The sequence below is a fragment of the Dipodomys merriami genome, unplaced genomic scaffold (assembly GCF_024711535.1).
Source record: "Dipodomys merriami isolate MVZ:Mamm:240054 unplaced genomic scaffold, mDipMer1.0.p SCAF_11, whole genome shotgun sequence".
NCBI lineage: Eukaryota > Metazoa > Chordata > Mammalia > Rodentia > Heteromyidae > Dipodomys > Dipodomys merriami.
The window spans coordinates 43,802,433-43,941,011 of record NW_027202382.1 but is presented as its reverse complement, the minus strand read 5'-3'; the positions used below and the strand labels follow the sequence as shown (position 1 = coordinate 43,941,011).

Here is a 138,579-nt window from a genome sequence, read left to right as displayed (position 1 = left end):
AGGATTGTGGTTCGAAGCCAGCCTGGGCAGGAACGTTCATGAGACTCATCTCCAATAAACCACCAGAAAACCAGAAGTGGCGCAGTGGCTCAAGTGGTAGAGCGCTCCCCTTGAGCCAAAGAGCTGAGGGACAGCGCCCAGGCCCAGAGTTTAAGCCCCACGACTGACCAAAAAAAAGAAAAAGTCTGAGATTTCATCTCCAATTAACCAGAAAAAAGGCTGGAGTGGAGATGTGGCTCAAATGGTAGAGCCCTAGTCATGAGTGAAAAAGCCAAGTAAGTCTGAGGTTCTGAGTTCAAGTCTCAGTACTGACAATAAGGAAAAGAAGGGAGGGAGGGGGATTCATAATAATAGTATTTTTTTAAAGGTCCAGAGAGCTGAACCTCACAGGCAAAGACCAGGAGGTGTCAAGGCCCCAGGGTACAGACATGACTGGCACGAGGCCGGCCAAGGGCCGCAGTGACCAAGTGGCGCTCAGCTGCCCCCTTGCAGCGACAGCTTCTGTGTCATGGAGCTCTGGGGTGACCGGCTGGAGAGGTGACCACGAGGACGGGCCCTGCCTGGGCTGTTGGGAGAGGCAGGGGTGACAAAAAGGACCCAGCAACCGCCACATGGAGGGGAAGTGACGTTCCCGAGGTGACTCCCACAGGCCCTGCTGCGGCTGGCCAGCCGAGGCCCCGAGCTGCCCCGCCATGCCCCCAGCTGCCACCCCGGTACCCCGAGTTGCCCCCATGCCCCGAGCTGCCCCCCCGCCCCGAGCTGCCCCCCGTGCCCCCAGCTGCCACCCCGGTGCCCCGAGTTGCCCCCGTGCCCCGAGCTGCCCCCCCGCCCCGAGCTGCCCCCCGTGCCCCCAGCTGCCCCCCCCGTGCCCCGAGCTGCCCCCCGTGCCCCCCGTGCCCCGAGCTGCCCCCGTGCCCCGAGCTGCCCCCCGTGCCCCCAGCTGCCCCCCCGTGCCCCGAGCTGCCCCCGTGCCCCCAGCTGCCCCCCCGTGCCCCCAGCTGCCCCCCCGTGCCCCGAGCTGCCCCCCGTGCCCCGAGCTGCCCCCCCGTGCCCCGAGCTGCCCCCCGTGCCCCGAGCTGCCCCCCGTGCCCCCAGCTGCCCCCCGTGCCCCCGTGCCCCGAGCTGCCCCCCCCGTGCCCCGAGCTGCCCCCCCGTGCCCCCGGTGCCCCCAGCTGCCCCCCCGTGCCCCGAGCTGCCCCCGTGCCCCGAGCTGCCCCCCGTGCCCCCGGCTGCCCCCCGTGCCCCCAGCTGCCCCCTGTGCCCCCAGCTGCCCCCCCGTGCCCCGAGCTGCCCCCCGTGCCCCGAGCTGCCCCCGTGCCCCCAGCTGCCCCCCGTGCCCCCAGCTGCCCCCCGTGCCCCCAGCTGCCCCCCCGTGCCCTGAGCTGCCCCCCGTGCCCCCGGCTGCCCCCCCCCCAGTCCCCGGAGCGCTCCGTGGTGGAGACTGGAGCGGACGGCTGGTCTGGGATGGGGTGGCGGCTCCGGATTGGCTGGGGCGCCGGGTCACCTCGAGGCTCTGAAGTGGGCGCTGCGGCGGGAAGGGGCGGGAAGGGCGCGCGCCCTGCAGCTCCCGGGGCCGAAGTTTCTGGAAGGCCGCTCCCCGTACCTCCCTCGCCCTCCTCTTCCTAGCAGGGAAACCACCACAGTAGTTCACCTTTTTCTTCTAGAACAAGCCAGAGAAAGAGGCCGACACCCCCAGGCCGGTGTGGCGGCGGGAGGAGCGCGGGCCGCCTTCGAAGCACACGGGGACACGGGGGAGGGGTCGGGCTCGGGCCCTCCGCCCGCCGCGTTCCGCCTCCGGCCTTTGTCTCGCTCCCGCGCTCCCGCGCACGTGGTCCCCTGTCAAACTCCGGGGACACGTGCGTGCGTGCGGGAAGCTGGCAGCTCCGGCCCGGTAACCATGGAGACGCAGGCCGAGGGGACGTCCGCGCGGCCGGGGGCGGGGCGGGCGTGGGCGGCGGCGACGTCAGGGGGCGGGGCCGCCGGCGGGCTGGACCTAGGCCCGCCCACCGCAGTGCGGAGGACGCCCACCGGGCACAGGTCTGTGCCACGTGCTTTGGGTGACATCGTGACAAGGTTTCTTTGGCACTTCTGGGAACTTCTGCCTGCCAATCACAAGGGGAAGATTCTAGAGTCCAGCAGAACTGGCTCCTGTCTCTCCAGCGCAGAGACAGGCTGAGGGCGCCTGGCTGGGCCTCTGCTCTGCCCTCTCTAGTCAGGTAGTTGTGCAGAGCGGAGGAGACAAGAAGCAATCAGCCCCACCTAGCCCGTGACCCTGGGGACCACGGTCCCTCTCCCGCCTTCCTGAGGTGGAGGACCCTTTCAGATGGGGGGTCCAGGGGCGCCGGCTTCGGAGGCATCTTCCCAAGACAGATTGCAATGTGGGACTCACAGAATGGGTGGCTGCGGGGTGTGTCAGGGTCGGGGGTCAGCTGCTGGGCTCCTGCGGGCAGCCACGGAGCTGAAGGAAGCTACAAGGCAAAGGCGGGGGGCCAGGACAGGTACGCAGTGCCGCTCAAACCAGGGGACCCACCTGGGGGGGTTTTCCTCTGGACAAAAGCATCTTACAAAACGACGAAGGTAATGCCCGTGTGGTAGAGACTCTGAGATGAGGAAATGGATTCTCAAACATTTGTGTTTCTTAAGTAAACTCAATGTTCAGTGGAAGCAGAAATGGAGGACAGACTGAGCCAGCGGGACCTGGCCCTCTTACCTGTCCCCCTGGAGCCCAGCACAGGGCCTGGGACAAAGATCCCCTAGCCAGGGGCTTTGATAGAGTTGGGTATGTGTGTTTTATCAAGAAATCCATCCATGTAGCCAGGTGCCGGTGGCTCACCCCTGTAATCCTAGCTACTCAGGAGGCTGAGATCTGAGGATGGAGGTTCAAAGCCAGCCTGGGGAAGGAAAGTCCGTAAGACTCTTATCTCCAATAAACCGGAAGTGGTGCTGAGGCTCAAGCAGTAGAGCACTAGCCTTGAGCTGAAGAGCTGAGGGACAGCACTCAAGCCGAGTTCAGGACCCATGATCGACCAAAAAAAAGAGAAAAAAAAAATCCATCCACATGTCCATGTACCCACGAAGCCATCCAACAAGTCAACTGTGTGCCATGCACACTGCGAGGTCATCGAAGCAGCTGCTACTTGCAACAGAGCCTGGTCTGACTAGGGAGACAGACCCTAAGGAAATAAACTAACACAGGCCCATAAACGCCCAGGGAGAAAAACACAGGGGCCTGAGCACACAGAAAATAGAGGAGGCTGGGGGAAGGGGGCAGGCATGGTTGGCCTACTGAGTTCAGCACAGAGGTCAGCTGGTGGGGACGAGAGGAAAAGGCACATCCTGGATGCCCAGCGCCCCGGGCTGCTGGAGCTGAGGACATTCACAAGAGGGTATCTGCGTGACCCAGGGACCGGTGGGCAGGTGCATGTTAACAATCCTGATTCCAGAAAATGGCCATAGAACAGTCACGGGGAGTTGATTCAAATGTAGACCCTGCTTTTCCCCCGTGCTTGGATCCTGTGGGACTCACTGCGGCCTCACCCTGGCCACATCTTCAGAACGCTGCTACGGAGCAGAAGTGAGTTTCTGGGCTGCTGGGCAGGCTGCATGGAAGGACAGTGGACGTGTGAAAGCTGGGGTTCCATGGCCAAGGCCAAGATCAAGGCTAGGGTGAGAGCTGGCTTTGCTGTATGGGTTTGGGAGGTTGGGACTGGGGTTATTGTGGGTTTTAGCTTTAGGATTAGGGTTGGGTCTAGCTTTGGTTTGGGGTTAGGATTGGGATAATGCATTTGAGTTCCACTAAACACACTATCCTCGCTGGCACTCCACACAGCAAGCGCCAACGGGCTGTCATTTGCCTTTTTGTTTTGTTTAGCTAGGGTGTCATTGTGCAGCCCAGGCTAACCCAGAACGTGTGACCTTCCAACCCCTGCTTCAGCCTCTCTGTGGTTGGGATTACAGGCATGTACCACCATGCCTGGCTAGGACATATATATAATGAATGACTTTCATTGTGAAACCAGCAAGACAAAAGTGAGCAGACACCCTCATTCCCCTGGGTAATGTGGTTATTTGTCAATATAGTCTTAAGAGTAAACAAATGGGTGAGACTTCCCTGGGCACTTGTTTTAGATCCTTCTCTCTCAGGCTAAACTAAGAACCATACCCAGGTAGAAAGCAGGAGGAAGAGGGTGCATGCCAAGTGGGGCCCTAGGAGGCAACGCAGCCTGGAACAGCCAGGGAGCTGGGGAAGGGCTTTGCGCTGGCACCATCAGGCAGCAGGGAAGCAGGCCCTCTGGGAGGTGGCAGAGGCAGGTGTGGACTGGGCCTCAACCCAGCTCGCGGGGTTGGGGTGTGGGGGTGGGGTGAAGGCAGCTTTGGGAAGAGGCAAGACAAAGGTGAGGCACAGGGCAAAAGCACTGGGCAGGTCAGCCAGAGTCTTTCGAGCCATGGGAATGTACCCCAGTAACACAGTCCACAGGGGAACAGCTGCATTCAGCCTTTACAGCCATTCGTGTGTGTGTGTGTGTGTGTGTGTGTGTGTGTGTGTGTGTGTGTGTGTGTGTGTGTGTGTGTGTGTGTGTGTGTGTGTGTGTGTGTGTGTGTGTGTGTGTGTGTGTGTGTGTGTGTGTGTGTGTGTGTGTGTGTCTCCAGGTTACTCCCCCAAGCTGCCCTCATCCTGCCCTCACGGCGCTTGTTCCAGCTCATGTCCCCGCAGGGTCCTGGGGCCTTCATGCAATTCCAAGGAGCCTGGCATCCTCCTCCTTCTGTTCTCCCACAGTCCCTCAGCACAGATGGGACAGGGCCCACTCGGCAGTGGCGGCCCGGCCCTTGCTCCTGCCCTGGTCCTGCTGGGTCAGGGCTGGGCTGGGGAGAGGGGAGCGCGTGCCAGGGCACCTGTCCTAACCGGGGACTAGCCCGGGACCCCAGCTAGCACCTTCTCCAGTGGGCAGAGGGAGCCACGGGAGGGCTGTGAGCGAGAGTGGAGCCATCAGACCTGGCAGATCTTTGGATCTCTGTCCACCCGAGCCTGTGGGGAGGGGATGGAGGCTGCTTGGAAATTTCTGAGTGGGATTCAAGACCTCCATGACAGCCACACCTCACCAGAGCCTCTCTGGGCCTTGTTCCTCACCTCTGTGCCAGGCAGGGGCTGCCAAGCCCCTGGGACAGAGATGGGGGTAGGGAGCCCTCTAGACAGACCACCCCCCAGCTGGGAACGGCCAGGCCCTCCCCCCCCTCAGGAAAGGCCTAGGGCAATGGGAAATCTCCAGAGCTTTGGCTCTGGCTGTAATTCCAGTTTCCAGCAACCCATAAAAATAGCTTCAAGGACATCCAGGGGACAGGAGGGGGAGACCTGGTCCCCCAGCTTCAGGGAAAACCATGCCCACAAGACACCCATCTCTGTCTCTCCAGCTTCCCCCAACCCACACTACCCCCCTCCCCCATGCGACCCTAGGATTTTAACCTGGTCCCCACCTCCCCAAGATCACAAGGCCCAACTGCCTGGCACCGGCACCGCTGTCAGCTGTCAGTGCCTGCTCAGGCTCAGGCAGAGGGGGTACGGGACCCCGGGGTGATTCTCCACCCCCTTTCCAGCGCCAGGGCTATGACCCACACGAGCCTCCACCTTCCAGGCCAGCCTGGCCCCGAGGGGGTGGGAGAGGAGGCCGAGGGAGGACAGCGGCTTGTCGTCTGTCCTAGGCTTCAGAGGAGCATGCGGGCCACGGCGGGAGGGGACGGCAGGGCTACTGAAGGCATAGGCTGATGGGCGAGGCCAATCCTGGGGTCTGTTCCCTGCCCCCCTAAGACCAAAATAGACCTGGTCCTTTCCCAAAGGGCTTCACCAATGTCCCCCTTCCAGGCCGCCAGGGCGGGGCCTTCAGCACCGATTGCTGGCTGCTGCCCGGCCGGCCACAAGCAAGCTTCTGTGGCGGCCTCGGCCACAGCCCACAGCTGAGACACAGCCCGGGCCGGCCTCCAAAGGGACCATTGTCTGCCTGGCCAGGCCTGACTGCAGCACATCCGGGGTGGGGAGGAGCAGTGGCCAGGGCAGAGGCGCGGAGCGACACGCACTAGGAGACGGTAGGGAGCACATGCGCACCGAGGCCAACGAAGGAAGAAAGCAGATTGCCCTAGCTTGCTGGTGTACTTGTGCGTGCGCTCTCTCTCTCTCTCTCTCTCTCTCTCTCTCTCTCTCTCTCTCTCTCTCTCTCTCTCTCACACACACACACACACACACACACACACTCTACTAGGAACAGTCACCATGGCCACAAGGAACGAAGAGAGAACGGGGCTTTGAGCCCTCTATCTCCCCATCCAATACCCAGAGTGCAAGTCTGCGGGTCTCTCCACCAGCTCCATTCTGCAGGCGATTTCCTCCCAGAAAGATCTACACACCCATTCAGCTGCCCCGCGGGTCACCTCTCACTGTCCACCACTGACTTTAATATCCAAGAAGTAGGTCCAGGCTGGGCACCGGCGCCCACACCTGGAATCCCAGCTAACCAGGAGGCTGAGATCTGAGGATCACAATTTGAAACCAGCCCGAGCAGTGAAGTCTTACCTCCAATTGACCACCAAAAGGCCAGAAGTGGAGCTATGGCTCAAGTGGAACAGCACCAGCCTTGTACAAAACAGCCAAGTGAGAGAGTGAGGCGCACGAGTTCAAGCCCCAGGGAGGCAACAGAGGGTATCAGCTGGGTGCATGGACTCAAGCCTGTGACCCCAGCCCCCTGGGGGATGGAGACTGGAGGATCTCAGTTTGAGGCCAGCCTGGGCAGTAAACTCACAAGACTCATCTCAACCAATGCCTGGGTGCAACTGGTACACGCCCGTGGTTCCCAGCTACAAGAGGAAGGTAGGAGGATCACTGTACCCGGTGGTCCAGGCATAAGTGAGACTCTACCTCAACACTGGTCAGTGCATAGGGGCCGGAGGCGTGGATCAGCAGTAGAGTGTCTGCCTAGCAAATGCAAGGTTTTCAGCTCAGCTCCCCGTAATGAAGGATAGAGGGAGAGAGGGAAGGAAGGTTTCATTGTGGACCATTTGCAGCCTGATAGCTGCTTTAGGAAGACCCAGTTTTGAACCCCCTGACCCTCTCTCCCTCCCCTCCTGTGGGTCACTGGCAGGCACTTGCCCGTGCTTCCTCCGTGGACTTGACTATTCTGCATCTTTCTTGTAAGTGGCATCATACAGTAAGTAGCATGCTTCCCAGATTCACCCAAATATCAGTACTTCATTCCTGTTTCTGGGTGAGTAATATTCCACTGTCTGATAAATGTATGCACTTGTCAGGTGATGGGCATCACTGTTTTGGGCTTTGTGGCTGTTCTGATGCTATCTTCTCTGGTTGTTTGAGACACATGTTTAATTCTCTTGGAAGGGGAGGGGCCTAGGGGAATGGCTGGTTACTGACTTTCTCCTTGTGCAGCAATTTGGGGAACTGCCCACCTGGTTTCCAAAGTATCTGTGTGTGAGAACTCCATTTCTCCACCTCCTGGCCAATGTCCTTGCCAGCACTTGCTGGGCGTTGTCTTTTCTACTTTAGTGCTAGCAGGCTGGAGCGCTAGCTCCCTCCTAACCAATGGGACTTAGCCTGTTTTTGTGGTGCTTGAACTCGGGGCCACATGCTTGCGCTTGGCATTTTTACTCAAGGCTGGTGCTCACCATTTGAGCCACAGCTCCATTTCTGGCTTTGTGATTCAGTGGAGATAAGAGTACCATGGACTTTCCTGCCCAGGCTGGCTCTGAGCCTCGATCCTCAGATCTCAGCCTCCTGAGGAGCTGGGATGACAGGCGCAAGCCACCGGCGTCCGGCTTGAGCATCTCTTCATATCCAGATTGCAATCTGCTCGTAGGTTTTCTCTGGCGGGATTTCTATTCAAATTCTTTGCCCTCTTTTAAATTTATTAGTGAGTCACCAGCATCCTTTAGATATTCTGGCTACGCGTCTCTGGTCAGAAATATGATCTGCAAACATTTTCTCATTCTCTGAGTTATCTCTTTGCTTTGTGTTCCTCAAAGCCCAAAAGTTTCTAATTTTAATGAAATCCATTGTGTCTGTCCTTTTGCCCCTGTGCTTTTGATGTCACGTGTCCAATCCACTTCACCAATATCCACACCAATGTTTCCTCCATGAGATTCACAACCTTAGCTCTGATACTTAAACTGTAGTCCCACTTGGCATGGTGGTGCGTGCCTGCAATCCCAGCTACTCAACAGCCGGAGGCTGGGCTCAGCCTGTCAGGGCAAAGTTAGCAAGACCCTCTCTCAAACACAGAATAAAAGCAGAGGGGCTGGGGGTGCAGCGCAACTGGTAAAGCACTCGCCTAGCCAGCAAGCGTAAGGCCCTGGATTTGCTCCTGCGTGGAACAATCACACACGCAGAACTGGAATTCAGACCTAACAGACTCCGCCTCCCCTTCCTGGGAATGAAAAGGAAGGGGCTGGCTGCTTGGGGGGGGGGGGCGCTGACAGGACAGTGGCCTTTGTGGAAGTCTTGGCCTCCTGAAGGGGGGGGCACAGCTAACACGCCAGGAGGGGCAGGTTCTCTATTCCTAAGAATACATGCACCCAGTGCACCTCCTCCCCCACCCACCAGCATCCTTCACACCCCATTACCAAGGAAAAGCCTGGAAGGACTTTCTGATGACCCAAAGAATAGCGCCAAGGGCTAGGGAGTAAACGCGGGGGCTTCAAAGACTCTCGGCAAAGCAGGAACAAAGGCAGTGGCGGCCACAGAAAGGACAAAGTGGATGTCTACCTGCGGCAGGAGCCAGCAGCTGGCCAGGCCATGTCCAGGACAGTGGGCAGGTGGGGGGGGGCACCACCATTGCCAGGAAAGAAAAGAGGCCTGGGGCTGTCCTGGCGGGTGGAAGCGGACCTGCTGGCTGGGGTAGACGTCTGCTCAGGCTCCAGTTCAAGTCTGGTCAAGGCTGCTGCCTTGGCACCTCAATAAAATGTACAATAGAGCTGGGCGCCAGTGCTCCTGGTCATAATCCCAGCTACTCAGGTCTGAGGATTGTGGTTCAAAGCCAGCCTGGACAGGAAAGTCTGTGAGACTCTAATCTCCAATAAACTACAAAAAAGAAAAGAAAGAAAAGAAAGAAATTTTTAGAAAAAGCTGGAAGTGGGGCTGTGGTTCCAATGGTAGAGCTCTATTCCAGCCTTGAGCACACATGCTCAGGGACCCCGGTGGCTCACGCCTATAATCCTAGCTACTCAGGAGACTGAGATCTGAGGAGCGAAATTCAAAGCCAGCCTGGGCAGGAAAGTCCATGAGACTCTTATCTCCAATAAACCACCAGAAAACCAGAAGTGCTGCTGTGGTTCAAGTGGTAGAGCACCAGCCTTGGGCTGAAGAGCTGAGGGACAGCGCCCAGACTCACAATTCAAGCCCCACGACCAACAAAACAAAAGCTCAGGGACAACACCCAGGCCCTGAGTTCAAACCCAGGACTGGCACCAAAAAGAGAGAGAAAAAACGAGAGACAGAGAAAAGAGGAAGCTGAGAGTCAGAGAAGTCAATCTATTTGCTAATGTACAAATCTTCCACTCTGTTACATTTATTCCTCAGTACCTTGTGCTGTTGATGCTAACACAGATGGAATTCTGTTCTGCATTTGTCAAGCGTTCTTGCTCATAACAACACACTCCACTGCTGTGTATCGGTCTTGTATCCTGCAACCTCCAAGCTCATTTGACTTCTACTAAGAGGGGGAGGCAGGACTTGAACTGGCTCCCTAGCCAGGAAGATGGGCAAGAAGAGGGTGGCAGTGGGGATCAGGCCTGTAGGACCTGGGAGGGCAGAGTTAAGATGGGGTCCTGCCAGGTGTGGTAGTTCATGCCTGTAATCACAGCTGTGTGAGAGGAATAGGTAGGAGAATGGGCTGAGCTGGCCCTGGGCAGTAAGTATGAGACCCTGCCTGAAATATAACCAAAGCAGTAGAGGGCTAGCGTAGCAAATGTAGGACCCGGGAAGACTGGCATGTGGAGGGGTGTGGCCAAGGCTGGATTCAGACAGTACTGCAGACTTCTGGGAAGGTAGCAGGTTCATTCTGACTAGCCATCTAGCAGAAGAGAGCTTCAAAAGTTGAAATACTGCCCAAGTGTGGTGTCACCTTCCTGTAATCCCAGCACTCAGAAGAATCAAGAGTTCAAGGCCAGCTTGAGAAGAAAAAAGGTCTCTACACACGTATCTTAACATCGAGCTGTATTTTCAACAGCATTAAAAGTTTTCAAAGAGGAAGAACCTTTGAAGCAAACCTGGAGGGGGGCCGGGTCCCCCAGGAGAGGCACACAGACGCTGGCTGCCCACCCACCTTCTAAGCCACAAGGCCTTTAGCTCGCCATCTGTGCCACACAGGGGGACAGGCAAAGCCCAGGGCTCTCCCCACAAGGGGCCAGGGCCCAAGGCCTGCGGCCTCACAGGGGTGGAAGTGATCAGACCGGCTGTAGACCACTGTCTGGGTTAGAACCACATGAGTTTTCAACGGGACCTTGAACATGGTCCATACGGATAGAGAAAGGTAGAGACTGAAGTGTGCGTCAGCACGCCTGTCTAGAGGAGAGAACCACACTCCACCACTTTACGTTACCCACACTTGATCTTCCAAACACAAGGACATGCCACAGTGAGGAAAAGCCACAGCAAACCACGGATGCCCACCTCAGGTCACACACACACCATCACACAACTCCACTTACATTTTCTTTTTTTCTTTTGGGTCCGTTGTGGATCTTGAACTCTGGGCCTGGGCGCTGTCCCTCAGCTCTTCAGCTCAAGGCGAGTGCTCTACCACTTGATCCACAGCGCTGCTTCTGGTTTTCTGGTGGTTTATTGGAGATGAGAGTCTCACTGACTTTCCTGCCTGGGCTGGCTTTGAATTGCAACCCTCAGATCTCAGCCTCCTGAGTAACTGGGATTATAGGCATGAGCCACCGTTGCCTGGCTGTTTTCTTTTTTCTCTTTTTCTTCTGCCACTACTGGGCTTGAAATCAAGGCCTCATGCTTTCACTTGGCTGGCTTGCTTAGACTGGTGTTCTACCACTTGAGCCAAACCCTAGCCAATTTTTTTTTTTTTTTTGCTGGTTAATTGAAGATGAAGTCTAGTGGACTGCCCAGACTGGCTTCAAACCTAGATCCTCAGATCTCAGCCTCCTGAGTAACTAGGTAAGCCACTGGGGGGGCGGGGGGGGGGGGGGAAGGGATGGAGGGTGGGAGGGAGAGGTGGGGGCTGGGAATATGGCTTAGTGGCAGAATGCTCACCTACCCTGCATGAAGCCCTGGGTTCAATTCCTCAGTACCACATACACAGAAAAAGCCAGAAGTGGTGCTGTGGTTCAAGTGGTAGAGTGCTAGCCTTGAGCAAAATGAAGCTCAGGGACAGTGCCCAGGCTCTGAGTTCAAGCACCAGGACTGGCAAAAAAAAAAAAAAAAGCTGTGGCTCTCAGCCAGTGGGAGGGAACTGGCCTAGGCCCCAGCACTGCAAAACTGAGCTAAAAGATACAAGCCCATCCTGACACGGCCCGAGCGACCGCCAACGGCAACGCGCCACGTGTTCTTGGGGCCACCGTGACTATGTGGAGAGGGGCACTCAAGGCCCGGGGGCCACTGCTCAGCATTGGAGTGGCCATCCAGCTCAGGAAGAGGGCTGGGTTCAATCCCCAGCAGCACAGAAACAAAACAAAGACCTCAGAGTGCACCGCCGGCTGGCGCAGGCCCGGGCGCCTTCAGTTTGGAATTCTGAAATCTACACGCAGGTGTGCCTCACACAGTGTACCTCACACGTGGCCGGCTGACACGGGCACACCTCACACACGTGTGCCTTCCACACGTGCACCCTGCACACATGAACGCGCACCCTCCAGCACAGGGCCCTATCTTGACACGCTCAGTGAAGGACACGGGCCTCTGCTCCCAGAGCTGGGGATCTGGAAGCTTCCACTCGCTCCTCACTCCCTGCTCCCCGGCCTCAGGAGGCCCACTGCTGCCAGATCTGTGGGCTGAGTCTCCGGCGTGAGTCACCTCCTCCCTCCCTCCCTCTCTCTCTCCCTCCCCCCTCCTCCCTCCCTCCTTGCTCTGAGGAATGAGGGACTGAAACAATGAAAGACTAAAAAGTGTTCAAGGGATGGGTTTTAAGAATGGATTAAATGCAACTGAAGAAAGAATTAGGTTAAAAGAAGACAGGTCAGAAGAAAATACCCAGCGTGCACGGCGGGGAAATGAAAATGGAGGGGGAGGGGCAGGGTAGAAGAGACAGAGTCTAGGTGGAGCTGAGGACAGAGAAAATAGAAATCACGTGTGAGAGATGGTGGCTGGGGGTTGACTTGGTGGTAGAGCATGGCGAGAAGGAGGGAGGGAGGGAAGGAGGACCGGAAGGAGAGAAAGGGAGGAGGGAAGAGGGAGGGAGGAAAGGATGAAGGGAGGGAGGGAGCACTCCATCCAGCCAGAGAGGGAGAGAGAGGGAGAGAGAGGGAGGGAGGGAGAGAGAGAGAGAGAGAGAGAGAGAGAGAGAGAGAGAGAGAGAGAGAGAGAGAGAGAGAGAGAGACACTAAGCATTCTCTAGAACTGATGGAACACACCACACACCAATCCACGGATTCGTGACACCAGGAATTTCCCCAGCACCTCAATCCACCAGGAAACTGCAGGAAACCAAATGGGAGGGGGATTCCTGAAAGCAGGCAGAGAAAAAGTCAGGTTGGCTTCCAGGGAAGCTGGTGGGACAGCAGGCTGGGAGAGGACTGCCACCTAGACAGCCATGCAAGGCACATGCGTGTACAATGCACGCTGGCAGCCCATACAGCCAGCTTCTGGGCCAGGAAGAAGAGGATGGGCTGGACCTGGCTGCGGCTGGGCTCTGTGGTGGGGTGCACACGTGGGGAGCCCTGGCAGGACAGACACAGAGGCGACCCCAGCTCCCTGGGGTGTGGGGCTGGGAGGATGGCAAGATGGGGCGTTCCTGTCCTCGCCATGCTCACCTGTCACCTTCCCCTTGATTCCCAAATCACTGCACCTCCGGCCACCCCAGTAGGTGTGGCACCAGCTTGGGAAACTGAGGCATCCAGGAACAGAGACTCGGACAGAGCCTTTTGTTGGGGGGAGATGAACAGGAGACCCCAAAGCATCTCATCCTCCATCCTGTCTTGTGCTACCCTTCTCTGCCGGCAGGGGGGGAGGGACAGGGAAGAGGAGGGAGGGGGGAGAGAGGGAGAGAGACAGGGACAGAGAGGAAGAGAGGAAAAGAGGAGAGAGTGGGAGAGAGGGAAAGAGAGAGAGGGAGAGAGGAGGGAGAGAGGGAGAGAGAGGGGGAGATTTTGATGTGTCACAAGCAGGAAAGCCATGAGCCCCAGCTGCATGCAGAGGCTTCTTCTCCAAAGCCGAGTGCGGCCATTTAAGGACCAGAGCCCCACTCCTCCCAGGAACGAAGACCCCCAGGGTTCCCCAAAGCCTTCCAAACAGGGGGAACTGAGGCTTTCTGGGCGGGCCAGGTGCTGCCCGCAGCCGCTCACTCCCGCAGGATCTGTGGGCTGCAGCTCCGGGTGAGTCACCTCACACCCCCCCCAGTAAATGTCAAGCAACGCTCCTTCCTTACCCCATCTCCCTCTGCATCTCCCCCAATTTTTGGTGGTGCTGTTTACCTCAACGTGTCAATTGGTATTCAGGGAAAAAATAGAAACACATTTGGATCCAATTAATGAAACTTGGGGGGGTACTTGTTTACAATCTCATTCCCCAAGGGGGGGCTGATGCTGCCTCCCCCAGGTAGGTAAGAAACAGGAACAGCACCCTAAGTTCTCAGAGCTGCTTCTGTGGCTATGAAGCTAGCAGGAGTGTTTCTCTGACAGGCAAGGGGGACCCTGGAAGGGGTAGGGGTGTGGGACAGGGCAGGTGGGTGCCAGGTGAAGGAGGGAGACATGGGGCCCACCGCAGGGTGCGGGGCGTGCCGCTGGCTCTCAGGAACATGGTGAGCTGGGGGGGGGGGGGGAGTCCTTGGCACAGGGTGTGGCCGAGTGCCGAGGCTGCAGCCCTGGGCAGGAGGCTCTGCTCCCTCCCACCCTGCAGCAAAGGGGTGGAAGGACAGATTTCGTAGTCTCAGGAGACCTTACACACCTATGAAGCCACAGCCGAAACGGATCTGAGCCTCGGCTTACTTGTCTGTCCAGTGGAGAGAGCCCCGCCAGTGCTTCACAGGGCAGCAGCCTGAGCTCCAGGACAGCGGCGTGGGGGAGGGGGCGGCTCCCTTGGGCACTGTCTGCACCCCAGCACAGCAAGGAAGGCCAGCAGGAGTCTCCCCAAAGGCCTAAGAGCAGGGCTTGCTTATCACAGAGGTCAGGAGCTAGGCCGCTCTTTCTGTACCCTGGGGGCTCCAAGCGCCACCCCTGCCGGGCCTCTCCCTCTCTCTTCCTCACCCCTGCTGGGTCTCTCCCTCTCTCTCCCTCACCCCTGCCAGGTCTCTCCCTCTCTCTCTCACCCCTGCCGGGCCTCTCCCTCCGCTCCCTCATCTGCTCTCAGGCCGCACTGGGTTCTGCTCTTTCGGGACAGGCACAGCCTGTCATCCTAGCTACTCTGGAGGCTGAGATCTGAGGGTCATGGTTCAAAACTAACCTGGGCAGGTCAGTCCCTGAGATTCTCATCTCCAAAGAACCACCAGAAAACTGGAAATGGCGCTGCGGCTCAAGTGGTAGGGCGCTCGTCTTGAGCAAAAGGAGCCCAGAGACAGTGCCCAGACCCAGTGCAGAAGCCCCAGGACTGGCAAAACAAGAGCAAAAATGTAGCTCCTCAGGAGGCTGCAGTCTGAGGATCACGGTTCAAAGCCAGCTCAGGCAGCAAAGTCCATGAGACTCTTATCTCCAATGAACCACAAGAAAACCGGAAGTGGCGCTGTGGTGAAGAGCTGAGGGACAGCACCCAAGCCCAGAGTTCAAACCCCACGACCGACCAAAAAACAGACAAAGGAACATTGAGAGCGGCCACCTTGTGCCAAGCTGGGGCTCAGCCGCAGGACTGGCACGGCCGCTGCCCGTCTCCAGGATGAGTCAATGCAGGGGTCTCAGCTAGGTGGCAGGGCTCAGAACAAAGTGGCAGAGTGCAGGAAGGGTAAAGGGTGACCCAAGCCCCCTGCACAAGGGGGGGCTCACCAGGCGGGGGAAAGGGGACCCCGGCCAGGATGGCACAGGGGTGGAGGCCCGGCAGCCAGGCCGGACTGATCCACACACAAGCCCCGCCCCCCAGCAAGTCCCTGCCAGCCAGGCATCAGGGCCAGGGGTGACGGGCGCTGGGCGGCCCCGGCGGCCTCTGCCCTGCCAGCAGCGGCTGGGCTTTTGTGGCAGGTCTGGCTCCCGTGGGTGCCCACAGGAGGGACCCAGGCCGGGCCCAGGTTCCATGTGGCTTGGGCAGGTTCAGAAAGGCCTCACAGAGAAGGGGCGCTGCGTGGTACCAGCTCAGAGCCCGGGTCCTGCCAAGGCCCACGCGGGTGAGGCCAGCCTGTCCCGTCAAAAAGCAGGAAACTGCTTCCAGGGGCTCCCAGCAGGGTGGGCTCACCCCGCCCTGCGTCCCCCCATGTGGGGAGGGGGCCTTGCGCTAGCCTTGCGGGGCTGGCCGGCTGCAGGAGGGCCCTGTCTCGGCAGCTCTGGGGGCTGCAGACCACAACTCCGCTCCACGGACCGCTGGGGGACCCCGCGGCGCAGCTCCTGGTCCACTCACAGGAGGAAACGGCGGGACACTGCCCCTCTTCTTGTCCCGGCTCATCTCCCTCCCACCGGCCAGGGGTGCAGAGGGGTGGCGTTGGGGGGGGGGGGGTCTGGTGAACTCTGACCCACACAGGGTGTGCAGGAGCAATGCTGGCTCAGCAGGCCCATTGCCGTGGCCAGGAGATGTCCTCTGAGATATGGCCAGGGTTGGAGGGGGAAGCAGAGCGCTTCCCGCTGCTCCTCGCCTCCGACAGCTGCGCGGCTCCAGTTCATGCATCTTGTCAGCTTCTTGGTTATTTTTAGGGGGGGGGGTGCATGTGTGTTTCTGCGGCTTCAACTCAGGGCCTCGTTCTACCATTTGGGCCATAGCTTCACCTCCAGCTTTTTGCTGGTTAAGTGGAGATAAAAAGTCTCAAAGAGGGCTGGGAAGGTGGCTCAGTGGTAGAGCGCTTGCCTTGCATGGAGGCCCTGGGTTCGATTCCTCAGCACCACATAAGCAAAAAAGAAAAAAGCCGGAAGTGGCGCTGTGGCTCAAGTGGTAGAGCGCTAGCCTTGAGCTGAAGAGCTGAGGGACAGCGCCCAGGCCCAGATTTCGGGCCCCACAACCGGACCAAAAAAAAAAAAAAAAGTCTCAAAGAGCATTCTGCCCTGGTTGACTTCAAACTGAGATCCTCAGAGCTCAGCCTGCTGGGTAGCTGAGATTACAGGCATGAGCTACCAGTGCTGGGCTTCAACTGGTTACTTTTGAGAAGGGTTTTGCCTCCCACCAGGCACTCACTGAACCACAGTCCCAGAGGCCTCCTGCACGGCTGGACTCACAGGTGTACACCAGCAGTCCTCCATAGAGCTGGAACCTTGCGGACTGTCCTAGCCAGTCCTGAAGCCACAGTCCAACCTTAGCCTCTTACGTGCCCTGGGATGACAGGCCCATGCTACTGTACCTAGCTATGGGCTAAGGGGGTCTTTTGAACTTTTCTGCCTGGGCTGGCCTCAAACCATGATCCTCTCATTCTCAGCCTCGCAAGCTGCCATGGTTACAGACATGAGCCACAGGTACACGGCACTGTTTTGCTGTCTCTGGCAGCCATGGCTGCATACCTTCTGCAGTGGTCCCTCCTGTGGAATAAAGTGAACGCACTGAACAATGAAGGAGAAGACTTGGGGGGGACACAGGATGAAGAGGGGCCGCGGTCCTTGGGGAGGCTAGCCCAGGGCAGGCGTGACAGGGTCCACCCAGGCACACAGCTGACCCTGTGCTGGCCATGACCTGTCCACACAGGTGCGGTATTGTACACCACCCGGGACACTGTGGCACTGAAGACTGCACCCCAAATTATGAGGAATAATAAACCAGTGTCCCTTTGGGCAAAGAATGTTCTCATTGTTGCCCCAAACCAAAATGCAGAGCCTGTCACCCTAGCTACTCAGGAGGCTGAGATGGGAGGATCACAGTCCAATGCCAGCCCTGGCTCCCTAAGCCCTGAGCGGGGTCCCCCGGCCTTTACCCCATGCTACCCCCCACCCTGTCCTGCAGCTTCCGTGTGTCCATCCCAACCCTCCCAGCTCCAAGCCTTGCCACATTCCCCGCCCCGCCATGGGGCGCGCCTGCCCCCGCTGAAGCCTGCCTTCCTCTCTTAATCAGCCCTCAAGAGCTGCCGCTGCACAACTGGAGTCCGGCACTGTCAGCACAGCTGTGAAGGAGACCAGAGATCACAGCTAGCGAGGAGACAGACAGAGGCCCAGCCCCGCAGCCAGGACCCATGACACAAAGAAATGAAACGCAGGGTGCAGAAAACAGCACCGGCTGGGCATCCACTCTGGGGGGAGCAGGACGGGGTGTCATCACAGAGACCCAAAGGACAACAGGGGCTGCTCCTGCTCCCAGAGCAGCGGGCAAGGGCCATGTGTACCACTTTCCTCCATCCTCCTCTCCTTCCGCCCCACGTCCCCTTCCCCTCCTCTCCCCGCTCTTCACTGCAGCACCTACAACACTGGCACAAGTGTTTTCTCATGTCTGTCTCCTCCACTAGACTCAGCTCCTAAGGGCAGGGATGAGGCTCGGCTCATCATTTTATATGAGCTGCTTCAGCTCATGACACAGCACAGGAGAGGACTCAACAAGTCTTAGTGGAAGAAAAAGATGTGTGGATGAATGGTGGGTGGGTGGATGATGGATGGTGGGTAGATGAGTAGAAGAATGGATGGATGAAAGAAAGGAGGAATTAGTAATGGATGAATGGATGAGTAAATGAATGGATGACCAGTTGGATGGATGGGCAGATGGGACTATGGGTTGACAGGGGAGGGATGGATGCATGGGTAATGGATGGATGGAGGATAGAGATGGATGGATGGACGGATGGCTGACAGACTGGAGGGTAAACAGTTGAGAGCTTGGATGGAAGAATGGATGAATGGATGGATGAATGGGTAGATGACAGACAGATTGACGGCTGGCTGGCTGGCTGGCTGGCTGGCTGGGTGGGTGGATGGGTGGGTGGATGGGTGGGTAGTCAGATGAGGAAGTAGTAGAGGGGGGAACGTATTCCTTGGCCTACATGGTCTGATGGAGACAAAACCAAGGACTTGCTCAGAAGCAGGCACCCTCTTTTCCTAGGTTGAAAGCTGGTAAGGCTTTCTGCTAAAAGATGACACCTGGGCTGGGGGCCTGGCTGAAGCAGGAGAGTGCCTAAGCCCTGAGTTCAAATCTCCATCTTGCCGGAAGTATTATTTGCTTTTTATTATGAAACGTGAAGGCGGCCCTCTGTCTCCTGATGGGAGGACCAAGCTGCCTTCTGTGTGCACGCTCGCTGCTCACCTCTTACCCCAAGTGCCTGGGGGCCCATTCCACGCCCTGACTCATCTTGTGATGGGTTTGGGGACCCAAGCTGAGGTCCAGGCAGGCCCGGGAGGCCAGGGCCAGCGCAGCCAAGGCCCCAGGAGGCTCCCATGGAAGCCCCAGGCAGCCGCGCTGGGCGGAGCTGGGCAGTGCCCACGCAGGTCCTCAGCGCCTCTGGGACCTGGTGAGGCCTGAGCTCCCCGCAGCACCCGCCTCTGCGTCCAGGACCCTCCCCCCGCAAGTGCCCTCTGTGCATGAGCGCTGGGCAGCAGTCTCTCACCCAGCGAGAGCAGCCCTCCACCGCCGCAGCCCGCCATGCCCACCTCTCTGGCATGCCTGCCCTGTTCCCTGTCCAAGTAACCCGGCCCGTTTCACACTGCCGGACTGAGCACTAAAGGCAAGAGACGAAAATGATGGGCAAGAGAGCGAGCGAGGCTGTGCTGGGGGAGGGCACAGGGGAGGGCAGGGGACAGAACCTAGGAGGCCACCAGACTATGCTGTGTGCACGCGTGAAAATGGACACGCTGGGCGCGGGGACTCTCCTCTCCAATGAAGCACCAGGAAGCTGGAAGGGAAGCTATGGCTCGAGGGTAGAGTGCCGGCATTAAGCACAAAAGCTCAGGCACAGCGCCCATGCCTTCAGGTCAAGCCCCAGGACTGGCACAAAAATAAATATATAAAAACAGAACAATGTGCCAGCTTGAGCTGGAGACTGGGGCCCACGGTGGCTGTCCACGGTGGCTGTCCATGCCCCATCTACACCGGACCTCAGGCTTCAGGGCCTCAGCCCTAGCACTGGCTCCTTCCAGAAGGCTGTCTCTCCGCGGCCTCCTCTTCCTGACTTCAGATCTGCCCAGCAGAGGCCTGGTGGGGTCACCGCAGGAGCCTCCTGGCCTGCAGCAAGCAGGGACAGTGGCTCTCTGCCTCCAGGCTGAGCGACAGATTGGGACGGGACGGGATAGGGGCAGCTGTACACAAGGATCGGGATGCTGACGCGATCGCTGGCAACTCTCCTTGACCCTGGCCCTGAGGGGCAGCCACGTGCACCCTGGGCGCCCCTCTCCTGAGGCAGACCAGGCACCATGGACTCACCTGACAAGGACACGTTCAAGGCAGCACCCACCGGCCTGGGGCTGGAGCAGGAGGGCGGGTGCAGCACCCACACCACATCCCGTACGCAGTCGGCACTGGAGGTGTTTCTGGGGTGGACGAGAGGGAGGGAGCTCACAGTCACACAAGCCTGAGCCCACACGGGTGCTCGTGGGTCCTGTGGAGGGACCAGGGCTTCCTCCCTCGCACCGCGGCCATTGCCCAGGCTGAGGGAGGAGAGCACTTCACGGTGTCTGCTTTGCACTGAAGCATCTTCAGAAAAGTCTCGTCCTGTGATCCTACCTGCTCCAGGAGGCTGAGATCTAGAGAATCCCAATTCAAAGCCAGCCAGGGCAGAAAAGTCCATGAGACTCTATCTATACAATAACCAGCAAAAAGTGAAGACTGTCAAGCACCCATGGGTCACACCTTTAATCCTAGCTACTCGGGAGGCTGAGACCTGAGGATCGCAGTTCAAAGCCAGCCTGGGAAGGAAAGTCTGTGAGATTCTTTTCTTCAGTTAACCATCAGAAAGCTGGAAGCAGAGCTGTGGCTCAAGTGGTAGAGCACTAGCCTGGAGCAAAACAGCTCAGGGACAGTGCCCAGGCCCTGAGTTCAAGCTCTAGTACCAAGATAGGCACAGAAAAAAGTGAGGATGGAGGCCTGGCTCCAGTAGAACATTCCAGCCCAATAAGCAAGCTTTGGGATTTTTAAGGATCTGGGTTCAAGATCTGGCACCAGCACAGATTAATTAATTAACTAATAATGAATAATAAATCAGCAAGATTAGACTCAGCAATATAACTAACAGGACACTTATCAGAACACCTAGATGTAAGGAAACTTCCACATGGTGCAGGCAAAAAAAAAGAGTTTATATGGAAGAGCAAACAAGGGCTTGCAAGAGACGGGGGCGTGCAGACACCTGCTGCCCAGCCAGAAGGCCCCAGCCCATCTGCACAGACACAGCAGGAAGGCAGGCCGCTTCTCTGGACAGCTTGCTTAGCAGGTTACCAGCTTGGACTCTTTAGATTCCTCGGTTCAGATCCCATCCAGTACAACTACTGCATACAACTGCATACAGCTACATACAACTGAGTACAACCCATCTGGGCCTGATTTTCCCATCTGCAGAATGGGATGACTAGGGAGATCTGGGGGACGATGCAAATTAACCAAGAGAAGCTGAGGACTATTCAAATTAGCCAGGCGAAGCTGGGGACTATGCAGATCAGCCAGGTGGCATGGTCCCCATGACTGATGCAGCTGCTACGCGCACAGGCTTCTGGGAGGACTGGCAGGAAGAGGCGGCACCCAGCCCTGCTGAGTGTGCCACAGCCCTGCGAGCACCTCACGCCGCAGGGGATGCTGGGAGGACAGGGCAGCTGCCCGTGTATTGCGTGGCCCCTCTCAGGTGGTCCAGGCCTTGCCTGGCGTGCCTCCCCGCCACTCCTGCAAATGGGAGGGCTGGCCTAGCACCTCCGGAATGGGGCGGTGTATCCTACCAGTCCTCTGCACCCCAAAGGCCCTCATGGTGAGAGCACAGGCTGGACTGGCCCCCATGTCCCCTCCAAGCCTGGCTGGACCCCAAGACCACCCCTCTTCTGACAAGACTTCTCCTGAGCCGTCCCCACCCAACCCTGGACTATGAAGACTCCCACAGGATCATTTCCAGAACACACCAGGCCCTGAGGGGCCATGGTGAAGGTGAAGTCAGGCTGGGGTTGGGAGCGTTGCAGGTCAGACCTTAGCAGGCTCGCGGGAGCCTGGACTGGACACTGGTGGCGCCACACAGCAGTGTCATCATCCAGCAGCGCACTTCCCCCTCGCCATCCAGGCAAGGCCATCAGCGGCGTGGAGTCCAGCTGCCTGCCAACAGCACAAGCTCCTCAGTCACCATGGCAAATGAGCTGAGACCTCAAAGGCCCTACAGCAGTAAACTGACACAACCAGGGTCAGGAAACAGCATGTGCAAAGGTCCTGGGGTAGTTACAAGCTTGTGCCACCTCAGGGATTATCAATAGCTGTACAGCCGGGCGCTGGTGGCTCACGCCTGTAATCCTAGCTACTCAGGAGGCTGAGATCTGAGGATCATGGTTCAAAGCCAGCCCGGGAAGGAGAGACCGTGAGACTCCTATCGCCAATAAACCACCAGAAAACTGGAAGTGGCGCTGTAGCTCAAGTAGTAGAGCACTCGCCTTGAGCTGAAGAGCTCAAGAGTTCAAGCCCCATGACCAACCAAAAAAAAAAAAAAAAAATAGCTGTACCAGGTTGAGAAGGGAAATATGTGAGTGGAATTGTGCAGGGACAAGATTCTCTGGGGTTCTTCTCATGGTGGGGTCCCCCGACCACCACCACTTCACCTGCCAGGACTCCCCCTCCCTGGGGTCCTTCCTCTACCCTCTCCTCATCCTCACCAAGGAAGAAAGAATGGGTATGTCCCCATGTGCCTGGGGCGGGAGAAGCAGGGACAGCCCAGAGCCCAAAGACCTGCAGCACCAGGCTGGCCTCTGCTTCAGAGGACCAATTCCTGCTCCCTCCCCGCTCCTCCTCCCCCGTCCCTGACCCTCTGCCAGCCTGGCAGGTGGTAGGCTGGCCTGGCTTTTGTCAACCACCCCCAGCCCAACCTCCAGCTGCAAGGAGAGGGGAGACTCTCCAGATCCTCAGCCTCCACAGGGCTCCAGAGAGGCCACCCAAGATAGATTTTTGTTGTTTGCAAGTCCTGGGGCTTGAACTCAGGGCCCCAGCGCTGTCTCTGAGCTTCTTTTGCTCAAGGCTAGCACTCTACCACTTGAGCCACAGCTCCATTTCCAGCTTTTTCTGTTATGTGGTGCTGAGGAATGGAACCCAGGGCCTCATGCATGCTAGGCAAGCACTCTACCACTGAGCCACCTTCCCAGCCCCACAACGTCCCTTCTTTACAAGTATTGCAAATAGCAAGTGCCATACAGAGTACATCAGGAGACAAGGCCCCACCCTGCCTGTCCTGAGAGAGAGCCACAGGTCCCATGGGGGGGGGGGCATCCTGTTACCACCATGTCCCTAGGCCAAGCTTAGTACCATGCAGAAGGCATCCACCAAAGAGTTCCTGATTTAATGAATGGAATTAAGAAGGAGAGAGCTGAAAGGAAGAGAGATCAACCAGGCAAAGTAGTATATGCCTGTAATCCCAGCTACCCTGGAGGAGGAGGCAGGAGAGCAGCCTGGGCAAAAGACAGCAGAGAACCAGGATCCAGCAGCTCAGCCCTGTAATCACCCCTGTAATGTGAGGATTATGGTGGAAGCCAGACTGGGCAGGGAAGTCCACGAGATTCTTATCTTCAGTTAACCAGTAAAAAGCTAGAAACAGAGCTGCAGTTCAAGTGGTAGAGTGAGTGCCAGCCTTGAGCACAAAGCTCAGGGACAAGTCCCAGGCCCTGCTCTTAAACTCCAGTACGCATGCGCGCGCACACACACACACACACACACACACACACACACACACACACACACACACACACACACACACACACACACACACACACACACACACACACACACACACACCAGCAGCAGGGACAAGTCCCAGGCCCTGCTCTTAAACTCCAGTACGCATGCGCGCGCGCGCACACACACACACACACACACACACACACACACACACACACACACACACACACACACACACACACACACACACACACACACACACACACACACACACACACACACACACACACACACACACACACCAGCAGCAGTAGCAGCAGCAGCAGCAGCAAACAAAATTCAAAGAAAATGGCTGAAGGCTTGGCTGGAAAGTTTGACGTGTTTTGCCTAGCATGAGGAGGGCCTGGTTCAATCCTTAGTACCACAAAGAAAGGAGGGAAGGGTAGTAAGGGGGGGGGGGTGTCAGTGAAAAGTTCCAGCCCAAGCCTGCACTGATGGCTCACGCCTATAATCCCAGCTACTTAGGAGGCTGAGATCTGAGGATCACAGTTCAAAGCCAGCCTGGGCAGGAAAGTTTGTGAGACTCTTATCTCCAATAAATCACTAGAAAACCAGAAAACTGGAAGTGGTGCTAGGGTTCAAAGTGGTAAAGCCACAAGCTTTGAGTGAAAGAGCTTACTGACAGCACCCAGGCCCTGAGTTCAAGCCCCACAACCGAAGAAAAAAAGAAGTCTGATGAACTTTCCAGCCCAGGGTGGCTTCAAACCGCCATCCCCTATCTTAGCTTTCCAGGAAGCTAGGATTAGAGGTGCGCACCACGGTGCTCAGACCGCTGATGGGTTTTTGGACACACACATCTTCGTGTGCCTCTCTGTATCCACGCTCTTCACAGCCTCTCAGACTGTGTCCAGATTTCTGACAGCAGCACCGTTGCACAGACACTGTGCAGGCACACGGTTAAGCTGAGTGACTGCGGGGCAGCGCCCACGCTGCGGGCATACGCTGGCCCAAGACAATCGGGGTGAGAGGGAGCAGGGCGTGGGGTCCCCCCACTCCCCTTGGGCGTGTTCTCTGTGGGCATGCGCCGGGCCTGGGGCTTGACTCGGGACCTAACTCCATCCTTTAGCTGTTTTCCTCAAAGCGAGCACTCTACCCCATGAGCCACAGCTCCACTTTTGGCTTTTTTGGTGGTTAACTGGAGATAAAGATCCTCAAGGCCAGCCGAGCGCTGGTGGCTCCCGCCTGTAATCCTAGCTACTCAGGAGGCTGAGATCTGAGGATTGCGGTTCAAAGCCAGCCCGGGCAGGAAAGACTGTGAGACTCCTATCTCCAATAAACCACCAGAAAACCGGAAGTGGCACTGTAGCTCAAGTGGTAGAGCGCTCGCCTTGAGCTGAAGAGCTGAGGGACAGCGCCCAGGCCCAGAGTTCAAGCCCCATGACCGACCCCCCCCCCAAAAAAAAGATCCTCAAGGCCTTTCCTGCCCCTGCTGATCCTCAGATCTCAGCTTCCTGAGTAGCTGGGACTACAGGTGTGAGCCACCGACACTCGACTTAGGATATACTTTTGAAGTTAGGAACTGTTTGCTTCTGAAATTTTCCACTTAAGCTCAGGGCCTGGCGCTGTCCATCAGCTTTTCCTTTCTTTCTTTCTTTGTCAGTCGTGGGGCCTAAACTCTGGGCCTCAGCTCTTCAGCTCAAGGCTAGTGCTCTACCATGTGAGCCACAGCACCACTTCCGGTTTTTTCTGCTTATGTGGTGCAGAGGAATCAAACCCAGGGCCTCGTGCATGCAAGACAAGCACCCTGCCAGTGAACCACCTTCCCAGCCCTCCATAAGCTTTTTCAGTCAAAGCTAGCACTCTACCACTTTGAGCCACAGGGCCACTTAACAGTTTTCTGGTGGTGGTTAGTTGGAGATAAGAGTCTCACAGACAGGTTCTGCCCGGGCTGGCTTTGAAAGGCCACCCTCAGATCTCAGCCTCCTGACCAGCTGGGATTACAGGCGTGAGCCACCAGCGCCCAGATCCACTTAATATTTTTAAACCCAATTTGACAACTGGAAGCTAAAACCTGAGGAAGCAAAACAGGGGGAGGGGTTGAGATTGTTACTAACGTGTAAATGACTTACCGGCCGCTCTTACTGGGCCACTTGGTACCTGGGTCTCTCTGAGCAGGAAGTTAGGTATCTGATTTCTGTGGCTTTTAAATTCCAGCCATCCGTGGTCCCATCCGGGGCCTGCCGCCTCCTCCCACCTCCTCTGGTGCTGTCTCACGACAGACATTTTTAGTGGTGACAGCTGGCCTTGTGGAACTCAGCTCGAATATGGGAATGGTTTAAAAAAAAAAAAAAAAGAGGGAGCCGAGCCACCATGACTTTAAATAGCAGCGCGGGGAGGAGAGGCGGAAGGCGCCACAGAGCGGCTTCCTGGTGGCTTTGAGGACCTGTGCCCCGGACAGGCTGGACCCCCGTCCCCACCACCCCAGGACTTGAGGGCCTGGGGTGCTTCCAGTTCCTGAGCTGCGCAGCAGCGCTGGTGGCCTGCGTGGAAAATGGCAGTCTCTGCTCAGGGTCTGCACCAAGCAGCTGCAGGGAGGCTGCGGTAACCACAGGGCCTCCTGCCCCTCCCTGCCCCGAGTCCCACCACACTCACCCCCACGACACCAGACCCTCCCACCCGCCATCCGCACTGCCCAGGGCCCCCTGGGGCCCCTGCTGACTGACAGCTTGTGGCACTGCCTTCCAAGGGAACCTGGGAAATTCTAGTTGATGTTAAAAACGCAAGGAGGGAAACACAAAGCCCAAGAGGAGGGTTGCCTAGCAACCGCGGACTTTCGCATCCAGAACCGTGGGTTAGCACACTTCTCTCTACGCCTTTCATCCTGGGCAGACAGATAGACACGCACACACACAGACACACTCATGCACACACACACACATACACACACACACACACACAATCTCTTTTAATCCTTACATCTCAGGAAATGCATTCTTTATGGTGGCCTTGACCTCTGCTCTAGAAAGAGCACCGAGGCCCAGGGAGGTAGATCACTTGCCCAGGCTCACGCGGCAGCATGGAAAATCCAGAACTCTAACTGGGGTCTGACTCCCAACCCTGGCCTCTTGCTGAACGCCCAGCCCCACCCAAGAGAGCCAAGCTGCGTCAAGCCAGAGAGGAGACTTACTCACCAGGAGGAAATTCAAAATTAAATATGCCAGGCTGGGTGCCAGGGGCTCATTCCTATAATCCTAGCTACTCTGGAGGCAGAGATCAGGAGGATGGAAGTTCCAGGCTATCCTGGACAAAAAATGAGGTGAGACCCCATCCCAACAGAAAGATCTGAGCGTGGCAGTACATGGCTGTCATCTCAGCTATGTAGGAATTATACGTGGAAGGATCTCTGCCCAGGCCAGCCTGGGTAAAACTCGAGACCCTATCTCAAAAATAAACTGAGCATAAAGAGGGCTGGGAGGTGTAGGTCAAGCGGCTGAGCACCTACCTAGCAAGCACAGGGGCCTAAGTTCAAACCCCAGTAGCATCATAAAATGAAATTAGAATTGAAGACCAGCACGTGGGCTCCGTGGACGGGAGAATCTGGGCAGTGCTGGGTGACGCAGGCCAGTGGGCTCCACACGGCGGGGGCTGCCTCACGGGAGGGGCTGTGCGGCCCATGCGGAGAGCTGCACACACCACGCATGCGCGGTAAGCTCTCCTCTCAGCCCGGAAGCACCCAGCACTGTGAGCTCCAAGCACTCGTGAGGCTTGGTCAGGTTCCTGCCACCAAGACACCGTGTAACAAACAGCCCCAGGACCCCACAGCCACCATGACTGCCTTCAAACAGCACCATGGGCTGACCTGCGGGCTGACCTGCGGCTGCCCAGTGAGTGCGGCCTCTGTGTGGGCAGGCACAGCGTGGCCTGGCCAGGGCAGGTGTGGGTCAGCATCAGCAGCCCCTCCTGCTGCCCCTGAGCCCCCTGTGGTCCCCCTTGCTGTCCTCAGCTCCCTGGGGAGGACACTCAAGTGGACAGGCGCTGCTTCATTCCAGCCAGGAGTGCCCCAGCCACACAACCAACCACGCTCCAGTGGGGGGGGGTAGGGGGCTGCCTGCTCCCCGGGGAGCTGTTCCCCGGGGAGCTGTGGCAGGTTCAGATTGGAGGGCTCGAGCCCCAAGGTCAGGAAGGGGTATAGGGCCAGGAATCACGGCCAGTCTCCAGGGCTGGCCTCACAGAGGAGCATGCAGGGCCACACGGGACACGGGTGGCCGTGGCCTCGTGAATTCTGCCTGAGACGCAGCAGGGGCGCGGGAGTCTGCGGCCGAGCTGAGGCACACACCTCGCACTGTGGCGCACGGCGGTGAAATGCTGAGCTTATTTCTAAGAGAAAACCTTGCTGAAAACATGGCTAGACACTTGTAGCTCACGCCTATAATCCCAGCTACTTCGGAGGCTGAGAATGGGAGGATCAAGGTGTGAGGCCAGCATGAGCAGAAAAGTCCAAGACCCCTTTCTCCCAACCCGCAGCTAGGCACACGGGGATCTGTCTTCACCAGCTCCCTGGGAGGCCGAGACTGAGAGGATCGCAGTGCTGGGCATTCAGAAGGAAATGGGTGTGGGGGTGCACCTGTCACCCCAAGACCTTGAGCTCAAACCCCAGGACTGGCACCTGGACACACCCCACCACCTGTCGGAGCCCAGCACCCTCACAGATGGGAAGATTCCAGAAAACAGGAGAAGGAGCCAGAGCTGCTGGCCCCCTGCGGAGGCCCTCACCCATGGAGGGGATCACAGTGCGGGCTCTGCCGCCAGCATCTGGGAAAGGAGGGGCCCAGGGCCAGGCCCGCCAGCCAGGAAGGGGCCCGTGCCTGGGACTTAAACCTGTGTCAGGGGGCGGGGGAGAGGGGGAGGGCTGTGCCCCTGGATGTTAACTTGGGGAAATACAGAGAAAAACAGCTCGCCTAGCACCAGAGCAAAGCCAGAAAGATCCAGACCCAGATTCAGGCCCCCAAATCAACCAAGCATGGGGAAAATGGGCCAGGAGCCTGCTGGAGACAAGACCAGAAGGTCACACACATCACTTCCACATGAAAATAACTACAAGCCAGGCGTGTAGTGTACACCTGTAATCCCAGCCACTTGGGTAGCTGAGACAAAAGGATTCAGAGTTCTAGGCCATGTAGCAAGACCGTCTCAAAAAAGCTAAGGGAGCTGGGTGCCGGTGGCTCACGCCTGTCATCCTATTACTCAGGAGGCTGAGATCTGAGGATCGCAGTTCAAAGCCAGCTGGGGCAGGAAAGTCCACAAGACTCTTACTTCCAATCAACCACCAAAAAGCCAGAAATGGAGCTGTGGCTCAAGTGGTAGAGTGCCAGCCCTCAGTAAAAAAAGCTAAGGGACAGGGCCCAGACTGGGAGGCCAGGCTGGGGAGGAATGAGGAAGGGGACGGGCGTTTCTCTGGTACCGAAGCTGCACGCTAGGTTGGAGCCTCGTGTCTGTACATGGCCCTGGCTACAGAGCACAGGGAGAGGAGGCAGGGAGGAGGCGCCCCCCCCCCCGCCCCTCTTCCCCTTCTCTCCATTTTTTTGTAAAAGCCCTCGGTGTTCTGCGCTGAGAAGAGAAAGCTGAAGAGCTTCCATCCTGTTTCCCATTTCCATCCCGGCAAAACACGCAGGCACAAAGTTAACCATCGGAACTTTTCTTTTTTTCTTTTTTTTTTTTTTGCCAGTCATGGGGCCTGAGCTCTGGGCCTGGACGCTGTCCCTCAGCTCTTCAACTCAAGGCTAGCGCTCTACCACTTGAGCCACAGCGCCACTTTTGGCTTTTTCTTCTTATGTGGTGCTGAGGAATCGAACTCAGGGCCTCATGCATGCAGGGCAAGCGCTCTACCACTGAGCCACCTTCCCAGCCCACCGTCGGAACTTTTGCTGTTGTCATCCAGTACTGGAGTTTGAACTAAAGGCCCCGCACTTGGGCTTGCTCACTCAGCTAGCATACTACTACTTGAGCCACGCTTCTGGCCCTGCTTTTTGCTGGTTAACTGGAGATGGAGTCTCTGGTACTGTTCTGCCCAGGCTGGCCTCACAACGTGATCCTCTAGATCTCAGCCTCCTGAGAGGATCACAGGAGTAAGCCACTGATGACCAGCTCATTAGAACCATTTCAGGTACCCAGCTCAGTGGCATGAAGCATATTCACATTGTTGTCTAACCACTACTCCCCTCCAACTCATCTTCCTGAAATTCTGTCTTAGTTAATTAAACACCGGCCCGCCGCCCCCCCGCCCCCCAGGCCTTGGACAGTTCCCAGTTCCCATCCACTCTTTGTCTCTGGTCGTGTGACTGCTCTAGGTACAGTGAACTCTTGGGTGTGCTTACTTTACTTAGCATCATGTCCTCGGGGTTCTCCAGGTTGTAGCAGGTGTCAGAATGTCATTTTTCTTTTTTTTTTTTTTTTGTCGGTCGTGGGGCTTGAACTCTGGGCCTGGGCACTATCCCTCATATCTTCAGCTCAAGACTAGTGCTCTACCACTTCAGCCACAGCGCCACTTCTGGTTTTCTGGTGGTTTATTGGAGATAAGGGTCTCATGGACTTTGCTGCCCTGGCTGGCTTTGAACTGCGATCCTCAGATCTCAGCCTCCTGAGTTGCTAAGATTACAGGCGTGAGCCACCAGCACCCAGCAGAATGTCCTTCTTAAAGGCTGAATAATATCCCATCATAGGCTATGTCTTCTGTTCCTGTGACAGTATCCCCGAGACAAATTACATTCAGAGAGGAAAGGCTGCAAGCTGCAGGCTGCGTGCTCCCGCTCTGTCATTGAGGTGAGTGCAGGTTGGGGGAAAGTGGGAGAAGGGGCCTGGGAACCAAACACCCCCTCAAAGACAACCAGCGACGACCCACCTGCTCCCACAAGCCCCACCACTCAGAGCTTCCCAGAACCCCACTAAGTGATGGGCCCATCCATGGATCGTCCATTCACGGGTCTCAGCCTTGGGACGCCATCACCCCCAAAGCTCCACCCTGGAGCTCTGCTACACTAGGACCAAGCTCTCAACTCAGGCACTTTTGGGGGACATCAGACATAAACCACAATGGACACACTTGCCATGTACAAGTGTGTCAGGGATGCTACCCCCCAGACGCCGTGTGTGGTGACCACGGTGGACAAATGCAGGCCCGCCCCCATCCCCAGCGAGAGGCGGCTGCGCCTGCACCTGCGTGGGCAGTCAGGAGCGCTGGCCGAGGAGCAGTAAAGCAAGGGACAGCACAGGGTGGGGCCAAGCATCACCCCATTTTAGTCCTGTGCCACCCAGGAAGCCAGCTCCCACCGGCCCTCCTCCTGCCCCTTCCCCCTCTCCCAGGACGGGGGCCACCCCGTTATCAGAGGATGAACCTGGGGGCAACACAAGGGGCTCTCTGCACTTGACTTTCTCACCAGAGGGTGGGCAGCCAGGCTTCCCAATGGGACTGGAGTCCAGGGAAGGGGCGGGAGGATGGAGAGCAGAAACACAAGGTAGAGGAGAGGAGGATGGAGAGCAGACGCACAAGGAAGAGGTGGGGAGATGGAGAGCAGAGACACAAGGTAGATGTGGGAAGGACGAAGAGCAGACGCACAAGGAAGAGGTGGGGAGATGGAGAGCAGAGACACAAGGTAGAGGTGGGGAGGATGGAGAGCAGAGGCACAGGGAAGAGGTGGGGAGGACGGAGAGCAGAGGCACAGGGAAGAGGTGGGGAGGACGGAGAGCAGAGGCACAGGGAAGAGGTGGGGAGGACGGAGAGCAGAGGCACAGGGAAGAGGTGGGGAGGACGGAGAGCAGAGGCACAGGGAAGAGGTGGGGAGGACGGAGAGCAGAGGCACAGGAAAGAGGTGGGGGGGGGACGGAGAGCACAAGGAGCAGTCTGCTCTGCGCAGGACAGGGAGCACTGAGGCGCAGGAGCTGAGGCCGCCAGGAGGCCTCGGGTCACAGCCCATCCCCGTGGCTGCTGAGGGCAGGGAGGGGCTGAGAGCTAGGGACGCTGCCTGCACCCTCCACCCAGCCCTGGACAACACAAAGCCCCAGAGCTACCTCTCCTGCCTCTGCCCCACCTCCCCGGGCTCCCAGGCTAAAGATGCTGACGGGCAGAGCTGGGCTAGGACCACGGGTCTGAGGACAGAGGGGATCGAGTAGGTAACAGGAAGGGCCATGTGGCCTTTCTCTGTCACTCTGGTACTAAGGATTGAACTCGGGGCCTCAGACACTGGCTAGCCAGGCACTCCACCATTGGAGCCCGCCACACCCCACCCACCCACACCCCACCCACCCACACCCGAGCCCCGCCCCCCACCTGAGCCACACCCCAGCCCTGGGCTCAGGGCTTCTCGGTGAAGGGAAGGCTGTGGGCACCTCTGCTCACTGGGAGACGGAGATGAAAGAAAACAAGCATCAGGCTGGCATGGCCCTTGCTTGGCCAGTGCGGTGACCTGGCCCTGGTAATGAGTATTACTATTAACCCCAACTGGCCGCAAAACCCCAGGTTCTAGCCAGGCCACCGAATTCCAGTGTTTCTGGCCTTTCCCACTGTTTTTTGTGTTCTGCTCTGGAGGGTCCCCTGCCCGTGCCTCAAAGCCCAACCCAGGGCTACCTCCTCCACAAAGTCTGCCCAGAGTTCCCCTAGGACAAGGCATCATCTTGTGTCACCTGGTCACCTCCCTCTTGAAACTCAGCCCCGAGGGCAGACAGAGCAGGTGCTCAGGACCAGGGGTGAGCAAGTGCGCAGGGAGGGGGTGAGGGAGAAACAAACTTAGTTGCCAAAAGGGACAGACAGCCTCAGGCCAGGCTGGATCCAGGCGCTGCAACAATGCACCTCCCACCCCTCACCCCCACCACCATCGCTTAGCCTGGCCACCGCGTGGGCTGTCAGTGCTCAGGCCTCCACGTGGCCGCCCCAGGCAGCGCCAGCCTACTCCCCAACCTATGTCTCTGCACAGAGCTTACTTCTCCCCTATTTGCGTACCAGTCCCAGGCTGCATCTCATTGACCAGCCTTGGGTCACGTGACTGCCCCCCCCAGCTCTCTAGGGGGGTGGAACGCTCTGATTGGATAAATCTTACAGGAAAGCAGGACTGCTGACAGCCAGGGCTGGGGGTGGATCTGCAGCCAGGTCCAGGACAGCAGCCCTCGCTCTGGCCAGAGGGGAAATGAGGCTGAGGCTCTTCTCCCAAGAACTCAGAGCCCAAGGAGAAAACAGAAAGCAGATGCAATCCCGAAGAAGCCACAGTGCTGCTGGGCTGCCTGCGGGAGGCAGAGGAAGAGGGTTGAGCGGGGTGTGGAGAGCGTGTCCACCAGCCTGGCTGCGCGACCTCCATCCTCTCTGGAGGAGATGCTATGGCCGGTCTCCCACCCCACAGTGCTCCAAGCCACACCCCAAGCTACACCCCAGACCTGGGCTGCATTGGCCAGTCCGGCTGCAGCTGCACCAAGTGCAGCCCGCACACATGCCCACAGCGAGCCTGACCGCTGCCTGCCTTCCTCCCAACTACCCACCCTGCTCCGCTCCACCTGGGGATCTGCATTTAACCAGCAGATGTGCAAGTATCTCAAGTCTGAGGCCCACTCAAGGGTGAAGAGTGGAGCAGAGACAATGTCATCCTCGGGAGCGCCCTGTGGCACAGGGGCTCTGCGAAACCGTGTCCAGTGTCCCCGTCCCTTCTGCCATCCTGGGCCCGGCCGCCCTCAGTTAAGCTCTCCCCTTCTGTGGTCAGAGACTGCCTCCACCCCCCAGCCCCTCCCCAAGCTCCAGCAAGGGCCCAAGCCCCTGGTCCCCACCACCAGCCAGATGGGCTGGGACTTCTCAGACCAGCACCCCTGTGTGCCCCATCTTTTCATGCCAGGGAAGCCCCCAGCCTGCAGAGATTTTTCCCGCCATCTGAATTGCATTTGTGAGGGGGTAATTGATTTGCTTCCCATTTTTTATTAATCAAAGACAAACCACAGCCGGGCCAGGCCTCTGATCTGGCGGACAAGGCCACCCTGCGATGCTCTTGTCTGTGCCAGCACTGTGCACGCACACATGTGCACACACAGGGCCTTTCCAGAGGAAGGGTAGGGTGTCTGCTGGGCTATTTCAAGCGTGCAGGGGACCCTCGAGAAGCCCGGGGGCCGGAGGTGCCCGGAGAGCCTGGGCTCCCAGTGGGGCCGATGGAAGGACGCGCACATGTGCCACGATACCACCACTGCTGTGGAAGCCCGAGCCCAGGATGCGGCTTAACGCTGGCGCTGCCTGCTCTGTGGGGGCAACCCGAGCCGCAGAGCAGGGCCTGGGACCCAGTTTCCAATCTTCAAACATGGCCACTCTAGTCGCAGGGAACTCTCTGGGCCTGTGGGCAGCAGGGTGGGGGAGGAGGCTGCGAACAACTCTCCCTCCCCCTTTCTCAGCCACAGTTGGGGTCTGGAGAAATAGGCTGTCTGGCTCTCCTGTAGAAGCCCACTCAGCAGAGATCGACCCTGGCTGGGCTCAGAGGTGTCTTTCTGGGTACCTCGGGAACAAGGAGCCCCCACCCCCAGCCAATGACAAGGGGCAGCCCCTCTCCCAGAATCTTCCTAGTAACACTAACAACAACGAGCAAACCCGTCTCATGAGCACTTATTATGTGCCAGCCCGGCCGATCACTTTCTGTATGTTAGCCAGAGCTGCTCTTAAACCTCTGTCCTCCTAATCTCTGCCTCCTGAATAAATGGGGTTACAAGCATGAGCTACTATGCCTAGCCCTATAAAGAAATGCTCTTTGCTTGCAGTGAGCATAATGCCAGCCATGCACAGCCCTTGGCAAGGGCCCCTGCCAACATCCTATGGGTCTGGTGCTCACTGTGCTGCTGCTGCTGCACAGGTGTCTTGGTTCTTCCATCGGGCTGAGGTCCTTGCTGCCCCAGGGTCCTTGCTGCCCCAGGGTCCTGCGCTGCCTGCCTACTAGGTGTAGCTCCCTCTCCTTCTGGTCTCAGCTCCTCAGGAAGACCTTCCCTCCCACTGCGGTGTGAAGAGCGGGGGGGGGGGGTCTCCCCAGGAGCCTGTTCCTGTCCCCACAGCCCCTGCCACGTGGGGCTGCATTCCTTCACTCGCTCATCCTGCTCAGCAGGAAGCTGAGGTTCTCACTGACGGGACCACTTGCCTTGGTATCCCGGACTTGTGGCAGTTATAGACATCAATAAAGGCTTGTCAACTTGATTCACGGCGCGTTGGCCAACCCCGCTCTCTCTACTCTCTGAGGTGCTCATCTCCTCTGCCTGAAGGCCGGCGGTGCCTTGTGGGCCAAGGTTTTGGCACCCCTAGCCCTGCTGCAACAGCCCTGGCCACAGCCTGACTCCAGGCCTCCAGCACTCACCTTAGCGGAGTGACTGCAGTCTCCAGAGGTGAAATTCCAACTCCGCCCCAGGGCATCAACGCCAAGACGGCCAGACTGGCCTCTCCATCCCCTGCTCCGCACCCAGCACCTGGCAGCAGAATATGTGTGTGTTCAATGAGCAAATGAATGAGTGGATGAATACGTGAATGGATAGATAGATGCATAAATGAATATGTGGCTGGCTGGCTGGTCACAGGGATGTGTGGGTGGGTGGATAATGGGTGGATAGATAAGTGGATACATGGATAGATAAATGAATACATGAGAACATGGAAGGACGGATAGATGGATGAATACATGGATGGATGGATGAATACACGGATGGATGGATGGATTCATGGATGAGTTGAGAATGGAAAGATGGATGCATGGATGCATGGATAATGGATGGGATAGGTAGATGGATATTTGGATACAGGGTGGATGGATGAATGCATGGATGAGTAGAGAATGGAAAATGGAAAGGTGGGTACATGGATGGATGATGGGTAAATCTCTGGATGTATTGATGGATGGATGGATGGATGGATGGATGGGTGATGGATAGGTGGATGAATGGGTAGATGGATGGATGGATGGATACTTGGATATATGAGTGATAGAAGGATGGGCGATGGACAGGTGGACACATGGATGGATGGGTGAGTGGATGGATGGATGGATGGGTAGGTAGTGGATGGATAATAGGTGGATGGGTAATGGATGGATAGGTGGATGGATGGATGGATGGATGGATGGATGGATAGGTGGATATATGATGGATGGATGAACACATGGATGGATGCATGCATGCATGCGTGCGTGCACGGATAACAAGAACTATTTCAATGTCTTGGTTGTCTGTACCAGCCTAGGAGATGTAGATCTTCAGGGCAAGGACCTCCCCAGTGCCCTCCCTTCCCAGCTCCCTCAACCACAGCTACAAACCCAGGAGAAGCAGCGTAGCCTACCCAGTCCATGCCTGCCTCTTGCTGAGTGAAGTGGCCAGGCCTCGACAGGGAGGCGTGGGTGTGACCTGAGCAGGCTGCGCCCCCCCCCCCTTCATGCATGGCAGTTCTCTCTTCAAACCAGCTCTATAGCACAGCAGCCCCATGACACCGAGTGTCTTGAGTCGACGACAAAAATAAGCTTTTCCTAGGGAGCCAGCGGCTCAGAGCTGGGTGCCAGGCGGGACCTGTGTGGGCTCCTGTGCCCCAGCTCCCCTCTCTCCCACACTGCTCCTCCCCACCTGGTGCTGCCCTCCCCGCCCCCACTCCTGCACCCAGCATGGCACCCTCACTTTGGGAGGTTCAAGTCTCAGGTCTGCCACTCACAGGATGTGGATGGCGACTGGCGACTGCCTCCTGCGTGCGGCCCCGCGGCCCGGCTGCCGCCTCCGTGGGCACTGCAGAAAGCTTGAGGGGTGGGGGTGGACTGCCAAGGCTCTGGTCCCGCGGCACAAAGGAGACTAAATGTGGACACCACGAAGCCCCAAAAAGGAGAAGAGCCCCCCCCCCGCCACACCCTGAGCCATCCCATCCCCAGAAGAGACAGAAAACCCAAACCCAGAGCCTCTGAATGTGCAGGACGCACCAGCACCCAGCTCCCTCTCCAGCCCCACACACAGTCCTGCAGCAGTGCTCTCTGCTGGGCGCCCGGTGCTGCTCCCTGAGGGAAGGGCGGGGCTCCCTGCTTCTCAGGGCTGGTGCCGCTCCTCTGGAGTAGAGCTCCAGCCCTGCACCATGGGGGTCCGCGCCACCCTCCTCTCCCTCTCCCCAGGCAGACACACCAAACATTCCCTGCAACCACCCGCATTCGGGTGGCCCACACCTGACATCACAGCTACTAAGGAGGCTGAGATCTGAAGATCATGGTTCAAAGCCAACCCGGGCAAGAAAGTCCTTGAGACTCTGATCTCCAACCACCAGAAAACCGAAGTGGCACTGTGGCTTAAGTAGCAGAGTGCCAGCCCGAGAAAAAAGCTAAGGAACAGCACCCAGGACCTAAGTTCAAGCCCCAGTACTGGCACTAAAAAGAGACACAGAAAAAGAGAGAAAGAGAGAAAGAGAGAGAGAAAGAGAGAGAGAGAGAGAGAGAAAGGAAGGAAGAAAGGAAGAAAGAAAGAGGGAGAGGGAGGGAGAGAGAAAGAGAAAGAGAGAGGACAGAGAGAGGGAGAGAGAAGGGGAAAGAAATTCACCTCCCAGAACCCTTTGTAGCTTAGCTAGGCCATTTAGCCCAGCTTTGGCTGTGAGAAAAAAATCAAAAGTCAGAAATCCTCTGGGAACAGCCAGGAAATCAAAAAGGAAGCTGGGAAGGTGGCTCAGTGATAGAGTGCTTAACTCACATTCTTGAAGCCCTGGGTTCGATTCCTCAGTACTACATATACAGAAAGAGCCGGAAGTGGCGCTGTGGCTCAAGTGAGCGCTTGCCTTGAGCACAGAGAGGCTCAGGGACAGTGCCCAGGCCACAGGCCCCGCCCAAAAAAAAAAAAAACCAGCTGGCAGGGCCTCTGCCCTTTACCCCCTCACCCTCCCCTTATCCCCACCCCAGATTTCTTTCCTGGAACACTGTAGTAACTGGAGCTCAAGCAGCCATGTTGTACCACATGCTAGGAAAGCCATAGGGATGTCTGGAGAGGCTATCCCTGCCTCCCAGCCTCCCTGCCTCCACGGGCCAGGCTGTCACATCCTGACTCAGCACCTGGCCCTCCAGGAGCCTTTGAGCGGTGATCAGAAGTAGGCCTGAGCACCTCACTGTGAGCAAAGGTGAGGATGAGGAAAAGACCAGGACAGCACCCTCAGCCTGCAGGGAGGGCACTGGAGGAGCCTCACTCAGGATGCCCGGCCTCCCCTGGATCATGCCGTGCCTGGACCAGACTTGGTGGTCTTCAAAAAGGGGGATGATGGGGGAGGGCAGAGAACCTCCCCCTTCAAGTCCAGTGCCCTGGAGGGGCGCTGGCTGTAGGGAAGGGGTGGGGCGGGGCTTCCTGTCTGGGCCACGCCTCCAGCGGAGCAGGGTATCGCAGGAGCCCTGGTGATGGCTGCTCTATAAATGAGGGAACTGGGGCTGGGAAGGTGGCTCAGTGGCACAGCGCTTGCCTTGCATGCCTGAGGCACTGGGTTCGATTCCTCAGCACCACATAAGCAGAAAAAAAAGATGGAAGTGGTTCTGTGGCTCAAGTGGTAGAATGCTAGCCTTGAGCTAAAGAGCTGAGGGACAGCGCCCAGGCCCAGGTTCAAGCCCCAGGACCAGCATAAAAATAATGCAGAGCCGGGCGCTGGTGGCTCACGCCTGTAATCCTAGCTACTCAGGAGGCTGAGATCTGAGGATCTTGGTTCAAAGCCAGCCCGGGCAGGAGAGACCGTGAGACTCTTATCTCCAATAAACCACCAGAAAACCGGAAGTGGCACTGTAGCTCAAGTGGTAGAGCGCTCGCCTTGAGCTGAAGAGCTGAGGGACAGCGCTCAGGCCCAGAGTTCAAGCCCCATGACCGACCAAAAAAAAAGAAAAAGAAAGAAAAAAAAAATAATGCAGATTGTGACAAAGAGTGTGTCACACACAAGTGGTCCAGAGGAAAGAACAGCTCCTCCCAAGCTACCGCCAGGCCCACGCTGTGACCACCACCCCATAGCGGCCCTTTGGTCTGTACACCCCGCTCCTTCCTGGATGCTTTTGTTACAATGAGCAAACGCTGCAGGCTCTGCCAGCAAACCCCAGGTCTCCACCAGACTCCACAGCCACCCTCAGCAACAGCCTGGCTGGGCTGGGAGGGGGATTCTCTTACAACCAGTGCACCCCACTTTCTAGTTATTTGCACGGATGAATGGGAGTGGGTGGGCATGGTTGTTTTTGCCCAGACCGCCTGAGCCAGCAGGTATTTGGAGCTGTCAAGCCCTGTACTTAGAGGGCTGGAAGCATTGTGAACTAGTGGTCATCTGCCTAGCAAGCACAAGGCACTGAGTTCAAATCCTAATGAATAACAAGAAACTTACAATTTTGAAAATAATACACCATTAAGATATATTGTACAGGGGCTGGGAAGGTGGCTCAGTGGTAGAGCACTTGCCTTGTATGCCAGAGGCCCTGGGTTCGATTCCTCAGCACCACATAAGCAAAAAAAGAAAAAAACCGGAAGTGGCGCTGTGGTTCAAGTGGTAGAGCGCTAGCCTTGAGCTGAAGAGCTGAGGGACAGCGCCCAGGCCCAGAGTTCAGGCCCCATGACTGGACCAAAAAAAACAAAAAAACAAAAACAAGATATATTGTACACATGAACTACATGTTAATCTGAAACTCCTTTGTACAACTATGTGAAGATAAAAAATAAAATTTTTAAACTAAAATGATAATTCCATAGACCATTTAAATAATGATTCAAGGCACGAAGAAAGTTCAACAAGTTCCAAAGTCAAGCACATTCACAACACAGTGAGATGAAAGGTTTAAGTTAATAATGAGAGAACTACTACTTTTCCATCTCACTTGATGGAAGTCTGGTAACTCTCTTCCAAATGCCTCTCAGGATGCAGAGGGGTTACACGCTGGTTGAGTGATTAACACTATTTGGATGCTGGATGAGAGAAACCCACACTACAACTTACGGGATGCAGCCAAAGCAATACTCAGAAGAAAACTCATTTCCAAGCACAGACCATTAGATACTGAGTGCCTAAGAAAGAGATTCCCCCCCACAGTGTAACCCCCGCTTTCACTATATTTGATGTCAGTATAACATGTGGAGGAGATGGGGACAAACAAGTCGTTTAAGGATTCAGGTGGACCTGTTGCAACAATGAGAAGTACAAAATGTCATGTCAAAACCAGCTTTACAATGTCCGTGTGGGGGGGGAGGGGGGTATAATTGGGTGGGGGGAGGGGGGAGGCGGGGAAGGGAGGTGAAGGGTAAACAAAGGAGGAGGCTGCAATGCTTGGTAAGAAATGTATGCATTATCCTGCCCATGTAATTGTAGCCCCTCTGTACAGTATGTTCTCAAATAAAATTAAATTAAATTAAAAAAAAAAAAGAAAGAGATTCCCCTAACAGAAAGTTGACTATGAAACTATCCTTAATAAGGGTAGAAACCTCCAAGATCATTTGTATGTGTGTGTATTGGTAGTAGGGCTTGAACTCAGGGCTTGGGCTTTTTTTTTTTTTTTTTTTGGGTTAGTCATGGGGCCTCTCTGGGTCTGGTGCTGTCCCTCAGCTTTCAGCTCAAGACTAGCTAGCACTCTACCACTTGAGCCACAGCGCCACTTATGGCTTTTTCTGCTTATGTGGTGCTGAGGAATCGAACCCAGGGTCTTGTGCATGCGAAGCAAGCACTCTACCACTGAGCTACCTTCCCAGCCCAGCTTGGGCATTCTTGTTCAAGGCTAGCACTCTACCACTTGAGCCACAGCTCTACAACATGGCATTTTGATAGTTAATTGGAGTTAAGAGTCTCATGGACTATAAGGCCCGAGTTTCAAACTAAGATTCTCAGATCTCAGTCTCCTGGGTAGTTAGGATTACAGGTGTGAGCCACCAGCACCTGGCTCAAGATAATTATTAGTGTTTTGTTTTTCCTTTAAAAACTCCCCATCATGGGCTGGGAAGGTGGCTCAGTGGTAGAGCGCTTGCCTTGCATGCTCAAGGCCCTGGGTTCGATTCCTCAGCACCACGTAAGCAAAAGAAAAAAATCCGGAAGTGGCGCTGTGGCTCAAGTGGTAGAGCACTAGCCTTGAGCTGAAGAGCTGAGGGACAACGCCCAGGCCCAGAGTTCAAGCCCCATGACCGGACCAAAAAATAAATTAAAAAAATAAAAAAATAAAAAAATAAAAAAATAAAAAAAAATAAAAAAATAAAAATAAAAACTCCCTTGCCGGGCGCTGGTGGCTCACACCTGTAATCCTAGCTACTCAGGAGGCTGAGATCTGAGGATCGCGGTTCAAAGCCAGCCCGGGCAGGAGAGACCGTGAGACTCCTATCTCCAATAAACCACCAGAAAACCGGAAGTGGCGCTGTAGCTCAAGTGGTAGAGCGCTCGCCTTGAGCTGAAGAGCTGAGGGACAACGCCCAGGCCCAGAGTTCAAGCCCCACGACCGACAAAAAAAAAATAAAATAAAATAAAAACTCCCCATCTCGGGCTGGGAAGGTGGCTCAGTGGTAGAGTGCTAGCCTTGAATGCCTGAGGTCCTGGGTTCGATTCCTCAGTACCACATAAGAAAAAAGAAAAACGCCAGAAATGGCACTGTGGCTCAAGTGGTAGAGCGCTCGCCTTGAGCTGAAGAGCTGAGGGACAGCGCCCAGGCCCAGAGTTCAGGCCCCACAACCGAACCCCCCCCAAAACAACAACAACAACAAAAAAAAAACCTCCCCATCTCCAAACTCAAATACAGCAATACAATTCCAGGGAAAGCAGGGCAAGTCCGTACACAGCCTGCCCTACCAGCATGGTTGGAGCTGTCTGTCCTATTTAAAATTTTGCCCTTTTCCTGGCTAGCAATCTTCCGCGCCATGCTCTCTGAGCCTGGCAGCACTGAGCTGAGTGTCCATCGGCAGCACAGCATGGGTGGACTCCAGGCACTCGGCCTGCACAGGGGACCGGGGAGCTGAGGCAAGATGGATGCCAGGGGAACACTTGTTTTTTGTTTTTGTCAGTTGTGGGGCTTGAACTCAGGGCCTGGGCACTGTCCCTGAGCCTCTTTATGCTCAAGGCTAGTGCTCTACCACTTGAGCCACAGCACCACTTCCAGTTTTTGAGTGGTTAATTGGAGGTAAGAGTCTCCTGGCTTTGTCTGTCTTGGCTGGCTTCAAACTGCAATCCTCCGATCTCAGCCTCCTGAGTAGCTAGGATTACAGGCGTGAGCCACTGGTGCCCAGCAAGGAACAGACATTTCTGATCATTTGTTGTTGCTGTTCAGTGGTGCTGGGGGGTGAACTTAGGGCCTCGCATTTACTAGGCAGGTAATATACCACCTGAGCCACTGGCTTTTGAGATAAAAGTTTCCAACTTGAGATTCTCCAGTCTTTACTTCCCAAGTAGTTGAGATTGCAGATGTGCACCACTATGTGCAACTTTGACTTAGGTAATTTCGATTTACGGTAGGTAGGGACTGTCTATACATTGAGTTTACTCTCTCCACTAGACTGTTGGAATCAGCAAGCTAGAAAGTCCTTGAGGCCCCAAAAGAACCCTCCATCCTCCCTCTCCCCCCACTGGCTGCATTTCGAAGGGCCTGCAGATAATCACTAGATGGAGAATCTAAAGATACCAAAATTCTAGGCTTTTGCAGTCATTAGGAATATGTCCTTAATCAAGGCGCTTAACATTTATTTAACAGTCATCTTTGACAAAGTGATGCTGTGTAACAAACACCCCAAACTCTTAGAGGCTTCTCACCCTAACTGGTCTGCAGATGGGCTGAAGCTTGGTACTTTGGCTGGCTCTCCGTGGTCACTTGGTTTGTGGAGGGCTCGGCTGACCCTGGCCCCGGGATGTCCACTGGGCTCGTCTACTCCAGGTGTCTGATATTCTTGGGGACCAGAAGTAAAGCAAGACATATTCTGCCATGGCAGATCATAAATGCGGCAGAGGTAGTCCAGAAACTCAGGCTATCTGGTAGGACTCTTCTTGAGACAGCTGACCTGTCTTGTTCCACACGGAGCGGCCTGCGAAGCTGCTGCACCACCGTCCAGTCCACCACATTTTCCGAGCCTCTGCTTTGTCTGAAGAAGGACTGATGAAAATACCAATCTTACTATGTTGGGGGACAGCAGCCCAGCCGGCCAATATCTGACTCTGTGGTTAAGGGACGGGGGTCACTGGTTCAGAAGCTGGGGGACAGGGAGGGGAGGGGCAATGCCATCCAACCCCCTGCTGGGGGAAGCTGATCCCAGAGTGGGGAAGTTCACCATACACGCTGCCACAGGTTGGGCACGCTTGTCCACCCTCCTATGTCCTCGCTGATTTCCCAGAACTGCTGACACTCCGTAGAGCGTTCACTGCAAGAACCAGTCCATCTCCGATCATGCTGGGGTCAGCAGCCAGGCAGGGCCCGGCTCCACGCACCTCCCTCTGCCCCAGATGAGCAGGGGAGCTGCGCCCCTCCACCCATCCACCATCCACAGCAGCAGCCAGGCCGCAGGAAGCCCTCTGTGCCAGGGTTCTGCCCAGGGAACCCAACTCAGCCACTTTCTGACGTGAGTTTCTTCAGAGCAGGGGCTTCCTGCCCTGTCCCCTGCCCTGGGAACTGGGCTGGTGGCCGCAGCCCAGGCCTAGAACAGGATGACTCGGGACATGGGCTCTGGGGGCCAGCGCTGGGTAGGGACCCAAGCTCCTCCAATGAGGGAAAAATTCTAGAAAACCTTCACCTTTTAGTCTGGTACAACTCTGATACAAGCACGCTTCCAGGCAGCAGAAGTCCCACAGACAGCCTGGCTGCATAGCCCAGCTGCCTCGGCTCCCTTCCCTCCACCCTGCCCCCCACCAGCGGACAGCGCGCCACTGGACGTGCAGTGCTCTGAACGTCAGAACCCAACAAGGAAGACACTCAGCCTGTGTCAACCCGAAGCCATCATCCACAGCCCAGGAGAGGTTCAGGCCGCTTTCCAATCTCACAGACCTTGGGCCTGGGGGAAGTGAGAGCCCTGGAACAGGCCAAAGGTCAAATCCACTTTGTGATAGCCAAGTGAGAAATCCACCCGGGCCTGAGCCTGGACCTGTTGTGGGCCTGGGCCTTTCCTGGACCCGAGCTTGTCCTGAGCCTAGGTCTTCCCTGAGCCTGGGCCTGGCCTCGATTTGAGCTTGTGTGTGCCTGGGTCTTCCCCAAGACTGGGCCTGTCTGGAACCTGAGCCTGTCCTAGGCTTGGGCCTGTCCTAAACCTGGGGTGTCCTGGGCCTCGCCTGAGCCTGGGCCTGGCCTAGACTTGTTCTGAGCCAGGCCCTGAACCTGTCCTGGGCCTGTCTTGGGCCAGGGTCTCTTCTGGACCTGTCCTAGGCCTAGGCCTGTCCTGGCTCTGCAGCTGCATGGAATTAGGTACAGTCTGGTTTAATTCCTGAGGAAAAGCTTTATCCACACCATGGCCCCTTCTTCAGCATGCATTCTGTAAAACACTGAGGCGCATTAGATCCTCAACAAATACCTGTTGACGCACTAAATCAATCTACCTTTCTAGTCATCAAAGAACCAACAGACTAATCAACAATGATGTTTGTCTTAAAGAACTATGAGTACTCCTAGAGAAAAGCCAAGACTGACTAACTGGGGGTTTTGTTTGTTTGTTTTTTGTTTTGTCGGTCATGGGTCTTAAACTTTGGGCCTGGGTGCTGTCCCTGAGCAATTCAGCTCAAGGCAAGTGCTCTACCACTTGAGCCACAGTGTCACTTTCAGTTTTCTGAATGGTCAATTGGAGATAAGACTCTCACAGACTTTCCTGCCTGGACTGGCTTTGAACCGAGATTCTCAAGATTCTCAGATCTCAGCCTCCTGAGTGCTAGGATTATAGGCGTGAGCCACCTGAGCCCAGCTCTAAATGTTTGGTTGTTTGAATAATTTTCTTTTTTTTTTTTTTGTCAGTCATGGGCCTGAACTCTGGGCCTGGGCGCTGTCCCTCAGCTCTTCAGCTCAAGGCTAGCACTCTACCACTTGAGCCACAGCGCCACTTCTGGCTTTTTCTGCTTATGTGGTGCTGAGGAATCAAACCCAGAGCCTCATGCATGCAAGGTAAGCACTCTACCACTGAGCCACCTTCCCAGCCCCTAAATGTTTGTTTTTTTAAAGAGATCTTTTGGCTCGGTGTCTTTTTTTTTTTTTTTTTTTTTTTGGGGTCCGGTTGTGGGGCCTGAACTCTGGGCCTGGGCGCTGTCCCTCAGCTTTTCAGCTCAAGGCTAGCACTCTACCATTAGAGCCACAGTGCCACTTCCGGCTTTTTTCTTTTTGCTTATGTGGTGCTGAGGAATCGAACCCAGGGCCTCATGCATGCAAGGCAAGCGCTATACCACTGAGCCATCTTCCCAGCCCTGGCTCAGTGTCTTGATACATAGCTGTAATCTCAAGAAGCCAAGACATGAGGATGGCTATTCAAGTCCACCCCAGCAAAAAGTTAGTAAGACCTTCTCTTAAAAACAACCGGAGAGCTGGGATCTAGTGGTTCACATCTGTAAGGCTGAGATCTGAAAATTATGATTGAAAGCTAGCCAGGACAGGAAAGTCTGTGAGGCTCTTGTCTTCAATCCATCAGCAAAAAGCCAGAAGTAGAGCTGTGGTTCAAGTGGTAGAGCACTAGCCTTGAGTGAAAAGGTAAGGGACAGTGTCCAGATCCTAAGTTCAAGCCCTGGCACAAAAAAGGCCAAGAATATACTGCCAGCTCCACAGAAAGTAAAAAGAGAAGGATTTTTCTGAGGCCTGCCAGGCAAAAGAGCAAACCCCTATCTGAAAAGCCAACAAGCAATAGACTGGGGGCATGGCTCAAGTGGCAGAGCATCTGCTAAGCAAGGCCCTGAGTTGAACTCCTATCCCACCAAAAAGAAAAAGGAAGGAGAGGGAGCAGGGCCTTCGGAAGCTCAACAAAGGCTAAAATACATTTTTGTGCCCACCTTATACCTGCAAAGCTAAAACATAAAATCTGACGCTTGTTTATTGAGTGAACACCAACTGGTCATCTATGATTTGCCAGGAGAATTGTCAAGCCCAGAGACTAAGAGCCCCACCTTCAGGAAAATTATAGTCTAATAGGGAGAGAAATAGACTGGCAGAAAAACTAAGCATTCTTCCCCAGTCCCTGACCACCGCCTGCTAAGAAGATTGCGGTTTCTTTTTGCCAGCTGCAAGGAGCAGTCGAGGCTCCCTTTCTGGGTCCATCACAACCTGTGTCACGCGAAGCCTTTGTTCACTCAAGTGGGTCCTATACCTCCTGAATACACTGGAGGACATTTCCCAGCTTCCCTTGCAGCTAGGTGCTATCATGTGACTCTGTCTTGGCCAATGGAAGCAGAGAATGCTAATTAAGGCTCCAGCATAAAACTTCCTGCCTCACCAGGCACTGGTGGCTCACGCCTGTAATCCTAGCTACTTAGGGTGCTGAGATCTGAGGATTGCAGTTCAAAGCCAGCCTGGGAAGGAAAGTCTGTGAGACTTTTATCTCCAATTAACCACCAAAAAAAAAAAAAGGAAGTAGAGCTGTGGCTCAAGTGGTAGAGTGTTCACCTAGAGCTGAAGAGCTGAGGGACAGTGCCCAGGTCCAGAGTTCAAGCCCCACAACTGGGGGCAGGGGGACAACTTCCTGCCTCTTCTTTCTACACCCTCGCCATCTCTTCTGAGCATCTTCTAGGCAGGAAGCGGGGTGGCAAAGCTATACAATGAGCAGAGCCTGGAGGCTTCCTAAATGAGCTTGGGCATGGAAAAGAGACACACCATCACCATCAGTGAGCAAGACCCTGGGATCTGAGTCCTCCTTGTTACTGCAGCAGAATGCAGCCCAGCATACAGACTACAAGAGTCGCCCCCATCTTCTCACAGGTGAGGCATGGACACTAACAATGCCCCGTGCCGCTAAGCAGGACAATCAGACCGGAGAAAGGTCATGCAACAAGGACCCACCAAGGGGAGATGAGCCTCAGCCCGGAGCTCAACAGTTAACACAACCTGCAGCAGACTCAGCTCTCGGGGTCCTGGTCACCTCCAACTTGACAAAGTGCCTCCCGGACAAGCGTGATAACAAAAGCACTGATGGATGCGCAGGACGAAGCGCGCGGCATGCATGGAAGTGCTCAGGAAGGCAGCCAGGAAGAGGCACCGGCCACCAGAAGACCAGGCTGCTCCCCCGGGAGGCCGGTGTGCCTCCCACCCCCATTTACACCCTCCTAAGGCCCCAGCTGAGACTGCGGCGGAGGCACACAGAGCCCGAGAAGGGACAGGGCACGTGCACAATGCGCAGAGCCGGACGACAGCGTGCGTGCGCGCAGCCTCACTGCACGGCCTGCTTTTGCATCCCACCTCCACTCTACCACTCGCTGTCCTTTCTGCCTCAGTTTCCTCACCTGTGGGACAACGAGGCTGGGCCCCCAGAGGACAGGGGGTGCCGGGCTCACTGAGGGGCCCCTCCCAGCACAAGGGCCAGAATGGAAATCCAACTTGGCCCTGGTTCTTGTTTTGTTTTTCAATTAAGCAGGGAAAGAAAGGAGCTGGAGAGAAGAATTCAGGACAGATGAATAAATGAATAAACAGCACTCACTTGCACTCTGGCGCTCTCTCTCTCTCTCTCTCTCTCTCTCTCTCTCTCACACACACACACACACACACATACACACTTGAGAAATGACTTTTTGAGAGAATCGTTCTCAAAACAAAAACAAAAACTCTGCTTTGTTCCTGGAACCAGCGTGCAGAATTCAGCCGTGTGAGGGGAGGGAGGGCTGGGGCGGCGCGAGCTCAGCACACACTGCTGGGAGTCTCGGGCTCCAAAAGGGATGGGGGGGGGACACAGAACAGAGGGAGCATGGGGACCTCTGCCCAGTGCCCTGGGAGGCTGGCATCTCCCTCCTTCCTTCAGTCTTTTCCCTCTTTCTGTTATGCAGCCCCCGCTACCCTTGAACTATGTCCTCACCCCTTCAGTCCTGGGATTTGAACTCAGGGCCTGGGTGCTGTCCCTGGCTTTTTTTTCCTCTTAAGGCTAGTGCTCTACTACTTGAGCCACACCTCCACTTTTAGGTGATTAATTTTTAGGTGATTAATTGAAGATAAGAATCTCCTGGCCTTTCCTGCGTTGGCTGGCTTCTAAGCACAATCCTCAGATTATCAGCCTCCTGAGTATCTAAGATTATAGGTGTGAGCCATTAGCCATTGGACTCTTTGCCCCTCCCACCTCCACCTCTCAAGTGCTGGGATTATAGATGGGACCACTATGCCCATCTTTTTATTGGCTGAAGTGAGGTCTCCTGAATTTTTTTTGGGGGGTGGGGCCTGGCTGACCTTGAATCTCAACCCTCCTGACCTCTGCCCCCTGTAGCTCTGCCCGGGCATCAGTTTCCTCTCGTGTACTTCTCCCACTGCTTCCTATTTCTGTCCGGAATGCAGGGAAAGTTCGTGAGGACAGGGGCAGCTATTTGCCTTGTGAAATAAACATGATCCCTTCGCTGCCCTCTGCAGTGAGATCGCCGGCGCCATGCCCACTCACGGCCACTCTGCAGTCCGAGGTCCCGAGGGGATGGACGGACGGGTAGGGAATAAATGAGAATAAATAGTGCGTGGATGGGATTGCGGGTGAATGAATGAATGGGTGACGGTGAACGGCTGAGTGTACAGCTGCTGTCTGCCAGCGCGGAGGTCAGCCTGCAGGACTCCCTGGGCTCTGCACACCCCACGCTGCGTGACCCCAGGCAAGTCACACAAGCGCTCTCTGGGCCTAACCCCGAAGCTGGCGGGTCATTCACTCCCCGCCGGCCCGCGGGGCTGGGGAGGGCTCGTGGGGCTGGGGAGGGCTCAGCCGGCCCCTCCCTGCGGCGTCAGGGCCTCGGCCTCCACAGCGGCCTCCGGACCTCCTCCGGGCCTCGGCCTCCACAGGCGGCGTCTGGCCTCGGCCTCCACAGCGGCCTCTGGGCCTCGGCCTCCACAGCGGCCTCCGGACCTCCTCCGGGCCTCGGCCTCCACAGCGGCCTCCGGACCTCCTCCGGGCCTCGGCCTCCACAGCGGCCTCCGGGCCTCGGCCTCCATAGCGGCCTCCGGACCTCCTCCGGGCCTCGGCCTCCACAGCGGCCTCCGGGCCTCGGCCTCCACAGCGGCCTCCGGACCTCCTCCGGGCCTCGGCCTCCACAGCGGCCTCCGGACCTCCTCCGGGCCTCGGCCTCCACAGCGGCCTCCGGGCCAGTGCGGTCCCTCCGCTCCACGCGCCGCCTCACTCACCCTCCGGGCCGCGGCAGGCCCGGCCTTCTCGCCTCGCAGCCTCCCAAGGACTTCTCGCCTCGTCCCCTCTTCCACCTCCAGGGACTCGAGGAAGGTTCTGAAACTACCGGAGAGTGAACACGTGAACCAAGCCCAATGAACGCGTGAAACACAGGGGGCCCGGGCCGAAGCTGAGGGCCCAGGCGCGCATGCGCCGGCACCGAGGCCCGGGCCCCGCCCTGCGCGCCCACGCACGCGCATGCGCGCTCCGCTGTTTCCTGTTTCCCGTGTGCGTCCGACTCGGGGCTGGAACTCAGGGCCTCGCGCTCTTGCTTGGCTTTTGAGTTTTCTTGTTGAATCTTTGCTGGCGCTCTGCCACTCGAGCCACGGCTCCATTCCGGCTTTTGGTGGTTATGGAGCTTTCGTGCCCCGGCTGGCTTTGAACCGCGATCCTCAGATCTCAGCCACGGGCGCCCGGCCTCGAGCTCCCCGCCAGCTCAGCTGTGCCATTGCCAGCGCCCCTCGGTGTGTGCTTACAACTGCGACCACTGCCCTCACCAGGACACCCCGAAAAAGACCAAGGGGGCCTACTGCTTAGCCTGCCCTCCCTCCACCCAGCTGCCCCTCGATTGAGGAGCGGGGAGTGGAAGGAGGGAGAGGGAGGAGGAGGACAGTCTAGGGGTGTGTGGGCCACTTGGCAGCATGGACAGTCCCTAAAAGAGCTCAAAACGAACCAGATGTGGTGGCTCATGCCTGTAATTCCTGCTATTCAGGAGCATCATGGCTTGAGGTCGGTTGGGGCAAAAAAAAAAGACCCCATCTCAATACATAAGCCAAGCATCTCTGTCCACTTCTAGAATTCCAGGTGGTAGTGTGGAGAGAATAATAGGAGCCTGGCCCTGAAGGCAAAAAACACTTACCTGAGAATAACAAAAGGCAGAAGAACTGGCTAGCACACGTGAGGCCCTAGATTCAAATCCCAGAATCAACCAAAAATAATATCAATAAAGATAGCAACTCGGGTGCAGCAGAACCTACATGAATGACTGAGGTACCAAAAAGAGCTGCCCAAGTGAGGGCCTGCCACAACCATGCCCCCTCCATTCCTCCCTGGGGTCCCCAGCCAGCTCAGAGAATGGCTGTGAATGCTGAAGCTTGCTCTGTGTGTGTGCATGTGTGTGCACGCGTGTGAGCATGCACAAGCACACGTGTCAGTACTGGGCTGGACCACAGGGCCTCATACTACACTTGGCTTTTTCACTCTAGACTGGCACTCTACCACGAGACACCTCCACTTCCAGGTTTTTGTTGCTTAAATGGAGTTAAGAGTCTGCCTAGGCTAGCTTCAAACCTGTGATCCTCAGACCTCAGCCTTCTAACACCTGCACTTGGCCAACACTTCCTTATGGGTTCCCTGTAGGCCCTGGTCCTACAGCAGCTGGTAAAAATAAAATAAAATATAAATAATCCGTTTTTTTTTTTTTAAGTGAGAGGGGGGCTGGGAAGGTGGCTCAGTGGTAAAGCGCTTGCCTTGCATGCATGAGTCCCTGGGTTCAATTCCTCAGCACCACATACGCAGAAAAAGCTGGGAGTGGCACTGTGGCTCAAGTGGTAGAGTGTTAGCCTTGAGCTGAAGAGCTGAGGGACAGCGCCTAGGCCCAGAGTTCAAGCCCATGACTGACAAAATAAATAAATAAATAAATAAAATAAAATAAAATGAAAGTAGGAGGGGGCGGCCCTGGGAAGGTGGCTTAGTGGTGGAGTGCTTGCCTCCCATGCATGGAGCCCTGGGTTGGATTCCTCAGTATCACATACACAAAAAAGACTAGAACTGGTGCTGTGGCTCAAGTGGTAGAGTGCTAGCCTTCAGCAAAAGAAGCTCAGAATCAGTGCCCAGGCCCAGAGTTCAAGCCCCAGGACTGGCCAAAAAAAGAGTGGTGGGGGCCAGGTGTCGGTGGTTCACTCAGGAGGCTGAAGTCTTGAGGATCATGGTTCAAAGCCAGCCTGGGCAGGAAAGTCCTTGAGACTCATATCCAATAAGCCACCAGAAAACCAGAAGTGGCACTGTGGTTCAAGTGGTAGAGTGCTAGCCTTGAGCTGAAGAGCTGAGGGACAGCACCGGGCCCAGAGTTCAAGCCCCATGACCAACAAAAAAAAAAAAAAAAGAGAGAGAGAGAGAAAGTGGTGGGACTAGGTCACATCAAGGTCATGAACTGGGCCCAAGGACCCAGCTCCACTCACCATGGAAGCTCACTTCTAGAAACCCCCAGACCTAGTTTCAAACCCTAACTCCACCCCTTGCTGACTGTGGAACCTCAAGACTCAGTTTCCCCAATAAATATTAGACAGGGGACTGTACATCACAGTTATAAAACCCCGCCCCTTTCCCTTCTCATGCTGGTGATGGTTCAAAAGTGAGCAAACTCCTGTGAGTTTAGCCTGGTGCTCTGCCACTTAAGCCACGCTTCCAGTCCTGCTTTTTGCTGATTGTTTAGGAAATGGAATTTCATGGAATTTACTACCCAGGCTGACATCCAACTTCAATCCTGACTTTTCCAGGAGGCCTGAAGAGATGGTCCTGGTCCCCAGAGCTCAGAAAGCAGGGAAAGCTTGGGCAAGTCCTTTGCGCTGGCAGTGCTCATGTTTTCCCACCTGAAAAAAAGGGGTAAACACGAGCTTTGTCTTTGCCTTGACGCCTGGCTCTGCGAAGGTGCTGGAACTCCGTCTAAAGGAACAAATCGTGAGAATTCTTAAGTTAAAAGGAGACTCTGCAGGGTTAGGATGGGCTGGCTGGGTCTCTTGACTCAGGATGCCAGCCGAGTCATTTCTCAGCCTCCACGCGGCAGGAAGCCTCAACTCTCCACCCCTAGCCTCCTGAAAGGGTCTGCCCCCTGCTAGGCACAAAACAATCTCTATTGTCATTATTATTCGTGAGGTGGCAAGGAAGAGGTCATGAAAGTGGCAGTCAGGAGGCTCCCCGACTCCCTCCGAAGCCCTGGGGCCCCAGGAGCTGGCAGGTCCCTAACTTCTTGGGGGCAGAGCCTGGCCTGGAAGCTTCGGGTGGAGGGGGGGGGGGGCGGATCTAGATTCTTTCGCAGTCGCCCGGCAGTGGCTATAATGCCTATAATCATAACTACTCAGGAGGCTGAGATTTGAGGATTGAGCTTCAAAGTCAGCCTGTCAGACAGATAAGACTGTCAGCCAGTCTTATCGCTAACGAATCATCAGAAAGCAGAGGAAGTGGAGCTGTGGTTCAAGTGGTAGAGCACCAACAGAGAGTAACAAATAAAAGCTCAGAGAGGGCCCAGGCCCTGAGTTCAAGTCTCATGATCAGCGCGGGCGCGCACGCGCACACACACCTCGAGGCTTGGAGACGGATGCAAAGGACACCCTTTCCTCGTCCATTCCCAGGGGCTCCTCCGCCCAAGATTCAGGGCAGCCAAGCTCCACACACTCTGCGGTGTCGGCACCCCGACCTTCCCTTCCTCTTGGTGGGGCAGGGCCAGGCGGCCGCCCCACTCGCTCCTTGCAGAGGCCTCGGCCTCGCGGGCCGCGGGGGCCGGCAGGTAAGGAGCCGCGGCCGGGGAAGCGCGCGCACCTGCCGCAGGTGCGGAGGGGGCGGAGCCGTCGCGGGGTCCTCAGGTGAGCCGACCCCCCCAGCTCTCGGGAGCCGGGCTCGGAGCCGCCGCGGGTTCTAACGTGGCCGCCGCGAGGCGAGGCGAGCTGTGGACGGCGGCCCGGGGCGGCTCCGAGCCCCGCGCGGTGCCGCGGCCCCAGGAGAACATTCGAGGCAGCGGCGGCGTTGGAGGCCCGGGGTCCGTTCGGTATTTGAATAGCACAAAGGAACCGCCTTGGTCTAATTGGTCAGTTGAGCGGTCCGGAGGCGGGCGGCGCCCGTCACTCGGGAGGCTCTGAGCATTTCTATTGGTCGAGCCGGTGTGAGGCGGAGTCGGCCTGCCCAGTTAAATAGCTGGCGCCCGGGCCGGAGGAGGCTCATTGCTTTGGCGCCGTCCGGGGAGAGCGAGCCTGCGGGTGGCGCGCAACGCATGGTGGCGGCTCCTCGCGGAGCGCAGCCGATCCTCTGATTCGAGCTCCGGTTGCCCCCTGCCCGGTGCGTCCCGGAGACCGGCTGGAAGCCGGAAGAGCGAGCAGCAGCAACAACATTAGCAGCAGCAGCGGCGGCGGCGGCGGCTGCTGTGCCGCCGCCGTCTCCGCGGGAGCATGGAGTGCGCCCTGGACGCGCAGAGCCTGATCAGCATCTCCCTGCGCAAGATCCACAGCTCGCGGACCCAGCGCGGCGGCATCAAGCTGCACAAGAACCTCCTGGTGTCCTACGTGCTCCGCAACGCGCGCCAGCTCTACCTGAGCGAGCGCTACGCCGAGCTCTACCGGCGCCAGCAGCAGCACCAGCAGCAGCAACCGCCCCACCACCAGCCCCAGCCCCTCGCGTACGCGGCGCCCGGCATGCCGGCCAGCGCGGCCGACTTCGGCCCGCTCCAACTTGGCGGTGGCGGGGACGCGGAGGCGCGCGATCCGGTCGCCCGACACCAGCTGCATCAGCTCCACCAGCTCCACCAGCTTCACCTCCAGCAGCAGCTGCACCAGCACCAGCACCCGGCGCCCCGGAGCTGCGCGGCGGCGGCGGCGGCCGGGGCGCCCGCAGGCAGCGCGGGGGCGCTCTCCGAGCTCCCCGGGTGCGCCGCTGCGCTCCAGCCGCCGCACGGCGCGCCCCATCGCGGGCAGCCCTTGGAGCCGCTGCCGCCGGGTCCCGCGCCTCTGCCGCCGTCGCTGCCCGCGCCCTCCGCCCCGCTCTGCCCGCGGGACCCTCGCGCCTCGGCCGCCTGCTCCTCGCCCTCCGCGCCCCCGGGGGCCGCCTCTCCGGCCGCCGCTGCCGCCTCCCCGCCCGCCTCCCCTGCTCCCGCCTCCTCCCCTGGCTTCTACCGGGGCGCGTACCCGGCCCCCTCGGACTTCGGCGTGCACTGCAGCAGCCAGACCACCGTGCTGGACCTGGACACTCACGTGGTGACCACGGTGGAGAACGGCTATTTGCACCAGGACTGCTGCGCCTCCGCCCACTGCCCCTGCTGTGGCCAGGGCGCCCCGGGACCCGGCCTGGCGCCCGCCGCGGGCTGCAAACGCAAGTATTACCCCGGCCCGGAGGAAGAGGACGACGACGACGAGGCGGACGCGGGCGACCTAGGGGCCGAGCCCCCCGGGGGCGCCCCGTTCGCCCCCTGCAAACGCGCTCGCTTCGAGGACTTCTGCCCGGACTCGTCCCCGGACGCGTCCAACATCTCAAACTTGATCTCCATCTTTGGCTCGGGCTTCTCCGGGCTGGTGAGCCGACAGCCGGACTCCGCCGAGCAGCCGCCGCCGCTCAACGGGCAGCTGTGCGCCAAGCAGGCGCTCGCCAGCCTCGGCGCCTGGACTCGAGCCATTGTCGCCTTCTAGGGACCCCCGAGGGCACAGGGACTTGGGGCCCCCGCGGGGCTGGGGCCAGACAAAGACTCAGCCAAGGGGCTGGAGGAGAGAGGGGACGGGCGCCAGGCCACTCGGGGGGCTGCGCCCGGGCGAGCGGAGGGAGCAGGAGGAGGCTGATGTTTTATAAAATTGTAAAATAAAAAAAAAGAAATCTGGCAATCTCGGGCTTCATTTCTGCAGAAAGAGGAAGCGCCTGTTTAAGTACGCTTTGTGTTTCTCCCACTCCCTTTATTTCCCCCCCCCTTTTTATTGTAGTGATTGCAGTGGTGTTTAGCGCGGAGCCTGCCACGTGAGGGAGGGCGGCTGCCCGGAGGAGGTGCCCGGCGGCCAGGGGGGCGAGGCCTGGGCGCCCGGGGCAGGGGGGCGCGCCAGGGGCGCAGCGCACCCCGCCGGGCGCGGGGCCGGGGACGCCGATCGAACGCAGTTGTCAGACCCAGGAAGCCCGAGGCTCGGCTCCCCCGGTCCCCCCCCGGCGGGGTGGGAAATGGGGCTGGTGAAATCCTAAGGGGGGGGGGCGGAAAAAACAAAGGCAAAGTCTCCGTCCGAGGGGCCGTGTGGGTCCCGCTTCCTCCCGGGGGCGGCCGCCAAAGTTCTCCAAATGAGAAGGCAGAAATGAAAACACTTCAACTTTGTTGGTTTTTTTTTTTTCTTTTCTTCCCGAGGCGGACGTCTCGAGCCCCTCCTCGGCCCGCCCCCCGGCTCCCTCCCCCCTCCTCCGGGGCGCGGGGCGGAGGGGGAGGGAAGCGGCACCCCGACCCTCCCGGTCACTGTTTGGGGGAAGAGGGTGGGGGGCGAGCCCGGTAGACTACATTTCCCATCATGCCCCGCACTGCGGTCCTCGCCAAACAAAAAAGGAAGTCGATTCCTCCACCTGGATCGCGGGCGGCCCCGGGGGAGGGCGGGGCCGGGCCGCCGACGCCGCCGAGGACTTCGCACCAAGTTCCCGGTCGGCGGGGGCTGCGGGAGCCGCGAAGTTCGGCGGGCCCCGGCGAGCCCCGGCGCGGCGTTTCCGGAGGCCAGCTTTGTTCCCACCTCCGCGAGCCCCGGCCGGCGCTCCGGTCCGGAGGTTGTTTGTAGTTAGAAGCCTTTTGTTGCTGTTGTTGTTTTAAAGGTGGGGTTCGCCCACCACCCCGGGTCCTCGGCCGCGCGCACACTCCCAAGTTGCCAGCCCTTCCGTGCGGGGCCCGCTCCCCCCACCCCACGCACCCCGTCCGCCCGTGTGTGCGGGCCTTGGATTGTGGGCGAAACTTCGCAGGAGCCGTCCGGCGGTGCCGTCTTCACGAGGGCTGGCTGGGGGGGGCGGACCGCCCCCCTCTGCCCCCCAGCCAGCCCCCGCTCCGGGGCCTGGGCGGGCGGGGTCGGCCCACATCCGCAGGCCGGGGGTGGGGACGGAACGGGTGCCGTGCGCTTCCCGGCCGCTTCTCGCCAGCGGGCCCCCCCCCCCCGCCCGGCCCCGGGGCGTCCAGCCGGAAGCCGAGCCAGCGCCCCGTGACCCCGCCGGCCCCGCGCGGCCGGGGCAGCAGGGCCCCCCCGCGGCTGGGGAGGGGGGACCCCGGGGGGCGCGCTCCGCACGCACGCCGGCAATCTCGGGCTGCAACTTGAGGAAGTTTTTTCCCTTTCCTTTTTAAGTTGAGTTTGTTATCACTGCTCCGTGCCACTGGGTGGTGTGCTGACGGCGGCTCCCGCCTCCCGCCCCTCCCTCCGCGCCCTCCCGGCCCCCGCGGCCGCCAGGCTCGGGGCCGCGCCGCGCGCCCCCCGCCTACGTGATGACCTCAGAGCGGGGGACGCGCCCGGCCGGCGGCTCGGCCTCTCCGCCGGCTCCCGGACGCCTCGGCGGCCGCGGCCCGGCCCGGCGCGCGCGCGCGGCTCCGCTCGGCCCCGAGGGGCTCGGAGAGGAAGAGGAGGGAAGGGGGGGACGGAGCGGGGCCGCTCGGCGGGGCGCTCACCCCCGCGCCCCTTTTCTGGGCGACCCTCCCGGCCACCCCGCGGGCCGGACCGCGACCCCGCACTCCCAGCGCCGGCTTCGCACCTCCCCGGGCGGCCGGGGAGAGCCGCGGCCCGGACGCCCCGGGGCTGGCGACGGCCCTGGTCTCGGGGGCGGGGGACGGGGGGGACTCCTCGGCCGGCCCCGGGTCACGCCCGCCAGGCGAAAGTTCTCGGGTGCGCTCTGCAGGACGCGGGGGGGGCCTGAGGGGCCCCGAGGCGGGGGGCGAGGGGGGCGCGAGCCGGGGGGGAGGCGCCTTCACCCCCACCCCGCCCGGCAGAGCCGGGTGCCGCGCCGGGGCGCCGGGCTGGGGTTCGAGCGCAGCCAGGACCCACAGCGCCCCCTGGCGCCGCCCCGGCGGGCGGAGGGGGCGGGGCGCGCGGGGCGGCGGCGGCGGCGGCTCCGCGCACCCGGGGGACGGCGCCGCGGGCCCGGGCCCGAGCTGGACCCCGGGCCGCCGGGTCCGCGCCCAGCGGGGCACGCGGTCGGCGCCTTTGTTGGGGAGCGGCGAGCTGGGCCCAGGCCGCGGGACCGGCCCCGGGTCTGGGGGAGCTCTGCGTCCCCCGCAGGGACCCCGCGGTGACGGGGGTCGGGATGGGGGGGGGTGGAGTGAGGAATCCCGATTCGTAAATCACACCCTCCTCGGCTCTCCGAGGTCTGAGCTTAAGCTTCGGAATGCATTGGGAAAGAGTGGCAGGCGGTGGGGAGATTGGAGAGCTCTGGGGACTCCCCCTCCTCCCCCCAAAAAAGTCCATGCCCCCCGCCCCTCTTATCTTTTCAGGACCCAGTATTGTCATCCAAAGGGTTAATGTCCTGAGCATCATAAACCAAAAGCACCAGCTACTGGCGATCCAGGCCCATGAAAACCTTCCACCAAAACAAGGGGTGAACAGCCCGGGTGCTGACCCCAGGAGGCATGCCTCCTGAGTCACCCCCTCCCCGGCCCCCCATGACCGCAGAGACCCACACGAGCCCCCACGCAAGGAACACCAGAAAGCCCCAGAGGGGCTGCTGGGGCGCAGGGCGCCGCCTGACTCCAGTCCAGGCCAAGAGCCCCCAGGCCGGATGCAGAGAGGCTGCTTGGGAGCTTGGCACTGAAGGAGATTGGGGCCCCAGTGAGTGATGAGAGGGGGGTTCTGAGATGGGCAGCGCAGGGTGCCCACGAGTCCTGGTGAGGCTCCAGAAGGACTGCTGAGCAGGGCACTGAGGCCAGCTTCTGCATGTGTGTGCGCACACGTGTTAGACAAAGCACCAGCACACGTGTGACCATGTATGTCCCACTAGCACCGGGTGTGCGTGCCAGGAGCCGTGTGTGTCACGCCTCTCCATTCACTGGAGACACATTTACAAAGTGCCCAGCGCTAGGGTAACCGGACTGCCACAAACAAAACCAGCAAATCGCAAACACAGCAAGCCTAGCGTCTCTCCAGGGTGACTTGTTTCATTTTCCCAGGGATCTTCGGAAGCAGATGCTTATTTGTGTCACCTTTTAGGCCTGAGAAAAGCAGCTGGAAGGGGTGGCTTAGTGGTAAAGCACCTACCTAACAAGCATGAGGCCCTGAGTTCAAACCCCAGTATAGTGGCCACACTGGACATGCTGGAACTTGGCCCAGTCCAACCTGATCATGCCTTAAACATTGGCACTCCCTCTCTCAGTGGTTCATGCTGTTAAGTTCCAGGAACAATAGCTGTTGAGACACAGGATCTGCCCCTTTAAGACAATCTGGTAAGAGACAGAAGCTTAACTGGCATCTGTTTGGACAAAAGCAAAAGGTAGGATTTCATGGCTCATGGCATTGAACTGTGTGATCAGTAGGGAACGCATCGAGCCTCAGGTACAGCTGGAGCCAGGCACAAATCTCCCAGGTGCCCTCTGACATCCAAGACTCACATTTCCCACTCTCCTATTAAGGACCAGCTTTTCATTGTAATTACACACAACAGCGCCAGCCTCCAAACCCCATAGCTTTGCACCAGACGGGCTGGGCTGTCCACTTCCCTTGTTGCTAACTGGGATTCGTTTTCTTAATTTTTATTTTTTGCTGGTCCTGGAACTTGAACTTTGGGCCTCGGCACTGTCCCTGAGCTTCTTTTTGTTCAAGGCTAGCTCTCTAACACTTGGAGCCACACCACTTTTGGCTTTTTCTGAGTAGTTTATTGGAGAGAAGAGCCTCATGGATTTTCTTGCTCAGGCTGGTTTTGAACTGCCATCCTCCGATCTCAGCCTCCAGCGCCTGACTCTGGGAGTAGTTAATAGGAAAGAAGCGAGGTGTGGTGGTACATGCCTGTAATCTCAGCTCCTTGGAGCTGGAGGCAGGAGGTCCACAAGTTATGGCCAGCCTAGCAAAATTAATGAGCAGGTAGACTGGGTTTAGTGGCTAATGCCTGTAATCCTAGCTACTCAGGAGGCTGAGATCTGAGGAACAATGTTCAAAGTCATCCTGGGCAGGAAAGTCCATGAAACTCCAATCTCTGACCACCCATAAAAAGCTGGAAGTAGAACTGTGGTTCAAGTGGTAGAGCACTAGCCTTGAACAAAAAAGCTCAGGGAGGGGCTGGGAAGGTGGCTCAGTGGTAGAGCGCTTGCCTTGCATGCCTGAGGCCCTGGGTTCGATTCCTCAGCACCACATAAACAAAAAGAAAAAAGCCGGAAGTGGTGCTGTGGCTCAAGTGGTAGAGTGCTAGCCTTGAGCTGAAGAGCTGAGGGACAGTGCCCAGGCCCCACGATGGGACCCAAAAAAAAAAAAAAAAAAAGCTCAGGGACAGCGCCCAGACCCTGACACATACATAAATAAGCAAATAAATAGTTAATGTAGTTCAAGCAGTTGAGCATATAAAAATAAATAATCCCAGGGCTGGGAAGGTGGCTTAGTGGTAGAGTGCATGCCTTGCATGCATGAGGCGCTGGGTTTGATTCCTCAGCACCACATAAGCAGAAAAAGCCAGAAGTGGCCCTGTGGCTCAAGTGGTAGAGCGCTAGCCTTGAGCTGAAGAGCTGAGGGACAGCGCCCAGCCCAGATCAAGCCCCACAACTGACCAAAAAAAAAAAAAAAATCCCAGGCAAGGAGTCTGCTGTGTGGTTAGCCTAGGTGCCGTCCCAAGCCCGTGACCAGGCCAAAGGACAGCTTGCAGCCTCCGAGGACCCTCCCAGATGGAGAGAAGCCCTTTCTGGAAAAGGGAGGTGCCTGGTGACAGGCCAGCCAAGCTGAGGAGCATTGTCCTGGACTTGGGGAGACCCAGGCAGAGGGTTTATCTGCAGTAAACCATGGACATTCCTGCCCGGGCTGGCTTTGAACTGCGATCCTCAGATCTCAGCCTCCTGAGTAGCTAGGATGACAGGCGGGAGCCACCGGCGCTTGGCTCACGGTTGCATCTTGGAGCGAGCCTGGCCACAGCCATGTCATCTCAACAGGTCCCACGCCAGCTGCCATCATGGTAGACCAGTTGCTCAGAGTTGCTGCTTGCCCATGAAGAGAGCACAGGATGGTGCCTGGTGGGTGGGCAGCCAGTGGAGCAGCGCTGAGGAGACACAGGGCCGGAAGGACCAACCCCAGCTCAGTCTCCAGCTTCCCCGGGCACCTGTGGGAGTTGCTTCCCTGACAGACCCAGGTCCCTTCTCTGAAAGCCACCATGGCCCCAGCTGCCCAGCAGTCAGAGGTCCAGTGTCCACAGTCAGGAGCACACAGGTGCTGCTGCAGCGGACTCGGTGGCTACGATGAGCACTGGCATCTGCCCAGTGCTGACTGCTTCCATTAGACACCATCATTCACTCATCCGCTCCCACTAGCTACCCAGGAGGCTGAGATCTGAGGACTGTAGTTCCATTCAAAGCCAGCTAGGGCGCCGGGCGCTGGTGGCTCACGCCTGTAATCCTAGCTACTCAGGAGGCTGAGATCTGAGGATCGAGGTTCAAAGCCAGCCCGGGCAGGAGAGACCGTGAGACTCCTATCTCCAATAAACCACCAGAAAAAAAGCCGGAAGTGGTGCTGTGGCTCAAGTGGTAGAGTGCTAGCCTTGAGCTGAAGAGCTGAGGGACAGCGCCCAGGCCCAGAGTTCAAGCCCCATGACCGACAAAAAAAAAAAAGCCAGCTAGGGCTTGAGTCTGGAAGACTCCCATTTCTAATTAATCAGCAAAATTCCAGGTTGGAGGCATGGCTAAAGTGGTAGAGCACTGAAAGAATTAGCAGTCATGGGTTCAAATGGTACTGGTGCAAGCATGTGTGTGTATGTCTAGAGGGAGGGAGGAAGGAAGAAGGAAAAGAAAGGGGGAGAAAGGAGAGGAGGAAGAAGATGAAGGAGGAAGAAAGAAAAGAAGAAAACCAAGAAACCTCAGGAAAAAAAAAAAAAGTTACATGAAAACCGGTGCTCACGCCTGTAATCCTAGCTACTCAGGTGGCTGAGATCTGAGGATGGCGGTTCAAAGTCAGCCCAGGCAGAAAGGTTTGTGATACTTATCTCCAGTGATTCACCAAAAAACCAGAAGTAGCTCTGTGGCTCAAGTGGTAGAGTGCTAGCCTTGAGCTGAAGAGCTGAGAGACAGCTCCCAGGCCCAGAGTTCAAGCCCCACAACACACAAAAAGAAAGAAAAAAAATACATGAAAATGAAATCAGAGTTAGGGAAGACGGTCTGGAGGGAATGGGAGGACCTTGTATATTTTAGACTGTTGCATATTTGCGTGGAGACCAGGACGGGTCTGCTACATTAGTCAGCATGAGATAATCTGTGCTGCAGCAACAAATGAATCCCCAAGATTTAACATATGAAGATGTTTTTTTTTTTGGGGGGGGGATCCGGTCGTGGGGCCTGAACTCTGGGCCTGGGCGCTATCCCTCAGCTCTTCAGCTCAAGGCTAGCACTCTACCGCTTGAGCCACAGCACCACTTCCGGCTTTTTTCTTTTTGCTTATGTGGTGCTGAGGAATTGAACCCAGGGCCTCAGAGCATGCAAGGGAAGCGCTCTACCACTGAGCCACCTTCCTAGTAAGCGCTCAAAGCCCAACTAAGACAACTGGGCTGCTTGTCTCAGCGCCATGGCCAGGATTGGGGTTAGGCACTCCTGCAAATCTTGATTCTGCTCACCCCCATCCCAGCCCATTGGTCAGCATGTCTCCCATCGCTGGAAAGCCACACGAGGACCGGGAAGGAAAGACCCCTTCAGAGGAGGCCAGCAGAACATACGAGGGTGGAAGGGCACCGCAGGCAGAAGGAACCACAAGGTGAAGGAAAGCCTGGGAGCTGCTTGGGCATGGTTACAGAACCGTCAGAGGGCAGAAGGTGGGGAGGGGCAGGAGATGGGGCCAGGAAGGAAAGCAGGGATGGGTTGGGCGGGGAGCTCTGTGCTAGATCCTGGAGTACCTGGCTCACGGGCCGAGCCCCAGCTTTTGCCCGGTGGGTCTAGAATGAGCTCTTGATAGTTCTGAGACTGAGGTCTGGGTGATTCAGTCATGATCTAGGAAGAGACTTGGAGCCCGGCCTGGCGCCCGGCAGGCGCTTCAGAAATCCTGAGGATTCTGGGTGGTGCAGGAAGCTCCTTCCTTCCCCCCCAGGTCAGTGCAGGGGCGGGGCGGGGCGGGGCGGGGCCAGGCAGCACAGATGAACCTCCAGCCGCCCCGACCAGTTTTCCAGGTTGTGGCTGGCTGGCTCTGGCTCTGGTGCTGTCTGACACCTCCATCTTAGGGACCCCAGGCAGAGAGCAGGGTGGGGAGGGCTCCCTCCTCCCCTAAACAGCAAGTGAGTGTGACTTTGGACGCCAGGCCCAAGCCACAGCCGGCGCTTTGGAGCCTCACAGACGGTGAGTGCATCCTGGGTTCTGGTGCTCTAGGAAACAACCCACTGCTTTTGCTTCTCTTTTCAGTACTGGAGTTTGAACTCAGAACTGCAGGCTACCCCGGCCCTTTTTGCTTTAGTTACATTAGTATTATTGAATAGATACTCCTATTCATATGCAGGCCGGCTTGAACCATGTGTGAGCCTCTTGTTTGTGTTTCCTGCGCAGCTGAGATTACAGGGTTGGGTCACGGTGCCCAGCTTCTTTCTGTGCTTGTGACAGGAGGAGCATGCATCCTGAGGACACACAGGGCCATGTGGGAAGGGGGCAGCTGAGCACTGGCAACCTGCATGCCCTACCTGAGATTCTCTACAGCAACCAAGAAACCCAGTCAGGCACATCTGCAACCCCAGAACTTAGGAGGCTGAGGAAGGAGGATCATGAGTTCAAGGCAAGCCAGGGTTACACAGCTAGATGATGTCTCAAAAATATTAAAGGGGGAGTTGGAGGGCTGGCTCAGTGGTAGAGTGCTTGCCTCGCATGCATGAGGCCCTGGGTTTGATTCCTCAGCACCACATAAGCAGAAAAAGCCAGAAGTGACGCTATGGCTCAAGTGGTAGAGCGCTCGCCTTGAGCTGAAGAGCTAAGGGAGAGTGCCCCAGGTCCAGAGTTCAAGCCCCACCACCAACAAAACAATAAAAACAAAAAATAAAAAGGGGAGGAGGAGGGATAAATATTCCCAGGCTGCAGTCTCTCCTCTCCCAGCCTCTGGGCCTGGCCTCCGGGCGGAGGGGATGGGAGGGGGGGGGTAATGGAGATTTAGCTGGGGCACGGCTGGAATCTGTGGCTCACATGCATCATCTAAGCTCACTGGCTGTCTCTCGGCACTTCCTGTGTCTCCTTCCCCTCATCTTAGGTTTCCTGTGGCATGAACAAGGCAGGCCAGGCTCTGAGGAATTGCACGGGGTTCCCACGTGCAAACCCCAGGCTTGGAGTTCAGTGCTATACTTGGAGTTCAGTTGCCATCTAAAAACTGATAAATACTGAAACTTTGAATCCGCTTTTTTTTTCTTACCAGTACTGAGATTTGAACTCAGGTCCTTAAGCTTGCTCAACATGCTCCCTTGGCAGGCACGCCATTTAAATCACTCTTCCAGCCCTGTTTTGTGCTGCTTATTTTGGAGATGAAGTCTTATGGACTTTCCTGCCTGGGCTGGCTTTGAACAGCAATCCTTAGATCTCAGCTAGGATTACAGGCGTGAGCCACTGGCCACCAGCACCCAGCTAAGTGTTTGCCTTTTCTGGCCACCTCTAGGAACTCTTCAGGACAAGCCAGAAAATAAAAGCTGTGCTGGGCGGCTGTAGCTCACACCTGTAATCCTAGCTACTAAGGAGGCAGAGATCTGAGGATCATAGTTCAAAACCAGCCAAGGCAGGAAAGTCTGAGTTATCTCCAGTAAAACCACCAGAAAACCAAAAGTGGTGCTGTGACTCAAGTGGTACAGCGCTAGCCTTGAGCTGAAGAGCTGAGGGACAGCGCCCAGGCCCAGAGTTCAGGCCCCACAACTGACACTCTGCATATGAGTTAAATGCTCTGGCATTTGTATTTAAAACTAGTAGGGCACAAAGGCAAGATGAGGGTAAAATTCATGTCCTTTGAAACTTTTCATGTTTCCTTAGAATGGCATTGGACAAAATTAAAAGCATCGTGACAAGTGACTGTGGGTGTGCCATTTTCCCTGCATTTTGAGCAAGGGGTTGTGTTTCCACTCTGCACTGGGCCCTCTGACCGTGCTGGCCCAGCCTCCGGGCCCCTCAGGACACAAGGGGACTCTTCCCAGCAGCGCCAACAGGAAGTACAGGCGGGACACTCATTGGCTCAACGTGGGTCACATGCTCGTCCCTGAGCCAATCACAAAGGATGGAAAGGCCAGGGGCTCCCTGATTGGCTGGGTCAGGAGACGTGACTGTCCCTAGCCCAGGGAGCTGGTCAGCCCCTCTTCAGCCCCTTCTAGAGAGGGAAGCAGCTGCCCACCCAACTCACCGTGCCTGCGCTATACCTGCAACACGAACCAGGAAAATGCAGCTCCGGGCAGAAGGAAGCACTCCACGCCCCTCTCCATCTGCTCACCCCCCCAGCCTTCTTTGGGGTTCCTCCTCTCTGTCCTCCACGTGCCCAAGTTTGGCTGCCTTCCCCTTCCTGCCTCCTCCCAGTGCCACCGAGCCCTGAGCTCTCCAGCTAGCGCACACACCCTGGGCCCTGACAGCCACTGCGGGAAGACAGTCGCTGACCGTTCCCACCACCCCTGCCAGACAGCGGCCACCCAGTGTCCGCCCCGCTCCCACAAACCCCAGCCCACTGTCCCACCAGCAGGTGACCCACGTCCTCCTGTCTGCCTCTGGCCTACACCGCGCCGCTGCCCTCCTAACGGGTCCCGCTAATCATCTCCCTGCCCTTACCATGCACCCCGTGCTCTCCATGTGTGCCAGCCTCCTCACACCTCCTCTGCACCTCCAGAATGTCCAGGCTGTTCCCGCCGCAGGACCCTTGCACTTGCCATGGCTCTGAAGGGAATATTCTCTCAGGCTTTTTGCATGGTTAACTCCTTTCCCACTGGAGTCTGCCTTGACCTGTCACCTGCACTATAAATCACACTCCCCTCCCACCCCACCCCCCATCCACTTGACACATGGCTGTGTCCTGTTTTCTTGTGTTCCTCCACTAGCCCAATCCCCTCAGCAGCTCAGTCGGCTGAGCCAGCCGCGCTGAGAACAGGCTTGCACAGAGCAGGGTTTGCTAAACCTCTGCGGGGGGTCGGAATCCCTCCCTGGGGAGCTGGCTGGCATGGCCCTGGCTCTGGCAGAGCGGCAGAGGTGGGGACAGAAGGCAGCCAAGGGATGCCGCCTGCAGGAGGGCCTTAGGCTTGCGAGGACGGGCTCCAGGCCTGATAACCCCTCTGGGCCACGCACAGCAGGGCAGCACACATGGTCTCCCTTTGCTGCTCGACAATGTCCTGCCAGCTTGGACCACCACTGGAGCTCCTGCAGCCACCACAGCAGCAGGGGGCACTGAACAGCACGTTTCAGGGACAGGAGTGCCATCCTTTCTGTGTTCAATAAGTAGTTATTGGAATCAAGCGCCGATCGCTCACGCCTGCAAACCTAGATATTCAGGAGGCTGAGACTGGGAGGACTGAGGCTCAAGGCCAGCTTGGGCAGGGAAGTCCTTAAGACTATCGCCAATGAACCAGCAAAAAGTTGTATAGGAGGCGTGGCTCAAGTGGTAGAGCATGAGCCATGAGCATGCAAGCTGAATAAACGTGAGGGCCTATGTTCAAACCCTACAACACACACACACACACACCACGAATTATTGCGCACCTACCTACTTTGGGAGAGCCACCAGTAACTCGATGGTAACTAGCAAGCCTGCTTCTACGTTCACTGAGGAAGAAAAGCTAGAGAGGAAACCCCCAGGTCATGCGTGTGGTGGCAGGTATGAGTGCTGCACGGGAGAGGCGGGCACACGCTGGCTGGGGAAAAAAGCTCCGGGCAACAACTCATAGAGGGCAGGAAGGCTGTGCTGGGGAAGCAGCACCTGAACAGAGCTTCAGACACCCAGTTGAAACCCTGCTAAGTCTGGGGCCCAGGTAGACCCAGTTGAGTCAATAGCAGGTTCAAAGGCCCTGGGGCCACAAACTTGGCAGTGGGAATGGGAAAGCAGAAGGGCCTCAAGTTCAAGCCCTACAATCGATCCCCCCCCCCAAAAAAAAGGAATGGAAAAAGTGGGCCCACGTGCTCCTTCACAGCTGTATTTGCCAGTCCTGAGAGCAGTCTGAGTCCTCCAAGGCACCACCAGGTGAGGGAGCTGTAGATGCCCACCTGGGAGCTGCCAGTTCCCCGCTTTTTTTCTTTTTTGTCGGTCATGGGGCCTGAACTCTGGGCCTGGGTGCTGTCCCTCAGCTCTTCAGCTCAAGGTGAGCACTCTACCACTTGAGCCACAGCGCTACTTCCAGAACTTTATGTTTATGTGGTGCTGAGGAATCAAACCCAGGGCCTCATGTATGCAAGGCAAGCACTCTACCACTGAGCCACCTTCCCAGCCCTACTGTTTTTTGTTTTGTTTTGTTTTTTTTTTAATTGGTGGTAGGGCTTGAACTTGGGGTCTGGGCATAGACACCAGCACCCAGCCTGCATTGGTTTTTTTTTTTTTTTCTGTGCCAGCCCTGGGACTTGAACTCAGGACTATCACTTTGCTTTTTTACTCAAGGCTGGCACTCTATAACTTGAGCTACAGTTCCACTTCTGGCTTTTTTTGGTGGTTAATTAAAGACAAAGAGTCTCAAAGACTTTCCTGCTAAGGCTGGCTTCAACCCACAATCCTCAGATCTCAGCCTCCTGAGTAGCTAGGATTACACCCAGTTTAGGCCACAGCTCTTTGTCCAGTGCAAATACTTTCAGATGCTGCCCCTGCAACTCTGCAGCCTGGGCTCCAGTCCTGGCTCACCCCCCCACTGAGGGTGTGAGCCAAATCACCTATTGAAAATGCGCAACCCTCCTTTTACCTTGTCTTCTGCATCTCCTGCCAGAGCTATGCCATTCCCCCGGCTCTTCAGGGAACGAGGTTTTAATCAAGAAGGTTTTCCTTCTTTTTTAGTATGAAAGTCATGCACAGGCATTGTGCAAAGATCTGAAAACTAAATGTGGAAAACAAAAGACAAAAGTTCATACCCACAATCCCTCCTCTGCGGCTGCCGTCAGGTTCAACCTTTTCATAACCATCGTTGGAAGTCAGGAAAACAATTCCCGTGGCCCCACCACCCAGACTGAGCGCATGGCCACCTCTGTCCACGGAAGTGGATAAAGAGTCTGCAGAGCCGAGTGTGCAGTCTCTGTAGCAGCCGCCTGTCCCGTGGAACGCCCGATCACAGACATCTCTGCAGATCAGTACACACACAGGCCTGTCATCCGCCCGCCACTGGAGCCTGCTCCCTTGACTCTAACGATCCCCAGTTGTTGGACACATAGGGTGTTTCCAGCGTTTTCTTGGGGTACGCCACGCTAGCGTATGCAGCCAGTGGCCTATGCGGCCTAACTGGCTGGCTGAGCATCCCAGAGCCCACACTGGCCTTGGAACAGAGTGCTGCCCACATATGCCAAGTGAATAAAGAAACACGGGCCCGGCCAGCACCTGCCAGGGCAGCTCCCACTGGTCTCCTTGGCCCTGCCCATCCTCACTACCCCTGCTGGTCCCCAAGCTGGCAGACACACGGGGCCCCTTTCCACTTCTCTCTGCCATCCTAAATCCTCATTTCTCCCCAGACTTACAAGCCCAGCGCCCTCGGAACCCGGCACCTCCAGCTCATCCAGCCGGCCTTAGGACAGCTACACTGCCCAGCTAGGGTTGGGGTGGCCACCATCAGTGGGGCCAGCTGAGGCCTCTCAGAGAAAGCCATAGCCCAGCCCTGAAGAGTGACAGGGGCACGGCTCCCCCCAGCGGAGGAAAGTTGTGGGAACAGGGCCAGGGCGCAACTGATCAGTGGCCCAAAGCTGGAAGGACTGAAAGGAGGCCTAGCACGGCTGGAACCAAGAGCTAAGAGGCAGGCGGGCTCGGAGCCTCAGCAGGCCTGTGGACTGTGGCTGCGTCAGGTCCACCACCCTAGCAGGGTGGGATCTTGGCAGTCCTGCTAGCCTTGCCGTCAGCCTGGCAGGGCTTTCTGGCCTCGTCCCTGCGCTCCGCATCCTCCACGGCCAGCTCCAATCCTTTCTCTGGGCTTCTGGTCAGAGAGCTCTCTTCCCCAGCACCGAAACCTGCCTCCATCTCCCTCCTCCAAGCCCAGAGCCTCTCTCTGGCCCACACAGGGCCTTCACCATCTCCTACCTGGGCTGAGGTAACCAGGTCCCAGGTTCTGATCCAGCACCCACCCTCTCCACCTCCCTCAACTGCAGCTTCTCACCAGGTGCCTGCGGCCTACCAGCCTCTGTGCTGGGCACTGGGAGAGCCACGCCAGGCCGGTAGTGCCTGCTCTCCCACAGTTCACCCTGCAGAGCACAGGTGACACTTTTTCCTAAAAATCGGTCGTTTGGATTGAACTCTGGGCCTGGGTGCTGTCGCTGAATTCTTCAGCTCAAGGTGAGTGCTCTTCTACTTGAGCCATAGGGCCACTTCTGGTTTTCTGGTGGTTTATTGGACTTTCCTGCCCGAGCTGGCTTTGAACTGCGATCCTCAGATCTCAGCCTCCTGAGTAGCTAGGATGACAGGCATGAACTACCAGCGCCTGGCTGTCACTCATGTATTTTACAGAGAATTAAAGGCAGCTGGGTAGGGGCTGGCAGCCATGTGCAATGGGTTCGCTGCAGGAGACCCCCAAGCCTGGCACAGACGCCCTGGAGCCAGGACCACCTACCTTTGCCTCCAGCTACCCACAGTTGCACACCGAGCCTCACTGGCTCCACAGCTCCAGTGCCTGGCCAGCAGCCTGCATGACCTTCCTCTAGACTAGAAACCATTCTTGCACCAAGTCAGAAGTTTCCTGAAGGCGGGATTCTCACCTTGTGTCATCTCCACACTTAATACTAGCTGGGTTCCCCAGATCTGGGCCTGAGTCTTGGGGACCCAGCCCTGAGCTCTTTCCACCCCAACTGCTGCTGGTTTGCTCCTGAAGGAGCATTCACCGCCCGCGCCCCCCCCCCCCCCCGTACCTCTGCGCTGTGCAGCAGGATGGGGCACAGGCTGCTGTCTCCCGTGGGTTCTGGGTCTGCTGGCTTCCCCTCACAGGTCTGAGGTTCGAATCCTCCCACAGCGGAATACACCACCTCCCTCCAGCCCTCTGTAGCCGGCAGCCTTGCCTCACATTTCTGTGCCAAGGCAAACCTGGTACAATCCCTGACTGGCCTTCCCTCTAGAACCAGTGTCCACCTGGTCCACCTGGATGTTCAGGGAGGCAGCCAGGGCCTGCGATGGGCCTGCTCCCTCCCCTCACCCGCATCATCACCTGCCCAAAGCCGGACCTCTCAGCCCCAGTTCTGCAGAGCAGGGGGCAGGCACAAGGGCACCCCACGCCTGCTTGCCCCACGCACAGACCTGGCAGGGCGAGGGGACACTGGCCTGAGTGGCGGCAAGCAGCACCACGGCTGGGAGTGGCTGCCCGTGTCACCCTGGGGACCTCTTCCCATCCTGTGGCTCTTGGGAGGAGTCCTTCGTGTCTTGTGCCCCCCTCTGGGAGAAGGGCACCCAGCCCACGTGCCCTTGCTGGCACCCGGTGTGGGTGGCCGTGCACTGCGCCTCATGCTGGTGGTCACTCCATGCCGGCCTCTGCAGCCACTGCCCATCTGCCAGAGCAGCAGAGCCCAGCGCGGGCGCCGCCCCCTTAGCAGCAGACAGGCAGCACACGAGCCAAGACCTGGGGCTGCTCCTGGCCTCTCTTCCTTCATATTCCTTCCTGTTGGTGACACCGCCCCATACCTACGCCGCCGCTTCACACCCCACGAGTGGACCACACCACCTGGGGGGCTTCACTCCAGGTTCTTAGCGTACACAAAACCCGAACTCTACTCCCAACTCCAGGGCCAGCAGCCAGGGTGGGCCAGGCTGGTGGCGCATCTGAACCTGCAGCTCAGGGAAGCGGATGTGACAGGGAGTCACTCAGAGGATGGGTGTCAGAAAAAGATGCGTCTCACACAGGTGACAGGTGCAAAACAGAGGCTTTAATCCGAACAGCAAGGAAGGTGCGGGGCTGGAGGTGCTGGGAAGGGAGCGGTCTGGCCCTGGGAGGGAGGCAGGCGCTGGGCATTTCCTAACAAACTGTCTGTGACACGGATGACTCCTGTCCCAGCCTCTGTCCAGACCATCCTGGCCCCAGTCAAGCCCAGGGCCAGGCTCCTCAGGGTCCCCTCCCTGAGGGCTCTGCAGCCCACAGGGGCAGGCCTGGATGCTGGGGCAGCGGGCCTGCAGCCACCAGCCTGGAGCAGACGGAAAACTGGGGAGCTGCTGCCAGCAACCCTCACCCTTGGTGGGCCAGGCCTGGAAGCCCCGCCCAAGCTCAGGCCCGTGCTGGGACCCGGCACCCTCACCTACCTGTCCCCTGAAGAGAGGTAGCAGGAGAAGGGGTGTGGCTGCGGCCTCCCACCCTCCAGGCCCATCCTCACCCACCCAGGGGAAGACGGGAGCGGCAGCCCCGGCCTCCGGTAAAGCTCGCAGCAGCATGGAGGTAGAAGCAGCGTCAGCCTGAGACTGCAAGAACCTAGCTTCTCCAGAGACACAACAGCCCCAGCCGCTCCCTGAGTCCCGCTGCCTCCTCCCTGCAGGGGAAAGGTCTGGAAAAAGGCTTCAACCAATCACACAGACTCTGCCAGGAGCCTAGGGTCTACCCAGTGGGCAGCTTCCAGAAGGGGAGGGGAACTGCGCCTATAGCCAGGAGACCTGGGCAAGCCAAGGGCCAGAGGAGAGAAAAGCCAAGATGAAGCTCTGGACGCAGATGCCCGCGGGCCCAGGGGCCTCTGAGAAGGCTGAAACAACTAAGAGCTCACCACGAAGGCTCCAGCCCAGACAGACCTCCAGCTCTGGAGGACAGCTGTTCCAACCCATAGCAAGGCATCATGGGAACAGAAGGGAAGGCATGGGAAGGCAAGGGAAGGGAAGGGGAGGGGAACAGTGCTTGGTGCCTCCCCAGCCTCTGGTCTCAATGGACTGGACAGGAGCCAGGGAGGCCAGGAGCAAGAGCGGGGCCCGGGCACCAGTTCCCAGTTCTTCTTGCCTGCCCACCACAGCAGCAGTCGGAAACTGACCACTGTCGAGCCCCCTGCTCACCACCCACCCCAGTAAACAGCCTCTCATCAAACAGAAAGAACAGAGGGAGGGTGGGAGGGGCCCGGGGCCCAGGAGCCCTGCCTGGGCAGCGCTGGCAGCTCAGCTCCCCTAGCCAGACGAGACGGGATGGATGGGTAGCAGGCTCCCAAACTTGAAGTGCTGGATCACAGGGAACTTCTCCAGGCACTGAGGAGGAGGGAAGAGAGGTAAGGGCCAGTCTGCACCCTGCCGAGGCCTGCCCTGCCTCTTGCGCCCAAGGGGCCCTGGACAGCAGAGAGGCTCAGACCAGAGCAGCCCTGGGAGACTGCTATCCAGGGCCCCAGGTGCATCCCAGTCAGAGCAGCACCCCAACCTCCTCCTGACCTCCCATCCCCACCCCCACACACCACACCCCTTGTTCATGAGGGGAGTCCAAGCTCACAAAGCAGAAGCCAAGAGCAGAAGCCACCAAGTAACCTATTTTGGTCCCAAGGGGAAAGCTGATCACTCGAGGGGATGGGGAGGACCCCTGAGGGCCCCCGGCCAGCGCAGGTGTGGGGCCGCGGGGAAGACGCCAGGGCCTCCTAGCACTTCCGGGCGAGACAACAGGAAGCAGCTGACATGGCTCCGCAAGTCTCAGAAGCTGCGGCGCGGGCAGAGCGGACAGCGACTCCCCGCACCCAGCCCGGGCCCTCACAGCCTCACAGGGGAAGCGGAGACCCACAGGAGCCTCCCCCGCCGAAGCCGGCCTGGTCCTGGAGGGCCCTGCCTGCCCCATGCCAGCATCAAGGAGCTCCACCTGGCCCCTTCCTTCACCTCTGCAGCTGGCTACCTCCTGGCCTGGGAGCAAGATCTAGGGCCTCAACGGAGCGAGGGCCTTGCTCTGACTTTGGTCTGAGGACAGGTACTGATGGCGGGGGGGGGGGGGGGGGGGGGGTCGTACATATGTGGATCTGTGGAGGGAGAGGCAGGAGGGGGAAGGATGGGGCTCAGCTCCGGGGAAGAGGAAGAACAGAGCTGGGGCCACAGCCAGGCTCCAGGCTGGAGCTGAGCAGAGAAAGTGAGGAACAGGCCCGGGGGAGGAACAGCAGGTCTAGGCCAGAGGCAAGGCAGCTACCAGGATGCTTATGTCATAGGAAGTGGTGGGAGTTTGGAAAGGGCCCCCCAGGGCGCTGGAATTCCAGAAAGGGTCAAAGGTCAACCCGCGCGGCTCTTCCTGGGGAAGGCAGTGGGGGCAGGGCAAAGGCTGTCATCACTGGGCCCTCAGAACTCCTGGGAACCAGGGAGGCTGCTGGAGCCAGGGCAGCCGAGGCCCTGGGAGGCCAGGAGATGCTGGCAGCCACACCTTCCTCTCAGCGCGGTACCCCTACCCTCCCAGGCCCTCCAGCATCCTGCCCGGGCCTGTGGTGATGGGCGATGCCGGGGAGGAGGGGCAACCCTCCGGGCTCACAGGCCCCCTTCACACAGCCTTCTCAGTGCCTGGCTCTGCCCTTCCGAAGCTCAGGACCGGCCTCCTGGAGACAGCCGGGTCTAGCCCTGAAGCAGCACAGGGCCCTGGCGCTGCACTGCAGCCCACGCACGTCTGAGCTTCAAAGCTGGAGGGTCTGAAGGTCCTCCCGGTGGCCCACTGAGCAGGCACCAAAGGCCCACCACAGCGACTCTCCATGGCTGGAGAGCCAACCACAGCCAGCAAGCCCAGCGCTACCAAGCCCTACACAAGCCTGGCCTGGCAGAGCACCCAGGGGAGCCAAGTGCCAGTGTTGTGTCCTCAAGGGGGACGCCTGCTCACCACCTGCTTGGCTGCTGGCCTCCCGGGCTGGTGGTGGCAGGATGCATCCTTCTTCTGCACAGAAACCCTGATCACCTTCCAGCGCCACCCCGCAGCGCCCTGCCCTGCCAGGCCTGTCAGCTTCCAGCTCTCCGCCTCTAGAGAGGGACCCCAGGCCAAGACAGGTTTGGAGCCACTGGAGGTGAGACATGCAGACAGGACAGCACTTGGGGGCCCAGCAGGGAAGACAGCTAGAGTCCTAGGAGAACCTGCACCCTAGGTGTTTGACACCCCACAGTGGGGAGGGCCCCTCGGGGTGAGGGGCAGGAGGGGCAGGCAGGCGCAGGACCATCAAGGACAGGGTGGAGGGTGGGCTGGCCCCAGGTGTGCGAGAGCTGGAAAGCTGTAGCACAGAGCCGGAAGGCCTCTGAGGTTAGAGCTACGTGGGCTGGAGCCTAGACACGGGGTGTGAGGTCCAGAGGGGAGGCAGAAGGAGAGAGGGCCAGGCCAGGTCACTTCATGTGTGTTAACCCCTTCAGGGCCAAGCCAAGGGAGCCAGGCGGGGAGCACGTGTGCTCCCAAACTAGGTTCCCTCCCATCCCTTCTCTGTGTCCTGACTGCTGATGTAAGGAAGGTCAGGATACAGCAAAGTATATACTAGGGTCCTCCTCCCAGAAAAGAAGGCAAGGCAGGGTGGCCAAGCATCTGGATGGACAGCCACTGGACATACCTCACATCATTAGCCAGGAGCCAGGGTGAGCCTGATGGCCAAAAAAAAAAAAAAAAAAAAAGCTGGGCGCTGGTGGCTCACGCCTGTACTCCTAGCTACTCAGGAGGCTGAGATCTGAGGATCAGGGTTCAAAGCCAGCCCGGGCAGGAAAGACCCTGAGACTCCTATCTCCAATAAACCACCAGAAAACCAGAAGTGGCGCTGTAGCTCAAGTGGTAGAGCGCTCGCCTTGAGCTGAAGAGCTGAGGGACAGCGCCCAGGCCCAGAGTTCAAGCCCCACGACCCACAAAAAAAAAAAAAAAAAGGAGGGGGGGCTTTGTGAACTTGTGGCTGCAGGTAGGGGAGGTCAAGCAGTTCCAGGCTTCAGGTTCATGTGCCCAAGCTGGGGGAGGGGTGCGGAGGGGCCAGGAGAGAAAGAAACAGTGACCCCCTTGAACAGTCTGTTGGCTGGGAGGTCAGCCCCCAAGATGGGGAGAGGGCAGAAGGCCCTCAGCAAGGGGGACAAGCACAAGGGTAACACCTCCCAGCAGGGGAGCTCCGGGACCCAGGGCCCCTCCCCGCAGCAGATCTGCTTGGCAGCAGGACCACCTGCACCCTCCTTTCTCCCCCTCCCCCCACACCTGCCACTGCACACTCGAGCCCTAGGCCACCAAGACAGTGCCTCCAGAGGATCACACCCATCCCAAGACCACTGTCCTCTCTGGCAAGGACACTGAGGCTGCCCTCGGCCATTTGACAAGTGGAAGAGACCTCAGCCCCAGCCTCACCCAGCAGCAGGGCCTGTTTCAGCCTGAGTTAATCGGCACAGATTAGGTGGACCTCCGCCCAGTGCTCCTGGACTGCCCATCCCTAGGTGGGGGATTCTGAGGTCCCAAGTGTTGGCAAAACAAATGTGCGTCTTCTTGGTCCCCAGGGACCAGCATGCTAGGCAGCCCCCACTCACCTCAGCCTTATACATGCGGATGAGGCCCTGGTTCACTTTGGACCAGGAGGGGACAGCGCTGATGTTCCACAGCTGGTTGGAGTGCTCTGCGAAGGGGCCAGTCTTCATCTGGAAGAGAAGGTCCGGAGGCCCCCATGCTGGAGACACTCCCGCTCCTGCCAGCACTGCCCCACCGGGCTTGCACACATGCGTGTACACACATGCGGCCAAGCCATACATGTGCCTGTGAGGCACGCACCAGCAATCACAAGGATGAGCCAGAGATGGGCCCCTGGCCATCAAGGCCTCCTGGAAAACTGTAACCTCCATGTCTGCCTACCTTCTTGTCCTCAGATAACCACTCTGCCCCAGAGCCAAAACCAAGGCCTGATTCCTACCATCCAGCAAATCCAGCAGGAACAAGAAAACAAGACCTGCACCCAGGTCTCCTCTGCAGCCACAGAGCCCCCTGCCAGGACGGAACTCATTCCTATTCAAAGGACACCAGCAGCCACCTGGACTACCCTTCAGGCCCAGTGTTCCCCCTTGGCGGGCGCCTGAGCTACACCTGCCAGGCAGAGCGAGAAGGGCAGGGGAGTGGGACTGTGGAGGCCCTGGGCGTCACACTGCTCTCCACAGGGGGAGGGAAGAAATCAGTAATGGGTAGACAGGGACTCTGGCAGCAGTTCAGGAGGTGTGTTTAGGAAACCAGCCTGGCTTGGCCAGGGGGAAGGGAAAGAACGGCCACAGCAGCTGGGGCAGCACAGCACAGCCAGTCCATCCTGGATCCGGCTCTTGCCCAAGTCTGACCCTCCAAGAGGAGAGGTATTCTGCCGTTCCCATGGCATCAGAAACCACAGCACTGGGAGAGGGGGCTGAGCCTGAGTATCCATCCGCCGACACAAGGCCAACGCTTGGTAGCAGTAAGTTCACAAGCCGCTCCTCACCCTGTCGTGTTCCCCCTCCCTCCCCCCCAATCCTCCAGCCTGAAGACAGCATTTGTGCTAGGGACAAGGGCTCTGTACAGGTCCAAACTACTGAGAGATTCTGAAAAGCAAAGTGCTGAGTCTGGCAAGGAAGCAGAAACTTGGACCTTGAAATGGTGGAAGGTTCCAGAAGCAGCTGTGCATGGAGGCTTGGGATGGAGGTTGTTCCAGGAAGAAAGGATAAACCCAAAGCTCTCTCCGCAGTGGGGTATGGTGACCATAAAGGCCCTGTGGGATCACAGGCCCTGGTGTGGAGGTGTGCTGCCCCTGGTGGCCCAACTGCAGGCCTCAGCTAAGGGCAGCTGGGACAAAACTGCTCAGCTTTAAAAGAAAAAAAGCTGCCATTTTATCCCCACTGCCTGCTTCCCCTTGTCCAAGTCCCCAGTGAGAGTCAGACTCAACTTGCCCCTTTGGTAGCAAGGTCAGGCTTACAGCAACGCAAAGAGCAGATTCGAAGCCCACCCAGGTCTCTTCCCTTGATCTGGAATTATGGGCGGTACCTCAGCCTAACAGGGCCCACTGTCCCACTCACTCAGACTCCACCCCCAAGCCCTCCCCCCTCAAGGCTCTGGCCCTAGGGGCACCCTTGAGCCACTCTGGGGTGACTGCATCTCTGCTGTAAGCAAATCACCCAGGAGGCCCCTGCTGGCACCATTCACACCAGGAGCTCCAGGGACAGCTCTGCAAGGGCTTGGAGGCCAAGGCAGGTCGAAGGACCACCCTGGCCTACCAGGGGACTGGTGCCTTCCCCAGAGGCCTCTGGGCCTGTGTGCAGGAGGGATGTGCTGCCCCTGCAGTGGCCAGTGGCCTGGCCCAGCATGGAGGCAGAGGTGCTTTATCTCTGCAGGGGCTGTGCCCAGCACCACTCTCCTTAAGTCCTTCAGAAGGAGACTCTGCAATGCTGGGAAAGAAAAACAGGCGAGAGGAAAAAATGGAATCGGGGGCGAGAAGAGAAAAAAAAAAAAAAAAAAAGCTCATTCTAGCCACAAAGGGGAAGAGAAGGAGCAGAACGAGCAGAATGAGCAGGCAAGCTGCAGTCCCGCAGTGACCCCGGGGGAATCGTGAGTCAGAGCAGCCATATTGAGCAGGAAATTACTCACAGACGCTGCGTTCCTGCTCTGCGCTCCCCAGAGAATCGGCCTTTTGTAAATGGTTCCTCTGTCAGTAAGCGAGGGGGATGGGCGGGTGGGGAGGCTGCGCAGCCCTTCCTGTCAGCTCCTTCCCTTCCAGCTGAAATCTGATCCCTCCCTTCCCAAAACTCCAAATTTAGAAGCCAGATTGAAACTGAAATTCTTTTCCTGCCTGCCCTGAGCTCTTAAAGGCGCCAGGGCTGTATTTCCCGAAGCAGAAACCTGCCAAGCAGCTCCCTCACCAGCAGCCTGGCTACCAGGGGCTCGAGGGCCCGTGCTAGCAGGGAACCTGGGAAGGCAGTTCCCACTTCTTCAGATCTGGTGGAGTCCCCTTGTTGCACCAGTCCTAAAGGAGTTCCAGGTCTCCAAAGGCAACACTGCCCCCTTCCTAACCAGAGCACAGAACTCAGGGCAGGCATCCAGGCTTCTGAGCCCAGGGGTCTGGGTGAGCGCACTCACGAAGCAAGGGTTACAAAATGCTGCCTACTGCTCTGAAGGGGAAAGGCTCAGTGGGAGGGAGGCAGTGTGTGGCAGTCGGGGGCCAGCCAGGCAACCCAAAGTGGCCGGGCCACAGAAACTGCTCAATACCATCCAAGAGCCTGGGCTCCAAGTGAAAAACAGCCTTGCAGAAAGGGTGCAGCACAGCCCCAACTATACCCCGCAGCTTCCTTTGCCCTCCAAGTTCCTACCTCTCCCTAAATTATTACTGAAACTCTCCCGTCAAATGCCTTTAGCGCCACCTTGTGGCATCTCTGATGTTCTGACAGTGGACCTGAGTCCAAAAGTTTGGGAAAGTTTTGGGTTTTTGTTTTGTTTTGTTTTGTTTTTTGGGTCCAGTCGTGGGCCTGAACTCTGGGCCTGGGCGCTGTCCCTCAGCTCTTCAGCTCAAGGCTAGCATTCTACCATTTGAGCCACAGTGCCACTTCCGGCTTTTTTCTTTTTGCTTATGTGGTGCTGAGGAATCGAACCCAGGGCCTCATGCATGCAAGGCAAGCGCTCTACCACTGAGCCACCTTCCCAGCCCAAGTTTTGGGGTTTTATAGCAGTATAAACAAACAACACCAAGTCTTCGCATGCATGGTACAGAGTTCCTCAATCCCTAAAGCCTGGCCTGCCACCAGAGGGAGCAGGCACAGCCCCTGCTCAGCGGGGGGTGGGGGGCAGGTCTGTACCCTGCCTCCTGTCTCCACTCCTCCCTCTCTCCTAGGCTCTCCCAGGGCGCCACGGACCCTCGCACGCAATGCTGAAAGGAGCGCGTGACTAGCTTTCAGGGCAAGGAGCCAGGCCGCCCCTGAGTCCTTCTGACCTTGGGCCGGCTGCACTGCTGAAGGCAGCAGATCTGGGAGAATGAAGCAGTGGCCGCCCAGCCGTCAGTCCAGGCTCCATTTGCTGACTTGGAAAAAAATGTGTCATTCCCCTCTGGCCCCTGGAGTTTGGCAGAAGCCTGAGTAGAATGCTGACCAGGAGGGGCTTGGCGCCAAGGCTGCTAACCGGGCTTCTCCCTCTTCTGGGCTCAGAACAGGCAGCTGAGAGAGGGTAGGTCCACAGTGTGCCAGAGGGCAGATATGCAAGTGGGCCTCAGGAAGGAGAAAGAAGACAAGGACCATCTCCGGACAGCAGAGCTAGGGGACAGAGGGCTGAAGGTAGAGGACAGGGAGAGCGGGCACCTCCCAGAAGCAAGGCCGATTCAACATGGCTCCCAGGCTTTCTGTGCCATCACCTGGCAGGCCTGCTTAGGCTATCTGTCCCTTCACCCTAAGATTCTGATTCAGAATGCCAGGGTGAAGACCAGGAATATGCATTTCAAAAACTCATCCTTGCTGGGCGCCAGTGGCTCACACATGTAATCCTAGCTACTCAGGAGGCTGAGATTGGAGGATCGTGGTTCAAAGTCAGCCCAGACAGGAAAATCTATGAGACTCTCAACTCCAATTAACCACCAGAAAACCAGAAGTGGTACTATGGCTCAAGTGGTAGAGTGCTGCTAGCCTTGAGCTGAAGAGCTCAGGATCAGCGCCCAGTCCCGCAGTTCAAGTCCCACAACTGACCAAAACAAAAAAACTTCATTCTTTGTGGGGAATCCTGCCTTAGTAAGGCAAGAGCCTCCGCCATGTGGGCTGGGGCACAGCAGCTGTCACCCCTAGCACTTTGCTGAGGCCCTGGTCCTCAGGTGCTGACAGAGAGGAAGGGTGCAGAAGTCATTCCAAGCCCCCGGGATGCAGCCAACCCTCCTAGTAGAGTGCAGCTGCTGGGCCTGGCAGGCCGCCTCCCCCGCAGCAGGCCTTTCCACACCTGCTGCCTCCCAGCCCAACAGCTCTGTGGGGTCCACAGGGACCCCGAGTTTGGGCAAGGAGGCCTGGCTTACTAGTGAGACTTCCTTTCTCCTTTGGTGGGGATGAGAGCAGCTTTGTCATCACCACCTCTGGTGGCAGCCCTGCCACTGTTGTGCAGCACTTTTGGCTGCTCAGTCCGTGTAAGCACACAGGGGCCCCTCACCTCAGTGATAAACAGGATGCATTCCAGAAACATGTAGTCCTTGTGGTTCTCAGTCACGGCCTTCTCATCCACAAAGTGCCGGGGCTCCAGGTGTGGATGGTCTGGGAAAAGCAAAGAGCTCTGGGGTTCGGCACAAGGCCTGCATGCCTCTCTTGTCTGTGTCCAGCCATCCCAACTGCATACATGACAATGACGCTATTAAAATAGGATAACGGGCCGGGCACTGGTTATATGATAACGCTGGCTGGGTTCACACCTGTAATCCTTGTTTCTCAGGAGGCTGAGACCTGAGGATTGTGGGTTGAAGCCAGCCTGAGCAGAAAAGTTCCTGCGAGACTCTTATCTCCAATTAACCATCTGAAAATGGGAAGTGGCACTGTGACTCAAGTGGTAAAGCTCTAGCCTTGAGTATAAAGAGGCTAAGGGATAGTGCCCACGCCATGAGTTCAAGCCCCACAACCAATAACAAACAAACAAAAAAAAGATAATGGAGGGGTTGGGCATGATTTGCTGGGAAGTGTTTGCTAACTAAGAACATATGAGGTCCTAGGTGTATTCCCCACATACATTAAAAAAAAAAAAAAAAGACTGTAATGGAGCCTGGCACCAGTGGCTCAACATTCATAATCTTGGCTACTTAGGAGGCTAAAATATGAGACTTGAGGTCAAGGCTAGCCTAGGCAGACAAACCCAGGAGATTCTTACCTTCAACTAACCAGCCAAAATAGTATGAACTAGAGGTGTGACTCAAGTACTACAGCACCAGCCATGAGCAAAAAACCTGAGTACAAGGCCCTGAGTTAAAGCCTCTGGTACTAGCACTTGCAGATACATACATGCGCGGGCGCACGGGCGCACAGGCGCACGCACGCACGCACACAAAGATAATGGAGCTGAAAAATCCCTATCACATAGTGAAGTGCCATCATAATATCAAAGTACACATCTGATTTTAGTGCAATCACAGAATACATACAACTATATGTTATGTATAACACTAATGATAACAAATAATACTGTCATTATACTGGTTTTTGTTGCTTCTATGTTAATACTGAGGCTTGAATTCAGGGCCTCATACTCTCCCTTGGCCTTTTGCTCAAGACTGGTGCTCTAGATGAGCAATACCACCATTTCCAGCTTGTTACTGGTTAACTGGAGGTAAGTTTCAAGGATCTATCTATCTGGGTTGGCTTCAAACCAAGATCCCAGATCTCAGCCTCCTGAGTGGCTAGGATCACAGGCACAAGCCACAAGTGGCAGGCATGAAGCCATGTTTTGTTATACACACAGCAGTTGCCTCTGCCTCATGTTTGTTTCCAGTCTGGGACTCACCAGGAAGCCACATGGAGTGACTGGTCTGTGCCACCAGGGGTGCGGATACACATCCTGCCAGTGATGTGGGACTGCTCTAGCACACTTGGCTCCAACTCTCTAGTGGAGGACTTCAGATGGATGCCATCAGCACTCCAAGGCTCTGCGTCCTCACCTGCGCAGCAGGGCTCTAAACATCACTGAGCACCACATGGCAAAAATGACCACCAGAGCTAGGTCTTAATCTGGCAAAGCCCCTTCACAGGGCCACTGAGCAGACGGTTAGGAGTGTTTTAGAGGTAGTTTACTCTACACCTAACCAGACCGGAGCACAGGCGCCCTCAGCTGCAGGACATGCCTGAACACGGTTTCCAGGTGCGATGATAGAGCAGGCCTGCGTGCCTCCCAGCACCGGGCTGTGGTTCCCAATGAGCCCTTGTACACAGCTCCAGTGGTGAAGATGTTGATCACTGAATCTGAAGAGCGCCTTGTTTTCAAAAGGAGCAGGGAGCATTCATTCACCCAGTCCACTATGCACTGGTGTGCACCTTTGTACTGGCCTATGTCACCTATTTTTTCCTGGCGCTCCCTACTGGCTCAAAGCAAAAGGTGGCCAACCTCCAGCTACAGCCCAGCCAATAGCCTGCACTAAACGCTATCATTGTGAGCCTGGGCAGGAGAAAGGAGGGGGATGGGGTACCCCCTTTTGTACCTATCAGCTGCGAACTGCCCCAGATAAAGGGCAGAAACTGGAAGTCATCCAGGCCCCACACCCCCTGGCTGCCGGCAGGCTCCATCCGGTATGTTTTCTGGAGTTTCCGCATAACCTCCAGGTACCTGCAGGGAGGGAGGGAGAGGAAAGGGAAGGGGCCGAAGGTAAGAACACTGTTTCCACTTACCACCACTGGGAGCACAGGCCAGAGAGTGGCAGAGTGCCTGGCGCCTCAACCAGAATGCACTCAAGGAAGTACGCAAGTGGCCTGTCCCCTCACGTCCCCACACTCAAGCTCACCTCCCCAGGGAGAAGAATAAAAAGCTGAGTGGAGCACACCAACTCCTGACAAGCTGCACAAGCTCAGGCAGGAAGCTCCGCTTATCTAGCCTCCATCCAGGAGACCTGCCCCCCAAAATGTGCAAAAAGGGGAGCTGCCTGAGGGGCTAACTGCGTACACCTGTGCTGAGCAGCACCGGGTAGAGCAGCAGAGCAGAGCCCGATGGCCAGGCTTCAGAAGGCTGTGTGACCTCGGTGGAGAGATCTGACTTTTTAAATGCCTCAGTTTCATCTCTAAAACAGAATCTACTTCATAGGGTGTTGAAAGAATAAATGAGTCATAGGGATATGGTCACCAGGGGAGGGGAAGCTCCACAGAACTCATTCCCTGCACTCCCTGGTCTTCCATGGAGGTGAGTGAGTGTGCTAGAAGCCATCTTGGACGGCAGACCAGTGCCAGAGCATGCCTGCGACAGGACCGCCTCCCTCCCACACAGCACACCCCTCTTCGCCCTCACCGATTGAACACCTTGAAGACAATAGCCACTTGGTCATCTACTCGGAGCACCCCGATCTTGCAGAGACAGCAGAGGAAAGCAGCAAAGGCCGCCTCGTGCCCTAGGAGAGAAAAACAGCCAAAGCTTACATGCTTCCAGAAAGAGAACTAGTGATGTTCTTGATCCTCTAAGAAAGACCAACATGGAGATAACCCAGAAAGACCTCATCTCTTCAAGAACCACCAATACTATAATTCTGCTCCTAAGAGGCCCAGACTGTTCACTTCTTAAACAGTCATTTACACTTTATGAGATTAACTCTCTCCATAATCAGATCCAATTTATTGAGCACCTTCTATGTAGGCCGTCACCATCCATGTTGGGTAGAGAGGCAAGTCTCTGCCCTCAGGGAGCTTATGATCTATCAGAGAAAACAAGAATAAAATATATAGTCACTAGTACGGCTCTAGCTCTGAAGGAAAAAAACAAGGTGATAACTGGGGCTATGACGTAAGGACTCATGGTTTTAAAGGAAATAACAGTTACTGTGAAAGACCAATGGGATTCAGAGATACAAAAGGAAAGAAACAGAAAATGCATTCCAGCCAGAAGAAACCGCCTGTGCAAAAGGACTAGGGCAGGAGAAAGCTCCTGTTTGAAGATCCCTAAGAAAGCCACTATATGTTTAAAGCACCGAGGCCAAGGGAGAAAGCAATCTATCAGACGGGCTTCAAATTATGCTTTACCATGAGAGCCCTGGGAGCCACAGCAGGCTTTGGTGTCAGTACTGGAGTTTGAGCTCCAAGCCAGGGTGCAGTCCCTTAGCTTTTTGCTCAAGGCTGGTGCTCTACTACTTAACTCAAGGCCACAACTCTATTTCCAACATTTATACTGAAGCGTCTTATGGATATTCCTGCCTCAACTGGCTTCAAATTGCAATCGTCAGATCTTAGCCTTCTGAGTAGCAAGGATTACAGGGATGAGCCATTGGATGCTGGCTACGGTAGGCTTCTAAGCAGAGGACACACGAACAGACTACAAGGTCTGTAGTAATGATCAGCACAATAGTAACTATGAAAAATGCCAGGAAGGGCTGGGAAGGTGGCTCAGTGATAGAGCGCTTGCCTTGCATGCCTGAGGCCCTGGGTTCGATTCCTCAGCACCACATAAGCAAAAAGAAAAAAGCCGGAAGTGGCGTTGTGGCTCAAGTAGTAGAGCGCTAGCCTTGAGCTGAAGAGCTGAGGGACAGCACCCAAGCCCAGAGTTCAGGCCCCACGAATGGACCCAAAAAAACCCCAAACAAACAAACAAACAAAAAAACTGCCAGGCACTGATGGCTCACACCTGTAATCCTACTCAGGAGGCTGAGATCTGAGATCATGGTCTGAAGCCAGACTTAGCAGAAAGTACATGAGACTCTTTAGCTCCAAAAGCTACTAAATGAAGATGGAAGTGGAGCTATAGCTCTAGCAGTAGAGCACAAAAGCTCAAGGACTGCACTATGCCCAGACCTTGAGTTCAAGCCCCAGGAAAGAAAGAAAAGGGAAGGGGAGGGGAGGAGAAAGACGGGAAGGGAAGGATAGAAGGAAAATGGAGGGGAGGGGAGGAAGAGAGAGAGAGAGAGAGGGAGAGAGAGAGAAACTAGCTGGGTACCAGTGGCTCATACCTGTAATCCTAGCTACTCAGGAGGTTAAAATCTAAGAATTACGGTTCAAAGCCATGCTGGGCAGAAAAGTCTGTGCTTATCTCAAATTAACCATCAGAAACCAGAAATGGCCCTGTGGCTCAAAGTGCTAGCCTTGAGCAAAAAAGCTCAGAGACAAGACCCAGGCAGCCCCATGATTGACCAAAAAAAAAAAAAAGGAAGAAAACCCTAAATAATCTTCCCTTTTGCGGCACTGCATTTGTAGTTCAGGTGCTAGAACATTTATAGAGAACAATGGCATTTATTACTTTTCCTATAAAGCAAATATGACTTAAAGGCAAATATTTTGTTTATTTCAATAAACAAGATACTGAAGTTGAAGATGGTCTCTAATGTGGACAAGTTTTGGACAAGTTCAGTCAAACAGTAATATATGCTAGGAAAGCTAAATAGCAAGCCCCACAACTAACAAAGAAAGAAAAAAAGAGTAAAGTAGGGAGAGAAGCAAGGAAACAAGGAAGCAAGGAAGGAAGGTAGGAAGGAAGGAAGGAAGGAAGGAAACAGGCAGGCAGGCAGACAAGCAGGCAAGCAAGGTAATGCTTCTGCAGAATAAAGATCCCTCCAGAGCTCCTTCCTGTAATTCCAGCTACTTAGGAGGCTGAGATAACAGTTCAAAGATAGCAAGAAAAAGTCCATGAGACACTTATTTCCAATTAATCACCAAAAAGCCAAGTGGTAGAGCACCAGCCTTAAGTGAAAAGCTAAAGGGCAGTGCCTGGGCCCTGAGTTCCTGAGTTCAAGATGCAGTACTAGCACCAAAAAAGAAAAAAAGGTCCCTTCAGGGCCTTGAAACTCCAAGACCTCACACACTTCCACCTGGAACAGTTTCCAGTGTGGCCAGGAACAAGCTCTGACTTAGGGGCCTGCATCCAGGAGCCCCTATAGCCTTGCCAGTCTGCCTTGGGCTCCTCTCTTTTTTGGTTTTGGTTTTGGTTGTGGGGCTTGAACTCAGGGCCTGGGTGCTGTCCCTGAGCTTCTTTTGCTTAAGGCTAGCAACTCTACCACCTGAGTCGCAACAGTACCACTGGCTTTTACTGTTTATGTGGTACTGAGGAATCGAACCCAAGGCTTCATGCATGCTAGGCAAGCACTCTACCACTAAGCCACATTCCCAGCCCTTTGAGCTCTTTTTGCTCAAGGCTAGAGGTCTACCACTTCAAGGCACAGCTCCACTTCCAGTTTTCTGGTGGCTGGTTAATTGGAAATAAGTCTCACAGACGTTCCTTAGATCTCAGCCTCCTGAGTAGCTAGGATTGCGGGCATGAGCCCCAGTTGCTTGGCTCTTTTCTTTGTTGACTGTAGCCAAAGCACCACCCTAAAAGTCTCAGAATACTGGCTGCAGTGGAGCAAGGACCATCCAGAGGCTGCCTGGGGCCACCCTGAGGCCTGGCTCTCAGCAGCTTTCCTGTCACCTGCTGCAGGAAAGGAGAGGCCCTTACCAAGGCAGAGATTTCCCACTCCAGAGGCCACCCCTATGCAGACAGCCCTCTCCTCCAAGTCCAAGAGAGCTTGGCCAAAACAGATGATAGATTGAAAGAGCTTAATAGCAGTGAGTATGGCTATGGGACAAAGGGTGTGAGGGCGGGCCACAACAGTGCAGGGGCTACCCAAAAAACCTCTCTTGAGCCGGGTAGCAGTGGCTCACACCTGTAATCCTAGCTACTCAGGAGACTGAGAACTGAGGATCGCAGTTCAAAGCCAGCCCAGGCAAGAAAGTCTGTGGAACTCTTATCTCCAATGAACCACCAGAAAGCCAGAAGTGATACTGTAACTCAAGTGGTAGAGCACTTGCCTTGAGCTGAAGAACTGAGGGACACTGCCCAGGCCCAGAGTTCAAGCCCCACGACCAACCAAAAAAACACAAAAACAAAAACAAAAACCAAAAAAACAAAAAACACCAACCAAAAAAAAAAAAAAAAAAAAAAACCACCTCTCTTGTTTCTCAAAACTTCTATAAATGGGGGCTGGGAAGGTGGCTCAGTGGTAGAGCGCTTGCCTTGCATGCATGAGGCCCTGGGTTCGATTCCTCAGCACCACATAAGCAAAAAGGAAAAAAAAGCCAGAAGTGGCACTGTGGCTCAAGTGGTAGAGTGCTAGCCTTGAGCTGAAGAACTGAGGGACAGCGCCCAGACCCAGAGTTCAGGTCCCACAACCAGACCCCCCCCCAAAAAAAAAAAAACTTCTATAAATGGTTTCCTTGAGCTACATACAGTGCTCAATAAATTGTTTTGAGTGCTAACAAGGAGCTTGCAGAGGGACCATCTTTTCAACGTTGAAGATCAGCTCTGTGCACATGGCACCAGCTCCCCCTGGTGGACCAAGCTAAAGCCACATCATCAGGCCACCCGCCCTGGATCCCTGGGTCTTGACCAACCCCTGCTTGCTCAGAGGAGTAAGAAAATAGGCCAAGAAAAGAAGCGGTAAGGCCGCAGAGGGCAGAACCTGCAAGCATCCGGTACCTGTGCCATAGTCAATGCGTGTGGAGTTGCCCACCGCCTCCTTCAGGTAAACGGCCACCTCGGGCACAGCAGCTGCCAGGTGGGTGGGGACCACTGTGGCCACCAGGTTTTCAGCTTCCTGATAACACAAGAGACATAAAGTGTGGCAGTTGATTAGGCAGCATCTGGAGGGGCAGGGCCCAGAAGCACATCAGTCCAGACTGCCAGAGAACTTGGCTCCCATTCTGACTAGCCACAGGAGACACAAAGCGCCTGAGGGGCTTATCATCTGCCCCGCACAGCAGCCAGGGCCACAGCAGGGGATCAGGTCTCCCATGTGATTATGCATTGGAGGCTCCCAGAGACTGGGAAATCACAACTATGATCACCAGCTCCCTTCACACTCCCACAAAAGGGGAGCAGTAAGTTTGCGCTATAAGTTTTTCAAAAGACATATATGAAAATGTTCCAAGCATCATTGTTTATAGCAGCCAATGTAAAAATACAACTAAATGTCCATTGATGGTAAGATGAGCTGGATGCTGGTAGCTTACACCTGTAATCCCAGTTACCCAGGAGACTGATGTCTAAGCGTTGAGGTTCAAAGCCAGCCTAGGCAGGAAAGTCTGTGAGACTCTAATCTCCAGGTTAACCACTAAATAAAGCAAGAAGTGGAGTAGATGGTCAAGTAGTAGAGCACTAGCTTTGAACAAAAAAGCTAAGGGACAGTGTCCTGACTCTGAGTTCAAGCCCCAGCACAAAAAACAAACAAACAACAACAACAAAAAATGAAGAAAGTCAGGCACTGGTGGATCATGCCTGTAATCCTAGCTACTCAGGAAGCTAAGATCTGAGGATCATGGTTCAAAGCCAGCCCAGGCAGGAAAGTCTGTGAGACTCTTATCTCCAATACACCACCAGAAAACTAGAAGTGGTGTTGTGGCTCAAGTGGTAGTGTCCTCACCTTGAGCTGAAGAGCTGAAAGGCAGTGCCCAGGCTCAGAGTTCAAGCCCCACAACCTATACCAAAAAAAAAAAAAAAAAAAAGAGAAAAAAAGAAACCAGGAGAATGAGGATGACAAATAAGAGGAGCATTAAAGCCTGCTGGAGAACTAGAATACCTTGACGGCAGTAAATAGGTGTATGGTAAAAACATGGAACAGCCATGAAGCTGTACAGCTGACTTGTCAGCATTTTTCTAAGTGACCATGTGCCACCTTGGAGACCAGAGGCAGCCAGGCAGTCCTCACGAAGGTCCTCTGCTCTGTGGGAAACTGGCTCCATGTCCAGGTACGGACCAGTGAGAATCTCCAGACCACGCAGGCATCCTCAGGCCCTATCCAGACCTGTGCATTGTGTGAGTCTGTGCTGAGCACAGGCCTGAAATCTTTCTTCTTATTCTTCATTTGCTGAGAGGTCACATCATTATTATTATTGTTGTTGTTATTGTCGGTTATAGGGCTTGAATTCTGGGCCTGGCCCTGTCCCTGAGCTCTTGAGCTCAAGGCTAGTGCTCTTACCACTTGAGCCACAGAGCCACTTCCGAGTTTTCTGGTGGTGTATTGAAGATAAGAGTCTCACAGCCTTTCCTACCTGGGCTGGCTTTGAACCATGATCCTCAGATCTCAGTCAGTCTCCTGAGTAGCTAGGATTATAGGGGTGAGCCACCAGTGCCCAGTTCACTTAAGTCTAGCACTCTACCACTTGAGCCACAGCACCACCTCTAGCTTTTTTGTTTCTGTGGCACTGAGGAACCGAATCCAGGGCTTCATGCTTGTTAGGCATTCTACCACTAAGCCACATTCCCAGTCCTTAAACCTATTTTTGAGACAAGGTCTTGGTATATAGTCTAGGCTGGCCTTTAGTAGGTGATCCTTCTGTCTCTGCCTTCCTTGTGCTGGATTACAGGTATGTACCGCTGTGCCAGACAGGAAGTAACACCTTCATAGGATTCAAAAATGCAAGTATTGGAGAATGATGCAGAGAAGCCTCAGCACCCTCTTCCCTTCTCTCAGTGTGCCTTCCTTGCAGGGTACCTCCACGTCAAATGTGGGCAGGACGATATGTATTTCTATGTCCCCTCTTCATCTCACATCTAAAGGCAGCTTACCAGGCACACTGTTATATTGGGCTTGTTGACTGTTTGCTTGCCAGCCAAGCATTTTTCCAGTGAGCCACATCTCAAGCCTTTTATTTTGGGCCAGAAGTGGGGCTTGAACTCAGGGGCTAACATTCAAACTCAGTGTTTTCACTCATGCCTGTACCACCTGAGCGAAAGCTTCAAGTCCAGCTTTTAGGTAGTGAATTGGAGATGAGTCTTACAGACTAGATAGAACAGGTTGGCTTTGATCTGGGATCCTCAGATCTCAGCCTCTTGTGCAGCTAGGATTACAGGCATGAGTCATGGATGCCTGTTGCTTCCTTTTTCTTGTTTACAGCTACACAGACTCCATGAAGCAGGCATCATAGTATATTAATTGACCCCCTCCAGATGGGTATCTGGGACATTGCTGCTAATACTGCGATTTAATAAGCAGCCTCCTACAGGGCACAGCGTAACCACAGCAGCAGTTCCCAGAAGATGGTTGGGATAGAAAATAAATGCTCTTAGGTTTAGGTAAGTGGAACTACCATTTAATAACCCCCCTAAGAGTTTTATAGGCCTGACAGCTTGAAATGCCTGCTCAGATGGACACAGGCCTTTCTCCATCCATGGAGCACCTGCCCTCCCACCAGCCCAGCCACGGATATGCTGTAGCAGCCTTACCTGGTCCAGTTTGGCATACCAGGTCCTGTAGGCCTTGTTCCCAAATCGGGAAGGCTGGTCCACTGGCGGCGTCTCGTCAATCCACCTGTCCAGCGTGTTGAGAAGAGCCACCAGCTTCTCAATGGCCTGTGAGGTGAAACAGAGGGGCCAAGCCAGAGACTAGAGTGGCAGAGCCACCAAGGAAGTGCCACCTGCTGATGAGTGGTGACCCTAGGGAATGGTGCCTACTGTCCATTCTCCTGGCAGTCCCTTTTCTTCCCAGACATCCAGAAAGATGGTTCAAGAGAGGAAAGAGCACTAGGCTGAGAGGTGGTAGGTGCTGCTGGACAAGTATGAACTCCAGCCCTGATCTCTGCTAAGTGTGATTTCCCTGAGGGTTCCCCCCTGAAGGCACAATACATCTCTCCACACAGCACAGAAATGTGGAAGGCACAGACAGATAACTGGGATGCTTGCCTCACATGTAAACATACCCTCTGTTCATTTTTTCTAGTATGTTTTACTGTTCAGCATGGTAAAGATTTGAAGGCAGGCTGGGCGCCAGTGGCTCACACCTGTAATCCTAGCTATTCAGGAGGCTGAGATTTGAGGATTGCAGTTCAAAGCCAGCCTAAGCAGGAAAGTCTGTGAGATACTTTTTTTTTTTTTTTTGGGGGGGGGGTCCAGTCATGGGGCCTGAACTCTGGGCCTGGGCACTGTCCCTCAGCTCTTCAGCTCAAGGCTAGCACTCTACCACTTGAGCCACAGCGCCATTTCTAGCTTTTTTCTTTTTTGCTTATGTGGTGCTGAGGAATCAAACCCAGGGCCTCATGCATGCAAGGCAAGCGCTCTACCACTGAGCCACCTTCCCAGCCCCTGTGAGACTCTTATGTCCAACTAACCACCAAAAAACTGGAAGTGGTAGTGTGGCTCAAGGTGGTAGAGCACATTAGCCTTGAATGAAAGAGCTCAGGGACGTGTCCAGGCCCCTAGTTCAAGCCCCAGGACCAACAACAACAAAGATTTGAAGGCAGATGCACCTGTATTCAAATCTCAGCTAAATACCATTGGGCTCCTTTAATATCTTGAGCCTCTTGTACTCATGTCAAACAGCAGGATGACTTAGGCCTCCAAAGGCACAGCGTGCCTGGCATAATGATGAGATACACTCATATACAGACGCTGAGAGGAGGATCATGGGACACACACCCCTCTGCAGCCTGCTCATTTTCCTCCAAAGCCACATTCCATGACAACATGTAAACAGAACTTTATGACAGCCTTTAAGAGCTGCATATTGGTCTTAGCACAGTGGCTCATTTCTATAATACTATCTACTCAGGAGGCAGAAATCAAGGGGGTCATAGTTCCAGCTTAGCCAGGGAAAAAGTTATTAAAATCCCACTTCAACCAATAATCTGAGCCTAGTGGTACGCACTTGTTATCCCAGCTATGAGGGAGGTACCAGTAGGAGCACCAGTGCCCATCTGAAACTCTATCCAAAAATACTAATGGCAAAAAAAAAAAAAAGGCTGGCCTATGGTTCAAGTGCTTAACAAGCACAAGCACAATAATGTTTCATTGAATCAATATAGAATGATTTGTCCAGAAAATTCTTCATTGTTAAATATCTAGGTTACTGCACAGACAATCTGTGGTCAAACAATGTTGCAGCTGACTCTTCATGGAAGCCCTGGATGGTGTACAACGCTTCCTTAGGGAAGACCAGACTAGGAGGTGACCCTGTCGTGTGTGAAACATTAACACACTATTCGGTACCAAACAGAAAATCAGGCTGGGCAAAGGCCTATGAGGGAAGGGCAGCTGCTCCTTCCCAGGAGAAACAAGCCAGAAACAGGAGTGGAGGGCAATGACCCCACAGCAGCAGTCAGCTACCCTAGGATGAAGGTCCCTGCTGGGTAGTAGATCCTACTGATGTCCATAAGAATAAATGGTTGGACAAACTTCCAGAATACCTGGCACTGGGTAAGAACTAACAGGAGGCTGACAGGAAGCTAGGCCTGAGAGGACAGGGCAGAAGTCAGGGTGGGCACCATGTGCAGACTGCCCAGAGAACCAGGACACTTCCTGGGCAGCGGTACAGAGCTCCAGGGGTGCAGGTGGCAGTATACACTGGCTCCATTCCCTGATTGCTGTTCTTCACCCACTGCTTGGCTTGGAGAGTAGGAGGAAGTCAGTTTCCCACCGGTTGAGGTAAAGGGCTGTGATGGCACAAAGTGCCATGCTGAAATGTGACAGTAAGTGCTGTCAGAGCCTGGCTTTCAGAACCAGGTCATCAGGAAATGCTGCCAGCACAGACCAAAGCTGACATCACACACTGCTGTGGCTTCTGAGAGATGAGCCATAGTCTTGGCCCCAGGAAGTTCCAGGTCCCCTGGAGATTTCAGTCTGTGGCTGTGGTGTGACTCTGAAAGGGACAAAGACGGTGGCTTGGAGGCCAGCAGGAGCAAAGGCTCAGCTGCTAGCTCAGCTGAATCAATGAATAATTAAGACTGCCACCTCCTCCTTCTGGCTGGACTTTTTGACCCAGGACTGCCTCCATTGTTGGGCAGGCAGGGAGAGCAAGGCGGGGGGGGGGGGGGGGGGGGGGGATAAGGGCTGGAACTCCACTGAAGTACAAAGAATAACCTGAGCTGTTCTCCCCAGCTACTTCCTTTACACATTTCATAGACCAGTGAAATCTTCCCTAAAGTTTTACTGGCCATTTTTCTATGCCCTTTGGTATGTTTTTAAAAAAATCAAAACAGCTGGGTACCAGTGTCTCATGCCTGTAATCCTAGGCTGAGATCTGAGGATCATGGTTTGAAGCCAGCCTGGGCAGCAAATCTGTGAGACTCTTACCTCCAATTAACCACCAAAAAAGCTGAAAGCAGAGCTATAGCTCAAGTAGTAGAGGACTAGCCTTGAGCTAAGAAAAAGCTCAGGGATGTACCCAGGCTGAGTTTGCCTCAAAAAACAGCTGGGCGGGCACTGGTGACTCACACCTGTAATCCTACTCAGGAAGCTGAGATCTAAGGATCACAGTTCAAAGTCAGCCTAGGCAGACAAATCCATGAGACTCTTACTCCAATTTATCAGCAAAAAAGTCAGAAGTGTGGTGTGGTTGAAGTGGCAGAGGGCCAGCCTTGGATGGAAAAGCCAAGCAAGAGGGCAACAAGGCCCTGAGTTCAAGCCCCAGTAATAGCACATTAAGTAAATAAATAATAAATAAATGACAGCTTCCAACCACAAGTCTAGACAAACTCCCTGCCTTCGAGTTCTCTAGTTCACCTCGGGTAGAAGCCAGGAGCCCCCACAGTTACCCCACACTCTCTCAAGCCCAATATGCAGCAGAAGGCAGCAAGAGGATACAGAGACCCAAATTTTTCCCCAATGGGGGAACCCTGTGTGGAGTCGCCATGAGCAGTGTCTGCTGCTGCCCCTATAGCAACAGGCAGACACAGGAGCTCTGGAGACAAGGCCAGTCACCCCCTCAACACACAATGAGGAGCTGACCACCCATGGGCGCTGAGAAGCCTGGCTCAGGAAGAGCCCTGAACCTCAGCTAAACCAACAGCGCACTGCTGAACATCAAGCTGGGCAACACCTAGTGACAGAGGGGAAGAAGAGGAAAAGCATTTAGTAGAGACCAGCAGGACCCGGCGGCTCCTCCCGGTGTCACCATGAGTGCTTGACTCTTCCCACTCTGAGGTCACTCAGCTGAGAAGTGGCGCGTTAGCAAACCCTGCCAGAATCTTAGCTCATAAATATACCACAATCCTGCTAAAAGAACAGCTTTAAAGCCAAGGTAACACTTGCTCATTGTGGCTAACTCCCACAAGACCTCAGAGGCAACTGAGGACCCAACGGGGATTTGGCACTAGCCTTCACTGGGGCAATTACAACATCCCCCCTTAATGACTCTTCTCAATACTTCTGGCCCACTGAGCAGTTGAGCACCACCCTCTCCCAACCACCCTGTGCAAAGCCACTGTTACAGAAGAACCAACCCAAGGAACCACTGCTGGGCGTGGTCCTAAGGGAAGGCTAGCCACACCAGAACAGGCCCAGCTCCCCTCAGTGGGCAGAACAGGATGTGGGTCTGTGGCCAGCACCCACAGAGGGCCAGCAAGAGCCAGTTCCAAGGGGCAAGATGATAAGCAATGTTTGACTGGGACAGATGAAGAAATTGGGCCAGGGCAAGGCCAGACCTTACCTAATAGGCCTGAGCCTGTGGCTAGAGGGCTAAGTGAACCAAAGTACTGAAACTGGCTGTTTATGCCCAGTTGTCTGAGATAGGAGGCTCAAGGTGGTTCTGGGCCAACTGGGACATGAACCCAAGAGGCCACTGGGGACCTGAAATTTTGTCCTAGGAGAAGGCATTGCCACAGCAAACAGATACTCTCCAGTAGGTCCTCCACCTGCCAACAGCCTCTCTCTGAAACAACCAAAGATTTTCTACTCACTGAGTAGGGTAAATCCAAAGGTAACCCACACATCCCCCCTGCCCCTGGCCAAAAAAAAAAAACAAACAAAAACAAGAAAACCAAAACCTATGCCCTTTGGCCCATGTTTTGTACTTCTGGGAATGCATCTTCAGGAAATAAGGCCCACAGATGTATGGTTAAGCATGTCAGAGCCCCAACGCACAGGTACAGCCAGAAAGTCTAAAGCTAGGGCAATGTAGACGATGAGGGCCAAACTCAGTATAGCAACCACTTCCAGCCCCAGAAAGAAGTGTTGAGTATGAAGGGAGACATAGGGTGATGCCCACTTCCTTATTAGTGCTATACATGCTTCTCACCAGGAAACCTTTTGTCATCTTTCCTTAATTTTTTGTTGTGTAAGGGACTGAACCCAGGGCCTTTCCCACACTAGGCAAGTGCTGTACCACTGAATTGTACACACCCTCAGTCTACCTTTTGTCTCTTTATTTACTGGGGGGTGGGGAGGGGTGGAGGGTGTCTCACAGCCTGGAACTATCTTTTTTGCTCAAGGCCAGTGCCCTACCACTTGAGCCACAGCTTTGCTTCTGGCTTTTTGCTGGTTAATTGGAAGTAAGAGTCTCCAGGATTTTCCTGCCCAGGTTGATTTCAAAACCTTTAGCTGGGTGCTGGTGGCTCACACCTATAATCCTAGCTACACATCCTAGCTGAGATGGGTCATGGTTTGAAGTCAGCCTGGGCAAGAAAGCCTATGAGACTCTTATCTCCAATTAAATCACAGAAAAAGCCAAAAGTGGAACTGTGCCTCAGGACTGGCCAAAAAAAAAAAAAAAAAAGAGGGGCTGGGAAGGTGGCTCAGTGGTAGAGTGCTTGCCTTGCATGCATGAGGCCCTGGGTTCCATTCTTCAGCACCAAATAAGCAGAAAAAGCTGGAAGTGGTACTGTGGCTTAAGTGGTAGAGTGTTAACCTTGAGCTGAAAAGCTAAGGGACAGCACCCAGGCCCAGAGTTCAAGCCCCATGACCAGCCAAAAAAAAAAAAAAGGGGGGGAGGGAGGAGAGAGACAGAGAGGGGGAGAGAGAGAGAGAAAGAGAGACAGAGAGAAAGAGAGACAGAGAGAGAGAGAGACCTTGATCCTCAGATCTCAGCCTCCTGAGCAGCTAGGATTACAGGTATGAACCACCAGTACCCAGCTTCTTTTGTCATTTTGAATTTCAAATTACATAAAAAAAAGTAATCAACTTGACCAAAGTAAAATACATACATGTATGGAAACATCACAGTGAATCCCCTATGTATAATTAGCATAGGCCAATAAAAATATTTTAAAACAGCAAAAATTGGCAGACAACAGCTACTGCATATTTACCATATGCTATAAACCACATAAAAAATTTTATCCATTCATAGATTTCAAAAACTGCAACTATGGACAACAAAAGTAAACTGCATATGTAGACCCCGTCTTCTACCATGGCCTGCTACAGAGGCCCCTGCTGAGCCTACCTCAGAGACTCTGTACTCAAAGGTCAGCTTCTTCCCCTTCACACCTTCATTGAGGGTAAGGATGAATCCAATGTAGTCAGCATATGCCTATCAAACAGAGGAGAGAGGGGTGAAGAGAGTATCAGAGTCCACCAGCACAGCTCCACCCAAACTTCCTCTGGCTCCCAACCCCAGTCGCAGGACAAGTAGACAGATAACGCCAAATAAACATACAGCCACTAGAACTGGCAATCCAGTGATCAAAATGACATTTACAGAGTGCTCACAATGGCTACTGGCAGTTGCTTTCCATGACACTCCCATGAGTTAAATACTACCACTCTCTGCATTTTACAGGTGAGAAAACCAAGGCTTCAAGGTAATAAGGGATCTGCCTAAGGTCTTCCAAGACCCAGATCTCATCAGACAAGAAGCTAGGATCCAGTTAACCTAACTGCAAAGCTGAGCAGACAGCTGTGTGACCATCATGCTATACCACCAGAGCATAAGAGGTACCCCTGCTATCTTTCCCACCAGGAAGGTCAGGTAGGTTGTTTGATGGAAGTGTATATGCTCTACTCTGTAGAGACATTTTCCATTTATAGCCACATCTCCCAGCAAATCTAGCTTCTAACAGGACCCTCTCTTCTGGGTGGGGCTGCAAGATGGCCTAGCACTGAGATGAGAAAGCACCCAGGCACTGGTGGCTCACACTTGTAATCCTAGCTACTCAGAAGGCTGAGAGTTAAGGACTGTGATTCAAAGCCTGCCTGGACAGGAAAGTCCTTGAGACTCCAAGGAACCAGCAAAAAGCCAGAAGTGGAAGTGTGGCTCAAGTGGTAGAGTACTAGCCTTCTTGAACATTAAAAAAACAAAAGCATGGAGTGAGGCAGCTACTGGGAGCAAGTGACTCTTGCTTATTTTGTTTCCTCTTCATCTCTTTTCTTCTCCGTCTCCCCTTGTTTTGGTGCCAGTCATGGGGCTTAAACTCAGTGCCTAGGCACTGTTCCTGAGCTTTTCTTTTGCTCAAAGCTAGCAGTGTCCTACTACTTGAGATATAGCTCCACACCCCACTCTTTTACTATTTAATTGAAGAGTCTCATGGTCTTCAAATCGAAATCCTCAGTTTTCAGCCTCCTGAATAGCTAAGATTAGAAGTGTGAGCCACTGGCACTGAGCTCTTCTTTTTTTTTTTTTTTGTCAGTCATGGAGCCTGAACTCTTGGCCTGGACGCTGTCCCTCAGCTCTTCAGCTCAAGGCTAGCGCTCTACCACTTGAGCCACAGCACCACTTCTGGCTTTTTTTTTGCTTATGTGGTGCTGAGGAATCGAACCCAGGGCCTCATGAATGCAAGGCAAGCACTCTACCACTGAGCCACCTTCCCAGCCCCTCTTCCCTTTTCTTGATCCAAGCCTACTGATGTCGGAAAGAACCAACAGAAACCAGCACTAGAAAGGAGCACTCAAGTCCTCCTGCCAGTCCACAGAACAGCCCTCAGCAGGCAGGTGATGATCACAACTCTCTGTACCCAGTGCAAGTGTGAGCCTTGCCCTGACTGCAGCCAGTACACAGCCATTCAAAGCAACAAAAGAAGCAGTCACTCCTGGATTCAGTGGGTCAGGGTAAGGAGTGCTTCCTAGCTGGGTTTGACTCCTAAAAGACATCTATTGACAGACATGTATGCTGTGACAACTGAGGCAAGGAGTATGGCAAGTAGGTAGATCCTACTATAACACATAGGACAAACCCTACAAGAACCATCTGTCCTTGACTTTCCCTAGGAATTCAAAATGGACGTGCTTTTTCCCAGAGAGAGAGAGAGAGAGAGAGAGAGAGAGTGTCTTGGAGTTTGAACTCAGGGCCTTGGCACTGTGGACGTGCTTTTTCCCACAGAGAGAGAGAGAGAGAGAGAGAGAGAGAGAGAGAGAGAGAGAGAAAGAGAAAGAGAAAGAGAAAGAGAAAGAGTGTGTGTGTGTGTGTATGTGTGTGTGTGTGTCTTGGAGTTTGAACTCAGGGCCTCTGCACTGACCCTGAGCTTCTTTTGCTCAAGAGTAGCATTCTACCACTTGACCCACAGTTCCACTTCTGGGTTTTTGGTAATTTAGTGGAAATTAGAATCTTACAGACTATGCTGCCCAGGCTAGTTTGGATATGTGATCCTCAATCTCAATCCTCCTGAATAGCTAAGATTACAAATGTGAGCCATTGGTGCCTGGCTCAGTCTCCATCTTTTCAGTCTAGACCTGGAAGGTCCAAGCTGTTTCATTCTGCCCACTATTGGGGTTGAGCAGCAGAAAAAGCCAACTTGCCACCCAGTATTCTAGGTCTCAGCTGTCAGCTGTTTTTAGGCTCAGCAATGTACCTGGCCAAAGCGTCCTTCAGACACATAGATTCTGCTCTTCTCAGCATTTGTCTTCTATCTACCCTTATGTGCAAGCAAGAATTGGTAAATACCATCATTTAGGAGACTCACGTTCATTAGTCCAACAATATTCAAGGGGCAGCCGGGCACTGGTGGCTCACACCTGTAATCCTAGCTGCTAGGGAGATCTGAAGATTGTGGCTCAAAGCCAGCCCAGTCAGAAAAGGCCTTGAGACTCTTATCGCCAATTAACTACCACAAAACCAGAAGTAGTGCTGTGGCTCAAAGTGGTAGAGTGCTAGCCTTGAGCAGAAGAGCACAAGGACAGTGCCCAGGCACCAATTTCAAGCCACATGACTGACAAAAAAATAAATAAAGATTCAAGGGGCAATGGTCTATAAGCAACAGGGCTCCTACACTGGGAACTTCCTGATTAAGCATCTCTGTGAGCTGCTCCTGAGGACAAACATCAGCTCTCTATCAGCTCCCTAGCTTGACAGTTCTGGTTCCAAGAGCAAGAAAGGCCAGGAAATCACAGCCCATCATGCTTACAAAACCATTGTCTAAGGAAGCACACGTTCTCACCCCAGTTCCAACCTCAAAGTACAAACACTTGTACCTGAGAACGCTTCCATTTCCCCATGTCAGGAACTGTGTGGATCTCCTTTTTTGGAATGATAAAGTTCTGTGTGGCTGGAGGAGTCTCCTCTGAAGAATCTTGACAATGATCTGGTAAATACAGAGAAGATATAAGGCAACCAGAATTATCAGTAAGAGACAAAGTGTGTCGCCATAAATAGGGGGAGAGGTCCTGGGAAAGAGAACCTGTACACTGAAGGCTTAGAAGGTAATGCATGGCTTCTGGAAAGATCCAGGTCCTTTTGAAACAGGCCTTTCTGGATCAAATGCAAAGAAGTTATGCTCCTGAGCTGGGAATGTAATTTAGTGGTAGTGTTTGCCTAGCATGCACAAAGTTCTGGGTTTGATTCCTCCGTACCACATAAACAGAAAAAGCCAGAAGTGGCGCTGTGGCTCAAGTGGTAGAGTGCTAGCCTTGAGCCAAGCCCCAGGACTGGCCAAAAAAGAAAGAAAGAAAAATAAGTTATGCTTCATTCAGTGCAGTGGTGACAATTTTGGATTGGCAAGTCACAGTCCTGAAAACTCCAGGCATCTCTTGAAATGAGCCTATTGTGGAGCTGTGTGCTACATCAGATGTAAGGAAACACGGGTCATGCTGTAATGCTTCCAGACATGTTACCATCTATTTGGTAATACAACACGTTCTTGGGATATCTGTAGATGGGGGCACTATGTAGCCCAGTACTATTTTAGATAGGATTGCATTATGTAGTCTAGGCTAATCTTAGCTTTGCTAGGATTACAGGCATATACCACCACATCTGGCCACACTCTTGTTTTGTGTGTGTGTGTATGTGTTGATCATGGGGCTTGGGTGCTTTTCCTGAGCTCTTTTGCTCAAGGTTAGGGCTCTATCACTTTGAGGCACAGCACCACTTCTGGCTTCCTGGTGGTTAACTGAAGATAAGTCTCATGGACATTCCTGCCCAGGTTGGCTTTGAACCGCAACCTTCAGATCTCAGCCTCCTGGGTAGTTAGGATTACAGGTGTGCCTGGAGCACCTCTTGGGCTTTTCTTTTTCTTTTTTTTCTTTTGGGTCTGGTCGTGGGGCCTGAACTCTGTGCCTGGGCGCTGTCCCTCAGCTCTTCAGCTCAAGGCTAGCACTCTACTACTTGAGCCACAGCGCCACTTCTGGGTTTTTTTCTCTTTGCTTATGTGGTGCTGAGGAATCGAACCCAGGGCCTCGGGCATGCAAGGCAAGTGCTCTACCACTGAGCCACCTTCCCAGCCCCCTCTTGGACTTTTCAAGGCACAGCTCTAAAATTCTGGATATTGCCTTCTTATATTGGGAGGCCAGAGGAACTCAATATGCTCTGGGCTCTTTTTGAGAGTCTGAGGCTGGAGACTGGATGTGACCTCATATAGTAGAGTCCTGTCTTTGAAGGCTCACTCTTGGGATTGTATATTCTGTGGACAGACTGATGTTTGCTTCAGTGACTTGTTGAGGTGCTTCTCAGAAAACTAACCTTTGCCCTCAAGGCCAGGTACAGACCAAGAAGTGTTTTCCTTGGCAAGGAATCTGGAAGTATGTTCACTTGAAAGGAACTTTCTGTGATACTTTAAAATGGTTGGGTTCCCCTACTGTACTGTTGGTAGGAATCTAAACTAGTACAATCACTCTGGACAGCACTCTGGAGGTTCCTCAAAAAACTAAACATACATCTTCCCTACTACCCAGCCATAACATTCCTGTCCATCTACCTAGAATACCACAAGCCAGGATACCATAAAGACACTTGTACATCCATGTTCATTGCTGCACTATTCACAATAGCCAAGTTGTGGAAACAGCCCAGAGGTCCTACAATAGATGAGCAGATCCAAACAATGTGGTACACACACACAATGGAATTTCACACAACATAAGAATATTATGTCGGAAGTGGTGCTGTGGCTCAAGAGGTAGAGCGCTCGCCTTGAGCTGAAGAGCGCAGGGACAGTAACCAGGCCCAGACAGTTCAAGCTCCAAGACCGACCAAAAAAAAAAAAAAAAAAAAGATGTTTTTAAAAAAGGGGCTAGGAAGGTGGCTCAGTGGTAGAGTGCTTGCCTCGCATGCATGAGGCCTTGGGTTCAATTCCTCAGCACCACATACACAGAAAAAGCCAGAAGGGGGTGCTGTGGATCAAGTTGTAAAGCGCTAGCCTTGAGCTGAAGAGCTGAGGGACAGCGCCCAAGCCCAGAGTTCAGGCCCCATGACCCACCAAAAAAAAAGAATATTATGTCATTTGCAGGGAAAGGGGATAGACCTAGAACAAATCATGTTAAATGAAGTAAGCCAAGGTAAAAGAGACAAACGTACATCTTTTCTCATATGTAGAAGCTAGATCTAAAATACACTGGGACATAATAAATTATACAGGTCTCTAGGTATTCACAAGGTGAGACCAGAGGAGGATACTGTTGGAGAGGAACAGAAAGGCATAATGCCTATGTGCATCTGATCACATGAAATAATTATCTAAGTGAACTCCAGGGTTTGTTTTTGTTGGGATGTTTTTTCTTTTTTGTAGTTTTTGTTTCTTTTCCTTTTGTCTTGTTTGTTGGTTTATATGTCTTGGGAGGTTAAGGGGAGGCACAGAGGGACACTCACTGGACACTATGTTGAAAGTTAACTATAAAATTTGTAGGTGGGAATGGGAGGGGAAAACTGGGAGAGAGCAAGGCAAGGCATGACATTGTCCAAAGAGAAGTGTGTTCTTACTTATGTAACTGTAACTTTTCTGTACATCACCTTTATAATAACAACTTTAAAAAATGTAATGGCTAGATTCCAAAGAACTACTTTCTATTTGATCCAGAAAGGCCTGCTTCAAAACAACGTGGGTCTCTTAGATCTTTCCAGAAGCCAGGGTTAACCTCCACAAGCCTTCAGTGTGCAGGTCCTACCTCCCACTGGTGGAGACAAATTCATCAGTCTCTACCTCACTGTTATTCTGGCTGCCTTGTATCTAGTTTCTCTGATATTACCACCGGAAATTATAAGGGCATGTGTACATGAGCTCTGTACAGATTAAGACAAAATGTCTGGTTTTATAGTTCCCTAACAGAACGAATCCAACCCTTTGCTACTCTACTTTGGGATACGTTGAAGAATATATCTTCTATGAAAAGTTTCTCTTTCCTTCGACTTTTCTTGGGACCCACTAAATGTGAGGCAGGGTGGGTATCTGACCAACTTATTTGTCCCTCCCTTGAATTTTCAAAGGTATCTACAGCCAGTCCTTCACAGCTCCGGGGGTGGAGGGGGGTCAGCAAACAGCCTGTTCCTTCTCCTGGAACCGAAACGAGGCCACGATTGTAAATAAGTTTCTGACGGCGGCAGCGGCGGCGGCGAAGCCACAGGACTCTCATCTCCTGGCCCAACCCGTCTTTTAATGTGAAATGCACGCGCGGTCTGGATACCGAGGGCAGTTTCTCCCCATAAAACTGGCAGCCACAGAAAGCCCAGTAGAGCCCCGGAATGGGAGGTGGGGAGCGGGGGGGGGGGGTGAGGAGGGAACGACGGGCCGGTCTGGGCCCATCCCCGCAAGGTCTCATGAACACGGCAGCACCTCCGTCCCTCCCCTCCCCGCCCTCCCCGCCCTCCCTCCTCCAGCCCCGGCCATCCAACTCCGCCCGCGGGGTCCAAGCCCTCCACAGGCACCGGCGACCCCCCCGCGGGCCGCGGCGCCCCACCCCACGCCCGGGCGCCCAGCCTCCGCCCCGGCGGCCCGGGGTCCGGGTCCTCCCCCGCCCGCACCCCCGGAGGCCCCGCGGTGCCCCGCCGTCCCGTCCCCCCGCCGCCCCTCTCCACCCCTGCCCGCCCCGGCCCCGCAGGCCCTACCTGGCGGCGGCTGCCGCTCGCCCTCAGCCATCTTCCCGCCGGCGGCCGGCCCCGGGATGCCGAGGCCCCGCTCCCCTTTCACCCCCGCGACCTCCCTCGTCCCGGTCCGCCGCGGACTCGGAGCTCCCAAAAGAGAAATGAGCAACCCGCGAGCTACAAACGGAAACGGAACATTGAAGTCACCCCCGCGAAGACGACCGCCATGCCGGTGCGGGGCACTCAACGAGTGAGCCCGCCAACGGCTGGCGAGGAGGCCGTGCCGGCCAGGGTGGCGGCCATGTTGGTGAGGGGCGCCGGGGCGCATGCGCACCAACGGCCGCCAACGGCCCCGCCCCCACCCGCCGCGGGACGGGAAGCCGCAGCAGCCATACTTCTGCGGGGCGTCAGGTTTCGTTGCACAGTTCGGCCATGTCTTTGCGGGGCCGACTCCACCTGTCATCTTTGGGAGTGGTGCTGAGCTCAGGAGTGTGAAAGGCCATTCCCTGTCAACATAGTTGTGTTTTCCTATCACTCTGAGGGTAACGCTCAAGAACACCAGATAGACTTGAAGGGTGCACGACACCGCCTCCTCAGGCTCACACGGCGTTTGGAGGCGGAGGAGGGAGATGTCCTCCGCCGTGCCTCGAGTTCCAGCGCCACGCGGGGTCTTCAACCGCTAATCGCGGCTCGGGGCCGGGGCCGCCCCCCCCCCCCGCCGCTAGGCCACGCCCACTGTAGGCTCCACCCCCTTCAGAGCCTAGCCAAACGGGCTGCAATCGGCCCGGGCCCCGCCCACTGCATTGGCCCCGCCCTCTATAGTCCCCGGCCCCGCTCGCGCCTAGCCACCCCGGGCCGCAATCGACCGAGGCCCCGCCCCACGCACGCTCTCCTCCCCGGGGCCGCCCGCCCGCAGCCCGCCCGGCCCGGTGGGCGCGGGGCCGCCTCTACCGGCTGGCTGACCGCTGTGGTGACTCGGCGACCTTGGACCTAGATAGAGACCTAGCCGAGACTCGGAGACCTAGCCGAGACTCAGTGGCCCGAGCAGCGGCGCGAACTTTGCCCAGAGAGAGGGGCGGAGCGGATTGCGTTTCCACACGCGGACAGTGAACATGTTAGCCCTTGCCGCCAGGACCGTGGTGAGTGCGGCCAACGCCCGGCCTAGAGGGCCCTGGACCGGCCGGGGGGACGCGGGGCCCGGCGGGTTGCGCAGCGGCACCCGGATAGGGAAGCGGGCCCCGGAGAGCCGGACGGCGCAGAGCAGCAGCTGTCCGCCCAGGCCTCTGCTGCCAGGGTGGGGTCAGCGGATGGGCTTCCTGAGTTTGACAGGACCAGAGCTAGGTCAGAGGCAGGCTCGAACCCGTGTCCTCTAGCGCTCAGTTCCAACGATCTGGAAAATGCTGACTGACCCGGGGGCCAGCCTCCACCCTGAGACTCCAAGACAAGTAGGAGACCAGGAGAGTCCAGCCCCAAGACCACTCTCCCAGTGTGTGAGAGCACACTGCCACTTGGCTCAGCCCTGGGCTGCTCCTGTCCAGGCGACAGCCGCTTGTTCAAGCCTATCTGAGTGGTCAGTCTCTTCAGGTTTTTATTAAATGGCCCACCAGGATTTGCATGTAAGAAGAGAAACTCCTGGAGGGATCAGGTTGGACTGTGCAGGCAGTCCTCAGCACTGGCACGAGGCGGCAGGTGGCAGCTCCTTCCCCAGCCTGTCCCCTTCCACCTCTCCTCCCCAGAGGGCAGCCACGGACACCACTATTCTGTTCTGAATTCCTTTTCTTTCTGATTGATCCAAGTCCATCTCTGCTCCTGTGTCTCTGTCTCAGACATTCTGGCCAGAGGCTGGGGGAACACATTTGTGGACCCCAGTGGTGCCTGGTGTCCATCTGACCCCTTCCATCTCCTACAGAGCTGTACCCTGTCCCACAGACAGCCTCTGGGTCATCTGTTTGGACCACCAGACTGGCCTGAGCCCTGAACTGCAAGGAAAACCAAGGAGAGGAAGGACTGGCTAGACCACTGCATCAACTAATTCAGAGTTAGTCCAATCCCGAAGCCAGTGTCTTTTGGCTCACTTTTCATACCAAAAGCCCTCCAAATTTGGCCACCAGCCGTATGAACCCCAGCTGAGGAAAACCATGTGTTGGAGGAGGAGTCACCCAGAAGGGTCCCAGGAGTCTCAGAGAGAACAGGGCTTTTGGCAGCCACTGCCCACTGGTGTCCCTTTCTTGGTGTCTGCTGCCCTGCACCAGCCCTAATTTCAGAACTGATATGGCTGTGGTGGTTCATCTGCCCAGCAGTTTCTGCCCTCCAGCCAAGTTTTCCCACATCAAAGAGATCCCTGTGCAGATTTTGACAGGTGGATTTTTTTTAACAACCTCCTGGCTTACCTCCCTGGCACTGGGCCCATCCATTGAAAGCAGGGAAAAAACCTCCTAAGTTTCCTCCATTTGCCTACTACCGGCCCATTCACCTGCTCTTCTCTCCTCTCTTGGAGGCTGCTTTCTAGTAGCTCCCTTGTCATTGCCACCAACCAGATGCCACCATAGCCATCAACACTGCTACCCTGCCTCCCCCTGAATCTTGGCTTTCATCTTCTCTTTCTAGCCAAGCAGGTGTCTACCTCTTGCTAGGTTCTGCTTGCCCACCCACTTGGTAGTACAGTTAGGCTTAGAAGTCCAGCCAGGGCAGACAGACAGGACTCAGAACCTCAGCCTGCCATAGGAGATGGGAAGCAGACAGCAGAAGTATGCAAGAGATCGACCAGGCCAGCAGTCTGGGACCCTTCTGTCTCTTTCTGCCACCTCTAGAGTCTCAAGGACTCTCCACCCCCCACCCCCCCACCCCCTGCTTTTGCTCTCACTCTGACACCTTTCACCTTCCATGCCAGGCCACTGTCTCTTGCTGCAGGGCTGCCCACATTCACTATCTCCACTTCACAAAGAGAAAGCCAGGGACCGTGGCCTCGCCCAGAGGTGTTGTCACGGTATGGCTCTCTGCTTTTCTCTTCCCAATGGGTGGGAGAAAGGGAGGTGGAGGGCTTGGAGAGTGAGCTGTTAGCTCACTCTGTTAGCTGACTTGTCTTCCCAGAGTACGGGGGTAGGGGGTCTCTGCATCCAGCCTTCGCCTCTGCCACTCAAACAAGTTCATTCATCCTGACTGGGGTCCACTGAATCCTACCAAGGATCAATGACCACACCCCGCCTACAGCGCCAGGTCAGTGAGAGGCGGGGAAGTCAGGGCAGGCACCACCCATAAAGCCCAGGAATGGCACATAAGTGCCCAGGCCCACAGTGTGAAGAGTGGCAGTGTGAGGAGCTGGGGAGAGAATGAGCAAGATCTTCTGCTTTCCACAGGTGAAGCCCCTGGGCTTCCTCAAGCCCTCCACCTTGATGAGTGTTTCCAGTCGCTTCAAGGCCCACCAGGATGCACTGCCCAGGCTGCCCGTGCCCTCGCTCCAGCAGTCCCTGGACGGCTACCTCAAGGCACTGCAGCCCATCGTGAGCGAGGAGGAGTGGGTCCACACCAAGCAGCTCGTGGATGAGTTTCGTACCTCAGGAGGTGTAGGGGAACGCCTGCAGAAGGGGCTGGAACGCAGGGCCAAGAAGATGGAAAACTGGGTGAGTGCAATAGGAGGGGCCACTGTAGGGTTCCAGGGGCTTGGGGCTCCTCCTAGAAATCCCTCACTGTGGCGTTACTAGCTGCACAACCAGATGCTTCCAGTATTGCTGCTCTGGCATGTACCCACGTTTGACCCTATGGAGCTTCCTGAGCACTTACACTGAGTCTGGCAACTCCCGGGGTGTTGGGTGAGCAAGAGGGACTAGCTGGAGCCTCTTAGAGCTGATACTCAAGCAGCAGTAAAGAGGACACAGCAGTAGGTGAAGTCATTTCAAGCAGGGTCATGCCATGAAGTAGACAAATAATAGACAGCAGACTCGTAGGAGAGGCTAGGGTGTGGCTCAGTAGTAAAGCATATGCAAAAATCTGGGTTCTTCCCTAATCCTCAGGGGAAAAAGGTGAGGGAGATGGAGTGAGGGCTGGAAAATGGCAGCATCTTTATGTTGAGTGGGCAGGGAGGGCAGGAAGAGGGACAACAGGAAGGTTAGGATCTGAGCCATTAGGGCAGATATGGCAACAGCCTTTTGGGCTGGAGTGGAGGGCAGGGGCCAGGGCAGTCAAAGAGAAGGAAGGAGCTGGGCACTCGTGGGTGGCTCACACTTGTAATCCCAACTACTCAAGAGCTGAGATCTGAGGATCACAGTTCAAAGCCCAGTCAGGAAAGTCTATGAGACTTATCTCTAACCAAAAAGCCAGAAGTGGAGCTGTGGCTTAAGTGGTACAGCCTTGAGCAAAACAGCTAAGGGATTGTGCCACCCAGTTTTGAGTCTGAGCTGTTAAACAAACGTGTTTAGCTTGGGAAATACGTCTATGCTGTTGCATCCTGAATTTCACTGTATTTGTCCTCTATTCAAACATAAAAATTTTATGTTCCCTCACAGCCACTAGGAGGGAAGTGGGAGTGGGGAGGCAGTGCTTCACTTGGGGGGATTCTTTTTTTTTTTTTTTTTTTTGCCAGTTCTAGGGCTTGAACTCAAGGCCTGGGCTCTGTGCCTGAGCCTCTCCGTGCTCAAGGCTATCACTCTATCGCTTGAGCCATATAGCGCCATTTCTGACTTTTTCTCTGTATGTGGTACTGAGGAATCAAACTCAGGGCTTCATGTAGGCTAGGCAGGCACTCCACCACTAAGCCACCTTCCCAGCCCAGAGGGGATTCTTGTGGATTGGACCTGGTGCTTCAGAGCAGGGTGGGTAGTGAGTGAGGTCCTCACTGTGTAAGAGACAGTCAGTGGCACTCGTTGATGGGATCCAAAGCAACTTGGTGAAGAGCCAGTCTGGGGTGAGTAAGGGAGAAGCAAGCTATGGGGAAGACGCAGAGCTGGGCTCCGGCCTGTGAAGCATAGTCATCCCTCAGTAGCCACAGAAGGTGGTGCCATGTCCTCCACAGAGGTCAGCCACCACAGACGTTCAGGTCTGTTTTAAAATCCTATGGCATTTGCTTCTAACCTAAGCACACCCTCCGGCACACCCCAGATCACCTGTGGATTGCTTGATATGCTGTGAACTCTGTCACTAGTTAAGTTACACAGGGGCAAGGGGGCTTTTTGCTCCCAGCAGCCATTGGATATGTATACCAACATTTGTGAGGCATGCGGATTTATTAGCGCCAGTAGGGCACACGGGCTGACGAGAACCATCTGAGGAGCTTGGGTCTGTCTAGCCAGGTTCCAAATGACTTCCAGGGCCTCATTTGGCTCACAGATGGGACATTTACCAACCATGCCCTGCTGTAAAGGATAATGACAAAGAAAAACACGTACAGACATGGCATGTATGGGTGTGAGGATTTTCCCGAACATCCTCCATTCTGGGTTGGTTAAAGCTGGACACAGAACCCACAGATCTGGAGGATGGCTGAATGAGAAAGGTTGTGTGGAGGGAGGGGTGTGGGGGGGCGGCAGGTGGGAGCTATTGCTGGGGTGGGAGCATTTACTGAACCTTAACAGCCTCAAGAGGTCAGGGTTTTGTCTCAGGGGGTCAGGATGCTGACCCCAGAAGGAAAATCACATTTTTCCAGCTTTGTTTCACCAAGGACTCTTTCAAACTGAAGCTTCTAGCTAAAGGGGTGACGCCACACCTCTCTCCTCACAGAACTCCTACCACCATCTGGCATTGTCTCTGGAGTTGCCCACATTGCAGGGCCCCCTTTCTCTAGCCAGGGGCTTAGGGAGTATTGGTAGGCTGCAGGCCCCTGGCTGCCCTTTCCTGCCAACAAGGAAACTGAGGCCCAGCGAGACAGACCAAAGCCAGGGCCTCGTGAGGACCCTCTCAGGAAGGCCCAGCAGTGCAGTCCTCAGGCTATGAGTCAGCACATGGCGGTCCTCAGGAACGAGCCAATCTCCTCTTGCCTGAGTTGAGTGGGCAGCACCCCCCTCCCTATGTGGCAAAGAGACATTTCCTGCTGCTGCCTGGGGGGCGGGGGGAGAGGAGACACGGTGGGTTTGGGGACTGCACAGTGGAGGACATGTACTGGGGAGAGTTGCAGTCAGCACAGAAGAGTCAGGCATGCCAGGCACCTGGGTGTGCACAACCCCAAGGCAGCCATTCAACCTGGTGCTGTGGCAGGTCCCTGCCCCCACCCCACGCGGAGCAAGGTCCCTCAGGATCGTCAGGATGTGTCATCAACATCCCGTCAACAACACAATAATTTACCCTCAGCGCCAGTCCCCCTCAAGATACCAATAAAACAGGAGGGCCAGGTGCTGTGGGCGGCCCTGCACCAGGGCCCCCTTGAACAGGTCCCGGTTCAAAACCTCGTTCATTGGACCTTTTTTTTTTTTTTTTCAGTACTGAGTCCTGGGGTAGAACTTAGCTCTCAAATACGCTAGGCAGTGCTTTTCCATTCTGACCTATGCCCTGAGCCTTTTTGTATTTATTTTGTGTTTCAGCAAGGAACTAGTTAACACTTTGCCCCAGCTGGCACAGCGCCCTGAATCCTCCTGCATCTTCCTCCCAGGTAGCTGGGGTTAAAGGCGTGTGTGCTGCCATACCTGGCTTGAACATTTTTTTAGTATGTCTTTCCCATTTTTTCCTTCTGTCTCTCCAGGGGTGCATTTTTTACTTATGAACGTCTCATTGTGGATTTGAGGTTTGGTTTTTTGTTTGTTTTTGCTTTTGTGTCCGTCCAGGGGCCTGAACTCAGGACCTGGGCATTGTCCCTAAGCTTTTGCTCTCAAGGCTAGTGGTCTACCATTTAAGCCACAGCTCTACTTCCAGTTTGTTTTTTTTGTTTGTTTGTTTATTTGTTTTTGCCAGTCCTGGGGCTTGAACTCAAGGCCCGGGCACTGTTCCTGAGCTTCTTTTGCTCAAGAGTAGCACCCTACCACTTGAGCCACAGCGCCACTACTGGCTTTTTCTGCTTATGTGGTACTGAGGAATTGAACCCAGGGCTTCACGAATGCTAGGCAAGCGCTCTACCACAAGTCACATTCCCAGCCCCTACTTCCAGTTTTTTGTTGGTTAATTGGAGATAAGAGTGTCACAGACTTTCTTGCCCAGGCTAGCTTCAAACCTTGATCCTCAGATCTCAACCTACTGATTAGCTGGGATTACAGGTGTATTCCACCAGTATTGGGCTACTAATATGGCATAATCACCATCAGAACATAAGATAAAGAAGAGGTTAGAAGTGTCTCAGTGCGTGAGTATGTGTTTTATCAGTAAGTGTGAGGCCCCAGGTTCAATCTCTAGCACCACAGAGAGAAAAGAAAAATTATTCACCTTTCTGCCACTGCCCTCTGCCCAGTTTCTTCTCTTTCATGCTTTCTTGGCAGTGTCTACTGCACAGGTGAAGAGGAAAACAGTGGGTTAAAGGGGTGCCTGGGCCTCCACATTTGGACATCTGGGCTGCAGAGTAAGGTTGGGGGCCAGTAGGGCCAATCAAGTCCCTGTGCCCCCTGCCTCTGACGCTCTGGTCCTTGTTCAGCTGTCCGATTGGTGGCTCAAGACTGCCTACCTCCAGTTCCGCCAGCCTGTGGTCATCTGCTCCAGCCCGGGCGTGATGCTACCCAAACAGGACTTCATAGATCTACAGGGTCAGCTTCGGTGAGTGGCTGGGCCAGTGAGCACTGGGAGAGAGCCAGGGACCAGCGCCCTGCAAATTCCAACACCCCAAAGTCTATTCCCCAGGAGATTGGAGGGCCCCAACCTGCTCTTATCTTATCTCCACAAATAGAAAAGAGGCATTGTCCCTGCTTTACAGATGGGGAAACTGAGATCACCATTCAGGTGATAGGTTGTTTCTAACTGTGCAGCACCAGGCCTGCCTAATTCTTCTCAGCTGGCCACAGGGGTGACCTTTATACACATTCCCCTTTCCACATTCAGTCACGTCATCTGCCCTGCCCTGCCCTAGTCCCCGTTCCAGTCCTAACAGAGATAAAAATACCAACAACTGGGATCTCCTGTCCAAGGACCTGCTAATCACTCTCTGCTGCCACCTGCTTCCCTTAAAGAGACCAGGGCAAGAGAGAGCACCAATGAGGCCGAGTTCAATCTCTAGCAATACACACACACACACACACACACACACACACACACACACACATCACACGCGCGCGCGTGCGTGTGTAATAATGAATAAAGGGAACAGTGCATCCTGGGAAGGGCTGGAGCTTCAGCCTCAGAACTCTGGCTGTGATCCCTGTGTTGGGGTGGACCTAGGTACTAGGGATCATTGGCATGGGCCAGGACACTCCTCTTCATAAGCCCAGCTGGACCAGACACCAGTGGCTCATTACTGTAGTCCCAGCTATTTAGGAAGCTGAGATCCGAGGATCCTGTTTCAAAGCAAAGCCCAGGCAGAAAAGATTCTTATCTCCAACTAACCACCATAGAAGGGTGGCTCAAGTGATAGAGTACTAGCCTTGAGCACAAAAGGTAAGTGAGAGTACAAGGCCCAAACCAAAGGGAAAAAAACAGCTCAGTAAAACCACCAAAAAAAAAAAATTGTTCAGAGAGAAAATCCAGGTTGACTGCAGTGACTTGGAGGTTGGTAAGAAGGAAGATCAGAGGTGACACTGCCAGCCACCGCCCTCACTGCCGTGACAGCCTCCCTTAAGGCCCTCCATGGGTGGGACTGGCTGGCCACCTGTATCCCCCTGAGCGCTACAGAGGATGCTCCCAGGTGGTGATCTCAGGACAAGGGATCGCGGGTGCTTGGCCCAGGTCTGCCTCCCCCACACCCGACACTTGACCTGGCCACACAACTTCACATCTCTAATCCACCCCTCTAGGTTTGCTGCCAAACTGATCGAAGGTGTGTTGGATTTCAAGGCCATGATTGACAAGTAAGCAGCCCCACCCCCACCCTCTTCCTTGTCCAGGCCTGCCTAACACTGTCGCCACACCTGGCCCCTAGCCCTGACCTGTCAGCCCAGGCTCAGAGGTCATTTGCATTTCTTATTGGCTCAGGAGTTGGGGACAATGGCCACTAGAAGCTGAGTTGCTTAGGTCCCATGTCCCAGTTACCGGGACCTCCTCTTAATGATTTCATCCCATCTCACCCCAGCGGGGGAAGCCTGGGAGAAAGAAGGGAGGGAGTTTCCAGAGGGCTCATAAACAGTGCTTCTCCAGCCAGGCATGGTGGCTCATACCCGTCATTCTAGCTACTCAGGAAGCTGAATTGGTAGTTCAAAGCCAACCTGGGCAGAAAAGTCTGTGAAAGCTTATCTCACAATTAACCACCAGAACAGGGCACTAGTGGCTCACACGTGCAATCCTAGTTACTCAGGAGGCTGAGATCTGAGGATAAAGATTCGAAGCCAGCTCAGGCAGAAAAGTCTCTTAGACATAAGACTCTTATCTATAATTAACCTCCCCCCTGCCCCCCCCCTGCAAAAAAAGGAAGTGGTTTTATAGCTCAAGTGGTAGAGCACTAGCCTTGAGCACAAAGATGCTCAGGGACAGCACTAGACCCTGGATTTAAGCCCCACAACCAACAACAACAAAAATTGGGCTGCGAATATGGCTTCATGGTAGAGTACTTGCCTAGCATGCATGAAGTCCTGGGTTCAATAAACAGAAAAGGCCAGACATGGCTCAAGTGGTAGAGTGCTAGCCTTGAGGGAAAAAAAACTCAGGGATAGCACCCTGGCCCTGAGTTCAAGCCCCAGGACCAATTAAAAAAAAAATAGTGCTTCTTCAGCTGGGCACAGTGGCTCACACCTATAATCCTAGCTACTCAGGAGACTGAGATCTGAGGATCATGGTTCAAAGTCAGCCTAGGCAAAAAAAAAAGTCTATGAGACTTTATCTCCAATAAACTACCAAAAAGTCAGAAGTGGAGCTATGGTTCAAGTAGTAGAGTTACTAGCCTTGAGGAAAAGAGCTCAAATGACTTCAAGCCCCAGGAACCACACAAAAACAACAAAAAGAACAGTGTTCCTCAGAGGAAATGCAGCTCTCCTGATACTCACTTAGCCCTGCCCATGAGCAGGGGCAGGGGCCTGCTTGTGTGAGTGCCCACTGGCCAACACCGCCCCTAGCGGATACCTCTCCCCCGGCCTCTTTCCCGATCACCTGCCCAGTGTGCTCCTCCCCACAGTGAGACCCTGCCAGTGGAACACCTGGGTGGAAAGCCTCTGTGCATGAACCAGTACTACCAGATCCTGTCTTCCTGCCGCGTGCCGGGTCCCAAGCAGGACTCCATCTTCAACTTCATCAAGAGCAAGAAGCCACCCTCCCACATCACAGTGGTGCATAACTATCAGGTGGGGGTTGGGCACTCAGGGTTGGGGGCCCAGGAGGGGCCCAGGAGAGGGATCCAGGACCACCTCCCTCTTTTTTCCCCCAGCCTGACTCCGTCCCCTCCACACTTGGGGAGGTTTTGGAGGCTAGTGGGCCACCGTGGGTGCGGCCACCCTGAGCCAGCCCCTTTTTCTCCCCTGCCTGTGGCCGGCAGTTCTTTGAGTTGGACGTGTACCACAGCGATGGGACGCCCCTCACCTCCGATCAGATCTTCGTGCAGCTGGAGAAGATCTGGAACTCGTCACTGCAGACCAACAAGGAGCCTGTGGGCATCCTCACCTCCAACCACCGCAACACCTGGGCCAAGGCCTACAACAACCTCATCAAAGGTGCCTGCCACCTGTGCAGGCCTCGTGGCGTGCCAGGCCGGGACCCAGGACCAGGCTGGCGCAGCCATGTGTGGGTCTGCAGCCGCTCAACTCTGTATCGGGGATAGGGACATAGAAGCTCAGTTTGGTCAGGGTGGTGAGTCTTCTCTCTCTGAGGAGCGCACCTCCATCTATGCCTCCTCCCGCCTAGCTCCCCAAGTCCCATACTAGTCAGAGGCATCGTCCTCAAGTCCTCAAGAGTCACAGCCTAGGCTGTGAGATCACTGCCAGCCACACCAGCTCCTCGGGACCATGCATTTCCCCTTCTCCCTCAGGCATGTGGGGTGGAGCACAGGGCGGTGCAGGACCCTGGGGATGGTGGAGGGACTGTAAATGTGCACCCAGCACTCAGGAAATACCATGGAAGCCCCAGAGGCAGGGGACCACCTCTCCCAGAAGGGGACAAACAGGGCAGAAGAGCCTAGGTCCTCAGGGACTCACCCTACCTCACACCGCTCCACCCCTCCCCCCACCCCCAGACAAGGTGAACCGAGAGTCGGTGCACTCCATCCAGAAAAGCATCTTTACTGTGTGTCTGGACAAGCCGGTGCCCAGGGTCTCGGAGGACATCTACCGCAACCATGTGGCCGGCCAGATGCTGCATGGGGGCGGCAGCAAACTCAACAGCGGCAACCGCTGGTTCGACAAGACGCTACAGGCAAGTGAGGGCCTGGCAGGGCCTCCCACCCCCAAAGGCACATACCTGAGCTTGGGCCCCAGAACCAGCACTTCTGGCCCCTCCTTGGCCTGGCCTCCCTCGCCTCCCACTGGTAACGCTGAAGGGAAGCCACACGCTGGATGCCATGGTAATTACCATGCAGTGGCTTGTCATTATGGGGTCTGTATACCACTGGCTGCTGAGCGCAGACCTGCTGGGGTGACCTGCACCTGTAACTCAGGACTCATGGCCAGGGCAAGCCTGGGGACCCGCGAGGTCCGCACAGCCCCCAGATGGCTTCAGGGCCTTCCCATGACACCGACCAGAGAGTGGCTGGCTCAGGGGCCACCATCCAGGGGCCTGGGGCTGACAGTGTCCCCTCTTGTCCACAGTTCATCGTGGCGGAAGATGGCTCCTGTGGGCTCGTGTACGAGCACGCAGCCGCGGAGGGTCCCCCCATCGTCACCCTGTTAGATCACGTCATTGAGTACACGTGAGTGTAGCTACAGCGTTGTCCCCCAGAGCCTGGAGGAGACAGGCAGGTGACAAATGTGGCTTGTGGCGTGTCACTCCCTTTGTTACCTAGAAGTTGGTTTTTCTCCAGGAAGCTGCAGCGGACACACTTTCTAGAGTCTGTCAGGACAGCATTGAATTCTTGGCCTTGGGACCATGGACAAGTCCCCTGTCTCCTGCCTGGGGCCTGATCCCAGACCTTCTCCACTTGTCAATTTCAAAAGAGCCCACCCAAGAGGCCCTGCCAGCTTGGCTTTTCCCCACCCTCCCCCCCGGACAGATCCAGGCTCTGGTGGCACGGGTGTGAGCCTGAGCTCCCAGGTCCATTTCCTGCAGGAAGAAGCCGGAGCTCGTGCGGGCCCCCATGGTGCCCCTGCCCATGCCCAAGAAACTGCGGTTCAACATCACTCCCGAGATTAAGAACGACATCGAGAAGGCCAAGCAGAACCTTGGCATGTAAGGCCCTGCAGTGAGCCCAGCCTTGCCCAGAGATGGCATCCCTGGGGTTGGCACAAGCCACTGGGTGCCACCTTCTCACCTTCCACTCCACATCCTCTCCCAGCATGATCCAGGACCTGGACATCACGATGATGGTGTTCCACCACTTTGGGAAGGACTTCCCCAAGTCACAGAAGATGAGTCCCGACGCCTTCATCCAGATGGCCCTACAGCTGGCCTACTACAGGTGTGCCCCACCCCCAGGAGGAGGGGCAGCCCCTGGGATCAGAGGGGTGTGCACTCAGCCCCGTCTCCCACGCAGGATCTACCGGCAGGCGTGTGCCACGTATGAGAGCGCCTCCCTGCGCATGTTCCACCTGGGCCGCACCGACACCATCCGCTCGGCCTCCACAGACTCGCTGGCCTTTGTCAAGGCCATGGACGACTGCAGCGTGGCAGTGAGCAGTCTGGGGCAAGGGTGGGAACCCCGGGCTTCAATCATCTCCCTCCTGCTCATTGTCAACACACCTTGATTAGCATCTACAGTATTCCCAATCGGGGGTGGGCAATAATCTAACAGAAGACTAGGCCATGAATTTACTTCTGTGCTTCCTGGCAGCCAAAGAGGAAAGGAAGCCATTTGTCCTTTCATTATTGACTGTCAGCAAGCACCCACTCTCTTTTGGGCTCTGACTGGGGACTGAGAGATAGAGGTCCCAATACTTGGCTCTGAAGGAGCTGGGACCCTAGAGCTGGGTGGGGAGAGGGCACTGAGGTCGGAAAGGAGCAGGGGGCAGAGATGGTATTGCAGCCTCCTCTGATCCTTACCCCCTTCCAGGAGCAGCAGAAAGTGGAGCTACTGCGGAAGGCCGTGCAGGCCCACCGAGCCTACACTGACCTAGTGAGTGAGTCCTGTAGCCATGTCTCATTGAAGAGGCATGGCCACATTTTAAAGTGAAAAGCCAAGGCTGGGCCCAGTAACTCCCTGGGTCCCTAATCCCTTATAGCACAGGCCCCTGCACCTAGAGCCATGTTCTTTCCCGGATGCTGAGGGTGACCGCTGCCAGGGAGGTCCAGCTGCTCCAGCTGTGGCCAAGGAGGCAGTGATTGTGTGCCTGTCCTGGCTCTGGCTGGGTACAGATGGTACCCAGTCCCATGCAGACACCATCTAGATTTCACTGCCACCATGCCACAGCTGAAGTCCCTGAGGCTCCAGTGTCAGGATCTGCCACAGGGCCCCAGCCAGGACAGCCACACCCAGCTCCAGAGCCCACGTTCTCTGTCCTGCTTCCCAGAACAGTTCTCTGCTTTTCCTTGATCTTAGTTTCCCCATCTGGAAGTTAGGAGCTCTTCTGCCTGGCCTCTAGTCCTGATGGGCCCGTGGCTGGACGGGGCCTGGCTGCCACAGGAGTCAGGTGGCAGGATGCCTAGTAGGTCCTTAGCACCTGCTTCTGACACTCTTCCGCCCCCTGCAGGCCATCCGTGGGGAGGCCTTTGACCGGCACCTGCTGGGCCTGAAGCTGCAGGCCATCGAGGACCTAGTGAGCATGCCTGATATCTTCATGGACACCTCATATGCGATCGCCATGCACTTCAACCTCTCCACCAGCCAGGTAGGCCGCAGTCCCAGCCACCCTAGTGCAGGGAGCAGAAGAGAATCTGCTGACAGCTGGACTTCGGGGGAGGGGAGAGATGGCCCCCAGAGGCCACCAGAAGCCCACTGCCAAGGCAGTTTGAGTCCCAAAGAACTAGGTGCAGCCCAGACAGGCTGAGAAGGCATCAGAACCCCTCAAGAGAACCCACTTAAGTCATTTGCTGGTCAGTTGTAGAGAAACACCTGATCAGCCTGTGCCAGGTGCTAGGGTACAGCCAGGGAAAGGCCGCGGGGCAGCAGTGCCCCCTGGGAAGTTTAGAAATCAGAGGAATGGTAGAAGGGAGAGCTCAGGTCTCTCAGGAGATTGAGGAAGACTCCACAGAAGAGGTGACCACAGGGCTGAAAGATGAAGGAGCTGCTCTTATGGAGAAGAGGAAGGGCAGCGTGGCAGGAGCAGTGGGCCTTGGGCTGAACACTTTGATCCTGCTGTGTCCAGGTCCCCGCCAAGACAGACTGTGTCATGTTCTTTGGGCCTGTGGTCCCAGATGGCTATGGCGTCTGCTATAATCCCATGGAGACCCACATCAACTTCTCCGTGTCAGCCTACAACAGCTGTGCTGAGACCAACGCTGCCCGTATGGCCCACTACTTGGAGAAGGCTCTCCTGGACATGCGGGTGCTGCTGCAGAGCCACCCTCGGGCCAAGCTCTGAGCCCAGGGGCCAGCTTGCCAGCGCCACAGCCAAGCCCTCCCGGGGAAGGGCACCTGCCAGGGCTCCGCTCCTTTGCTCTGGTGTCCCCGATCCCTGATCTGAGCCAGGGACAGCATCGGTAGTGGAGCTGCAGGCCCAAGCCCTGTACCTTTTGTGGGCTGTCCTGGGGGCCTGCTGAGACCCAAACAGCTGGGGCTGAGTAGAGAGCCTGAGTCCCCAGCATGCCATCCATGGAGGCCTCCCTGAGGAAGGGATCAGGCCATGCACAAACCACAGCTAGGGAAGTCGAAAAGCTTCCTTTTCTCCCCAGCTCAGCTCTGGCCCAAGCCTGTCGTCTCCAAGGCCAGGCTCCATCATCCTGGAGACAGAGGACTAGCTCTGAGCCTCCTTGAGGCTGAGGGGCTAGGGGCGGGGCCTCCAGATGGAGGGAGACCCCCCCAGGTCTTGCTTGGCCCTCCCACCTGGAGGCATCGCCCCGTGTGCTGCCATTCTCTTTTGGATAATGTGACTCCTGGGCCTCAGCCCTGTTGCTTCCAACTCAGCTTGATTCCTGAACCACAGTCGTGGTTGCCTCATGTGGACATGCCGGAGAATCCATAAATAAAGGGGAATGGGCTAAGGAGGTGTTTCGGCTAGGGGGCAGGGGTGTGGGCACTGGGCCATTGGACCGCAGGGTTCCCAGGGGAAGCCAAAAGGAGCCGCAGGCCAGCTCCGCATTTGCGCACTGGGCCAAGGATGGTGCCAGATCCAGGGCTGCGTTCCTCACCTATCCTGGCTTGGGCCTTCCAAGGTCCCCTGAGCTGGGAGCTGGCAGTGTGGCCAGGGCCCCAAGAAGTGACCCAACTGTTCCCATGGAACCTAACGAGTTAGAAAGGGCAGGTACGTTCACCCCAAGGGCAAACACCTGTTCCAGATGGGCCAGGGACCAACCCCTGGCTCATGGCCAGGTAGAGGCCACAGGCCTTTACAAAGTCAGTGGGGCACACTCGAAACCCAAGGGCAAGTCCCCGGGGTAGAAGGTTGGTGGCCTGTGAGCCCAGTACTTGCAGGCCTGACCTGCAGCCCTCCCCTCAGGCAAGGCCTCTGGCTTGCCCATCTGAAGATGAACCAGTTTACAGGTTGAGGTTGCTAGAACACTAAGTGACTGCAGTGGATGGACTTGTCCTGGGAGCCCCAGGCCTACCCCACATCTGCCCGGTCGTCCCAGCTATACCCCAGGGCAGTGGGTGGAGGACTCAGGTTCAAGCTGGCAAAAGAGGTACGGATAGGACTGATCCAATGAGGCCAGTGCAGGTCCCTTCTGGCAAAATCTCCCCAGGGCAAGGTGGAGGTGGAGCCTGCCTGCCACCGTCTCCTGATGAGATCCGAGAAGGCTCTGTTGTAACTGACATGGCTCACGCCTGTCATCCTAGCTGCACAGGAGGCTGAGATCTGAGGATTGCAGTTCAAAGCCAGCCTGGGGAGGAAGTGAGACTCTTAGGTCTAATGAAGTACCTAAAAGTCAGAAGTACAGGTGTGGTGGCTCAAGTGGTAGAGTGCTAGCCTTGAGTGGAAAAAGAAGGACAAGCGTCCAGGCCCTGAGTTCAATGCCTAGCAGTAGTACACACACACACAACCAATTTGACAACGAACTGAATCCCCCTCAGGTCACTACCAGTCTGAAGTGGCCTTAGTTGGAGATCAAGGTTCTGAGGCCTCTGAGCCTGCCCATCCTCCACGCCTATGCGAGAAAAGGTTGCTTTACCCGTGCTCACTGCGGACAGCCTACTATGGGGCTCAGCTCCCGTGCTGGAGCCAGCTGTGGGTATGACCTACACGCACCTCAGTTCTACGAGACCTCTACCAGCCCAGCTCAATGTGCCAAAGCAAGCCAGTCCCCACCCACACCAGAAGTACTGACTTAAAGGACGTGAGACATTAGGAAGGGTGGGCGCTGTATGCGCTCTGGCAGTTCTGGGGCCTCCCATGCTAGGAGCTGGGCCTGGCCCAGCCTGCGCCACACAGGGTCACTAAGACCCAGGACGAGTTCTGTGGCTGAGAGCTGGGCGGTGGGCTGAGAGGCCTGTGCGGGGGCTGCGGGGGCACTGAGGCCATTCATGCCCCCGCCTCAGGGTCTGGAGGGACCTGATGCTTCTGGTTTCCTGGTCCTAAGTGTGTCCTTTCCTAAGGGTCATGTCCCCCAGGTGTCCCAGCCTCTGTTCATGAGCCCAAGCCACCAGAGTTTAAGATTTTATTTGAAAACAATAGTAAACAATTTCATTTAATTTCCTTAAATCAAACCACCGCACACTTGGCTCGTCGGTCAGTCGGTCAGTCGGTCGGCGGGGAGGGAGGGAGGGAGGGATGCGGCGGCGCCCCACCTCCAGAGCCAGCCCGGCCCTGCCTGTCTGCCATGGCTTCGGACACAGCCTTTACCAAATCCTTTACCAAATGAGCGAGTAAAGCACCACGACATTGTGCTTCAGCAGCAGATTGCGGACCTCCCGAAAGAGAGGGGTCTGCTTCACTTCTGGAAACTTCCAGGAGGCTGGAAGCATCTCCAACGAGTGGGGCAGAGCAACTAGAGACAGACGGTCCCCTAGGAAGAGCCCGTCCCCAGGCTGGGCAGGGGGCTCCAGCCGATGGGGCGGCCAGGAAAGACGGGGGCACGGACACAGCACGCGGGAGGGGGAGCCCCAACTCCGGGTTCCTTTGCGATTTGTTCGAGGAGGGATGGTGACAGCTGCTACTGGATGGCCAGACAAAAGGAGCTGTAAACCCTTGGGTGCGGTGCACCCACATGTGCAGGCTCTTTTGTCACAAGGGGACACGGGGACAGGGAGCAGAAAAAGCCCTTGTGGTGTCAGGAGGATGACCCGGGGTGGAGCGGTGGCAGCAGCCGCCAGGCGCGTGCGCGCTCGCTGGGCCTACCCCATACGGGAAACACTGGCGAGGTCCTGGAATGGCAACGGGAGCAGGGAGGGCACGGGTGCTTCGCTTCTCCTGCCCAGGCCTGGGCAAGGGGCTGCAAGCTGACAGGACCCCTCTGCAGGACAAGCTCTTCCAGCCCCTTCCCCCAAATCGCACCTGCCTTTGAACAAACCCCAAAATAAATAGCGTGCACTTTTCACCTGGAATTCCTGGCTGGAGACCAGAGGCACAGCCCCATCCACTACCCCACATCTGGTGCCCAGGCCAAGGGCACTTTCTGCCCAGCTAGAGGCTGGCAGCAGCACAGCGGGGTCTCTGACCACGTGGCTCCCAGGCAGCAGGCCCTCCAGGGTCCTGGTGGAGGGACTGGCTCGGCCCTTTGGTCCACCTTGTCCATTAAAATTAAAATAACGAAAAAGAACAAAAAGGCTCCACTTGGTGACTTGGATCAGGTGAGGTCTCTGTTCATCCATCTGTCATCCTGCCCACCCTGCGGGCGCCATGCAGGCCACATAGGCCCACCAGTCACTGCAGCTTCGTCCCCAGCTTGCGCTGTCTGTTCCTGTAAAATGGGGTGGGGTCAGTGTGGAGACACTGGTGTCCAGGGGCCTGGCCCTGTGCCTGCTGCTCCCCATCAGTACCCAGGAAATGGTGGCAGTGGTGAATGGTGTGAGCCAGCGGGCCCGGGAGCTGGAGAGGGCCAGCCCATGGCTACTTCTCCATCACCATCCCAACCTCCCAACTTGGAAGCCCAGAAAAAGAACCAGGAGACGGGGTGGGATAAGGGAAGTGAGAAGCTCCTGGCCGGTTCTGTACAGACAAACCAACCAAGGGGGCGCCAGTGTCAGCACGGAAACAGAGCGCCCTCCCTCCGTGCATGGAAGGTGTGGAGCAGGAGGCCGGGCAGGGGCACAGTGCCCCTGGCTTAAAGGGTTCTCATATCCACAACGGGCTCAGCAACCTGAGGGAAGCAGGCTTCATCACCCTATTTTTTAATGTATTAGTTTTAGTACTGGGTTTGACTTGGGGCCTTGATGCTGTCCCTTAGCTTTTTCACTCAAGGCTGGTGCTCTGCCACTTGAGTCACCCAGCTCCATTTCTGGCTTTCGTTGGCTCATTGGAGATAAGACTCTCGTGGACTTTCCAGCCTGAGCTGGCTTTGAACCATCCTCAGATCCCAGCCTGGTAAGTAGCTAGGATTACAGGCGTGAGCCACTGGCACTGGCTGTTGTTTCTGTGTGGGTGTGTTGTTTGTTTGTTTGCCAGTCCTGGGGCTTGAACTATGGGCCTGGGTGCTGTCCTTGAGCTTTTGTGCTCACAGCTAGCACTCTACTGCTTGAGCCACAGTTCCACTTTTGGCTTTTTGTGGTTAATTGGAGATGAGCCTTATGGACTTTTCTGCCTGGGATGGCTTCAAACTATGGATCTCCGGATCTCAGCCTCCTAAGTAGCTATGAGCCACCAGAGCCCAGCACTCCTAGTCCTTTTGTTTAAGTTTGTTCAGACTACTACCTCCTACCGCTGCTTCCTGACTAGCTAGGATTACAAGCATGAACCACTATATACCTGGCCCATTATCCCTGTTTTCTAGAGGTATTGACCAAGGCTCAGAAAGGAAAATAGGGCCTGTCTAGGGTCCTCATTAAAATCTAGAAACCTAACTGTGGCCCAGAAGGCCTTGAGCTACATGGCCCCAGCCATTGGCCTACTGAGGTCATTTCCTCTGCCAGGAGCCCTCCCTGCCAGCCCCACCCCATCAGCCCTGTCTGCTCTGTCCCATCACTCCAAGGAGAATGGACCCCTGTCACTAGCTGGCAAGCCTCTGAACTTCGCTCCTGACCTGCCTCACACAGAGCCAGCCTTGGTTCCTCATGGTCCCCTGGCTGCCACACCACAACAGAGCAGGAGTGTGTGTGTGTGTCTGTGTGTGTGTCTGTGTGTGTGTCTGTGTGTCTGTGTGTGTGTCTTTGTGTGTGATCCATCCAGAAGTGTGTGTCTGTGTGTGTCTTTGTGCGTGATCCATCCAGAAGTGTGTGTGTGTGTGTGTGTGTGTGTGTGTGTGTGTGTGTGTGTGTCTAGGTAAACAAAGGCAGGTGGCATCCAGCCAGGCAGGCCAGGCTGGGGGAGAGCTCCTGGGCCAGCTGGGGTTTCCTCCTCTAATGAGATTGCCCTGCCCTAACCCTCAAATCCCCTTTCCTCGTGGATCCGGGCTTTGCCCTTAAGCTGGTTAGGGTAATTTGGACCTTGAGGTACTCACACATTCCCTAGGTGCCAGGCCCAGCCTGCCCTAGGCCTCCTCTGGAGCCTGGCCTGTCTCACTGCCCCTCTGAAGCCCTGGGGAGGAGGAGCAGCCCTCCTCAGCCTGACAGGCAGCCCATCCAGAAGCTACGGTGAGTTGAGTCAGGAGACGGCACAGCCCAGCTGTGCCCTGACTTGCTATGCAAGTGCAGGCTGGTCTCCAATAACCAGCTCCTGGGAAGTGCCAGGCGCAGCAGCCCCAGGGGAGGGCCCTGTCCGGGTCCTGAGCTGTGGAGGTTCAGTGTGCTCAGCCCCCCGCTCGACACCCCCCCCACTATCTGAAAGCACTCAGGTGGGGACTTCCCTCCTGTCTCAGTTTACTCATCTGTAAAATGGGGCCCAGGAGAACTCAATGAGGCAATACCAGAAAAGCCAGTGGGGACCATGGCGACCGCTGTCCCTTCAACTCACCTGGCTTCTGCCCGGGTCACTGTATACTCAAACCAGAGGACATTGGGAATGAGGCTCGTGTCCCGGATGAGGAAGAACTCAGAGATAGGCCTGGAGAATAGACACCAGAAAGCCCTGAGCCTGCCGCCAGGGCAGATGCCTGCCAGTTCCCAAGGCCCACACCACACTCGCCCCCACGGCCTGGCCTGAGACCCCAGAACCACCGAGAAACCCAGGTGTGTCACTGTGTCACCTCAGGTGGGGACACTGCCCACAGCCCAGCAGGACTGTGGCTGCCTTGTAAGTCCCTGAGAATCTAGGCAACAGCAAAGATTGGCACTCTGGCTTCTGGGCTTGGGGAGACCTGAGTCCCTGCAGCAAGCCCCCTGGGGAGGTAGAAGCCAGGCAGGTGGGGCCTGCAGCCTTGTGCCACCACAGGGCCCTTCTGCCACCACTGTGCCCGCAGGAACGAGCAGGCCCCAGTGCCGTGAGGGTGGGATGGCCAGGAGCCGGTTACCAGGCTGCTATCCTGGGGAACAGCGGGGTGAGGACCTCCTGGGTGAAGACAAACCAGGCGATGGCCATGAGGCTTCCAGCGATGCCCCCGTAGAGCACCTGGCTCCAGGTGTGGTACAGCAGGTAGACCCTGGGCCAAGGCCAGAAGGGAAGTTGATGAGAGCCAGCCAGCCACGGGCCCGCACACTCCCCATGTCCGAGCGCCAGCTCCCCAGGGACCTGTGTGTACACGGGTGGAGCCACGTGCCCACGGGACAGGCTCCCAGAACGCAGCCGCCACTCCACCTCTAGCAGGACACAGGATGTGGCACCCCAATAATGGCTCCAATGGCTCCCCACCTCTAGATGTGCTAGCTTGACTGGGAGCTGCCTCTCTCCTGTCCAGCCTTTGATCTCTGACTTTGTCTTCCAGGGGCTCCTCTAGGAAGCTGGGCACAAATGGCCAATCCACAGAGCTGTCTCCAGAATCTCAGGCTCCCTGAATGAGCTAGAAGGGGGCAACTAAAGCCCTGCCCCTTCAAACTGGAGGCCTCAGGCCCTTTTCCAGCCCTGCCCCACAGACTCTGGGACCAGGGTTCGGTGGGGTCCAAGGCCCAAGAGCGCAGCAGGGCACTTGTGGGTGGGGCCGGCTCCTGCTCCCTCCGTACCTGCTGTAGGAGACTAGAAAGGCCGCAGTGAGGAGCCCCAGGGAGAGCACATGCCTCCACAGCAAGTCCAGGAACCTGGCGTTATTCGTTTGGTGCATTCTGGGAAAACAGGCCCATCAGACAGCCTTAGACCTCAGCCTGGGGTCCAGGCCCCTTCTGTTTCAGTGCAGCTCCTCCCAACCCCGAGGGCTGTCCCCAGGTGTAAGCGGAGTCCCCAGCAGAGCCCAGCCTGGCTCACCACGGGGGAGGTCCAAGCCTACCTTAAATACAGGAAAAGGAAGGAATAGACGGAGAAGAACCACATAAACTGGGAATGGCTGGAGGGCATCCCGTACTTGGTGCCCACTGCTGAGTGGGGGGCTGAGGGAGAGAAGAGAGCAGAGCATCACGGGAGGACAGGGACCTCCCAGCCAGGCCCTGACCTGGGGGACCCCAGGCCCTACCTCCACAGGGCCGGGGCTCCTGGATGACGTTCTTGATCAGCCAGTTGACCCCTTCGTTCACTGCCAGGCCCCCGAGGAATGAGATCTGCCAGGGAAACGCACACAGTCAGCTGGGCCTTTTGTGTATCAGTGATCGGAGCGTCACACTGGACCTCCCAGGCCAGCCAGGGATCCACACAGACAGAGGGAGGCAGAGACAGGAAGAAGGCAAAGCAGATGGGCTTGGCAGGGTAGGGGCACTGCGGAGTGGCAGAGGGAGTTGGGGGTGGGGAGAGACAGACTCACTGTGTGCAGCTCCCGCTTGAATATGATGAGGGTCACAAAGCCAGTGATGACAAAAACAGGGCTGAGGCTCAGGTATGCAAGGAGGTATCCAGAGAGATCTCCTACGAGGGGGCAGGAAGAGCACTGAGTGCAGGCATCAGAGGGGCCAGCCCCTGCAGGTCACGTGGGGCCTAGACCGAAGAGGAGGCCCCCACAGAGCTAGAACCAGAGTCATGGGTGCCCAGTGACCAGATGAGCCATTAATATCATGGGAAGCTCATATACCGTGAGCTCTGAGCGTGCCTCTAATACGTCCCCGTTGCAGGAGGAAGGAACTGAGTCCCAGCAGGAGTCTGTGACTTGCTCAAAGTCAGAGCCAGGAAGAGGTGGAAATCCAGGTCTTTGGCCTGGTCCCACTATACCCATCCTGACCCCACAGGCTGTGACACCAGAGGCAGGCCGGGACTGCACGGAGGGCCTCAGGGGACCACAGTGCCACCCCAGGACTGCCCTGCTGAACCCTGGGACTCTGGCGAAGTCTGCCACTCTCTGGACATCACCCAGGTTAGGTCCACATCAAAGACTCTGATTGGGCCAAGTCCAACAGGATGGCACGAGCCTGCGACATGGTCTCTAGCACCGAGGACACAGTCTCTGCCGGGACTCACGCAGGTGCCAGTGAGTGAGATGGCCCGCACTACCAGCCTGGCCTCACGCCAGCAACAGGGAGGTGTGCATGGAGGGCTGAGCACAGATTCTGGGCCTGCAGAGATGCTGTACTCACCTGGCCTTATCCAGCCTGCCTACCCAAGGGGGCTCACTCAGCATTGGCCTTAGAGAAAAGGGCAGCAACCTTGGTTCAGTTACTGGGGCTGCCACCGACCAACAGGTAACAGATCTTTCCTGTTTTTGGAGACAGAGTCTTAATATGTGAGCCAGGCTGGCCTTGAACTTGTGCACCCCCAGCCTCAGTCTCCCCAATGTGAGAGTACAGGACTGCGCCACCACGCCTGACTAGTTCTAGTTCCTTCCCTTTTCTGAACATCTGTCTCCCCATCCACCTCCTTCCAGCCCTGATGACTGTAGGACAGGCAGTGCCAGTGCCCCCACCCCTCTGTCCCCTCAGCAAGTGACAGCACATTGGCCATCCTGTAGCTGATGCCAAGACTCTGGCCTCACCACTCCCCACGCCGTCTGTGGCTCCCACCGCCCCGGGGCTGCGTGTCCTTCAGGCCCGCTCACAGGCTCTGAGCTGCCCGGCCTGGCCTGCTTCCCTAACGCGCTCTGTGCCAGTTCCAAGCCTGGAGCTCTCAGCTCCCTGGACACCCTGTACTCTGTCCTACTTCTGGGCCTTTGCACACACTGCTTCCCCACCTGGGACGCTGCTGGGGTGAGGGCAGCAAATACAAACTGGGTAAAGTACCCCCGACAGTGGCAATGGGAAAGTCTGACTGGGACACAGCTCTCAGCCTGCGGCTTGGTGCAGCCACCAGGCTGTCTGTCCCACGCTCTACACTGAAGGGGGCAGCCACTTCTCCCTACACTCCACCCCAGCATAGCTCCTCACACTTGTCCAGGTACAAACACTAGGTTAAAGCATGCATAAGGGAAGCAAGTCCAGTGTGATCAGGGGTATGAGAAGCGCAGGGGTCTCAGACACATTTCCAGGGGACTGGCCAAATGCCCCTCATCATGGCCTGCATGTACCATGTTGCTCGCAGCTGCCAATTTCCTTCTTACTTGCAAAGTTTCCAGCCCTGCAAGAAGCTAAAGGAGGGAAGATGCTGAGGCCTTAGCCAAGTCTCTCCTCCACTCCTCCCCCTCCCCTTTTTTTGTCGGTTTGGGGCCCGAACTCTGGGCCTGGGCGCTGTCCCTCAGCTCTTCAGCTCAAGGCTAGTGTTCTACCACTTGAGCCACAGTGCCACTTCTGGCTTTTATTTGTTGCTTATGTGGTGTTAAGGAAATTGAACCCAGGACCTCATGCACGCAAGGCAAGCACTCTACCACTGAGCCACCTTCCCAGCCCCCACCCCCCTTTTTTTTTTGGTGCCAATACTAGGACATGAACTCAGGGTATAGGTGTTCTCCCTTAGCTTTTTCCACTCAAGGCTGGCACTCTACTACTTGAGCCACAGCTTCTGGGGCTTTTGGTGGTTCACTGTATAGATTTTCCTGTTTGGGCTGGCTTTGAATCACAATTCTAAGGTGTCAACCTCCTGAGTAGCTAGGATTACATCCTCTCTTCCAGCATTGGTTTTCCTCCTATAAAGCATTTCCCATAGAACAGCAGTACAGGTACCCACAAGGCCTGTCCACCATTCTAAAACCCTGAGCAGATCCAGGGCCTAGCTTGGAATGTGCTTAATGAGTCCTGGCTGAATGAATGAAGGAATGGCAGGCAGGCAGGCAGGCAGGCAGGCAGACAAGTGGGTAGGGCCCAGAACTTGGCAGGACTGCCCCACCCCAGCGTAACCCAGAACACCCAAAGTCAAAGTTCTCTGGCATGCAGCCTTGGAGCCCTCAGCAGGGCCTCACTTCCCTGTCTATGACCAAGGCAGCAGTGAGAGCATCTCAGGAGTCACTGAGGGTCCCGAACATCCTACCCAGAAGGGTCCTGGGAAGGTGGGCAACATTAACTCCAGTAATTTTTGTTTGGGTGCTGGTACTACATGCTGTCCCTTAGCTTTTTAGCCCAAGACTGGGGCTCTATACCACTTGAACCACAGACCCACTTACATCTCTCTGTTAATTATTTTTCTTTTCAGTGGTTCGTTGGAAATGTGTCTCACGGACGTTCCTGTGCCGGCTGGCTTTTGCAATGGCAATCCGCAGATCTCAGCCTCCTAAGTAGTTAGGATTACTGACGTGAGTAAGCACCTGGCCCTAACTGCAGGTATTTATTGGTGTTTACTTGGTGCTAGGCCGTGGGCATGGTCTCCTGAGGCCTGCTATCATTTGATTCCCACACCATGTTAGAAGCGAGGCGCCGTGTTCGTGCCACTTTGGAAATAAGTGACGGGGGAGGGGGGGCGGGGGGCGGGAGAAGGCCCTTGCAGGAGGCCCCAGCCTGCACCGGGGCCGGGATGCGTCTCCTCTCCAGACTCGGGGTCCACACTACTCGCGCCGACCGCCCCCAGAACCGTCGCTAATGGATCCTCCGGCTGGCGCTTCAAGAGGCATGTTTGATGCTCTGGAAGTGGCGATCCCCGGGGCCCCCAGCCTACTGGGCGGGCGCGTTCGGCTGCGCCGCTCAGGGCGTGGCACCAAAACACGACCCGGCCCGGCCCCGGCTCGCGCGCCCCTGCAACAGGGAGCTCCGTCTCGAACGAGCGCCCCGAAGCCCCGGGTCCGAAGGAAGCCGGCACTCCCTGCACGCCAGGCGCGGAGGAGGCCCCCGGGGGCCGGGAGAGGGCGGGGCCGAAGCGCCAAGGGCCAGGCTGGGGATCCTTGCCCCGCCCCCTACGGACCCCGGCCCCATTCCAGCCCACCCGGGCCCCCGACCCCTGGGAAGCGCTCCGGCCGCGCAGCCGCAAGACGCGCGAGCGAATAACTCGCAATTTCGCCCAGCTCATCGCCGCCCGACTGCGCCTGCGCGGCGCGCGCCGGCCGAGCCCCTCCAAGGCTCACGGTTTGACAGTTCCCACCCCGGTCCCTCGGCGCCCACTCCGCGGGCCCGCGCGGCCTGGAGCGCACGGGGCTGGGGGGTCGCTCCCAGGAGGAAGTCCCCCGAGTCCGGGCCGCCTTTTACCTGCAGGATATTCGACGTGGGTGAGGGTCACCGGCCGCCATGAAGCGGGGAGCGAGCACTGTCCGTCCGCTGCCATCTTACCCGGAGACCGGGCTTCTCTGAGCAGCCAATGGGGAACGAGGGGGGCGGTGGTCCTGACCTATCACGCCGGCGAAGCGCCACGCACCCAATCAGAGGCCGATATAGGTAGTGGCGCAGCCATTCAGTGTTCAGCCCTTTGGGCTGCAAGGAGCAGCTAATCAGACAGCAAGAACCCTCGGCGCCTGCGAGCCGGCCCACTCAGCACCCAATGCGGAGCGAGCGCAGAGAGTTGTTTGACCAATCAGGAAAAGGGAGGGTTCCAGCCTTGAACAGAAAGCAGAGCAGCCAACCCGAAGGTGTTTCTGGCGTCAAGGGTGGGCAGGGCGAGCCAATCAGACACTAGCATGAGGGGCGTGTTGTGCTTTGGTGGGAGCTTTGGTTCGAGCGGATCTGCAGCCCAGAGAGGAGGGTTCCGTTGGAATCTGCTGGACACCACGGAGTCTGAACTGACGTACTTTTAACTATGACTAAACTGAGGTCAAGTACGACTTCTGCTACCAACCAGACTGCCTTTATGTTCACAAAGTGCTCGGGTCGAAAGGGACTTACTGGGGAGGAGAGGGGTTCACGAGGCCTTAAACACTTAACAAGAGGGGAAGATGGAAGCTTTTTTTTTTTTTTTTTTTTTTTTGTCGGTTGTGGGGCTTGAGCTCCGGGCCTGGGCGCTGTCCCTCAGCTCTTTTGCTCAAGGCTAGCATTCTACCCCTTTGGGCCACAGCTCCACTTCGGATTTTTGGAGAGAAGAATCTCACGGGACCAAGCACCAGTGGCTCACGCCTGGAATTCTAGCTATTCAGGAGGCTGATCTGAGGATTGCGGCTCAAAGCCAGCTCAGGCACAAAAGCCCGTGAGACTTTTTTTCCAGGGCCTGGGCCCTGTCCCTGAGCTCTTCAGCTCAAGGGGAGCCCTCTACCGCTTGAGCCACAGCGCCACTTCTGGTTTTCTAGTGGTTTTATTGGAGATGAGAGTCTGACAGACTTCCCTGCCTGGCCTGGCTTTGAATCATGATCCTCAGATCTCAGTCTCCTAAGTAGCTAGGATTACAGGCATGAGCCACCAACGCTGGGTAAGACTTTTTTTTTTTTTTTTTTTTTGGTCGGTCGTGGGGCTTGAACTCTGGGCTTGGGTGCTGTCCCTGGGCTGGCTTTGAACCGCAATCCTCAGATCTCAGCCTCCTGAGTAGCTAGGACTACAGGCGTGAGCCACTGGTGCCCGGCTCAGTAAGACTCTTTTTTTTCTTTTTCTTTTTTTTTGGGGGGTCCGGTCATGGGGCCTGAACTCTGGGCCTGGGTGCTGTCCCTCAGCTCTTCAGCTCAAGGCTAGCGCTCTACCACTTGAGTCACAGCGCCACTTCCGGGTTTTTTCTTTTTTGCTTATGTGGTGCTGAGGAATCGAACCCAGGGCCTCAGGCATGCAAGGCAAGCCCTCTACCACTGAACCAACTTCCCAGCCCTCAGTAAGACTCTTATCTTCAATTAACCATCAGAAAAATGGAAGTGGTGTTGTGGCTTCAAGTGGTAGAGCACACTAGCCTTGAGTAAAAGAGCTCAGGAGCCTGGTGCCGGTGGCTCACGCTTGTCCTAGCTACTCAGGAGGCTGAGAGCTGAGGATCTCGGTTCAAAGCCAGCCCAGGCAGGAAAGTTGGAGAGACTCTTATCTCCAATAAACCACGAGAAAACCTGAAGTGGTGCTGTGGCTCAAGCAGTAGAGCACTTGCCTTGAGCTGAAGAGCACAGGGACAGCGCCCAAGTCCAGAGTTCAAGACCTAGCCGGGCGCTGGTGGCTCACGCCTGTAATCCTAGCTACTCAGGAGTCTGAGAGCTGAGGATCGCGGTTCAAAGCCAGCCTGGGCAGGAGAGACCGTGAGACTCCTATCTCAAATAAACCACCAGAAAAACCGGAAGTGGCGCTGTGGCTCAAGTGGTAGAGTGCTCGCCTTGAGCTGAAGAGCTGAGGGACAGCACCCAAGCCCAGAGTTCAAGCCCCATGACCGACAAAAAAAAAAAAAAAAAAAAAAAAAAAAGACCTACGACCGACAAAAAAGAGAGAGAGAGAGAGAGAGAGAGAGCACTCAGGAACATTGTCCAGGCCCTGAATTCAAGCCCCATGACCGACAAAAAGGAGGAAGAGGAAGAGGAAGAGGTGGTAAAGGAGGAAGAGGAGGAAAGGAGGGAAGGAAGAAGGAAATTGAAAAGATTCTCAGGTTTTCCTGAGGCCTGACTGGACCCAGTAGGGATAGAAGGAACCTTGATTATTTTTCTATTCCCTGGGGCTGCCATAGAGATGTCTTGCACCCCCACCTGGAAGAGCCCTGGGCAACATCGGTGAGCAAGGCCTAGGTCCCATTAGCAACACTAGTGTTTGTGGATGGAGGGAGGATAAAACAGAATTCATCAGCCAGAGTGGCTCGCTCTACCAGTCTGGCAGGGCAGCTGGACTGGGCAGGGGTCATGATGGGGACTTTGACTCCGCCAGTGGGCCTGGAAGGCCCCTCCCCCAGCTCAGTTTGCTCAGTTTCCTGCCCAGCCTTGTTTGGGTCTGCTGGTCTCTGGTCCCTGTCACCTGCCCTTAGCCACCTCAGGCACTGCCATTATTAGCAGGTGAGAAGCAGGAGATGAGAGGAATGAGTTGTGAGCTTTCTAAAATAGCTTCCCTGGGACAGACAATCCTTACCCTTCTGTGCTGTACTACCCCTCCCAAGTAGGCCCAGAGAGGCCAAGCCCACAAGTCAGGCTTGTTAGACCCCAGGGTGCTCTCCCTGGAGAGCACCTGAGGGACTGCTGAGTGGAAATTACAGGGTGGGGTATTTCTGGTGGAGGAAACAGCTTAAGCCAGAAAGAGAAAGGGGAGTGAGTCACTAGGGAAAGGGGGACAGTGGCCTGGCCACCCAAAGCCTGGGTTGGGAGTGTGTGTGTGTGTGTGTGTGTGTGTGTGTGTGTGTGTGTGTCTGTCTGTCTGTCTGTCTGTCTGTCTGTTTAAATACACGTTAGCCATACGTGGTGGCTCAACACCTGAAATCCTGGCTACTTGGGAGGCAGAGACCAGGAGGTTCCACTTTCAAGACCACCCAGGACAAAAGGTTAGAGGAACCCCATCTCAACTAATAACCTGGGCATGGTCCTGCAATGCAAGAGGCATTGAAGTATGCACCTGGCCCCAGACATAAAAAAATCAAGACTCTGTATGAAAAATAGCTAAAAGTGAAAGGGCGGATGCAATTGGGTCAGTGGTAGAGCAAGCATAAAGCCCTGAGTTCAAACCTCAACACTGAAAAAAAATAACAAAATACATCTAGTCTGGAAGGATGAACTCTGCCCGTCATCTTAGCATTTGGGAGGTAGAGGTAGAAAGGTTTTCACTTTGAGGCCAGCCTGGGCTACATGGCAAGTTCCAGGCCAGCCTGAGCTATGCAGCGTGACACTGACAAATCAATGTATATCGCATTATATATGTGTGTGTGTATTTTTTTCCTTAATTTTAATTTTGGCCACTGCTGGGGCTTGAACTCAGGGCCTGGACATTGTCCCTGAGCTTTTTTTGCTCAAGGCTATCACTCTGCCACTTGAGCCACAGCACCCGTTCTGGCTTTTTCTGTTCCTGTGGTACTAAGGAATCAAACCTAGAGTTTCAGGCATGACAGGCAAGCACTCTATCACTAAGCCACATTCCCATCCCCATGTGTGTATATATATATATATATATATATTTTTTTTTTTTTTTTTTTTTTTTTTTTTTTTTTTTGTCGGTCGTGGGGCTTGAACTCTGGGCCTGGGCGCTGTCTCTCAGCTCTTCAGCTCAAGGCGAGCACTCTACCACTTGAGCTACAGCGCCACTTCCGGTTTTTCTGGTGGTGTATTTGAGATAGGAGTCTCACGGTCTCTCCTGCTCGGGCTGGCTTTGAACCACGATCCTCAGATCTCAGCCTCCTGAGTAGCTAGGATTACAGGCGTGAGCCACCAGCGCCCGGCTCCCATGTATATTTTTATACATCCATTCATGCAGAAAATTCCAGGAATTGAGTGTATGTAGCTTGATGCAATTTTACAAACTAGATGTGCTAAACAACCCCCAAATAAGGAGCCAGGACCCCAGAAGCACTCCAATCCCAACACACACACACAGACTTCTGACATCCATTAGGCATGCCTAGAGTTTGCACCAGCTATAAACAGAAGCTATAACACTAACTGACCTGTGACTCACATGGAGTACTGTGGCTGCAACTTGTCCATGCTGAAATTGTCTCATAGCTGTGTTTTCTCTCTCTTTTTTTCTTCTTTCTTTCGTTGGTCATGGGGCTTGAACTCTGGGCCTGGGCACTGTCCCTCAGCTCTTCAGTTCAAGGCAAGCGCTCTACCACTTGAGCCACAGCACCACCTCTGGTTTTCTGGTGGTTTATTGGAGATTAGAGTCTCATGGACTTTCCTGCCAGGCCTGGCTTTGAACTGTGATCCTCAGATCTCAGCTTCCTGAGTAGCTAGGATTAAAGGTGTGAGCGACCAGTGCCCAGCCCAAGCTGTGTCATCTCTTAGGATAAACATGCTGCCATTTATTTCACATGCTGTTCTTGGGGACATCTGGGGTGTGGCCAGCAGTGCGCTGGAGCTGTGGCAGCCAACATGGATGTGGACTGCATTGTCCTTTCCAAATAGGCCTAATTGGAGATGCCTGGAGATGCTTTTCTTTCTTATTTTACTTTTTGGTGCCAATCCTGGGGTTTGAATTCAAGGCCTAGGCTCTGTCCCTAAGTTTTCATGCTCAAATCTAATGCTCTACAAGCCACAGTTCCACTTCTGGCTTTTTGGTAGAGACAAGAGTCTCATAGACTTTCCTGACCAGGATCACTTCAAACTGCAATCCTCAGCTCTCAGCCTTCTGAGTAGGTAGACTTAAAGGTATGAGCCACTGGAACATGGCCTCCCTCCTTCCCTTCCTTCTCCTCTTTTGAGGGGGGGGGGGTGGGGGTGGGAGTGTCTGCTGGTCCTGGGGCTTTAACCCAGGGCCTGCTGAGCTTTTTTTAAAATTTTGTTCAAGGCTAGTCCTCTAGGGGTTGGAAGCTTGGCTCAGTTGGTTAGAGACCCAGCCAATGAGCCATCTCACTCTGGGGTGGGGGGATGGGGGGGGGAGCAAGGCCAAAGTGGAGCTGTGGTTCAAGTAGTAGAGCAATAGCCTGTGTCTGTGTGTCTGTGTGTGCATGCACGCATACTCATGCATACCCACGCAAGTGTGCATGTGCTTAATGAGATAAGAATCTCATAGACTTCCCTGTTTGGGCTGGCTTTGAACCTTGAATCTCAGATCTCAGCTTCCTGAGCAGCTAGAATTACAGGCGTGAACCACCTGGCACCCAGCTTCTTCCTTTATTTTTGTGGTACTGGGATTTGAACTCAGAGCCCTGAACTTGGTAAGCAGGCACTCTGCTTCAAGCCCTAGCTCCAGTCCTCTCTTTGCTTTAGTTTGTTTCTAATAGGACTTTCCACGTTTGCCTGGGCTGTCTCAGAGGCAGATTCTACAGCTGGGATCACAGCATTTCTGGAGATACACCAAGGAAGCATCGCCTGGTCCTGTGATGGCAGAGGTGAAGGTGACTCAGCCCAGATGTGTGGGAGGAGTCTGAGGCGCCCGCCTCCTCTTGAGCCCAGGGTTAGACCGGCGGTATCCCTGATGTGGCTGTGAGCCGCCCCATCCTTGGTCCTACCCTCACAGTCACCCAGCAGATCAGCTCTGAGTGCATCCAGCTAAAAAATGAAAGCAGTGAGGCCCAAAGCACGCATCCATCTGCCAGGGGCACCTGGCTGGTGGCTCTGAACCAAACTGCTAGCTGCCTCTCCCCGCCAGACCAAAAGAAGCCTGCACAAGCTCCCAAAGCCCAGCATCTCCTGAGCCTCGTCTCAGAGCCGGGGCCGGCCTATGCATCTCACCACACTGGCTAGGAACCCCCTGAGATGCAGGGGGCACTGTTCTCTGGGCCAGAGGTTCATTCTTTCTTGAGATGCTTGGGCTTCCTGGCCAAGATGGTGCCACATGCGGCCTCCAGGATGAGGAGGGAAGCTGGCTGCCTGGGTTCCATCCTCGTGAAATTGCATCGCAGGGAGGTTGTGGAACTCTGGTGTCCAGAAGATGGAAGTTAGAAACACAATCTCAAGCTAGAAGCCACTTTCGGTTGTCGACTCAGGATCTTCATTGATTGCCATAGGACTTAAGTTTGAGGCCAACTAAGGGCAGAGAAGTCGACAAGTCTGGACTGTCTCCAAAAAGCAAAAAATCAGGACTGGAGGTATGGCTCAGGTGGCAGAGCACCAGCCAAGGATACAAAGACCAGCAGGTATAAGATGGTGGGTTCCAATACCAGCACCACTAACATAAAAAAGTCATTGCTTCATGCTGGGCTTCTGCCCTCCTGCCTGGGCCCTGGTGTGCAATTCTGCTCATCATCACTCATGTAATTGGTGACTGGGCTTGGCCTGGTGGTCCCCAAGTCTGGCACTGTCCTGCAGACATTCCTAGGCACAGGATTTGCTTTTGAGAGAAGTGCTCAGACTAATGCGTGGGGAGGAGGGGGTGTCCTGAGGGCCAAACCTGTAAGCATCGAAGGAATGATGTAATGGGCTGTAAATCCCAGATCAAGACCCATGGCCTCTTCCTCTCCACCTCTTGTCCACTAGGAGGGGGGCCCACACTGTGTCACTATACTCCCCCACAATGTGGGGCCATCACGAGGCTCAGCAGTGAGGGAGGCACGTGACCATAGACTGCACCATCTCAAACCTGAGCCAAAATGGGCCCTGCTTCATAAAAACAAGCAACCATTTATGTGTGTTTTCTTTTGTCTGTGGAGGGGCTTGAACTCAGGGTCTGGGCATTGTCCCTGAGCTTTCACTCAAGGCTAATGCTCTACCACTTTGTGCCACAGTGCCATTTCTGGTCTTCTGGTGGAAATTTGGAGAGCAATGTCACAGACTTTCCTGTCTCGGATGGCTTTGACCCCTGATCCTCAGATCATAAGTCTCTCCAGTAAGTAGGATTATAGGTGTGATTCACAAGCTCCTGGTTCTTTTTTTTTCTGGATCCAGTCGTGGGGCCTGAACTCTGGGCCTGGGCGCTGTCCCTCAGCTCTTAAGCTCAAGGCTAGCGCTCTACCACTTGAGCTACAGTGCCACTTCCAGCTTTTTTCTTCTGCTTATGTGGTGCTGAGGAATCGAACCCAGGGCCTCAGGCATGCAAGGCAAGCGCTCTACCACTGAGCCACCTTCCCAGCCCCAAGCTCCTGGCTCTTTATAGCTTTTGAGTTTGCTTTCTTCTAGTGCTAGGGATAGAACCCAGTGCCTCATTTATGCTAGGCAAGAATTTTACCACTAGCTGTACCCCCAGCCACTACCCCTAAACACACACAAAATCCATGAAAAAGTTAAGCAGGCTGTGTTGGAGTGAGATATCAGCAGAAAGGGGGAGATTGGAGAGGGAGGATGAATACACACACACACACACACACACACGCGCGCGCGCGCGCACGCACGCACACACACACGTGTGGATGAACAATGAAACCTGCTTGAGATTGTCATAAGGGGGACAGAGATGGAAAGGGAACATGTGGGGGCTGGGAAGGTGGCTCAGTGGTACAGTGCTTGCCTTGCATGCATGAGGCCCGGGTTCGATTCCTCAGTGCCACATAAGCAGAAAAAGCTGGAAGTGGTGCTGTGGCTCAAGTGGTAGAGCACTAGCCTTGAGCTAAAGAGCTGAGGTGCAGTGCCCAGGCCCAGAGTTCAGGCCCCACGACTGGCAAAAAAAAAAAGGAACATGTGCATGTGTGAAAATATAATGGAACCTCTTTTAAAATAAAATGTGGTTTACACTCATTAAAACCTGGAAGCAGCACTGTGGCTCAGGTAGGTAGAGTGCTCACCTTGAGCTGAAGAGCTGAGGGTAATGCTTAGGCTCAGAGTTCAAGACCCACAACCGGCAAAAAAAAAAAAAAAAAAAAGGCTAGATCTTTTGGGAAGGTGGCTTAGTGGTAGAGTGCTTGCCTGGCATGCATGAACCTCCGGGTTCAATTCCTAAGTACCACATAAACACAATAAGCTGGAAGTGGCACTGTGGCTAAAGTAGTAGGGTACTAACCTTGAGCAAAAAAAACTCAGGGACAGTGTCCAGGCCCTAAGTTCAAGTCCCAGTATTGGCAAAAACAAAACAAAAACCCCTGGAAGCTGGCTGCCAGTGGTTCACACAGCTGGTCCTAGCTACTCAGGAGAATGTGATCTGAGGATGGCGGTTCAAAGCCAGCCTGGGCAGAAAAGTCTCTGTGAGACTCTTATCTCTAATTAACCATTCCAAAACAAAACAAAAAACTGGAAGTGGGGCTGTGACTAAAGTGGTAGAGCACTAGCAGAAAGAGGCTCAGAACAGCATCCAGGCCCTCAGTTCAAGACCCACTATGGAGAAAACAAAAAACAAAACCTGGTGGAGCTGGACGACAGGGGCTCACACCTGTAATCCTAGCTATTCAGAAGGCTGAGATCTGAGATCTGATTCAAAGCCAGCCAGGTGGGAAAGTCCATGAGATTCTTATCTAATAAACTATTCAGAAAAGGCCAGAAGCGGAGCTGTGGCTCAAGTAGAGTGCTAGCCTTGAGCAAAAAAACTCAAGGCGAGCATCCAGACCCTGAGTTCAAACCTCAGGACTGGCACAAAGAAAAGAACTGGTGGGGCTGGCTTCTGCTGTTAGTACCCAGCCCAGCCCTTTGCCTGGACAGGTGATTACAGAAATGGCCTGTGAGTCTGTACTTAGGTCTGGTCCAATATTTACATTTTACCAATGTGGAAACTGACGCCTACCATGAGAGCAGCAGCTTCCCTAGATGGTCCACGTGGATCAAAGCCCAAACCACCCACGGCCTGTCTGCACGTCACATCTCCTGCTGACCTTTGTCCTCTGGAGCCTCTGCCCAGTGTGTCAAAGCCCCCAGATCTGGCCCAGGAAGCCAGCAGCCCGCACCCCACGGCCAGCTGCGTGCGCGGAGCCTGTTTCAATGGTTTATTTGACTCCCAGCTGATGATGGACGGACTTGGAAGCTGCAACAGACTGAGTGCTAGAGGCAGTGCGTGGACACGTAAACAGGACAGAACAAAAACGCCACTTCTGCGCCGTCTGGGACCATCAGAGCCGTGGTCCAGGGTTACATTCAGAGCATGGGGAAAAGTGCAAATAAACGGAATGTGGGGGCGGAGGGGGGAGGGGCTGCTCCTTCCAGGCATCTATCTGCCACGCAGGCGCCCATGGCTCCTCCAGCCTGGGGACCAGGCTCTGGGGTGCTGGCCATGCCCAACATCTCCCTCTCCTGAGTGGGCCTTCCTGCCCTCGACGGCCCTCTCCATTCCTGGGAGGGGACCCTGTGCCAGAAGCCAGTGCTAGACCCTGGACAGAAACCACTGGAGTCTTCTAGAAGGAGCAGCTCCTCCAGATGGTGTTAAGGCAGTATGGAAAACCCCATCTCAGGCTGAGATGGGGGAATGCAGGGCTGCCCGGACCCCTGCGGCAACTGGAACAAGGGCTAACAGGGAGATCCGCAGGGCCAGCGCGGGCCTCACACTCTTAATGGCTCCAGAGCGTGTGTGCGTAGTGTTGAAGGCCAAGTGCTGGCACAGTTCTTGCTGTGTGTGTGTGGGGGGGGGGGGGGAGCGGCGCTGGGCTGGGTGCATCCTCTGCCCTCCCCAGCTCCCTGGCCGCCAATGGCAGCACAGGTGACAGAGGCCTGGGTGACCCCCGGGCCAGAGTCCCCAGCTCCATGCCTAGCACCACCAGGGAGTTCCGGACACAGGGAAGGCATGGGGCACCCAGCTCCACCCGTCTTTGGTGGTGGCAGAGATGGGGGAGCAACGATGGTCTTTGGAAGGGCGTGATGATGCGGGGAGACAGTGCCCTGGTTTGGTGCTTCCATTTGTCAAGAGCTGGTCCCTGCCTGTCGTACCTCTGACAGCCCAGGCCTATGGCCACAAGGTGCCCCCGTCCCACAGGGCCTGCCTGTGGCCCCCCTTTGCCTCCTCCCCCCCAGCTCCCTCGTCTGCAGCCTTGGGAGAGGTGTCAGAGATTGTGGGGTCCCACACCAGAGCACCCTAGCTCCTCCTGTCTCAGTTCTCCACACCACTTTCCTGCTTTTCTCTCGGCCAGGCCCGGGCAGCTCCAGCTCCCCCGGGGAACCTCAGGGGCAGCAAGTGCACCCATAGGGGCTCAGCAACTCTCCATGGATGTTCGCCCTCTGGGCCTTAGGGTTCCCAGGTGAGGTGGGGACCCGCATGGCTTAGCGCTGGGCCCCGCAGCCCTTGGACACCAACTCCAAGGAAGGGGAAACCTTCTCACTGCTACCCCGGTGTGAACGAGGCCCAGGCAGCAGGCTGCCCTCTCCCTGTGCCTGCCACTACTGCAGCTCCTCCAGGGGCCCATTTTCCCGGGGCAGTGCCCCATTGAGGCCGACACTGCTGGCCGCTGGCATCCCCAGGTAGCCCAGTAGGATGTCACTGCGGCGCCGGGACAGCTGCAGAATGTCTTCTGCCAGCGCGGGTACCGAGGTGTACCGCACGTTGTCCAGGTCGAACATGTCCCTCAGGTAGTGCACGATCTGGTGCTGGGGGTACAACAGGCGTCAGCTTGCGTGCCCCAGTGATGCTCTCCACACCCAACCGAGCCCCTTCTCTACGGCCAGGGCTCTAGCCTATCCTCCCCATCCACGGCACCTCTGGGGGTTCCTGGGTACCTTGAAGAAAGCACAGACTTCGGCCAGCTGGGGCTTGGGGCCAAGGAAGCCAAAGGCCAGGACAGGGCTGACGTGCTCCGATACGGAGTAGAAATGGGAGATGAAGCCATCGGGCACCTGTGGGGGAGAGGAAGGACTAAAGGTGGGGTCCAGGGGGTGAGGGCTTACCAAGCCCATGGTAGGGGTGTGGAATCAACTGAAAGGCTCCTTTATATCCCAGCTCCTTCACCTTTCCAGTGCTTGGGAAAGTGGCTTGGGGGCGTGGCAGTGCGAGGACGGTGAGAGGCGGGCCCCGGGTAGGAAGCACCCGGGCACAGGCTGTGTGCGGCAGAGCCACACAGGGGAGCAGGGCAGGGCCCGGCAGCGTGCTGGGCAGGAGGGCTCTGCAGGCTCCCTGGGCATCCTGCCACCGCCATTGTCTAGACTCAGCCAGCCCACTTGTGTGCACAAGCCTCCTCCTTGCCCCAGGCCCCACTCCTCTGCTAAGTCCTGAACACATGCTGGGGTCGCTTCCAGCTTTGGAGGTGACAACACTGTCCTCCATGGCCTTTGGGGAGCTCCTAAGGAAGGAGGGGCAATGTCAGGATGGGCAGCCAGCCTGGGGAGTTAAAAAGCCATGGGGACAATGGGCCTCAGGAGCCCCAGGAGGCCTCCTGTGGTAGCCACTTCCCTTCCTCTCTCTAAGGGAGTCTTGGCCATGCCCAGGCTCTGGCATGGCTCTCCTCTGGTCACTTACCATTAGGAGCCTCCTCTTGGCTTTCAGGACCGACCAGCACGCAGTAGCCAGGGCCTACGGCAGAGAAAAAGACCAGCCTGTGTCAGAACAGGCCTGATCTGCCCCTGGTCTTACCTGCAGTTTGCCCTTGCCTGGGAAGGAAGATGAAGCTCATCTACCTGAGCTCTGTCCCGTCTCTCCTCTCAATCTGGAGTCAGACACACTATTTCCACTTGATTCTGGACTCTAGTCCCTACTGCTGTGGGTCTCTGGGCTTATTGACCTTCCCTGAGCCTCAGTTTCTTCCTCTGTCTACTTCATCTGGGCTTGTGGGAAAAACAGTGATGTCTGTAACCAGCTTAGCTAAAGCCAGTCTAGTCAGGTTCTGTGACTCACACTTGTAATCCTGACTGCTCAGGAGGCTGAGAT

The 138,579-nt window shown here is 55.7% G+C and overlaps 5 protein-coding genes across 9 annotated transcripts in view; 2 read left to right on the top strand and 3 right to left on the bottom strand.

Moving 5' to 3' along the window:
• The first annotated feature begins 52,275 nt into the window (after positions 1–52,275).
• On the top strand, positions 52,276–53,896 carry Ier5l (immediate early response 5 like). Its single transcript, XM_070006558.1, has one exon. It carries the CDS (start codon positions 52,486–52,488, stop codon positions 53,713–53,715), a length of 1,230 nt encoding a protein of 409 aa, XP_069862659.1. The 5' UTR covers positions 52,276–52,485; the 3' UTR covers positions 53,716–53,896.
• Positions 53,897–69,183: 15,287 nt separating this feature from the next.
• On the bottom strand, positions 69,184–101,044 carry Ptpa (protein phosphatase 2 phosphatase activator). The gene is made up of 10 exons (XM_070014816.1): positions 100,761–101,044; positions 96,917–97,026; positions 93,957–94,043; positions 88,028–88,153; positions 85,283–85,400; positions 81,140–81,239; positions 80,343–80,467; positions 78,317–78,417; positions 73,726–73,833; positions 69,184–70,491 (listed from the first exon to the last, which is right to left on the bottom strand). Exons 1-10 carry the CDS (start codon positions 100,789–100,791, stop codon positions 70,414–70,416), a joined length of 984 nt encoding a protein of 327 aa, XP_069870917.1. The 5' UTR covers positions 100,792–101,044; the 3' UTR covers positions 69,184–70,413.
• A 540-nt stretch (positions 101,045–101,584) lies between these two features.
• On the top strand, positions 101,585–116,006 carry Crat (carnitine O-acetyltransferase). Of its 3 annotated transcripts, XM_070014813.1 has the most exons (16): positions 101,586–101,875; positions 103,627–103,722; positions 103,827–103,952; positions 104,093–104,356; positions 108,283–108,401; positions 109,592–109,645; positions 110,902–111,067; positions 111,259–111,433; positions 111,952–112,130; positions 112,523–112,623; positions 112,980–113,099; positions 113,206–113,328; positions 113,404–113,539; positions 113,920–113,982; positions 114,557–114,694; positions 115,172–116,006. In XM_070014813.1, the coding sequence occupies exons 3-16, from the start codon at positions 103,926–103,928 to the stop codon at positions 115,385–115,387; spliced, it is 1,881 nt and encodes a 626-aa protein (XP_069870914.1). In that variant the 5' UTR covers positions 101,586–101,875; positions 103,627–103,722; positions 103,827–103,925; the 3' UTR covers positions 115,388–116,006. The 3 variants fall into 3 exon arrangements, with proteins under 3 accessions (XP_069870913.1, XP_069870914.1, XP_069870915.1); XM_070014814.1 differs by lacking the exon at positions 103,627–103,722; XM_070014812.1 differs by lacking the exons at positions 103,627–103,722; positions 103,827–103,952 and having other exon boundaries at positions 101,585–101,875.
• A 1,597-nt stretch (positions 116,007–117,603) lies between these two features.
• On the bottom strand, positions 117,604–127,050 carry Dolpp1 (dolichyldiphosphatase 1). Its single transcript, XM_070014817.1, has 8 exons — positions 126,604–127,050; positions 122,877–122,977; positions 122,592–122,676; positions 122,409–122,508; positions 122,149–122,247; positions 121,503–121,631; positions 121,007–121,096; positions 117,604–118,859 (listed from the first exon to the last, which is right to left on the bottom strand). Exons 1-8 carry the CDS (start codon positions 126,677–126,679, stop codon positions 118,823–118,825), a joined length of 717 nt encoding a protein of 238 aa, XP_069870918.1. The 5' UTR covers positions 126,680–127,050; the 3' UTR covers positions 117,604–118,822.
• Positions 127,051–135,704: 8,654 nt separating this feature from the next.
• The window catches only part of Miga2 (mitoguardin 2), a 21,051-nt gene continuing 18,176 nt past the window's right edge, over positions 135,705–138,579 (bottom strand). For all 3 annotated transcript variants that reach the window (XM_070014811.1, XM_070014809.1, XM_070014810.1), the window contains exons 14-16: positions 138,172–138,225; positions 137,436–137,552; positions 135,705–137,306 (exon numbers count right to left, since the gene is read on the bottom strand). In XM_070014811.1, coding sequence (XP_069870912.1) covers positions 137,100–137,306; positions 137,436–137,552; positions 138,172–138,225 — 378 coding nt within the window. In that variant the 3' untranslated portion in view covers positions 135,705–137,099. The remainder of the gene's footprint in view (positions 137,307–137,435; positions 137,553–138,171; positions 138,226–138,579) is intronic.

Excerpts from the sequence above, each read along its gene's own strand:
- Ier5l (XM_070006558.1), top strand. The coding sequence starts at position 52,486 with ATGGAGTGCGCCCTGGACGCGCAGAGCCTGATCAGCATCTCCCTGCGC.
- Ptpa (XM_070014816.1), bottom strand. The coding sequence starts at position 100,791 with ATGGCTGAGGGCGAGCGGCAGCCGCCGCCAG. Across the intron at positions 97,027-100,760 it reads CGAGCGGCAGCCGCCGCCAG|ATCATTGTCAAGATTCTTCA; the intron begins GTAGGGCCTGCG and ends TGTATTTACCAG. Across the intron at positions 73,834-78,316 it reads GCATCCTGTTTATCACTGAG|ATGAAGACTGGCCCCTTCGC; the intron begins GTGAGGGGCCCC and ends CTTCTCTTCCAG.
- Crat (XM_070014812.1), top strand. The coding sequence starts at position 101,849 with ATGTTAGCCCTTGCCGCCAGGACCGTG. Across the intron at positions 109,646-110,901 it reads TTCAAGGCCATGATTGACAA|TGAGACCCTGCCAGTGGAAC; the intron begins GTAAGCAGCCCC and ends TCCTCCCCACAG. Across the intron at positions 113,983-114,556 it reads ACCGAGCCTACACTGACCTA|GCCATCCGTGGGGAGGCCTT; the intron begins GTGAGTGAGTCC and ends CGCCCCCTGCAG.
- Dolpp1 (XM_070014817.1), bottom strand. The coding sequence starts at position 126,679 with ATGGCAGCGGACGGACAGTGCTCGCTCCCCGCTTCATGGCGGCCGGTG. Across the intron at positions 122,978-126,603 it reads CCACGTCGAATATCCTGCAG|GAGATCTCTCTGGATACCTC; the intron begins GTAAAAGGCGGC and ends GCCCCCTCGTAG. Across the intron at positions 122,677-122,876 it reads TCAAGCGGGAGCTGCACACA|ATCTCATTCCTCGGGGGCCT; the intron begins GTGAGTCTGTCT and ends TTTCCCTGGCAG.